Source organism: Ochotona curzoniae, unplaced genomic scaffold (genome assembly GCF_017591425.1).
Source record: "Ochotona curzoniae isolate NIBS_2020 unplaced genomic scaffold, NIBS_Ocur_1.0 contig_1, whole genome shotgun sequence".
NCBI lineage: Eukaryota > Metazoa > Chordata > Mammalia > Lagomorpha > Ochotonidae > Ochotona > Ochotona curzoniae.
The window spans coordinates 40,677,596-40,821,774 of NW_024464918.1; the positions used below are offsets into that span (position 1 = coordinate 40,677,596).

The 144,179-nt window shown below is 47.1% G+C and overlaps 1 protein-coding gene across 1 annotated transcript; it reads left to right on the plus strand.

Annotated features, from left to right (window-relative positions):
• The first annotated feature begins 5,302 nt into the window (after positions 1-5,302).
• NSG2 (neuronal vesicle trafficking associated 2) lies at positions 5,303-59,143 on the plus strand. Its single transcript, XM_040972430.1, has 5 exons — positions 5,303-5,433; positions 6,255-6,405; positions 22,763-22,846; positions 56,623-56,733; positions 58,626-59,143. Exons 2-5 carry the CDS (start codon positions 6,277-6,279, stop codon positions 58,815-58,817), a joined length of 516 nt encoding a protein of 171 aa, XP_040828364.1. The 5' UTR covers positions 5,303-5,433; positions 6,255-6,276; the 3' UTR covers positions 58,818-59,143.
• Positions 59,144-144,179: the final 85,036 nt, after the last annotated feature.

Below are 144,179 nucleotides of genomic sequence, written 5' to 3' on the forward strand. Positions count from 1 at the left end.
CAGTGCAATGCGTTGAACTAGAAGTGACGTAGCTCCCAGCTCAGGGCATGCACAACTCACTGTTGTCCCTTTAGTCTCATAGCCTTTGCCATCCTGTACAAAATGGTGCCTGATGTGTCACTACTAGAGTTCTCGATATGCTGCCTGTTAGGTTGAGGAACTTACCCGAACCTATTTTGGGTGGAACCTATAGAAAGCCAGGTTATTGCAATTCACTGAGCCAAAAATAAGTTTGCTCTCAGCTTAGTGCGTGTGCAGTCCTGTCCCATAGCCTTAGCCTCCCTACACAAAATGGTGTCTGATTTGGCTCTAGTGAGCTTCTGGGCTGTGAAAACCTCCTGTTCTGGTACCACCTGTTTGGGACCTGCTACTCTGTCTCTGCTGCTGGTCAAATCAAACAGAGCAGCAGGACGGGCAGTTCTTTTTCTAGGTTCATCTGCTGAACGCCTGGTGAACTCCCCTTCTCACCTGGTTGCTGGTGGAGTTCCGGCTACTGTTGGAGTTCAGATTGCAGCTTGCTGAATGGCTCTGTAGTATCTGGTCACTGTAACACCACATTGTTGTGTGCACTGCTTTTCCATGTCTGTCAGTGCCCCCTCTGCTGTCATTCTGTCCTCTCCTGTTTCCTGGAATCTGTCCTCTCTGCTTCACCCTAGCTAACGTTTCTCTGTCTGTCTAAATGTGTCCTTACTCTATTCAGCCATCTTGATACTTCCAATGAAGTATTTTTCTATTCCCAGATTTCTAACAATTTTTATTGAGGACTGATGTCAAATTTTATTAAAAGTTGTTCATCAATTGCACCTTCATGGTGAATTCCACTTTTTGTGGTGTCTTATTCTTTTAAGTCTATTTGATTCATTTTTCAAAAATGTACTTTTTAAAAGATTATTTGTGAGGGAGGAGGAAGAGGAAGAGAGAAAGAAACAGAGAAAGAGGGAGAGAAAGAACCCCCAAATTCTCAGGATGAGTGGGGTTGGCTCTGACCTGAGTCAGTGTGCAGACAGAAGCCAAGTCTCCCACGTGGGTGAGTTGAGCAGCTCCTGCTGCCTCCCAGAGTAGGCGTTGGAAAGAAACTGGGATTAGGAGTGGAGATGCCTCGTGTTCAGGCCTTCTGACAGAAGATGTGGGCTTCTCAGAGGGTGCTAACCTCCAGGCTAAATGCCAGGCCCTTGTTGAAGCCTTTTGCACCTATTCTCATTTCTTGTCCTGCAGTGCCTTTGTTTGGCCTTGGAATGAGGGTAGTGATGACTTCGTAGAAGGAGCTGGAAACTGTTAACCTTATTTGGCAGTTTGTGGAGGAGATTGTGTGAAACTGGTGTTACTTCTTTTAAAAATAATTTATTGGGCCCGACACAATAGTGTAGTGGTTAAGGTCCTTACCGTGAATGCGCCAGGATCCCATATGGACACCGGTTCTAATCCCAGCAGCTCCACTTCCCATCCAGCTCCCTGCTTGTGGCCTGGGAAAGCAGTCGAGGATGGCCCAAAGCCTTGGGACCCTGTACCGATGCGGGAGACCTGAAAAGAAGTTCCTGGCTCCTGACTTTGGATTGGTGCAGCACTGGCCATTGTAGTTACCTGGGGAGTGAATCATCGGACAGAAGATCTTCCTCTCTGTCTCTCCTCTCTGTATATCTGACTTTGCAATAAAAAAAATAAATCTTTAAAAAAGTACTTTACTTAATTCACCAATAAAACTCTCTGGGTTTGAAGATTCCTCTTTTTTTTTGGAAAACATTTTAACTACAAATTTCTATTTTCTTAATAGGACTAATTAGGTTGCTTCATCTGGAATGAGTTTTGGTAATTTCTGATTTGGGGGGAATTAGTGCATTTAATTTATCTCATCAGATTTATGCACATGAAGTGTTGTGAGTAGTTTTAAATTTTTAACATCTGCAAGCTGTAGCACTAGCTCCTCTTTTGTTAATGATATTGGCAGGTTGTATCTTTCGTCTCTTTGTCAGTCTTTCTAGAGGTTCATCAATCCCATTGATCCTGGCAAAGAAGCAGCTTTTCTTTTCACTGACTTGCGTTGCTGTTCTGTGTTCAGTTTTGTTGATTTTTGCTCTTTGTTACATTTCTTTGGCTTACTTTGGATTTATCTTGCTCATCTTTTTTTCTGGGTGATAGATCATGTGAAAACTTTCTCTTCTATGATATGCACATTGAATGCTGTATGTTTTCCTCTAATCACTGCTTTAGCTGTTCCCCTCAAATTTTAAAATTCAAATTTTAACTATCCTGTATCTTTGCTTTTCAGTTAAAATATATTTTCCAATTTCCGTGGAGAGTTGTTATTTGACATCAGGATTGCTTAGATTTTGTAGATCTTTCAACTTTGGGGGGAATTTTTTGGTTAGTCTATATTGTTGGTTTGTATCCTAATTCAATGATGGTGGCAGAACTTGTTTTGTTTTGTTTCATTTATTTTTCAAAGTCTGTGACAGAGAGTGAGAAAGAGAGAGAGAGGCCTTTCACCCACTTGTTTATTCCAAAGTGGTTGCAACAACCAGTGACGAATCAAGCTGAAGCCAAGGGCTCCAAACCGCACTCAGCAAGGGCCCAAGTACAAGCTGAGCTTGACTGATGCCGAAGATTCTTAGTTTGATACAATTTCATTTGTCTATTTCTGCTTTTGCTGCCTGCACTTTTGGGGTGTTATTTTAAAAAGTCATTACTTTGATAATGCCTAGAAATGTTTCCCTTTTGTTTTTCTCTCATACATTTGATAGTTTCTGGGCTTACATTTAGTTTCTCCATCCACTTTAAGTTGAATTTTGTCAAGAAGTAAGGTAGCGGGCCCGGCGCGGTGGCGCAAGTGGTTAAAGGTCCTCGCCTTGCACGCCCGGGATCCCATATGGGCGCCGGTTCTAATCCCGGCAGCCCCGCTTCCCATCCAGCTCCCTGCCCGTGGCCTGGGAAAGCAGTCGAGGACGGCCCAAGGCTTTGGGACCCTGAACCCGCGTGGGAGACCCGGAAGAGGCTCCTGGCTTCGGATCGGCATAGTATCGGCCCGTTGCGCTCACTTGGGGAGTGAATCATCGGACGGAAGATCTTCCTCTCTGTCTCTCCTCTCTGTATATCCGCCTTTCCAATGAAAAAATAATAAAAATAAATCTTTAAAAAAAAAAAAAGAAGTAAGGTAGCGAACTTCCTTAAAACTTCTGCATGAAGAATCCAGCTTTTTTGTGACACTCTTTGTTGAAGACCATTTGTCCTCCAGGAAAGGTTTTTAGGACATTTGCCAAAGATAAGTGGATTTATATGTGTGCACTTTTTCCTGGGGTTTCTATTCTGCTCCCTTGTTCTCTGTTTTTATTTTCATGCCAATGCTAGGCTGTTTCAACTAGCTAGTCTGGGAGCACATCTCAAAATCTGGTATTGCATTGCTTCTTTTTTTGTTGTTGTTACTTAAAATTGGCACAAGTACAGGACATATCAAAGGCATTTTTTTTCTTTTGGAGGCAGAAATAATATGACTGAACACAAATGTTCACAACTGGCTTTACATGATTGCCTCTTTGATATTGTTCTTAAATAATGCTTGACCTGGAAAGCCATCCAGCATTTGAAAAGGAGGAAGTGGAAGGCTAACATTTGTTGGAATATATGCCTGTCACATTCATGCATCTTTCTACTACTAGCGTCTGTGCTTATATTACAGCTTTTATTGTCTCAGAACCCCTTCCCACAAACACACACAAACGCATGCTTCATTTCTGAACACTACATGTATTTTTTTCCTTCTGGCATTCTAGTTAGTGGAATCTGTTATTAGCTGTGAATATTATCTAGGTTGACCAATTTCTCATGTAAGCTAGGACGCTGGGGAGTTGCAGGGGCACTGTTACAAATGCTGAGATAGCTAGACTTGATGAATTCCATCATGAACAACGCTGCAGCTTACAAGAACAGTCAACGTGTATTTGAACCACAGAGAAGAGAAACCAGTGGAAACAATCTTGACTTCAGAGGACTTGAAGACAGTATCAGTCTTCAGCAATGAGGTAGTTGAACATTCAGAACTTTCCCTTCACATCAAAACAGTTGTTTGAACACAGTCTTCCAAATTCTCACCACTCAGGAAGGGAGTTTGCTGTGATTTTCTCCAAAAGCTCATGTGTTGGAAACTTAACACCCAAATTCTTCTGTTAATGATGTAAGGAGGTAGAGTTCCTGAGAGGTCGCTAGGAATAAAGGAGGACAGGAGAGGTGGGGGACACAATTAGTGGTGTTCATGAGGAAGAGCACCTGAGCTAGAAGCTTTCTCTGTTTCACCACGTGTAACCTTCACTGTGTGATGAAGGCCCTGCACGCATACTGGGCAAGTCCCAGTCCCAGGCACACGAACCACTTAGCCTCTAGCACCAAGAGCCAAATGAATTTCTGTTTTTATAAACCACCTGGCCTCAGGGGGTTTAATCATGCAAACAGAAGATGGACCAAAACGGAGATATGATCATTGTTATGATAAGGATAAGGAAGTGGAGGATTGGACAGGGAATGCAAGGTGCCCAAAATCCACACTGCAGCAGCTTGGTACATCTGACACTAGAACTTTGTCATCTCTCATTCCAGACAGCAACCTGGAAGCCACAGCCTGATGTCGACTGTACATAGGCTTTGGTGGTGATGAGACAGGGTTTGGTGTTGGAGCCATGTGGTGCTGTGATCACAGGGCGGTGGTGAGAGCAGCCTTTGTTTAGGCGTGCTTGCCAGGTGTCCTGCTCTGTGCTAACTCCTCTTGTGCTGGCTCATTCATGTCTCACATTTACTTCATCATAGAGTTACTACTGGAAAGCACATTTTTTTTTTTTTTTTTGCAAATGAGGGAAATAACGTTAAAGAGGCTGAGAAAGATGTTCACGCTGCATTGGAGGTCTAAAATTCAAATCAGTTTTCCTTCTCTCCTGGACACAGTTCAAGCATGGTGTTAAGTCTTAAGATAAGTCTTATGTTTCATGATATTATTCTGGAAGATCTTGGGAACTGACCCATTTTCCTATATATGTATTTGCTTGTCTGATTTTTGCAAAGGTTCAAGAATTGCTTTTTTTTTTAAAAAAAGATGGTGGATATTAATCATTATAATTTATATTATTTTTGGTGACGTGGCCAGGTTGCCTCCCCTCTTTTGAAACTGTTTTGTCCCATGCAGTGGTTGTGGCCATGCATGAGAAACAGCAGGTGGTGCCAGATGACAGATGGTGTGGGAGCCTGTTCCCCGGTGGGAGGGGGCGCGAGTGAGCGAGCAGGCAGCTGCCAGATCTTCCCTGGTCGCTGGCTCCCTCGCGCCTCACTCTCAGAAGCTCCGATCTAGACACACGCGAGGCGCTGTCCTTTCAGCACCACAAGCTCCGGCGGAGCAGCAACGACTCCTCTTGAAATTGGCTTGGATCTGTTCTGACTCCCCAAGAGTGCAGCGCAGTAAGTAGGCATTCGTTTCTGTGGTAACCACTCCCTGATATCCTCCGAACCCTTTCTACCCTCTTTACCCCAGCAACAACCCTGTTTTTTGAATAGCGTTCTGTCAGCAACATCCACAGGAGAAATACAGTGGTGCTGGGCTTTTGAGGGTGGGGTGGGAGCACGGCCTGACTTGGAATGGAGCTGGAGCCTTGAAAATCTTATAATATGGGGGCTACTAACTTTCTATGGGGGGAAAAAAACCGGCCCTTTGCTATTGAGGAAATGAATGTGTTCTATGGCTGAATAACAACATCGGGTTCAAACCAGCTTCTTGTTTTAGAAAATTGTATCTCATGTGCAATATACATAGGTTGTAAAATGTTGCAAGTAGAGATACTAAACAAATTTATTGTGTTTAAGGGGTTTGCTTAAGAAAAATCAATAGAACAAAATTGCAAGCAGGATGGTGAAATGAAATGCATCATACTGCAGGGGAAACCTAGGATAATGGATTTCATTTTTGTGCTAAGAATAAGCTTTTCAGTGGTGTTATATGAATGCTTTAGCTGTAGTGTCTTAGGCATTTTAAGCTTGTGTTTTTGGGCGTGTTCGTGTAGTCTTGGATCTTAAATCTGAAGGTTGCTGAACCTAACGGGCAGGTGGCATATTTGGATGATTAACGAAGTTTTTAGTGGACGATGAGGATCATGTCTAGAAATCTGGCAGAGCAATGACTGATCCGATGGAAAGCCACCCAAATGGAGCTGTTGAGGACAGCACTATTTTGTCTGTCATCAATCCTCTCTTTCCCTTGCCTCACCTCCCACTGCTTGCCTTAGGTCTGGGAAGAGAGACATAAGGATGGTGAAGCTGAACGGTAACCCCGGTGAGAAGGGAACCAAGCCGCCTTCAGTGGAGGATGGGTTCCAGACCGTCCCCCTCATCACTCCCCTGGAGGTTAATCACTTACAGCTGCCTGCTCCGGAGAAGGTAAAGCAGGTGTTCTGCACCCCCTGACCCCTCATCCTCATCAGGAAATGAAGCAGCCAGCTATTCCATCCCCAAACTCTTTCATCTTCCTGTCTGTCAAACATACCCCCTTCCTCGTAAAATGTAGCTATTCCTTCCAGAGGGAAGGTATCTCTTGTGCTCTTTCAGATTTGTGGTAAGTGTTCATTTGTTCTTTGTGTTTTTTTTTGTTGTTGTTGTTTTTTCATGTATACTTACACGGGCAAGTACTTTCCTTGTTAAAGTTCTGTCACATCAGATGAATACTACTAAGCTTCCAGAGGGTGGCAGAGAAAAAATCATCTTGATTATTTTGGTGGAGGTATTTAAAAAATGCGTTGGTATAGATTTGAGGGCAGAGAATTGGATTTGGTCCAAGAAGCAATCGGCTTGCACCTGCTGGGATCTGTCCCCATAGTATGAGTTGGTGATCAAAAGACAACATTAAAAAAAAAAAATCCTTGTCCGGTACAACAAATGAATCTAATGCATCATGGTCACTGCTGAGCATTAGAAAAATTATGAGGGTGCAGGCATGGAAACAACTACATTCTGTGTAGGGTCTGTGGCTCAGACTGGGAGGACAGGTGAGGTAGGCTGCAGAGGAGAGCGTTTGAATGGGTATTTTAGAGGTAAGTACAAACCTGCCGGGTAGACCATGGGATGTAAAGGATGCAAGGCAAAGGGCACACACATAGAATGCTTTGGGGGAGCAGCAAAACTGGAGTAGACTGTGTTCAGGGGAGGCGGGGCTGCGAGTGAGTGACTGGCTGATGGCACATCTCCTGACATGGGAGTAGTCCATGAAGAATAGAGGTGGGTATTCATACAAAAGCAGGTGGGGGCAGGGTAGCCCATGGACGTGGGTGGGAGATGTCTTATCATCTAAGATCCACTCAGGAGCACTTGGGGTTTCACAGTGTGAGCTTTGGTGCATTGTATGTGTGTGTGTGAGAGAGAGATCTGGAGACAAATGCTGGGGTTCCCTGGCTGAAGGGCAAACAATGGATCATTCCATCTGTTTGATTTTCTTCTTGGCATCACCAGGAGAGCATTGTGTGTCTTAACCAATTGGCTCCATCTAAACAACAGAAGATGAGCCAAAGCCGGATAGAGGGCCTGGCTGATTGGCTGAGTGTTGAGTCATTTGTTTTCAAAGTGCAAAGTCAATGTGGGAATGTGCTGGGGTAGAGTGGCAGAAATGAAGAATTCTTGAGCTATCCTGAGAAACTGAGAAAGCCTATAGCACTCGGTTTTGAATGGGAAATGAACACTAAAAAGATGGAGAGGGAGAATTTCAACTGGGTACCTGCTTGCATGTATTTCAGAGGGTCTCAGTTTTTCATGGTGTGCTAGATTTGCCTGTGGAGTCTACAAAACCCTTGCTTTGTAGGCTGGACCTCTCAAACCCAGCTACAAGTATTAATGAGATCTTTCCAAGTAAATCATGCATGTAGGTAAATTGAGGACCGCTGTTTTAGACATGCATAACCTCTGGGAATCAGGGATTGTGCACTTACATTTATAGATAGTAAAGTGTTAAGTCATGCAGACCCACAGAAGGATCAAGTGGAAATGGCTGGAGTTTGAACCCAGGGATAAGTGCAAGTTGGGAAGGACAAGGGCAGTGTTGTTCTGAGGTTTAGTGAGTCAACAGCTACAGCCTTGCAGGTCTGCATGTCTCGGAAATGTGTACAAGGAAAAGAGATTTGTTACAGGTCATCCCAGGGATTGCTGTGGTCTCTCCTTCCCTAACTCCCCCTCCTCATCTCTGAGGCCTTCCTTCTCTCCTTGAGAGAGAAAGCAAGGTAAGTGACTTCTGACCATTTAGATCAAATGTACCTGAAAGCCATCCCAAAGCCTCAACAACAAATACCTGCATGTGTTACAGCAGAAGCCAGTATATGCTGAAAGATGCAGTGGGTCCCAGATTCATTGCAACTCCCTACAGGAACACATCCCTCCAGGGAGAACCATGGGTTTCCTCTGAGGTTTACAATAAAGCCTTCTTTTTCCAGTTGAACCTCGGTTTCCTCTTCTGTGACATGAGGAAGATCACATCCATCCCACTAAGGTCCGCAGTTAGTTAATAAGGCCTCCTATGTAAAGTGCCTGGCACAGAACTAACTGCAAGGAAATACTAATAGCCATTTCCGTTGCTTTCTACATGCTGGATGCTGTCCTAAGCCAGATTTATGTACAGTGCACATGTGTGCATATGTGTACTCATGCTTGTGTGCACACACACACTCTCTCTTCTCTTTTGTTCTTTTCATTTCAATGACAATGTTGATTTAGAAGATTCCACTTCAGCAGGAATGAGGAGCAAGCTGGCCTGGGAGTCTGAGAACTTGGTGTCTGACTCAAGCTCAGTCTCTTAATCCACAGTGTGGCATGGATCTCCTTGCTCGAGCTGCTTATCCTCTATTTTCTGTGCTAAGTTTTGGATTTCCATCATCTTTTCAGGTGCAAACATGTTTGAGTTCCCTTAAAGAAGCCAAAGTTCTGTGAGCACTCAGTGCAGTGAGAGATTTTCAGCACAGACTGGAGCCGTGTCCTTAGCTGGGTTCACATACTTGCTCCGTGTTCCCCTGGTTAACGACTTGGGGCAGGTTTTCTAACCTGCTTAGTCTAAACCTTCTCTCCTGTAAAAAGGGGGAGTGTTACTCTTGGGACTCAGCTCACAGGGCTTAGGGAGAGGAGTCAAGGAAGTCCTGCATAGTCTTCGGTCCTTCGATTAGGTTCCAGTCAGATGGTGGGGGTCTGAAGCTCAGGTGGTGATCAGAAAGAAGTATATTTGTCCCAAAGTATTTTCAAAAGATTGGTTTGTTTATTTGAAACTCAGAGTTATAGAGATGAGGGTAGGAAGAGATGTGAGAGAGAGATAAAGAATTTTTCATCTGCTAGTTCATTTCTTAGATAGCCACAATGGCCAGAGCTGGGCTGGGCCACATCCAGATTCTCTCACATAGGTGGTAAGAATCCAAACAGGAACTGGATTAGAAGTGGAACTACTAGGACATGACTGGTGCCCTTGTGGGATGCTCATGTTGCAAATGGTAGCTTTACAGGCTATGCCACAATGCTGGCCAATATTTGGCCCCAAAGTTAAATTGTGGCTTTCCTTTTTTTGAAAATGTAAAATATGGAGGGGGCTGGGTGTGCAATTATGAAGCCTCTCTTTAGATTCTTGTCCTGAGTACTCTTTACAAGTGTGGATCATGAGTGTCAGGATAGAGCGTTTAGGAGATGGATGTGCCCAAGGCCCTTGCTCTGGGCTGGAGATGGGCTGTGCAGGGTACTCATGTCTGTGATTTCAGTGACTCTTCCCAGAAGCCCTGTCTCATGGGTGTTAGTGCACCTATTTCACTGATGAGACTGATGCACTGCTCAGTGGAGCAGCCTGTTTACTCTGCCTGGCGTTGCTTCCATGTTGAGAAGCCTCCAGCTCTGTAAGAGTGCTTCCTCCAGCTCTGCCTGTGCATGATATCTGTGGCGTATCATGCAGACTCACAGGCCTGATGGTGGCTCTCCGGCTGTGGCTCCAAGGAGAAAACAGCACTTGCCTTGTTGGAGGAGGTGGGTTTGAATTCACAGGAGGTCGCTTGCCTTCTCTCACTTCCATTCTACTTGTATCCTCACTCTTCCTCCTGCACTTCTTAGAGTTCAGGTCGCTTTGCATAGATCTCCTTCACAATCCCTCATCCCCACAGGAAGACATCTGTAAGGCCTACTGGCTTCCTTTTCTACCACCTCTACATTGTAGCTTTTACATGAGCATGTCAGACCTTCCTAAAGAAGCATTCTCTGCAGGGAATCCATGTAGCAATGTCTGGAGACATTTTTTGGCTTTCACAGCTGGAGGGGGCATTCCACTACCATCTATGGGTAGAGGCCATGAATGCCATTGATCATCCTGCAGTGCCCAGTACACCCCCTTCCTGCCCCAAATGTCTACTGTGCTGAGAATGGAAACTCTGACCTAAACTTCCCAGCATTCTTCAGGGTGTTCTGGACTTGCCTTTCCATCTGCCCAGATTGCTTACCTCATTTCTTTACTTGTCCGATAAGATAAAAGTCATTTCCTAAGCCCAGTTTAAATAGCATGCTTATAAGAAACCCTCCCTGACCTCCCGTCAGTAGATATGTGGTTATATTTATTACACTAAAAGATACTCACCCATCCATCATCCATCCATCTGTCCATCCATCCATCCATCCATCCATCCATCCATCATTCATCCATCTGTCCATCCATCCATCCATCCATTATTCATTCATTCATCCACTGCCTACTTGCCCATCCACCCGTCATCCATCCCACTCTCACTTTTGGTGCATTCCTACCATGAGTGCTGGAAGACAGCAGTGCATGCACAAGGCCGGCTAGGAAGCCACCGCTGTGTTCCCGAACAGGGTGGTAGTGAGCGGGCAGCAGAATGGGGAGGAAGATGGAATTAGACTGCTGCTATGAGCTGCCCTTATGCTGTCTGCTGCACTGGCCATCACCAGGTCTGACCACACATCTTCTCAGCAGCCTTAGTCCTTACACACAATGGCCAGTGGGAAATGATGGCTGAGCAAGGCTTGCCTGTGTTGCTACAGCTTAAAACTGAGCTCCCTTTCCCTATTTGACAGGTGGAGAAATTTTTCTGAATTGCAGTAGCTGAGTGGCTTCCTTCAGAGTGTGAGGGTGAGCTCTTTAAATGCCTGACTGTGAATTGGCAGGCTTCAGGGGCCAGGAGCTACTTTTGGGGTATAATAGCCCAGACACTCAATGTGAGGGTGCTACCATTTGGCCCTATTGTTGCTGCTGCAGGGACAGGCTCAGAGAGTTGCCATGCTCTGCTAAACAAACAAAAACAGGGCACGCAGGTGTGATGCAAAATGCCAGCTGATGGATGGCAGGGCCACAGCAGACTCAGCCCCATGTTGGCAAAGCCCCATGTGGACCGTGTACTTGGCAAGCCAGCTACCAGGTGCTGGGCACATGTTCCTCTCCTTTGATGCTGACTAGCAAATCTTCAGGGAGAGGCTGGCTCACCTGCTTCTGGGAAGGGAGGAGTGTAGAAGTTCAGGGACCAGTCACTGATAATTGGTGCACTTCTGGTTTTGCCTGGCAGATCACATGCGCTTGGGAGTTCCAAAGACCTGGGTGTAAGTCTCTGCTAAGCTGTTTATTGGCTGTGTGGCTTTAGAGAAATTGATAGACTTCTCTGGACTTTGGGTTGTCTCATCTGTAAGATGAGCATACTGTTTACCAAGGGCTGTGCACAGTCTTGGCTCTCCTGGCTTTGACTCAGAGTCTGTCTTTCTCTGTGACGCAGGATGGCAGAAACCTCAGCCCCACCCAGGGAGCAGCAGGATGTACCCCTGTACCAGTTCAAGAGCCTTGGAGTCCCCGACTGCCAGCTCGCAGAGACTCCTATAAGACTGAGGATAAATCACCCCAAATTTGGGCAAAGGCACTGGCTAGGCAGCTCCAGCAAAGTAGATCTAAAATGACAAGTGACTTTTTAAAATTTCTCTGTAATTTGAAGTTGTAATACTTCGTAGATAGATGGGCAGGAGAAAAATTTGATAACGCTTTGCATTAATGTCACTGGGAGCAAACCCCACCTCGGTACATTCTTATTGGTTATATAATTTGATGCATTGTTATTCCAAGGGTGTTTTGACATTATTTATGTGATTTAAAGTGTAAGTGCTACTTAAATGGTTCACTTTCTAATGGTGAGAAGCTATCCTATGGGGATATTCCTTTCAAGGATGCCAAGGTCTATATATTCTATTATCCATATAGACATATTTTAAAATAGAGAACAACTTGTATTGCTGTATGAAAAGGGCCTATTAAATAAACTTGGATGCAAGAATGGGGAATACTAAGCTCTCGTTACCACAGAGGTAAATCTTCCCATGAAGTATGCACACAGCAGCAGATGCACTGCTTCATTAAAGCAGCTGCGAAAGGGAGGTGGTGATGGGGTCCTCTTGGTGCATACAGAGAATGAGTGTGTTTTATTCTTTCTTTTTAAGTTTTCCTTCCTTCCTTCCTTCCTTCCTTCCTTCCTTCCTTCCTTCCTTCCTTCCTTCCTTCCTTCCTTCCTTCCTTCCTTCGACATATAATTATACCTCTGCCAGTATTTCAAAAAATTCACAGAAAAAACCTGAATGAAAAGAATGAGTTTATTTTTGTGCAAACACAATTTTGAAATTCAGGCATTGTTTTTTTTTTTCATACTATACATTTCCATTTGCTGGGAAAAACATTTTTTTTTTTCTTGACAGCAATTTTTTTTTTTGGCTTACGTCAAAAGCAACTCCTGTTTTAAATCCCACTTTCTATGAGTTTCCTGTATGGATGGAATCCAATGGGATGCTCAGATATGGGTAAGCACTGGGAAGTGACCCACACACAATGGGATATGATTCAGCCATTGAAACAGCAAAGCCCAGTCATTTGCGACAACATGAGCGAATGTGTAGAACCTTGTGTGTAGGTGCTATTAGAATTGATAAAAAGACAAAAATAGTTTTAGATGGACACACACAAAGCTTCAATATTTGGAAAACAGGTGTAGACCATATGAACATTTTTATTCTATAATTTCCATCATATGTATTGCCATGAGCATGTTTCTTTTTTTTTTTAATAAAAAAATTCCCCATTTAACAGATGGTAAAACAGTTTTGGAGAACTGATGCAATTTATTTGCCTTCATATGTGAAGAGACCATCTTAAGCAGGCCAGGGTTCCTGCATCTACAAGGAGGCCTTGAAGTACTATGATTTGAATTCAAATCATAACCTCACTACATACTGGTTATGTGACACTGGGCAAGGTTAATAACTGCTTTGATGTTACATTTTCTCATGACAATAATATCTTCCTCTAAAGACTGTAGCAAGGATGACATGAGAAAAATACATGCCAAATGCTTGGCATAGTACCCACTGTACCACTATGCTTCATGCAAAGCTGTTATTATCATTCAATTCAGTACTAGAATCAGATCCCTGGTCCCTAGAGAACACAGGACCCATCTCTGGGCAGCAAGGCAAGCCAAGCAGTGCAGGGGCCTGGGTCTCTGGACAAGGCGTATGCATGTGGCAGAGCCATGGCGTCCACTGTGATGACCAACCCAGGCAGTGTCTGCTCAGAGCAGGAGCTGAGGCCTGGGGAGAGGACCCCTGGAGCTTTCTCACCTTGCCCCGTCCTATGGGTTGCCATACAAGAGTCGCTGACTTCTTGGGCTAAATGGTTCATTTGGGGTCTCACTGGCATATCTCCCATTCTGCCTTTGAGAAAGCAAAAGCTCAGTAAGGATAAGAGAGCAAGTGCCATGGAAGCAGGCAGGTCCATTGGTCTTAAAGGTGAGCTGCTAACTGTCTTGTGATGTGATCAGCATTGAATCCTTCCCCTTCTCTGTAGCCCTAATTTTCCTATGTTTGAATTGATGTCATGGGACACCATTGTCGTTGAAGTACTTTTGAGTTTGGATATTTTATCCTTCCTTTTGTGCCCAATTCCAAGCTTCACTGGCTCGAGGTGGAAGTGTGAGAAGGGAAATAAGGAAAATTGGTAACCAAAGACTCAGCCGCTATAAGGACTCCTCCATTTTGCTTCTTTAGAACTAGGCTGTATTAGTTGGTTCGTTCATTCAGCAACATGCCACAGGTGCCACAGGTTCAGCATTTGAGTGCAGGGTGGCCTTGGGTTAGCGTTGAGTCTCCTGGCTGTGTTCTCTAGGGATCCGCGTGAGGCTGTGAAGCCATTTCCATTCTCTGGGACTTGGTTTCCTCCTCTTTATATTGGAAGTAAACACCACTACCTCATGGAGTGACTGAGAATTGTTTTGCTGAGATGCAGGCGATAAATCTTTGGCATCGGTGGGTGCTTGAACAAAGTAAGCCACGCAAAGCAGGAGAGAGCATGCTGATGTGGAGTGTGACTTAGCAGTTGTCTGGTCACAAGCCAATGATTGACCTCTCAGAGGTCAATTTTCTCACCTAGAGTCTGTGAAGGATAATAAGGACCTTAAGGGGAGAGTCGGAGAGCACGTAGTCAAAACTAAAGACACACACACATCTGTGGGGCACTGGCACAAGAACTGGCACGCAGTAGGTGCTTGGCAGCTGGCTGTCCATTGTCTTGGCTCCAGACTCCTCTTTGCTTGCAAAGATGACTAAAGGCACAGCACAGATCTATTTTTGGTCTGTGCGAGTCCAGCTCATAAAAATACAATCCCGTTGCCTGTCAGCACTTCTGTGCTTTTATTTATTGTTCCTGCCAATCGCAGGGCCTCTCCGTGTGGGAACCTCTTCATTATTGATAATCCCAGGGAAGTAGTATTTTAAATTTTTATGATCTGTACTTTGCACCGTCTGAACCTCCATGTATTATCTGGCCATGCCAGCAAAGGGGGAATTACAGCCAGGCGAGAGAGGGGTCCTTTTGGGATGAATAATTTATCTCATTTTCACAATACCAATTATGCTAAATTAGGTTGCTCATATTAGCAGCTGACAGAACAATGGGGGGCTGATGTGTAAATATGAAAAAAGAGAACAAAGTTAATGCTTTGCCTCCATCCACAATGATATTTGAAAAGCAGGACTCTCATTTCTCTAAATATGTATGAAACCACACTTTGAATACTAGAAAGAATACTTCTCTTTGTTTTTTGCTCCAATTTCTGGTATTTGTCAAGGAGCTCAGGGCTCGGTCTGGCTCCTTTTGTTTTTCTCAAGTGTGGGTAAAAGAATGGCCAGAATAAAGGCTCTCTTTGCAGATTTATGCTCTGTCTCTTGCTCTCTCTTTGCTTATGCAAGCTGATTCCTCCAAGGTACCATTAATAAAGATTGCCTAACATTTCTTATGCTTTCCCCTTCATAGTCCTTACAAATAATAGTAGGAAAAGCGATGGTTACTTGTCCTTTATAGAAAGAAGTATTTCTGGTCTCAGTCCCTAAGAACAAAACACTGAGCTTCTGGAACCTTCTTAACAGCTGCCCGATCCTGTGAACTTTGTAGGGTTGTGGTGCTCCCAATCCATGCTTCTCCCCATCGCAGTGTATCTTCACCTCGCAGGTGGTGCATACCTGGGAAGCCATTCTGTGGCTTCTCATCCTCCCTCAGCTGCTCATGGCCCACGAGGTAATTCCTTCATGGTAGGTGGGGTAGAGTGGCACTCAGGGCTTCCCGCAGCTTTGTCTGTCACCCAATCACCTCGCTGCACTCTGGCCATTCACAACTGCCTCTGGTGGTTCCCTGGGGCAGCAGGTTCCTTCTGGTTGCCTGCTGATTGATTGCTCATGCGCATTGCTCCCTTGGCCCACGGTTCTCTAGCTGGATCTGGAGAAATAGAAATGGAGAAATGGAAACTAAGAAGTTTGTGGGAGAGCGAGGGGTGCTTTAGGCTCAGGTGGAGGCAGCATTTGTACCTGGATGGAGGGGTCAGTTTGCAAGAATATTTGAGGAAGCTGACCCTGGAATGAATGGACTGATGGAATGGATGTGGGGACCAAAGGGAAGGGAAGGCACATGAAACATTCTCATGTTTAATTTGACATACATAATGATATGGAGGGTGCTGCAGTTTTCCAAGCTGGGATGACATGGCATGAAAAGGTGGAGAGTGAGGTAGTCAGGGCAGGTGAGTCAGGACCCAGGAGCTGTCCTGCAGGTGTGGTTGGCTTAGGTATGTTCCTGGAAGGGCACCTGTCCTATAGGGTAAGGTGAGTGTCAGGCGAGGGCTGAAGAGAGATGGAAATCAGAATCATGGGAATAAAAGATGGATATGGAAGTGATGGGGTTGAGTAAGAACACCCCATGGGTGTTCTTGTTTGAAGAGAAAGGAATGGCCATGTCCCAACCATTCGGAGGTCAGGGAAAGAGGAGAAGCCTCCAGAAGAACTTGGGGAGGGCTGGTCAGTGTGGCAGCAAGAGAAATGAGGAAATATTGCTGTAGGTATTTCACTTAGAATGGGCTCATATCAAATGCACAGCTTGGCTCAGCTACCCAGCATGCTGTGGACATGTGATGGAAGCTGCAGTCACTGTTGCTGCCCAGCAACACCAGGGAGTAGCCTATCGCATATTTTCATTTTGCTAGTCCAGGACATGATTCATATTTAGTATCTCAAATGCAGTTTCTTCTGACTTTGTGTCAACGAAAAGCTAAAAAAAAATTTTTTTAGTAGAACAGAGTCCACAAATTATGACCTCAGAGCACAGTTCATTTGCTCCAAGCTGTTTACAAATGGATATGGGATTTGAAGGAGGTAACACTTGCATAGGGGGTGAAAGTAAAATATTATGTGGCCACTTGGATTGCTTTTGCAGAAAAATGTGGCACAGCTAAAAATGAAACAGATGAGAGAATTCCCATGGTGTCAGGTGCACAGTTGTCCCTTGGCCTGCATCTGAGGTTTAAGGATCAGAGACTCTGGAACCAAAACTAGTGCTTTCATTAAAAAGTCACTCAAGGCAAAAGCTCCCTAAGGGTTTGGAGCAAAGCACGGCACAGATTCAAAGAGAGGGCTCTGGGTAAAACTCTACCCACCTTACCCCCAGTACTACAGATGATTCACGGTCTACTTAAGAAATAAATAGGATATATGTAACACATGCATGTGGCGTATGTTCTCACATTGGCAGCCCATGTAAATGAAATCTGACCTTTCTGTGTCATATTCCTCTTGCTCTTTGCAAGTCCATGAGATTCATGATATATAACATGCTATTATTGTGCAGCATTCCACGTTCTGAATAAATCGCAGTGTATCCATTCTCCCTTTAATGAACCTAGCCAGTGTTTCCAGTTTGAGGATATTATGCAAGGCATATTATTATTATTAGTTTGTGTCTCCTCTGGTGGATCCATTACACTTCTGAACTGAATTTTGCCAACCACTAGAAAATCTACCGATTTTGGTATATTCACTTGATATTTGGCCATCTTACTAAATTCTAATAGCGCTTCAGTTCATTTTTGTGGGTTTTCTTAGAACACACTTATATCAGATGGAATGTTTTTAGTCTCAAGTTATAGAAATTCTAACCCAAATTGGACTAAGATCATAAAAGGTTTTATTGGCTCCCTTCACTTCAAAGGTCAGCTTGATCTAGCTTAAAGCAGAATGTGGTCCAGAGGGCAGATGTCCCCTTCTCCATTGCTCTGGGTGCCACTTGGCTCTGGCCTCTTTTGAGTGCTGCCTTTGTCCTCCACCTGACTTCCTTTACTAGTGCAATGACTGCTACAGCAGTTCCAGAACTCAAGTTCTCACCATACCACACCACCCGGAGGAAAGGCATAGTCTCTCATGGAGAGAGATACCCAAGAAGACCTAGGAATCTTCCTTTCTCCTGACCCCAGTCAGTACTGTCTAATATCTCATTGGTCCAGTTGAATGACATGCCCAGGTGTGAGCCACTCACATTGTATAATCAATAGCAGTGTATACCTTGATTGGTTTAATCGAAGCAGGGAGCATTCACGTCATTCCCTTGGATGTCCCACATTGGGGCAATGGTGAGTTACTGGAAAAAGTATTGGGAAACTTTTGATTGAAGAAAGGAATGGATGTATGAGAAACAACATCAAAATGTGTACTACTATAACAATGGAAAAGCAGAAGGGAGGACTAAGAAGCAGAGACTTCGTACATTTGATGTGTGATATGAAGATGCCCAGACTTGCTGCTGTCCAAAGATCTACCAGGGAAGGGGTCAGGTGAGGAGATGGTTTGGCAATGGGGAAGGTATGATGTTTCTCTATTGCTTGCATCAAGTGGCCACACATTTAGTGATTGAAGACAACACAAATCTACTCTTTTACAATTTTCATAGGCCCACATGTTCAACCAAGGGTAAACTGAGTACTCTGTGCAGAGTCTCACAAGCTTGAATTCAAGGTGTTAACTGGGTTGCATTCTTACTGGGATCCTCCAAGCTCATTTAGGGTGTTGGCAGACTTCAGGTTTTGTGTGTGTGTGTGTGTGTGTGGTCACTGAGTGATGGAGGTCCTGTTCTTAGCGTGTCTGTTTAATTCCTCATAATCACAGAGTTTCTTTCTAGTCAGCTTCAATGGAGTTTTTCTACAGCGTAATATGATTATGGAAGCAACTACCCTACCCCATGCATATGCTCACATTTCTGTGGGAGAAGATTGTCTTACGGTCCAAAGCTGCTCAGCAGAAAAGGCAATAGCAGTCCTAAGACTTCTGGCTCACACAGACTAGGAAACTCACTGTGCTTTATACATATGTAAAGTAGGATATACGTATGTGTATCTGAGAGGACTTTCAGCTAGTCATGGAAGGGCGGGATGAAAGGAGGAAGTGGAATCACTGTTTGGTTCAAACCTTGGCTTCTTTGCTTCCAATCTGCCTTCGTGCTAATGCTCACCGAGGGCGGCAACCAGGGATGACTTGATGATGTGGGTCCCTGTCGCCCTCCTGGGGGACCTAGACTGAGTTTGACATATCTGGTTTCAGCTTGACCTGGCCCTGGCTATGGTAAGGATTTGGGGAGCGAAATAGCAGGTGCAAGACCTCATTCCACCTCTCCTTCTCTCTGCCTTTCAAATAAAATGAAAATAAATTGTTAGCAGAAAAATAAAATTAAAATCTTACTTTTGCACAAAATTATTTTGAAGGATGAGCATATTTTTTGCATAATGTACATTTTCCATATACTTTTTGAAGGTTCCCCCCCCCCCCGAAGTGTTCATGTATCAAAGTAAACTTATCTCTTAATTTCACTTACTGGGAAGTTTATGTAGATAATATATATATGTATAAATATAAATATAGATACAGATGTATGGAGGTAAAATTATAAATCCAAGTTTCTGTTTATTTGTAGGAATGTGGATTCAGAGAAATGTAATACATTTTTTTCTGTAGCAGTTCATCATCAACAATTCATCTAGTGATCTCCAAACGGTTTATAATAGGTAGAGCCTGTTGAGTATCACAGAGGTCACCTTCATGTATATTACTGCACTTGGCCCACCCTGGAATGTCATGTGTTAGGTGACAGTGGAAGTCCTTATCCTGTGAGCTATGCCTTCTGCTTTGTTATTTGCTCCTGACTGTCACATTTTCCATTGCAGTTCATTGCAAAAAAAGGAATGTACAGACCATGTAACAGCTCATGCCTGCCTCCACCCCCCACTTTGGATATGTGGTTACAGGAAACATCACTTGCTTTCTTGTCCACCCAGGAAACTTGTATTTGTCTTCCATACCTTGCTGCTACTGCGGTTCCATTTTGTTCTTCTGATAGGGTGGTCAAGTGCTTGTTTAACAGCATTAGGATTGTTCTCGTTTTCTTAATTATTTATTTGAAATGGAGAGGGGGAGAGAGAGAGAGAGAGGGACAAGAAACTGCCCTACTAGTTTATTCCCCACAGTCTCAGGGACTGAGCCATTCTGAAGCCACAGCCCAGAACTCAACTGCAGTTTGCCATGTGAGTGACGGGGACCCAATTGCATAAGCCGTGATTTGCTGCTTTCCAGGGTGTGGATTCGCGGGAAGTTGAACTTGGGAGTAGAGCCATGTCTTGAACTTAGGCACGCTGATATGGGAGGTGGACGTCCTAAGGAGTGTTTGTCTTCACTGTGTGTTGCTCTAGAGGGGTTTTGCCATATGGGCCTTCCAGCTCACAGGTGCTAGCCAAGTTCAATCTCATGTGTGCTTCAAGCATCTGTGGAAGAAACTGTGGCAGCAGTCAGAGACAGAGTTCAAAGGTTGACTCTGTGGTCTGAGGGTTTAACTTATGTTAACACATTGGTACCTCACAACAATACAATGAGATATTGATGGATTCCTGTTTCATGGATGAGAAAACCAAGACATAGAAGGCTTTAAGCATTCACCAGAAGCTGCCAGCCCACAGTCTCACAGCCCACCCCCAGTACCATATTAGCAATCTCAGCATTTCATGGCATAGGTGTAGGGAGCTATAGATACAGAGAGACATAGAGTTCTTTTCATTACCTATGGTATGGAAGGGTCTGTGTTGCCATTTCTTTTGCAACGGAGGTGGAAGGAAGCAATAAAAACAGCAGATTCTTCCCCTGCCTCTGCCATAAGTCCTCATCTGTGTTTGGCTGAACCACTTTCCTATTTAAAGAAGCCAGGGGCTCCCTCTTTGCTGTTTAGAGTAGCAGACTGTGGAGAGGGGGGACACAACAGCACAGCTTTCATCTGGAAGTAGGCTCTGAGGTTGGGGCTCTCCCGACACCTCACAGTGCCATGTGTATAGTGGGTGTTCTCCCATCTTTTTCCTTTGTGAGTTGCCTTGAGTCTGTGCCATGTCTTGCAGACTTGAAAGAACACCCTTCATGGAAGGACTATGGCTTTAGTGAATACACAAGATCGCTGTCTGCATGAAAAGTTGGTGGGAGTTTTCTGTGAACATTCTGTTGCTTCAAGCTCCAAGTCTGTGGATTCAAACTGTAGGAGTGATTGTGGTTAGCAGATTGTTTTCTTTGAGTTGCAGGGCCCTTGGCAGGAGAAGGGAGATGGTAGCAGGATTCAGCCAGGGTATAGAAAGTGCTTGATCTTAGTGCTGGCGTGTAGACACGGTTCAAAGAGGTCACCCATTACCATCTTGTTGAGTTCTAGAAACAACCTTATCGAGTGGGATTGTGATTATGGTTATTGCTCATGTTACACAGATGAAACTCAGGTAGTTCTGGGTTCTTGAGGGCCGTGGGGGCGTTTGCAATAGCAACTGGTGATCACTTAGCCTTTCCTTCCTTCCACTCTGCCTATGTGGAGGTGGGGAGGGGTGGTAGTGGGTGGAGTGCCATTAATGGGCTGGTAGGTTGAGAGCATATATATTTTTAAAGGATTTATTTTATTTGAAAAAGCAGAGTTACAGAGTCATGGAGAGAAGGACACACACACACACACGCACACACTTCTATCTGCTGGTATACTCCCTAAATGGATTCAATGACTGAGGCTCGGCCAGGCTGAAGTTAGGAATGTGGGACTCCAGCTAAGTCTTTGAAACGAAGGGTAGGGGTCCAAGTATTTGGACCATCTTCTGTTGCTTTCCCAGGTATGTTAACAAGGAGAGGATCATAAGTGGAATAGCCAGGAGTCAAACAGGTGCACCTGGGAGATGTTGGCGATGCAGGCTGCTGCCTAGTGTGCATCACAACACCAGCCAGACAGCATATCTTGATAATATGTTAACTGCCTCTGCAAAAACACTCAGACTTCAGAAAAATGGGGCAGTAGATGTGAGCCTACAGTTCCCCCTCTCATCAAACTGGAATTAAGTGCATATATGAAGGTTTAGCTATAGGATCTTTACCATAGCTTTCTTTTAAAAAAGATTTTTACTTGTATGCTTCAAAGGCAAAATGACAGAGACACAAGGACACACACACACACACACAATCTTCCATCTGATGGGTCACTTCTTCAGTGACCACAACAACTGGGGCTGAGCCAAGGTGAAACCAGTAGCCAGGAACTTCATCCAGGTCTCCCATGTGGGTGGCAGGGAGGCAAATACTCAGGCTCTATTTTGCTGTTTTAAGCAGGGAATTTAATGGAAAGCTGGATTGGAAGTAGAGTATCTGGGACTGAACCTGGCGCTGCGCATGGGATGCTGGTATTTCAGGTGGTGGCTTTCCTCCTCAGTGCCAGAGCCAACCCCCCACATGACTTGTTTATATAAGCATACTTCAAAAAGTTTATGGAAAATGCAAGTAAAGTAAGTTTTCATTGCAGAAGATGACCCAAGAGCTTGGCTCCTCCACCTGTGCGTGGAGACCTGAATGAAGCTTCTGGTTCCTGGCCTTGACCTGGTGCAGCTCCAGGCTGTTGTGACCCTTTGGGGAGTGAACCAGTGGATAGAGGGTCTCTGTCTCTCTCTGTAATAATGACTGCCAAGTAAATGAATAAATAGATCTTTTCAAAAGGGCAAATTGAAACCACATATTTGTCTACACTGGAAAATTAGAGTGTAGGGTTATGTGATAAAAGGTTACAAAGTAGTTCATGAAGTATGAATTCATCATTCATTTCATTTAAAACTTTTCATAAATGGCAAATGTATACGGTACTCACACACATATATGTTTATAGAAACATCTGGAAAGGTGTAACAACCAGCAGTGTGGTTGTTTGGACAGGAAAATGTTACTTATATTTTCTCTTTTCTGGTGTGTGTGTGGGAGGGAGGAAATTTTTGTATTCTCATATTTATGGTATGGATAATAAGTTATAAAAAAAGAAGAGAATGAAGGGAAAGAAAAATGTTCCGAGTGTCCAGGTGTGCTCATTCTGTTTGAACTTTTTTCTTTTCAGGTGATTGTGAAGACAAGAACGGAATATCAGCCCGAACAGAAGAACAAAGGGAAGTTCCGGGTGCCGAAAATCGCTGAATTTACGGTCAGTTTCTTGATAGTGTAACAGAAAGTACAGAGATAAGGCCGGCTTTAGACGGCAGCACCCTCCCTGCGGCTGAAGCAGGTGCTGCTGGGGAGTGGCAAACCCCACAGGTTCCTGCTGGAGAATTTCTTGCAGCGACTACTCTCTTGGTCATGGTCACAGAGAGTTGTAGTCATGTTCTGTTGTACTCCAGAAAGTTCTGGTGAGTCTGAGAATGAATAATGCCTCTTTGCTTCCTTTTCTCCCCTCCTCTTCTTCTTGCTTTTCCATCACAACCTGCCAGAAATGTGAGGGAAGGAAATCCAAGCTGTAGTCATGGCATGCAGGTTGTCACAAATGCTGAAGAGAAAGAAAAGCTGACTTGTAGGTGGTGGAAGCCAATGGGTTGCCTTCCCATTTCTGGGTGGAAGACTGCTTCCTGGCCATTTGCAGGAGCCGTGGAACATGCTGTGTGATGGTGAAAGCGGTGGCTATGGGGGAATGCCCTGGGAGAGTCACACAGGAGCTGAGGTGGGAGTGAGCCTTAAGTAGGAGTATGGCATCATGGTGGCTGAAGGAAGAGCTTGTGTCCAAGCGACTGAAGCTGCAGGAGGTTAGCTTCTTAACAAATGAGGAAGAATGCTAGGAGGCAGGAAAGAGACAGAGAGGATGCTCAAGTCCATGTCTTGTAAGCTGTGTGCTGGAAGCCAAGGTGTGTGCTAAAGGCAACAAGGTGCCTCTAAAGGACTTCGGGGAGAGGGACGATACACTTGAATCTGGGTTTTGGAGCAAAGTATACAGGCTTCTCCATGGGCAATGGATGTAGCTGGCAGAGGGAGGTTATTGGGCTACTGCAGTGGTTCAAGTTGCAGAGAAAACATTGGTATTCAAACCAGGAGGGTGAGTGGATACAGAGTTGTGGATATTCACAGAAGATATTCAGGAGGCAACCACTCAGCCAAGGGGGGCTGTGGGAGAAACAAGTGGGCGTGTGGGTGTTTACTGCCGCCGACTGGCTGAGTCTGAGCTTGTTTCCACCTGAGGTGGTTCATTAAACCTCATCTAGCCAATAGAGTCACGAAGCCCCATGGGATGGCGATAATAGTAAAGTTGCTGCGAAGATTGAGTGCTGTGTATTTGCAAAGCACTTGGACCTGAATGGAGAAAGTGCACAATTAATGGCAGCAATTTTCTGTCAACGGTGACACCAGGGGCTTTGGGAGTTGCAACAGTCTTCTCCAGGAACTGGTGTGTGCCCATGGCGACATGTGTTGGTCTGTCTCTGTCCTGGGTGGTTTCTCTCCCTCTGAGAGTCTCTCTGAGAGGCAGCATCGCGGCTCCAGCTTGTGCGTTCCCTGGAATGTGGGGCTTCCCTCGATGTTGGCCTGGACCATGAGAGCAGGGATGGCTTTTATTTTCTAGGGGAGTGTGGCCCAGACTGCGTACTGACCTCTGCAGGAATGTACACACAGAAGGAGCGAGGAGGGTTGGGGTGGTGTAGTGCGTAGTGTATGTATCAGAGAGTGGGAGCAGGTTGATCTGTTCTGGCAATGGAGCTCTTGACAAATAGTTCCAGGTTCACACGTAAGAGTGTTTGCTAGGATGCTATTTGGGAAAATCAAACTATTGGAAACAATGCTAGGCTTTCAAAGACTTTCACACATTTCTGTAAATAAGCTCACCTCCATGGGATGGCTTTTCTTAGAAATCACACGTTTTTTCCCCCTCAAAGGATAATTCGTTCTAACTAATGGGCTTGTGAGATATTTTCATCTTCTTTTTATTTTCTTGGGCTTTCCAAATCTTATGCAGTGAATGTGTGTTTTTATAATCATCAGACGAAAATGAGAATCATATTTGAAATTTGTTCCTTTTGCCAAACAGACTGATAAGAGTTGTTTTCTTTTTTTAATAGAATGTTCTGTACTTAACAGTCACTTAAATGATGGCCACAAAAACATACAAATATTTGGATAAATATTTGAAAGAAAGTTGAGGGGAAAAAAAGCAGGGATTAAAATTGTTTGTTTTTAGAAATCAAACTATGAAAACAAAATCGCAAAGTTAAAAAAAAAACCACAAAATTTAACAGGGAAGTGGACACGTTGGAATGCTGCCCTCAGTTCTGTTATCCACAGTGACATGGGGCCACGTGCTGTTTTTGTTTTGTTTTGTTTTTTCTTTTGGACAACTTTTGGTGACACGTCTATTTTGTCATCTTTAAACTCGTGAGTCTGAGATGCAGTCGTCTTCCCTTCTGTGAGGGCTTCTTTGTGGTTTTTGTTAAACGCAGTCAACTGCAATCCAGACAATATTAAATGGAAAGTTGCAGAGATAAACACTTTGTGTTAGGTTGTGTGCCATCCTGGGTAGCATGATGCAGTCTCCCCCTGGGATGCTGCCTGGTCCTTTCCCTAGACTAGCCACGCTGTGCATTGCCTGATGTATACCTTCAACTCCATCCTAGCATGCATAGCAAGAGACTGTGTGTGCCGTCTGTACTTCCATCTGAAGCTGCACAAAGCTGCAGTGAGCAGCAAGGCTTGGAGCCAAAGAGAAATATGGCTGCAGGAGGTGACGTCAGCGGCTCAGACTTACTCCTGAGCAACAGCCGGGCCTCTGGGTCTTTTCAGCAATGGGGACTGCAGCAGGTAGCTTCCTGTGGGGGTGAAAGTGAGTGGGCAGTAAGGAGCCACTGCGCCAGGGCCAGGGTCTGTGGAAGTCCCCACCCCTTCCCCCACAGTCTGACTCCATTAGTCGTGGTGGTGGGTCAGGAAGCCCTTGTCAGCACTGACTGTGGGTGGAGGGGGGGCTCTGCCAGCAGGAACAAAACTGGAAGCGTGCAGCAAAGTCTCCTTTGCTTATATAAAGCTGTGAGCCTTAATTAGCCTGGTTTTTCAGTTTCTTGACAGGAGCTCCCTGTGGACCCAGTGCAGGCTGCTTCCTGACTGCAGGGCTGAGGCAGCGGGGGCAGTAATGAAGAAGAGGGAGGGATTGTGGGGAGCCTGAGCTGAGTCAGCTCTCTGCAGCTGTGAGGCTCCAGGTGGGGCTGGGGTGCAGGCTGGAGAACAGAGCAGGGCTGGGGACTGCTTGGTGTCTGACTTGTCCAACTGGCACCAGGATGTGGGAATTAGAAGAACTGGGGAGGTGCACTAGAGGGAAATGCCAGCCCGGAGGTGGCGGGGATGGGGGTGAGGAGAGGAGGAGATGTCCTGCAGGAGCTCAGGATGGAGATGATTATTGGAGAAAACTGCTGAATCTCCAGGGCTTTACAGCTCTCTCTAGAGAGCCTGGGATGGCCCTACCTGAGGCATGTTGCACCAGAGCCCAGGCAGCCTGGGGACCCACATATGTGCCGATGCCCCATCCAGCTAGAACCATGTATGACTTCCAGTTGCAAAGCTGACCCTGGAAGAGGTGAGACAGAAAGGGAGAAGAGAGTAGGACAAGGAGAGATGGATGGGAAAGATGAGTTGCCTGGAGTTTGTGGGTTTTTTTTTTGTTTGTTTCTTTTTGTTGTTTTTTTGTCTTTTCTAAAACTGAGGAGCCCCTCTGCAGGCACGGTAAAGGAAATACAGGCCTGCAAGAGTCTCTGGACTCCAGTGGACAGATGACAAGATCCGGGGCTGGGGGTGCAGTGAGGACATGGTATGGAAAAAGCTGACCTTCCTTCTGAATCCTGAACACCCAGGGATCTTGCTGAGTTGATGTGATCTTGGAGAGTGCTGGCATCGTGGGAAGTCCTAGCACCCTGGCAGCTGCTGGTCAGAGAGTGTAAATGCTGGTGCACCTGACCGTGCTGCCAGCCTTGGTTCCTCCTGACCTGTCTGGGAGGCAGAACCGAGGCATGTCCTTGGCCGCTTTTTGTGCTGAGCTGATGAAAAGCATCTGGGCTTAGAGACTGGGCACACCTGGGCAGGTCAGAGATTGCCCTTGGCATCTATTAGGACTTTGGGAAAATTCTTTTACCATGTCAAGAATTCCTCATCTATAATGTAAGGACACAATTGGGGCTGGCATGGTGACACAACAAGCGAATCCTCTGCCTTGTGGCGCTAGAGTCCCATATGGGCACTGGTTCGTGTCCATATTGCTCTACTTCCCATCCAACTCCTTGCTGTGGCCTAGGAAAGCAGTGGAGACAGCATGAAGCCTTGGCACCCTGCACCCACGTGGGAGACGAGCAAGATGTTTATGCCTCCTGGCTTTGGATCAGTTCAGCTCTGGCACCTGCAGGCACTTGGGGAATGAACCTGGATGGAAGATCTTTATCTCTCCTTCTCTTTGTTTAAAATCTGCCTTTAAAATAAAAATAGAATCTTTTAGAATCAGGACACAATCTCCCAGTGCTGATTAGTTTTAAGTTCCTGTGGGCCTCTAGAGGATTAGCAAATAATCATTTTATTTCCTGTCTGTTCACATCTCTTCCTTGTAGGTTCATAGCTTCCTACCAAATTGGCTGAATTTTATCTGTTGGTTAGGCTCTGGTCCTCCTGTTCCTGATCTTTCCCAGCAGAATGGGACTGGGGCAACCTGGAGGAACTATAAGATGATAACCTGTTCAGTGTCTGGATTCATGGGTACCCTGGGGCTCTTAGCAGTGATCCCCGGAGCCATGGATTTGCTTCATGGAAAGTGTAGAATTTTTTTTTTTTGGTTGTTGTTGTTGTTAGCACAGTATTTTGTAACGCATTAGTTATACTGCAAATCATCATAATGTGTTAAAATGTTTTTACATCCACTTTTCAGTCTAATAGTAATTTTGGGAGATATTTTTATTATCCCCAATTTACAGATGATGAAACTTATGCTCAGGGATGCAAAGTTACTTGAAGGACCAGAAAACAAGAGCCCAGCTCTGTGGTTGTATCTCCCATTCTGTACCACCCCTCATGGCTCCCTGGCCATCGTCCTTTGTCCAACAGTGGCCTCTTTGCTTCCTTTCCTTCCTTCCTCTTCTCCTTCCCCTTTCTTCTTCTTCTTTTTTTTTTTTTTTGGTAGCTCCTCCATCCATTGACACATTGGGTCAACAATTCTGGACCCTCTCCTGTTCTATGATTGGTACTTTATATAGGTAATCCTGCTGAGTCATCCCCAGCAGAGCCATGCTAGGTTTATTACCCACTTGTTGATGAGCCCAACAGGCTTTGGGAAAAGGGATGATTTAGCCAAGTTCCACACTCAGGATTTGGTGGGTCTGGGTTATTCTGTCAAGCTCTGAGCCCTGGACTATCTGCCCTAGCTGTAGAGGCTTAGGGAAGACTTGGGTGGAGAGAGGGGAATGGCTCCCCAGGCTTCGCTAATGAACAACCTGCACCACCAGCTGTTTCGCTCTTTTCTGGGGGTCCTGGCAGTCCAGCTCAGTCTGCCCCTCTGCTCATGTTCCCTGCAACACGCTTGGGGAGAGAGACATGGAGACACAGAGGAGCTGCCTCCCAGAACCAGTTGCTATGACTAATAGCCATGGATCCCGGCCCTTCCCCTTCCTGGCAGTCCCCAGGGACTGTCCTTTCTCATCTGTTCTCACATTACCACTGCACGAGCTGCAATACCTCCTGTCCACTCTACCTTGGCCTCTGCCTCCTTCCATCCATTCTGCTCACTGCCCCATAAGAGGGACTCTGAAATGCAGCCCCTACCATGGCATTCCACAGCTCTAACCATTCTCCCTGTTGGTCACCTGCCTCTGCTCATGGGTGCTGGCACTGGTCCTTATATGATGATACTGAACTTTTTTTTTTTAACTCAAGAGAGAGAAATTGCTCCCTTAGGTATTGATTCACTCCCCAAATGCCTATGAAGAGCTTAGCCTGGGCCGGATGAAAGCCAAATTTTGAGAACTCAAATACTTGAACCATCATCTGCTGTCTCCTACCATCTGCATTAGTAGGAAACTGGAGTCCAGAGCTGGGACTGGGATGGGAATCCAGGTGTTCTAGCAAGATTTGTGAACTTCTTAACCAGAATTGAACCAGTAGGCCTAATACCTACCTCCCCACCCAGTATTTCATGGTTTCCTGCCTCCATCCATGCTGCCCCTTCCAGCTGGAAGGCCTTTGCTGTCTGTCTCCAAGCCCTGTTTCACTACTTGTCCCTCAGCAACTAGCTCAGGTAGATCCCATCCTGGGGAGGCTGCATCCGCTATGCCACCCTCCAGCTTCATGCCAGTTACCCAGTGTTGGCATTGTTGTATTTCCTACTGCATGATAATGCACTGAGCGGACCATGATCTCCTTAAAGCGGATAGGCTCCCTCTCCTTCTTGTAGCCCAAGAGCACAGTCAGCATCTTGCTTGGCCAAGCACACAAATAAGTCTTTATGAAGTGAATGAGATGAGCAAGCCATCAGAAAACCCCCATGGCTGACCCAGCAGCTCCACACGGCCACACCAGCCAACCTGGCTGCCTCATTTTAAATACCTTTATTTAAAAGTGAGAGCCCTGTGTTTCCTTCCGAGCTTCTTGCAGATGACACACTCTCATAAATGCCTTCCGCCTGGTGCCAGGTTGCTTGGGAGATGAGACCCCATTATAACTTTGCCCCTTGCTGTCGCAGGTTCTTCATCAAAATTCTGTGGACTGCATTCCATTGCTGGGATGCTAATGTGTGCTGACAGCAGCATCTAGACGAGAGATCTTACTTCATTGTGTGTTGCCTTTTTATTGCTCTGTCATTCTTTCTTTTTATCTTGAGGATCACTTTTAGACAAGTTATTAAAAACCCTGCCTGCTGGATTAGGGGCAGAGTCATCATCTGGCACACAAATAATTTGTGCATGAGTACATGGTAGACACAGCTGCAGGAGTGTTTAATTTTTGTTATTTTATTTCTGGCTAAGATTTTATTGAAAATTAGAATAAGATCTGGCTTGGGTTTTTGGCCGAGTGCTTACGCATAGTCCCTTATGTACATTGTTAGAGTGACTACAAAGCTACATGTTGTTATCAATGGATAGTTGAAAAAGAAAATGTAGCTTATTATTTCAGCCGCATGGAGCAAAATAATTTCCAAGAGGAAGACTGCATACATTCGTGATTCTAAGGTGCTCAGGCTTTGGATGAGGGATAGAAAGTTCAATGACCACCTCATAGCTAGATGACTGCACTCTATTGCTGGCTTTTGGTTCCCATCAATTCAAATAAATATTGATTAATAAGTGTTGACCACATCAAATCCCTTGTTAACACAGTGTCAAGGAAGACTTGTAGAATCTGCTGGATAGTTTTGTATCATAGCAGACTCTGTTCAAAGTTTACAAGGCAGTTGTTGAGTCTTTGGAAGCTGGAAAACCAATCATGGTGGGTCCATTGATATCAAGGCAATCAGCAAACACTCCACATCGCTTTTTGCCAAGGGCTGACTCATCAACCTGGCAGGATGGGGAAGGCAGAGAGAAGAGGGGCAGCATACTCAGGTCAGAGGTTGGCAGTGCGAGTTTGCATTTCCCAGTCTGTGGAGTAGGGTGATGATGGCCACCTCGGAGGCCTGCCTGTGCGAGGTGCAAGGGAGGTAATGTGAACGGGCATCATCCCACCGTGGCTCCACAGAGGAGAGCTTCCTCCTGTCATGTGATGGCTTCGTTGCAGGAGTCTTTGGCATCTGGGTGGAATGCTGGAGCCTGGGTAAGCTTTTTTTGGGGGGTGGGGGCCCAGGTGTGTGTGTGTGTGTGTGCACGTGTTCTTCTTTATCTGTAACTAACTTCGGGGAATTACCTAAATTAAGCTAAACTGGAAGGTGTTGAAAAAATGTTACTGAGTATTGCTGCTATTTGCCCAGCATTAGGTCCTTTCTTCTTGCCTCTCATCGAACACACTCCTGAAATGCTTTGATCCAAAAAGGCAAGAGAAGGCAACAACTCCAGAGGAAGAAATGCTGTTACCTTCAGGGTGTGCCATGTGACCTACCCTGCTGTCCCTGTCCCCGGGACGGAGGCCTCCTCTCCTAACATTCTCCTACTCTGGACCTCGGCTATGGCACTGCCTGATGCTATGAGGTGGGAGTTCTTTTATTTTGTGATGTGAAAGCTCCTGAAACTGTCAGAGGAAGAGAAGCCCTGACAAAGTGACTGCGCACGCAGCTCATCACTATGTTCTATAATTATAAGAAAACTGGTTGTCATAGCAACTGTCACCTAGGCCTCACTTCCTCCTGGAGATAGCATGCAGGCTCCTTGGCTCTGGCATCCTGGTGGTGGGAGGGGTTTGGTTCACCCTTGGGTGATTGCTGTCATCATATTCTCATTCCCCACAGCTTGACCTCAGGGCTACCTGGGTCCTGTGGTCTTCGGCAATTCGGTCATCTCCACAATCCTCAGTGTCCTTTATACAGGATCTCAGTGTGTGTGTGTGTGTGTGTGTGTGTGAGAGAGAGAGAGAGAGAGATGGCAGTGCTGGGGCTTATAAGGCTAATGCTCTTACTGCAGGTGCCAGCAATCCATATGGGTGCCAGCTCCTTGTCCCAACTGCTTCACTTCCAATCCTGCTCCCTGTTTGTGATCTTGGAAAGCAGCGGAGGATGGCTCAAAGCCTTGGGCTCCTGTATACATGTGGGAGACCTAGAGGAAGCTCCAGGCCCTTCATCTGCCACCAGTTATCTAGCCTCAAATGTCATTAACAGCTAGGCAAGGAAACCACGATTCAGACTCTGCTAGCATGCTGATTGGTCCTAAACATGGGAGTCGCAGCACACAGATGGCACCAAGAGAAGTCCAGTTTGTCTGGTGTTGCAGTTTCTTCTCTTGGCAACCTACTGAAGGTTTGAGGCCTTGGAGAAAAGCAGTTCAAGATGGTAAGGGGCCTGTCCTGCTCCAAGTAGGATCTGGCTGCCTGCACTCCTGGACTTCCAAGCCTTGAATTACAGATCAAGGATTGATGTGAACGGCCAATGAGTTCGGAGTGGATCTAAGGATGGTATCTAGGACATGAGCCTGGCACTAAGTCTTCAGGTCCTTGGCCACATAGTGCAAAGTAGGGTTGGTAACACAAGCAAAAGCTGAGCTGAGCTTAGTGGCTCTCTGCCTCCTGACCAGCCCTGTGATTGTCCCTGTTCACATCCTCCGTCCTCTACCATGGTCACTAGGGACCAGACAGCCTGTGCTGCCCAGTCTTGGAGGTTGGGGACCCTCCAAGCCATCTGCTCAAATAAACCTTTGTTCCTTCCTCAGAACATCCTCTCAGGTGTTTTAATGGTTGTAGCAGAAAGCTAACGAATCCCGGGACTTCATACAAAAGCAGCTAGCTGCAGGAGGTGGGGAAAGGACACGTCCTTCTCTGTTAGCGTTGCATAACTCTTACACGAATTAAATAGGATTATTTTATGAGCAAAGCAAAATGTACAGGATGCAATTTTAGGTCCCGTAAAATAGCTTTATTATTTTTTTTTCAGTAGAGAGGATAAAAATAATTCTTGCATATATTTCAATTGCATTCCTCATTTCTAGCTCCTGTCTTTGCTCTTGACTTTGTAAACCACAGCCAGAATATATACTGCTTTTCAAATTCATGTGATTGTTTCCTTTCCCTGCTCAAAACCATCCTGTGGATCCTCTCCTTGAGGGTAAAACATGTCTGCACTTGTAGCCTGCTGTGCTTGTCCATGGGAGCCCGGGTCCAAAGGAACCCTCTCCCTAACCTCTCATTTCCAGTGTGCTCAGCACACTCCAACCCACTGCACCTCCTCTCCTCTGCTTAACTCTTCCCCCTCATCCACAGGCTCTCCCTTCCCCTGCTGCTATGCTGGGACTTACCTGCCTCATTGTTCTTGCCCTAACTTCACCTTCTCGATAAAGGTTTTATTTGTTTGTTTTTTTTTTTTTTTCCTGTTAACTCCTCTTGGTGAGATCGGAGACACCTTTTCCTACTCTGGTACCTTCCTTACTCGCTGGCAGAGTTTGTCAGCTTTGCCTCTTCCGAGTAGCTCTTGCCTGAGATGGGCCTTTGGAAACCCAAGCTCTTGAAGCAGACATGGTGCTTGATTCAGCTGCTTAGTCTCCATGACTGTCTACTGGGGCCTACAACAGGTGGTCTCACACACACACACACACACACACACACGCACGCGCATGCATGTGCCAAATTCCAACAGTACGGGAAGAAGACACAGGCTGAAATACAAAGTCTCTCTTTCTCTTCATTCATAAGCTTCTCACTCCAAACACCCATCATCAACATCCAATTTGGAAACCTCTTAAGTCCTTATGGTTTTATACTCAAAAGAGCTAAAGTTAAGTAAAATTCAGATTTAATTCTAGAGTCATATTGGCCGTATGTCAAGGGCACAGTAGTCGTGGGAGCCGTGGGGCTCAACTCAGACTTAAGCAAGTTATTTACTTCATCACACAGAAGACACTTCTTGGCACTCGCATGCAGATGTCTCCTGCCTGTAAGTACAGAGCTCAGTAAGTATATGCATCATGCATTTGCTATCCTCTTTCAACTTCTCAGCGTACCTTCTTAGCTTTCCCCCGCTTTGATGCTCCATCTCAGATATTTCTTCTTGTTCTTGTTTCTATCTGATGGTGGAGGAGGTTTCATGATATTTCTGTCAGGCTTCTGGACTGAAACTGTTCCATAGTGAGTCCTCTCTGGTATTTCTTCACACACACACACACACACACACACACACACACACACACATACTTAATATACTTACACACCTGCACACTCATGCACACAGCTGTGGGATGAATGTTTACATCTTCTACATGTCCTATGTTGAGATCCTAATCCCGAGGTGATGGTAGTAGCAGGCAGGGCCTTTTGGAAGCCTTGGAAGTTGGCGCTCCCACTGGTGGAATCCCTGTCCTTATAAAGTTGTCTTAAGGAAGCTTGGGCATCCCTTCCTCCATGTGAGGATGCATGGAGGAAGTGTCATGTACGGATCAGTAAGTGGCCTTCACCAGCCCCTGGATCTGCAGGCACTCTGATCATGGGCTTCTAGAGGGTGGGAGCTATGGTGCTTAAATGTCTGTTGTGCATAAGCTACCTACTCCATGGTATTTGATGGCAGTAGCCTGCATGGTTGAACACATACACACACAGGCACTCTTGTATATTTTACAGCGAGATTTGTAGGGGTATGAGACCTTGAGGATTACCAATTTGACCAACAGGTATGTAATGCCTCCATTGTAATAGATTTTCTCAAATCATCTTTTCAAAAATTTCCCCGAAATCTCTACCACCTCCACGTCATGTTCCTCCCTAGGTGGTCAGCAACAGCACAATGTTTTTAACAAACGTTACACCAAGCGGACAGGTGGAAATGGACGGCTGATCTTTACATTTGCACATCTTTCCTCCTCACTGAGATTCAGCTTCTCTCTGTGTTCCGACTGACACTGACCTTTGACCTGGAAAAACTCCCCATTGGAATAGGTCACTCCAATTTTCTTCCCACTGACAGCTATGACTGCTTCCCAGAGTGACACACTGATCTTGCTCACTCGCCTGATGCATTTTCTCGGTTGTCCTCGGATGTATTTATTTTACGAAAATCAGAGTTACAGAGGGAGGGAGAGATAGAAGATCTTCCATCCACTGGTTCATTTCCCAAATGGCTGCAATGGCCAGAGCTGAATTGATCTGCAGCAAGGAGCTGCTTCTGAACCTCCCACATGGGGCAGGGGCCCAAGGACTTGAGCCATCCTCCGCTGCTTCCCCAGACCACTATTAGCGGAGTCGTTGGGAAAATGCAATGGCAGAACGTGAACTGATACCTGTATGGGATGTTTGTGTACAGGTCGAGAATCAGCCTGATAAGCAGTCGTGCTGGCCGCTGGGTTCTTCCTGGACAGCAGCAGTACAGCCATCAATCCCTTCTTTTCTGATTTGACATACGAGACTTCCTAGATTCAGCGTTTCTGAAATATTTGAGTTCCATTCTGCTGTTTTTCATTTGATCTGATCAAAATCCTATACCATATTGTTTTAGCTACATAGTTTTAAAAAAAGATTTGCATATTTCTTTATGTTCTTGAAAGGCGTAGCAATGAAAAGGAAAAGTTAGAGAAAGAATGAGGGAGAGACCCATTTGTTTTACTGCACAGATGGGTACAACAGCCTGAATGGGTCCAGGCTGAAGCCAGGAGTCAGTAACCCCGTCCTGGCCCCCATGTGATGTCAGAAGCCCAAGTACTTGGTCCGTATTCTGCTGCCTTCCCAGCTACATCAGCAGGGAGCTATATCGATAGCGGAGCAAGAGGTATGCCAACTGGCCCTGCGACATAGGATGCCAGCGCTTTGAACAATTTCACTTAATCTGCTGCGCCACGAGGCTGGCTCCTCAACTACAGTTACATAATTTATGTTGGCTTCTGTGTAGACAGTTCTCAATTCATGCATTTTTCACCAACTGTTTCTCAGATCCATTTCATAAATGTCTAAGCCCATAAACTCATTTCTTAAACCTATTCTTGCGTGTTTGCTTTTCCATGTAAACAGCATTTTTAGGTTCTAAGATACTCCTGTTACTTTTCCCATCATATTCCATGAATTTATAGGTTAATTAGGGGAGGAGTTATATCTATAAAATATTGAAACTTCCAATCAAGAAGCAGAACTGTGTCTTTGAGAGTCTACATGGCTTTCAGTTGAAATTTAACATTTCTTAGGCATTTCTGATTATATTTATCTTTAAATATTTTTAAACTGATTTTGTATTGATACTGTAAAGGGGTTTCCATTATGTTTTTTTTTTTTCTTAAAGATTTGTTTGAAAGGCAAAATAACAGAGAGATTGGAGGGGAAATGGAGACAAAGAGGGAGAGGGAGTGAGGAGGAGGAGGGTCTAAGGGAGAGGAAGGCAAAGGAAAAGCAGAGGGAGAAGGGGAGGGACAGTAGGATCTTCCATTTGCTGGTGTGCTTCTAAAATGTTGGCAACACCTGGGCTTGTGCCAGGAGCTTGGAATTCCATCCGGGTCTCGCAGTGCCGAGGGGTGCAAGGACTTGGGCCATCTCCCACTGCTTTCCCAGAGCATTAGCAGGAAAGCGGATGAGAAATGGAGCAGCTGGGGCTCGAGCTGGCCCTCTGATACAGGATCCCGGCATCAGGGGCTGCGGCTTCCGTGGCTGCTTCAGAGTGTCCAGCTCCTCCACTTCCAACTGGTCAGTGTTTATAATTTGCCTGATCCTTTCTACTAATTCACTTAAAAAATGTAGACCTTTCCGTTTTCTAGATAGACAATTGTTTCATTTGCTCACCACACTCACATTTCTCCCCTTTGTCTGACATTGAATTAACGTTAGGTTATTTTTTTCTGAAGTTTTGACTCCGAGTGTCTTTTACCTACCTAGTTGTTGGTCAGTACGTGAGGTCGGCTATTTCCAGTGTTTCACCGTTTAAGTTCTAATGCACTTACACCTTCCTCCCTTACCTCCCCACTCCTCATCACCCTTTCTGCCTTTGCACAGATTTTCCAATGATTTATCTTCCTTAACTCAGTGTTAAGGCAGACTATGCTAACCAATCTTCAGGTGGTTAGCCCCTCTCCCACGATCTCATTCGTCGTGGTGTACACCTTGGAGTTTAATTTGCTAGTGTGTTATCTTGAATTTTCACTTGAGTAGTAGTGTGAGGACTCATTACATTTCCCTTCTTGCACTGTTGGTGACAGGTCCAGTGTCAGTGTGAAGCTACATCTGTGCACAGAAACACACCCGCCTTTTCCTCCCCCATGTTCTAGAAAACGTGAAATCATCTGTTCCTTTAACTTAAAAAAATTCAACCATGGGATTATCTGATGTAGTATTATTGTTGGGATATGGGTAGTAGTCAAAAAATATGTGAAGAATTAATGAAATAAGCACATTCTCTTTTCATCCGGCAATATCAATAATGCTTTGAAACACTGCAGTGTGAAATGTGACCATCGTTGTACACTGGACTGTACCTCTGTAGGGCACTTTTTTTTCCAAGTGGCCCCATTCAATCAGTAAGCATTTCCACAGTAGCTGCCTTATCCCATGCCTTGGGGTGGGTGATGTGGGTGATTCATGGACTTACAAGGCATGGCCCATGATCTAATGTTCCCAGGATGCCGCTGTACAGCGGAAACTTCCATTTACGTGAATTTGATTCTAAAGCCGTATCGTTTATCATTGATTATTAATAGAGCTTGGGGCTCTGTATCTACAGATTACCCCGTAGGCAGCCATTAGTCATCTTTAGATCTAGAAAACAAGATCTCACTTGGGCACTTGGGGTTATGTATGCTGACACAACCCGTTGTCTCCTGTTGCAGTGCAGTCTGGTCCAGGCCTGCCCTGTATGGTCTGTGGGGTGTGCGCCCATCAGGTCTGCCCTTCCCATGTGGCTCACCCCTGTTTTCCCCTCCCCACCCTGAGCACGAGGCCTTTTCTTTGTAAAAAGGATGTCTTTGTTGGTTGTGACTGTCACAGAGCACACAAGATGGACCATACAGGTAGAAGTTGGTTTTGACTTTCACCTTCTAGAGGTTGGGAATCTAAGACTGAGGGATGACATTCAGCCAGGACCTGGAACTGCTGCAGTTCACGGTCAAAAGCAACAGGGCAAGCTGGCCCACACCGGGAGCTGGAGCGGGCTCCCGACCACCTTGCCTGCTCTCCTGTTCTTTCCTCAAGGAGGACTCCTCCCACATGACCCATCCCCGTCCCACCCAGTCCACCTCTCCACACTGCTGCCTTGAGGAACAAGGACTCCCCTAGTGAGATTTGGGGGGACAAGCTACATTTAAACCATAGCAACTTGTGTTCCCTTGTGATACTGGGCATTAAAACTTAGAGGACACCCAGAAAATACAAGCTTCCCTCCTTTCCTGGACATCTAGTTCAGACGCTGGCCATGAAGAACTCTGGGCTATGATTGATCCTTCAGGTCTCGGTTATTTGCAGAGCCCCAGCCTGTCCCTCCAGCTTGATATATTTATCCCCACTTCCAACCTTTGAATTTAATTTCCGTCTAAACTACCAGAGTCTATATATTTTTTTAAATATATATTTGTTTATTTGCAAGATGGAAAACAGAGACAGGGAGAGATAGTGAGATCTTCCCTCTGCTGCTTCACTCTCCAATTGGCTACAACAATCAGGGCGTGGCCAGGGTCAAACCAGGAGACAGTAGCTCCAGCTGGGTGTCTCCCATGGGCAGCAGGGTTCCGCGGACTTGGCCCACCCTCTGCTTCCTTCCCACGTGCTGTTAGCAGGAATCTGGTTCAGAAGCAGAGTAGGTGGGACTAGCACTCGTGCTCCATTATGGGAATTAGGCCTTGAAAAGAAGCGACATAAGCAGATGCGTCCCGACACACCCTCCCTACCCAGCAAAGGCTTTTGATTCTACGTTTGGATGGGATGATGCCAGTGATGACAGCACCTCCGGAGAAGTCTTTCCCATGATACTTCAGTTCCTTCTGCCTCTGTTTCGCATCTCTTGCCAGCCTGTGCTCCATTCTGCCCCCAAGCACTCACATGGGCTTGGATCCTCCTCTGCACACTTCCAGCTCAGTGCTTCTCACTTTGTCTTCTGCAAGTGTCGCCTGAGAACCGAGATGCACAGAGGTCACTCCTGCATCCCCGTGCCTGACTTGGTTCTGCCATAGACCAGGCATCCAGCTTGTGTCTCTGTTCTGACGGACGATGAGGCTTCAGATTAGTTGGCAAACCGTGAATGAGATTTTCTCCTTTTCAGTTCTCTGAGGTGCCTTGGGGGAAAATCATTTTTTTTTTTCTAAACGAAAATGAGGCTAGGAAAATCAATGGCATCTCTCTGCTAAAGGAGATGGCAGAAAAATACTATCCCTAGCCCCGCTCCCCTGGTGTCCGGGGGGCAAGGCTCTAGAAAGGGGAATTGAAGGTCCCTTTTGCTTCCCTGTGCATTTCAAGTGGACCTCAGGTTGGACTTCAGCAAACCGTGCTGTTGCTGCCTGCTGGGATATCCTGCAGCAGGTGCACTTGCTCCATAGCTCCTTTCTTCTCTTCTGTTAATGATGAACTGGTACGGCTGCTCTGCAGACGATTTCAGTCAGATGCCTGCATTCCAAGATGCCTCCTTCCAGAAGTCAAGGAAGGAAGGAAGGTTAGCCACAAGTCAAGGAAGGAACATCTGGACAGGACATCTTCCGCATTCCAGAAACAGAGCTGCAGGTTTCCGAGCTGTGACCGTCATAACCTTCCTGTGATGGGGACGTTGCTTGGCTAACCCGCTTTCTGCAGAGGATAAAGCAGAGGATGAGGGAGAGCTGAGTTGCCCTGAGCCATCTGAGTGAGACAGGAGCCATCTGTACATTACCTGAGCCATTAGTGTGTCTTTTCTGTTCTCTGCAAGTGTATTACTGACCAAGTTCTTACCCGTGGTCAGATTTCCATAACATCTTGAGCCAGTTTGTGGTGTCTTACTGCAAGTATGTGCACTGTTTTCACAGCTTAACTTCAGCTTACATCCTTTCTTCTTTCTGTTTACTTCTTTTTTTTCCTCATCTGTAGAGTGGGGATAATAACAGTGGCTATTGCAAATGCAGGCCGAGTATTTCCTATGCAAATTTGACCATGACCAGAAGTGTCATGAATTTGGGTTTTTTTTTTTTCCAGACTTTGCAATATGTGTATCTCCATTATGAGGTATCTTGGGTCAGGGTCCAAGATCTAGACACAAAACTCACCGATGTTTCCTTTACCCCTGGCCCTTGGAGTCTGAAGGTAATTTTAGGCTGTATTTTCAGTGCATCTGCATTTTGACCGTGACCCATCAGGGGCGATCAGGTGTGGAACTTTTCAATTTGTGGTGCTATGGCAGAGCTCAGAGAATTTGAATTTTGGAGAACTTTTGGATTGCAGATTTCCACATTAAGAAGCAAGGCTCACCCTCTAAGAGTTGTGAAAATATGATGCAGAAACAATACCAGGTGCTCAGGGCACAACGTGAGCATTCCATGAGCATTAGTGATCACGGAGTCATAGTTGGTGAACTGCATTGCACTACTTGTGGATAAAAGGCAGAGAGTCTAATTAAAAAAAAGATGAATGAAACTAACTAGGTGGCATTGATTTATCAAGCACAGATTTTCCAGTCTCAACTGCAGCAAAGCCCTGGCCCGGTACAACAACCATCAAGATGGACCCACAGGCCCTCCAGAAGCAAATGGCTGAGCCAAAACCCAGCTGTGGTTCAAGTAGATGTCCTTTTTGTATTTTTAAAAAAGATTTATTTATTTATATTGCAAAGTCAGATATACAGAGAGGAGGAGAGAGGAAAAGTTTCTATCCAATGACTCACTCCCCAGTGACTCCACAGCCGGTGCTGTGCCAATCCGAAGCCAGGAGCCAGGAACGTCCTCCAGGTCTACCAGGCGGGTGCAGGGTCCCAAGGCTTTGGGCCGCCCTTGGCTGCTTTCCCAGGGCACAAGCAGGGAGCTGGATGGGAAGTGGAACTGCTGGGATTAGAACTGGCGCCCATATGGGATCCCGGTGTGTTCAAGGTGAGGACTTTAGCCGCTAGGCCACCGCACTAAGCCCACAGGTGTCATTTTAAAACCTGGTTTCTAGGCACTGTGCATCCGCTGCCCACCCTGCTGACATTCACATCACTCCCCTGGCCCCCAGGCTTTGTCCCCAGTGCTTCAAAGAGGAGTTTTGTGGGTGAAGAAAGACCACCATGCTGCTTACTGGCCCCTTCACCTTGCCAGGGCTGTGGGGACATAACAGCTGCTGTGGGCTGCGTCAGTATAGAGAAGGCAATTGTGCTAGGCTCCAGGCCTGTCTCAATGCTCCGAGGAGACGCCCCTTTTATGGCCTTGCAGACTCTGTGTGTGTGTGTGTCCTTATATCTCCTGCATGATTTTTTTTTTTTTCTCATCAGCGAGGTTCACAAGAGATTGGAACTTCTAGTATTTTGAGCCAAGGATTGTGGGTGCAAGCCAAGGGTCTGATTGCTGCTCCCAGTAAAATCACGGAAAAGTGAATTAGGGCTGTGACTCACTGGACCATCTTGAGAAAATGAGTCAGTGGAGCCAGGCATCTGGCTACATACGTTAGCGGCAGGAAGTCGAGCAATCAGCTCCACTGGTCTCTGCTTACGGGCCTGTCTAAATCACAGTGACAACAATAGCAGCCTTATTTATGGGCGCTTTTTATATACAGCATCTTGGGAGGACCTTGGCTACAATGATTGGTCTTATTTTTGCGAGTAAGTAGATTGAGGTCCAGACAGGTAGTGTCACATGACATCCAGCTAGTGTAGGGCAGAGTGTAGAAGGGACCCCAGGTCAGTCTGAAATCAGGATCTGGCCTTTTCTCTTACCTTCCATTGTTCACATGGCTTCCCTTTACATGGCTGCATCCCCATCTCAAATGAACCTGCTACACTACCTGGTCCCTGAATGCTTGGGAACCCTGCATTTTCTTAATGATGAATGACAAGCCACCATCATGGCAGCAGACCATAAGCCTTATAGCAGACGCTGAGACAAGGACAGAGTAAGCTGCCATCTGTTTGTCCACTGCCCAGAGGCCTGCAATGGCAGGGGACAAAACTAGGAGCCAGGATCTCAATCCAGGTTTCCCATATTGGTGGCAAGGACCCAGTCATGTGAGCTCTCCAGGTGTCTACCAAGGTATGGCATTAGCAGGAAGAAGCTGGGAACCGGAGCTGGGTATCAAACCCAAGCTCTCCAGCATGGGTCCCGGGCATCCCAACTACTAGACCGATTGCCTACCCTGGCTTGAACTTCTGAAATGGACAAGGCTTCAGGGGCCCAACGCTTTATCCCCTCCCCCGCAGGGTCCCCTGGACTCCTGTTTCTTCTTCCTAATGATTATGCCAGCAGCACATTCAACTGAGAAACGAGTTACCGCTTTGCACTGTTCCAGGGAGATGCTGCTGCTTCTCTTTCAGGGATCCCACAAATATGAATGACTTCTTGGCTCGGTAGCCTGGGGTTGCACATCCGCGCACCACTCCCTCCCATGGGGGCGTTTTCTTCTCCGGGTTCTGAAAGAGACTCGTGAATTATTGCTCACATCAAGTCCAGGCCACAGATGTTTCATTTCCCTTTTACTTTCCAAAGGCAATTTGCTCAGCGGGATGATTTGGGGCACTGGAGAACTTTTTTTTTTGGTCGTGGGGGGTGTTCTGCGGGAGCTGAGAAAATGTGATGGTGACGCAATCTTTCTGGTGATAGGAATGTCTGTATCCGGGGAGGCACTTGAGTGGCAGCAGGGTGCAGGGGAGGTGCACCCAGGTCTCTGGGATCGTACCTGAATGTACATCTGGCCTCCCCTCCCCATCCATCATTCCAGTATCCTGAGGCACGTCACTGAACTTCTCTGGGTTTCCTTTTCTTCATTTGCAAAACGGGCATAGAAAAGGACCTATCTGGCAGAGTTGGTTGTGTGATTTACGAATTGGAAATAAAAAAACGCAATTCACCCTACCAGTTGTCAATCTCGGTGTTCATTTTGATCATTTCCAGTGGAATCATGTCAGAGGTGGGGATGTGGCCCACAGACAAAGCCAACTTGTTCTTTAGGATTCTGTCCTGACGGAGAAGTGAGCAGAGTCAGGGTGGTGAACGGGATCAACCAAAGATGTGCATTTCCAACCCCATCTTCCCATTGGGGGTTGACATTTTACCCAAGAGAGTATCGTCTTTCTTTCTCTCTCTCTCTCATTTTTAAATATTAATTTTATTTTGCAATGAGGTGATGGGGAGGAGGAAGAGGGAGAGAGGCTCCTATTGGCTGTTTTACTTCTTCAAACATGCGCACTGACTGCGGCTGACCTGGGGCTGCAGCCTGGAGCTGGGAAGTCAGTGTGGGTTTACCAGACAGCTGGAAGGAACACTTGAGCCATCACCGCTGCCTTCCGGAGGTGGTGCTAGCTGGCGACAGGGATGACGAGATGGGAGCACTCCCAGGTGGGAAGCAGGCCCTCCAACCTGCTTTTTTTTTTTTTTTTTAACTGTGAAGCCAAATTCCCATTCCCCCAGGAGAGTATCTTGACAAAATTTGTTCTGGTATGTTTCCTAAGATATCACTTATTGAACATGTACTGTTTCAGGCCAAATCACATATGCACAAAAGTCTGACGGATCTAGAGGAGAGTGACTTGACAGTATTGAATAAGCACCTGTAAGACAGGCAGAGGGAATTCGATTTTAGAGCTTCAGGCATGTGTGTTCTTCCTGGATCTGGGGTCCATGGGCTTCTGCTGCACTCCAGGTACTGGGCTCGGCCTTACCAATCCATGATCTAATTTCCTGCTGACGTCAGTGCTTGGAGGTAGTTCTGATGATCCCAGCTCCAGATGAGACTCCCAAGGCCCAGGAAATTAAATCAGAGAATCAGGAGTGAAGGAGTGGCAATACAAACTGAACGTCTTCTGGCCAGAGCCATGGCTCTGATTGCTGCCCCGTCTCTCTGTCTTTGTCAGAGCAGAATGATCACATGGAAGGGTACTCCACCTGTGGTCCCGGGGAAACTCGCCTGGGGATATTAGGGCTTGTGGGGAGGCTCAGCTGCTGGGGTGTATCTAAAAGAGAACTTGGTGAGCACCTTGATTGGGTAGACTGGGATTAGAAGGGATTTTGGTACCAGAATTTTGTCCCTGTTTCCTCTTTTATAAGATTTATTTATTAATTAATTTATTTAAAAAAAAACAGCAGGGAAAGAGGCAGACACACATACTTACACTTTTCTCTTGTTCTCTATCTGGTTCACGTTAAGCAATTGCAATAGCCAGGTCCGGGCCAGGCCGAAGCTCGGAGCCAGGAACTTTATCCTGGATTTCCACGTGGGAGCCAGGATCACAAGTGCTTGGGCCCACTTTAGCTTCCTTCCCTGACACATTAGCAAGAAGCTGGATTGGAAGCAGAGCATCCAGGAGTCTAACCAGTGTTCTGGCATGGAATGGCAGTGTTGCGAGCAGTGGCTTAACTCGCTGTGCCAGGTACTGGCCCTGACGCTTTCCTCCTGAAGCTCCATGTCAAGGAAGTCTGAAGTGTTGTTTCCCCTTATTCATCAGGGATACATTCCAGACCCCCATTGGATGCCCAAAATGACAGACAGTACACTACATCGTACATGTACCCTATTTTTTGTGTCTTTTAAAGGTCTACTTATTTCTTTGAAAGGCAGGGTTGCAGAGAGAGAGAGGTTGAGGTAAAGGGTGACCATGCTGCTGGAGGTGGGGAGGTCTTCCTTTTACTGGTTAACTTTCCGGATGGTTACAATGGCTAGGGCTGGGCAAGACTGAAGCCAGGAGCCAGGATCTTCTTCAGGGTCTCTCACATGGGTGGCAGAGGCCCAAACACTTTGATCATCAGCTGCTGCATTCCCAGGGAACTGTGTAGGGAGTAGACAGCTGGGTCTCCAACCAGTGCCCATGTGGGATGCCAGTAGAGCAGGTGGTGGCTTAACCCACTACACCACATTGCCCACCCCATACTATGCCTTTCAGAATAGAAACATGCTTTTAATAAAGGTTAACTTATAAATGATGTGCAGTAACAGCTGACAACAATCATTAATCATGTGCTGTAATGAAACTTAACATGAAGTTAGTCTCTTTCAAACTAGTTTATTGTACTTATAATGTTTCAGATGACACGATGCCTGTGTGGTGATATGAAGTAAAGTGAGTGGCACAGGCATCGTGGGCATTAGACTACTATGGATCTTTTTACCTGAAGACACGCCCTGTGATACCAAGACAATCTCTCTGGTAACCCAAAGAGCTGCCAATAGGCAGGTGGATAACACTGGACAAAGCGAAGATTCATAAGCTATGCAGGATGGAACAGGATGGCTTGAGATGTCTCTCATGCTACTCAGAGCTACATGCAATCTAAAACACATGCAGTGTTTCTGTCTGGGCACCTGTGCTGAACATTTTCAGACCACTGCGGACTAGAAACCACTGAAATTAGGGATACAGATAGGGACTAAGCATGCTGTGCATAAAGACAGGCTCCAAAGGGCAGTCAGAGGACCAAGAAGGGTTCATTTCCCACTGCACACATCCAACAGCTCTGGGGGCAGCTCCCCCAGCTAGGACACGAGAGGCACGAGGCTGGGAAGGCGGTGTGTGTGGAGGGGGAGCAGCCCCTAAAGGACTCTTCAGCTCCTCCAGCTGCTGAGGCTACCCTCACCCTGGGGAGGAACCTCACCCTCGCAGTGCAAGAAGGCAATGTACATGCACAGAATGCTTGCAACAGGTGGAGCTTTCTTAAAGTTCAAGTTCACAGCTATCAGCCAGGGCCAATTCCTCAGCCAAGGGCCAGCCCAGAGGCCAAGTTCTCAGCCACCAGCTGCAGCAGCCATGTCAAGGCCAGCTCCTTGAGCCCTTTTCTGCTTGAAGGTCCTTTAGGACTCCTCCCAGGGTCGAGTGTGTCTGTGCACCCAGGTGCGTGCAGGGCATGAGGAGGTGGAAGCGAGGGCAGAGATTCCTTCCTCCTTGTGGACAAAGGTGGGCAACTGTGCAGAGGGGCAGAAATGCTGCCTCCTCCGCTTGCCACTCCCACGGCTCTGTGTCCCGGGGAGACGCTGCGGTGTGTGCCAGACTGCGGTATTGGCAGACGTTACTCTTCAGCTTGGCAGGAGTTGTGGGAAGACATGGATTAGTTTATCTGGCTCAGAAACTCCCGCTGGCGTGCCTAGCAGTGCCACACATTGGAATTCAGAGGGGGAAGATTTCTAATTTTCCAAACCAGTTTTGCTGACCTGATTTTTCTTTTTTCTCAACTCTTCTGCCAAGAAGCAGGATTGAGGAATGAAAGTAGCTTTAATGGAACAAGCGATTTGGCCTGCTGGGTTCCTGTCTCCATGGAGATGGAAGCGCAGGCCAGGCGACTTCACCTGCTGGCTGGCTGGGATCACAGGATGACACCTGTCCTGTGGCTGGGGTCTGCACCGATGGGCCTCTGGGTGGATGGGATGTGCTGGCCCCGCTTGGAAACTCTCTGAGGTTGGCAGACAAATGTGGGTCCTTTCAAGCTCACTTCTGTGTCCCTTATGCCGAGCCCAGGACAAAAACTGTAAAGGGCAACATGGAAGCACCATCTTGACTCTTGGGAAGCTTTCTGGCTGCAGGGTGCAGCCGGTAGGTCAGTGACCAGGGTTAGCAGGCTCTCGTGACTCAGGTAACCCTGGCCAGGACCAGTGGCTATGGGAGCTTCCCTGGGAAGCAGGCCTAGGTCTGGGAAGGCTTTCCAGGTGTGTGTGTGTGTGTGTGTGTGTGTGTGTGTGTGTGTGTGTGTGTATGTGTTTCCAAAGGCAGGCAGCAGAAGGCACACCAATAGCAGAGGGCACAGCTAGAACTCTCAGGAGCTAGAATTCCAGAGGCTGCTCTGAGATTGTGTGTGTGAGGGTCCCTGGGACAGGAGTGATTGGTGTTTTGGGACAGGTGTGCAGGGTCATGAGAGGAAGACACTGCAGTACTGAGAAGAAAACAGACCCAGCGTAGGGTCCAGGCAGACCTGATCTCCTAGTAGGTCTTGCTCCATGACTGATGGACTGCATGATGCCGATGACTGAGCCTGCCTCTCACCAGCTCAGAGTCTCCTCCTGAGAACCAGGTGTGTCCCCAGGAGCCATGTTATGGGTTCTGGGTAGGGCTGAGCACACACAATCAGGCCATTGCCTCCATTGGTTCCACATTTGCAGATTCAATCGATTCCAGATTAAAATTACCCACTGCATCTAACCAGTTTCTTATCATTTTTTCCTAAACAGCACAGTGTAACAGCTATTTGTACAGCTTTGTGTTATAAGTAGCTCAGAGATGATTTCAAGTCCACAAGAGGATACAGGTAAATTACATAAAGTGAGTAAAAAATAATCACGGAAAAATGGAATTAAAAAGAAAGTTTATGTTGGTGCAAAAACATTTTTAAATTCCCCTCACTGATTTTTAAAAATTTTTTTACAATTGTTACATTTGTAGTAATACGAATAGAATAGATTTTATGCATTGCATATGTGCAGTTCAGAAACACAGTCATACTTTCCTGGCTCCCCTGCTTCCCTCCCCCTGCCCCCTCATGTTTCTTCATCATACATATTTGCGAAGGCTTCTCATACGTAAAGGTGATGCCATGTTACGTGAGTGGCTTGGGCATGTACGGACTTTGGTGTCCATAGAGAGTTCTGGAATCAGTCCCCACAGACAGGAAAGAATGACATATTTGACAGTCAAGCGATGTGAATTCCTCAACTCTGATTTTGGGCTCCACTCCAAGTTACTTGCCTTAAAACCTCTTGGATGTGTGGAGAATGCACCTTTCTGGACTCGGGGCAGACCAAGGACATCATCCTGGACTGGATCAAGTGGGGAGGCAGCTGGGGCCCAAGAGGAGATGCATCAGAAGGGAAGTGCCCTCTGACCCATCACCTGCCTGAACTAGGGCAGGACCCTCAGGCACTGGGGAAGGTCAGAGACTCTTGTGAGACCCTGCCCTTGGGGGACCACAGTCAGCTGGGGAGGACAGGTCACAGATGAGGTGACACAGTGCACCCCCAGCGGCCCTCAGGCCAAGGAGATGACTGAACCGAATCTAGCCTGAGTGAGGCATGACTGTGACAGGAGCAATGGCAGGGCCAAGCAGCCTTGGTGTATGTCCTTAGCATCATGAGACACTTCCGCTTTGCAATGTTCTTCTTGGGTACAACTCACCCAATGGGTTTTTAAAAAGAAGTCTTTTAAACTACTTATTCATCCACTCCTTTGTGAGATAGACAGAGCCCCCGCCTAATAGATCACTTCCCAAATGCTCGTAGCAGCCGGGGCTGGGTCAGGCTGGGGCCAGGAGTGTGACACTCAGTTCAGGTCTCCCACGCAATGGGCAGGTGCTCACCCACTGGGGTCATCACTTCTAGTTCCCAGGAGGCACAGCAACAGGAAGTTTGAAGCAGGAGCAGAGTCGAGACTCAAACCCCGGTACTGTGAAGTGAGATGAGTGTGCCACAAGTGACGCCTTAACCTCCGTGAGAGACACTTGTGTTTTCTTAGTTTTGCAACAGAAGCATAGAAGAGCACAACAGTTGAGAGCTGCGTTACAGCTGGTGAAGTCGAGGCTTGCCTTGGTTCTGGGGAGACCCAGACTTGGTGTGTGAGGATGTTCCTTGTAGCTGTGCAAAGCTGAAGGAACCATAGGTGTGTAAAATGGGGTAAGGCAGAAAGAACCAAGATTATTATGCTGGCAGACACATGGATACAAAGAAGAAACACACACTCTATGAAGGATTGGAGATAGTGATCTGATTCAATAGTATTCCTCTGGATTTCCAACAAGGTTATTATTATTTTTTAAAGATTTGTTTATTTTTTTATTTGAAAAGTGGAGTTGCAGAGAGGGAGACAGAGAGCTCTTCCATCTGCTGGTTCACTCCCCAAGTGGCCACAGCAGTCAAAGCAGGGCTAATCCGAAGCTGAAGCCGGGAGCCAGGAGCTGCTAATCCTGTCTCCCACGTGGGTGCAGGGTCCCAAGGACTTGGGCCGTCTTCTACTCCTTTCCCAGGCTACAAGCAAGGAACTTGACGAGAACTGGAGCAACCGGGACACAAACTGGTACCCGCATGGGATGCTGTGTTTGGAGGTAGAGGATTAACAGCTGAGCTATCGTGTATGGCCCAAAACAGTTTTTAAAAATAAGAATAAATCCTAACGTGATTGTAAGTTTCTGGACAATCTGACAAGGATGGGCAGCTGGATGTTGGAGCTGGGTAGATGCCCGTTGACATCCTCACTGCTTGTCACTGATACAGAGCTGTTGTGTCAGTCTCTGCCAAATGGGCAGGTAGACAGCTCCCACCCGTGGAATCATGACCATGCCAGAGGGTGCTGTGCCTACGTGCATACCATGAGTGCAAAGGTTGTTCCAGTGGGGCAGTGAGCCCCATTCATGAGTGTGCACGGTCTAGAGCGCTTTCATGATAAACTAACTACAACCCAACTGAGGGAATCCAGTCCTTGTGAGGTGGCTGCCAGCACTGCCCCCATTGACGAGAGAAGTTAAGCTGAGGCTGCTGATGGGCAGGCAGAGTCCGGGGGGGTTGGGGTGGGTCATGCACTGAGTGAGACTTGGAGCTGAGCATTCCATCCTAGCAATGTGCATTCAAAGGCTGTATCCACTGTTTGCTATTAGACAAAGGGCTAAGAAAACCAGGGGGGTTGGTTGGGTGGAATTTAGGGAAGCTGTGACCTGGTCACACTTTGCAGTCAAGCCCGGTTGTCAATATCCTTGGGGCTGAGCCAGGTACAAGGCGCCGGGCAGGCTAATTCTGTCTCAGAAGGTTCCAGCTGCCATGGAGTGAAGATGCATGTCCATCAGGCAGCGCTGTTTTTATCTCCCGCACACAATCTAATTTCCCTGATGAGTGGGTTCATGGCTTTGAGGTTTCCAGGGTTTGCATTCTTCATCAAAAGGGGCCGTTTATTGGGTGGGGTGGTGCTGGGGTGTGGCTGTGCCTGAATATTAATGAGGTGCCTGAGGTCCTGCATCAACTTCCAGGCAAAGGGCTGGTGGGCGGGCACCTGTTTTCTACACTGCTCCTGACTTGGGGTTTGGAAGTAGGGGGAGGTTTGCCACCCTGAGTTGTGTCTGCGTCCTAGCACTCTTGTGAAGTCAAGCAGAGTGCCATGCACAGCAGCCAGCACACACGTGGCACACGGCCAGTGTCACATAACACTGTCAGAGGGCGACGGAGGCTGCGGGCACACAGGGAAGCGGTCCAACATTGCCTGAGGGCTCCAGAGATGTGTGGGGGAAGCAGGTCCTTGAGCTGAGTCTAGGATGAGCGAGTACTTGCCTGGAACTCTGAGTGTGTGTGTGTGTGTGTGTGTGTGAGAGAGAGAGAGAGAGGAGCATGATGGGGAATGTGGGCTGAGGAAGGAAGGGCCTAGCCTGCTCTTCACCCTTGGGTGTGACTCACTCCTCGGGAAACTGGCTAAGGGGAGTTGGGAGGAGCCAGCGAGGAGGACGGGAGACCACTGTACTTCAGGGTCAAGGAGCTGGACGCCCTGGCCAGGAAGCTTCTGGTGAACGACTAAGATGCCATGGCAGAGCCAGAAGCTGCCCAAGTTGGAGGTGGGCTGGGTGCTGGTTCTGGTGGTGCAGAGTAGGGGCAGGGAGGCGGCAGTGGGCCGTGCCACTTCCCATGGTGACTGAAGGATGACGCAGAGGCAGCTCTGGAACGTGGGGATTCTAGGTGTCCGTGCTGCACCTTGCAGAACGGTCCTGACTCAGTGTTTACCAACCGAGGGATTTCAGGCAACTTAGTTTCCCCATCAGAAAAACAAGGGTAGTGTTTCCCCTACTTCAGGTGCTTGTGCTGCTAGCACAGTTCCCAAAGATTTGTTTGTAGTTTTTATTGGAAAGTTAGATATACGGAGAGGAAGAGAGACAGAGAGGAAGATTCTCCACCTGATGATTTACAACTCAAGTGGCTGCAATAGCCAGAGCTGAGCCGATCCGAAGCCAGGAGCCCAAAACCTCTTCTGGGTCTCCCACATGGGTGTAGGGTCCCAAGGTTTTGGGCCATCCTCGACTGCTCTCCCAGGCCGCATGAGGAGCTGGATGGGAGGCAGAACCAACCAGCACCCTTATGGGATCCTGGTGCGTGCAAGGTAAGAACTCTAGCCACTAGGCTACTGCACCAGGCCCAATTCTTATAGTTTTTTTAAAGATTTATTTTTATTTGAAAGTTACAGACAAAAGAAAAGACACACACACACACACACACACACACACACTGAAAGAGACAGAAAGAGAGAGAGATCTTGATTGAACCCAACATTGCAGTTCAGGAATGTCTCTGGTCCCTACTTTGCCTGGGTCTCTATGATAAGTATAGAGAACAAGGCAACGCTGAGTGGTTAACAGTGACCCATATCCCCACTGGAGAAGCAGAGGGGGTCCAGCTCCAGAGCAAGGAAGAGTCCCATGCTCAGGGCTGGCGGGAAGGCTACAGGAGCCACCCACAGGAGTGTGGATCAAAGGCTGCTGGCCATGACGGCGGGCACATATGAGCCAGGCAGTGGAGGTCGAAATCCCAGGGATGGACAGTGGAAGCTCCTGTTTAGGGGTAGAACAGGGATGGTGTTGGTTTCCAAAGCTCCCCAAGGGCTGGCCTCTGCCCCTCCCTGCCCACCCTCCACTTGGTCTTCTGAGGGCTCCTGCCAGCTCAGCAATCCTGAGCTCTCTCTGCAATACATGGAATGCTGTGGCCTGGACCCTTCTTGCTTTCCCTGTCTCTTCCTGCTCTGTGTTCCAGAGGCTGCTCCTGACTTCATGTGCCTACTTGTGTGTTTGCTTCTTCCGTGTCTGCCTCCATCCCTGCTGTAAGTTGCTCAAGGCGAGGACCGTATCATGGTGCCTGGCATGGAGCCAAGGAGTGAGTGAGCAGGCAGAGTGGGCCAGAGAGGGAGAGGTCCTCGCATGGTGAGCGTAAGGGTCCTGATTATAACGACACACTCAAACTCAACAACGGAGGACTAACAGGCTGTTTATTGCTAGTCCTAGCTCGTACAATTCAAGAGGTGAAAGCAAGGGCTTTGCTCGGTCTCCAAGGAGTGATGTTATATAAACTCATCAATAAATATTGATGCGGACCTCAGGCTTTGAAGCTTAGAGGGGCTTTGTGGGGAAGTGGGATTTTTCTTTCTGCAGCCTCTGAGACTAGGGTGGGAGCTGTGTTGCAGGGGCCCAGCATGCGTGCGCAACTTCTGCATTCCACAAATCTGCTTGAAAGAGGGAGGGGGTGGGAGAGGGAGAAGGAGAAAGGAAGGGAAAGGGAGAGGGGAAGATGGAGGGGAAGGAGAGGGAGGGGCAAAGGGAAGGGAGAAGGAGATGAGGAGAGAACGAGAGGGCAGGGGGCACTGATTGTGTAGGACACCCTGCTGCAATCCAGCTGCCACAAATCTAACCCTGGAGCCTCACCAGGGATCTCCCGGGAGAGATCCACGCCAAGCTCTTCTCATAACACACATTTCCACGAAATATTTGGCCATCCCTTAGATGCACGCCTTCTGAAAATTTTCCACAGCCAAATAAACTGATCTTCTGATGCTATTTTCTGCAAACTAGTTGCTGTTCTCTCAGATCCTTCCAAAAAATAATAATAATAATAATAATCTGCTTTCCCTCTTAAAATCCCAAGGAATTCCCTGTCCTCCCCGTGAGGCCTCTCTGCACCTGCCCAGCCTCACAGGCCTCTTCTTGCTTGCACCCTCTGAGTCAGCTATGCCGGGCCTTGCAAGGAGTGTGCAGAGTGGCCAGAGTTCTGCAGTTCCTGTGCTTGGCAGGTGCAGCTTCCTTTACTCAGAGCCTTCCGCCTGCCTCCTCCCCAACCCTCCATGGTCCTAGTATCCTAGTTTCTTCACAAAGTTACTTCTGTGTCACACCCTAAGACCTCTTTGCTGCCCTGCCCCTTGGGTCCAGCAGACCCTGCTGCTGACAATCTTGCTTATAGCACCCATGTCCGTCCACCCACCATCCCCTACACAAAGGGGAGGGGGCGGCATGTCTGGCTCACCACCCTGGACTGCCTGGCTGCCTTAGGATCTTGAGAAACGATTGGCCTTGAGTTGTAGACATTGCAAAATTCCAGAAGTTTCCAAGGAGGCCAACTCTTCTGTTCACTCTAAGGTACAGCCTGACCTGTTAGCCTTGCTTGGGTAGAATCCCACTGGGTGGGCTGAGGCTCTGATTGGCATTAGGCCTAAGACTGTTAGCATCATGGAGGCCGCCCCATGGTTACTGCACACAGAACTCTCCTCCACCCTGCCTGCTTGCTGCAGGCCCCCTTGGGCCTCCAAAACATTCCCAAGGCTGGAGTCCACCTTGCAAGGATTCTAATGTAACCGGTCTGGGGTGCAGCCAGAAGATGAGGATTGACTGCCTGGCTGACTCCATCATGACATGGTGATTAAGCTGCCATTTGTGACGCCGGTAACCCTTCTGGGGACCAGTTAGAGTCCTGGCTGCTCCAATTGAGATCCAGCTTCCTGCTAATGGTTTAGGAAAAACCATAGAAGATGGTCCTAGCATTTAGTTCCTTGACACCCATCTGGGAGACCCAGATGAAGTTCCTGGCTTTTACATGGTTCAACCCTGGCTATTTTGGCTTTTTGGGGAGTGAATAAGCAGGTGGAAGATTTGTCTTTCTTGATCTCCTCCACCCTTTCTGCAACTCTGACTTGCAAATAAATGCATAAATCCTCAAAAAAAAAAGAAAGCAAGCATTGCTTAAATGACCTCATCAGTGAGCAGCTGGCATCGCGCACCCTGCTCCTCACATCAGAACTGTGCGGAGAGCTTATGAAACCCATGTCCTGGGCCCCTGGGGTCTGGGGGTCCCTGGACCCTGTCCCAGTTTGGAGGTAAAGGCAGGGTCAAGTGAAACTTCGTGCTCTGTACTTTGCACATGCGAGACCTGTGGTGGACGCGCCTGTGGCTGCGTTTGTGCCCTGATCCTGCAGTTTGTTGCCTTGACTAGGCCCAGTGGTGATCCCTATTAGACAAGGATGTGCTGGCAGGATCTGAGTCCCCCATACAGGAGAAGTCACCTCTTAAGAAAATGATCTGTTTCTCTCTGCCCCATCGAGACAGAATTGCAGGGTCAGGTTTATGCCTGGGGTCCATTTTTTTTTTTTTTAATTAAGGTCAAATTCATGAAACATAAAATCAATGATGCTAAAGTGAACAGTTCAGTGACGTTGAACACATTACAGTGGGCCAACCAGCACCCTTGTCTACTCTCAAATCATTGCATCATTTCGAGAGGAAACACCAGGGGCTGGCATTGTGATGCGGTAGGTTAAGCCTCTGCCTGTGGCGTTTACATCCCATTTAGATGCCAGTTCCCGTTCAGGCTGCTCCATTTCTGATCGTGCTCACTGCTAATGCTCCTGGGAAAGTAGCAGAAGATGGCCCAGGTCCTTGGAGCTTTGCACTTATATGAGAGACCCCTCTTTCTCTCTCTTTCATTCTTTCTCTATAGCTCTGCCTTTGAAGTAAAAAGAAATGAATCTTAAACAAACACAGAAACCCTGTGTGATCATTATCCATCCCCCACCGCCTATCCTGGACATTTCGTAGGAATAGAATCATGTGATGTGTGGCATTTGCATCTGCAACCTGCACATCGTTTCCTTTTATAGCTGAATACTATTCCATAGGATAGTCATAGAATGGACAGTCTTCCCTCATGGGGACGGGATTGATTCTGAGACTTCTAAAAACGCCAAGTCCATGGAGGCTCATAAAATGACTTTTACGTTTAACTTGTACACATTCTCCTGTGTTCTCAGGGGGAGGGAGCCTTTTTTGTTTCTGCCAAAAAATCATTTTAAAAGAATATTTATTTATTAATTTAAATATCTGTTACATGGGGTGTGTGTGTGTGTGTCGGTGGGGCGGTGGGCAGGGGAGATCTATCAGCGGGTTCGCTCCCCGGATGATCATTGGACACAAACGGACTAAGCTGAAGCCAAGAGCTAGGAGCTTCTGCCGGAACTCCCACATGAGTGGCAGGGGTTTGATCACATGGGCCGCTGCTTTCCCCAGGAGTATTATTAGCAGGGAACTGGTTGGGAAATGGAATAGCTCGGACTCTGTCATGCCCATATGGGATAGCAGCATTGCCAGAGGTGACCAGCTGTTGTGCCACAAGGCTGGTCCTTGCCAAAAGCCATTGGGATATTTATAGCATCATTTGCAGGCCATCCAAAATGATCAACTTAAAAATGAGTCTGCTCTGGGTTTATTGAATTCTGAATCCTGCCTGCAGTTGCCTTGGCAGGGCCAGAGCAGATGATTTCCACGGCCGGGCGTCTTTCCCTCACTCGGCCCCACCCTGCCGGAAACCATCTGTAGGTGATTTGCAGTACTTAACGCAATACAAATAGTGGTTATAGTGTATTGTTTAGGAGGTGAGAAAAGGAAGGGAAGACACGTTCAGTTCAAATACAACTTTTTCCAGACATTTTCAGGCTGCATTTGGCTGAACCCATGGATACCAAGGCTGATGTTATAATTTGTGCTGCCATTCCTCAGTTGATGAGCGTGGAGACTGTCGGGAAATCAGGGCATTTTCAGCTTCTTTATCTCTACACTCCTTCAAACATTGGCCAGCTGTGTTCCTAACTCTTCAGCCTTGGCGGGCAGGGGTCTTGCCCTTTTCAACACCAGGGTTTCAAGAGGGTGTTTGTGTGTCTTTGGCCTATTTCCTGCTGCACGTTCAACCTGCACTGCCTTTTCCATCTCGGCCTTATGTCTTGCTGGTGGTTCTGGTCCAATATGTGTACTGTCCCCCGTTATAGCATGCTCAGCTCAATTTGGGGCATGAGGCTGCAGGCTTCAGATGAGGGCTTGGAGTGATGCAGGAACATAATATATCTGCAACGGTTATCATAAAATAATAAACAAAAATAAAGAAAGAAAAATGAGGTTTTACACATTTCCTCCTCAAACTTTATACAGATGCCTGGGGGGGAAGGGTTTCTCATAGACAGGCCTCACACAGACTCCCCTTGCAGCCTCCTTCTCTTTTCTTTCCCCAGTCTCTGCCATTCAGGGTGTAAAGGTGTCACCAAACAGCTCCATTTACTTGGAGCTATGTGAACTCTGTCTCCTTTCATGCTCATAAAACATGCCCTGGAGAGGGAGGAAGTGGGATGCAGGTGTTTCAGACTGATTGGGTTTTGTCTCCATGAGAGGAAGTCTAGCATATTTTGAGGCCAGTAGACTCAAAGGTCTACTATATTTTTAAAATAGCAGGTAAATGGCATTCTGATAATGATGACACTGGTTGTCCCAACATCATGGAATAGACTCCACCCCTTTGTGCACTGGCAGTGTGATGGGGCCTGGACATCCTCGATGATCCTGGGAAACCTGGTGATTCCTGCGAGGTTAGCCACGTACTCTTTTCTGATAAATCCTACTGGCACCCCAAGTTTGTTTGGTGTTGCATTGCTTCTTAAATGCTTGCTTGTAGATAAGGGATTGGAGATTCGGTGTTGGAACTTGCTGAGTCCTTCTGAGCAGAAAGGGAATGTGTCTCAGCTTACATTTGACAAAGATCTCTCTGCTTGCTGAGTCAAATCATCCAAGATGGCAAAGAAGAGACGAATGAGCAGGTTCTGTCCACTCTGCGGGTCATGGGGGATGAAGACATGTGCCTGGCTGGAAGCAGCTGAGGTCACGAGAAACACTAAACTATGGGTGCATCTGAAAGAAATGGTAGTTTCTGCTGGAAGGTAGGATGCCAAGAACAAGAGAGGGACAGAGAGTCAAGGATGACTTCAAAACTCCTGGCTTTCGTGCCTGTAAAGGTGGAGTTGACATTTTTTTGCAGCAAGGAAGAATCCAGGGGGAACAGATTTGAGGTGGGGGTGGAGCAGGGCTGCTGTTGAGGGATGTTTTCCAAGTGTGGATCTGACAGCCGGTGGATGCTGCATGAACAGTCAGTGTCTGAGCTTGGAGGTGGACAGTGGGTGTGGTAGCAGGGGCAGTGAAGACCAAGAAGCATGGGACATGTTGGCTTGAGGCTCACTCTCTCCCTGCTCTCTACAGGGCTAGCAGAGAAAGTGAAATGAGAGGAGAAATCGCATGTGGAGACAAGAAGGAGCTTCAGAAATTGTGCTGCAGAAGGGGGAGCCTAGGACCCAGAGTACAAGGTGGTTTGCCCAAGGCTGCCAGTTAGTGGCAAAGGCGGGACAGAGCCAGTCTTCCAGGCTTCTGGCCACCTTTCTTTCAGGTTTTGAGTGTTCTGCATTTGGGCTGGTGATGGGCAAACAGACTGAATGGTTCTCAATGTGTCTCTCTCCAGGTCACCATCCTTGTCAGCCTGGCCCTAGCTTTCCTTGCCTGCATCGTATTCTTGGTGGTTTACAAAGCCTTCACCTACGACCACAGCTGCCCAGAAGGATTTGTCTATAAGGTAAGAAGCTTCTGGCAGGCGAGTGGCCCTGGGCTAGCATCAATTTCGATTAGAGGGTTTAGTAAGGTCTTTGTTGGCACAGAAGTTTTGGGTCTGGCAATCTCCCTATATATTGCTTAAAATGGAATACGTACCTGGAAAGGTATTTTCAAGTATGCACAAAGGATTCTGTCTCAAGTAGGCAGTGGAGACACCACTCTCTAAGGTCAGTAGTTGGTCTGGCTTTCACCAGCACATCCACAGTGAGAGAATACCAGTTCACTTGATGCTTCATCCTTGGCCACCTCTGCAGGCACGGAGCTCCCTGGCATGGTGGATGCATCCTCACATGGGCCACAGAGATGTGAAGACAGGGAACAGGTGCTGATGAGGCTCTCTACCCTACTCTTGCAGCTAAGCTTCTTTCTCCCTGACTCTGCTCTGAGGACAAGCGTCCCCTTGCAGACTGAACTGCCTCTGAGTCTCATTTTTCTTGCCTGTAAAATGTGTGCTGATACTGCCAACCTATGAGGCTTTAAGGAGCAGATTTAAGTCAACAAAATTAGCAAAGGGTCTGCTAGATAACATGCGCTCAGCGAATGTTGCCAGCAATCAAGAAAGGATCTGCCTTAGAGCTGAAACAGGTGCTAATATTAAGAACTGTAGGTATCACTTACTGAGTATATATTTTAATGTCCGGCTCCTGGTCCAACACTTCCTTAAACATGTCACTATACATGTACTCCATGGCACTGTACAATCATTCTTAAAAATAGGGTATGTCTCTCTCATAGAAACTAAGGCTGCTTTGTGAAAAGAGTGTTCCAAGACACCACAGCTACTCTGTTCCGAAGGAGGAGGTTTGCACAGTGATTTTCCCAGCCTGAAGACATGTGTCTTTCATTTCTGCTGTTAGCTTCCTATGATTCCAATCTTAATCAGAATCAAGATTCACAAAGATTGCCACACGGTGGGATCTAGTCGAATGAATTGCATATGAGATGTTCCTCTACAAGGGAGCTCTCTGTGGTGTGAAAAGAAATAATAAAAGCATGGGTATTGAGCATCTTCTAAGATGATACACTCAGACAGAGGAAAAGAAGGGTCACCTCTGTGTGACGGAAAGGGAGATGGAAGATGCTTGTTTATTTTGTCACATAGAAATTCTGGGTGTCAGAGCTTAGCTTCACCCATTTATATTGGCTTACAGCTGGGCAAAGTCATTTCACACAAAGCTGATTTCCTAGTAAAAAACAGACTGTAATGCATTGTCCAAGAACTGAAATTAAAAAGCAGAATGGTTACATAGGCATACTTTTCCTCAGTGGCAAAAATCAAAAACCTCCAAAGTTGAGCTGTTTGTACTATGGAGATATCGCAGAGCTGCAGAGAAAGCTGAGTTCATTCAGTAGTCAAGCTTTTTGCAGTCACCTTGGCATTATCTTATGACAGTTCTACATCTATGTAATAGATCATTTGTATCTATAGGATGCAGATATATAACTTGGATGTTAGAAGATGAGACTTTTGACATGAGAACAGAAAGGATACAATGAAGGAAATACATAGCCATTACCTGTGGGCAGCATCCCAGAAGAGCCACTGGGTCGTGGGTGGGAGGATCTGGTGTCTACCAGAGTCACCCAGTCAGAAGGTGGAGGAAGTTATCTTTGAATCGTTATTGGTGTCAGGATCCTTCTAAGTGATAGCTTTGGTGATGATGGTGGTGATGGTGATGGTGTTGGGGCTAAGGAAGGCCTTCTTTGTGGCAGGGGCCCAGGTTGGGTTGTTGCCTCCTGCTTTTTGAATGAGGGCCTATTGGGGCTGTGGCCCCCAGAGGGGGTGGATGAGTGGCAGGTGGGGGACGAAGCAGCCAGTAGAAGGATGACTAACTCTTGTCTCTTTCTTCCTAGCACAAGCGCTGTATTCCAGCCTCCCTGGATGCTTACTACTCATCCCAGGACCCTAACTCCAGAAGCCGCTTCTACACAGTCATCAGCCACTACAGTGTGGCCAAGCAGAGCACTGCCCGGGCCATCGGGCCCTGGCTGTCGGCAGCTGCTGTCATCCATGAGCCCAAGCCACCCAAGACCCAGGGCCATTAGAAGCCTAGCCCAGCCAGAATAGGGAGGAGGGGAGTGGGGGCGGAGATGGAGATGGGGGGGCCCCCGTTGATCAAGCCAAGCTCCAGTTATAAGACAATACTGTACTCCTGGGAGATGAGGGCGGGGGTGGGCTGGGGGTGGGCGGGAGGGAGGAGCTCTCCTAAAATCTCGTGCGCTGGAGTCGTCTGAATCGATATTTCTTTTTTGTCCCTTGGTATCGTTGATTTGTCCCGAGTCAGGCTCATGTACAAAGGCATGTTTCGTGTTGAGTGTTCCCATGTAAGATATTTTCAAAGCCACTGCTTATTCTTTGTTAGGAAAACTTGTTTTGTTTGTTTGTTTTGTTTTTCTTAAAAAAAAAAACAAACAGAAAGACAGGAAGAAGTAGGAGGTACCAAAGCATGGAACCATAAAGAGTGCGGCTTCTTAGATGGGAAAAGTGGCAGCTTCAAGTGGGCTTCCGAGGGAAGGGCCCAAGTGAGTGACACAGGATGGAATCCCGTCATTTGCTGTTGGCCTGCAGGGGACCGAGGAGAAGGCTGAGTTGCGAAGAGAACTGATTTTGGCATTTCTAAGCCCAGGATGAGCTCAAGCCAGACTAAAGCATACTGACCACAGATGCATTTTGCAGAACTGGCACAAACTGCACAGAATCCTTGCTGTGGCTTGGGCAGACCCACGTGGCTGAGCTCTGTGGTACTGTGTTTTGCAGAGGCTGATAATGACCTTGGGACATGGGCAGATTCAATTCTTTTTTTTCCCCCCTTGTTTATTCTAGCTCTCTGCCAGGACACTGTCCATGTTTACAAGACAACAGTGGTAGAAAAAGGAAGAGGACAAGGAGGCTGGGGGAAGAAGGAAGACCCCGGATAGGCTTGGTAGAAGCAAAGGCACCGAGTTCTGAATTTGTATTTGTTGACCCCCAAAGTGCTAATCACAATAGGAATAAGAATAGTGGGATTTTAACTGAGACCCTCAGGAGATGGGCAGGAAGAGACTCAATGACTGACGCTGCAGCAATGCCAAACCATTTAGAAAGAAACTTGGGGAAGGTCCCTGTGTGTGTCCATGCTCTTGTGCTGAAGGGGATATTTGTCCAAGTCCCCAGTGGGATTCCAGAAGGCAGCCTCTGGCACACAACAGGCCTTTTCCTTTTCGTTGCCCTAGATGCTCTCCCATGCTGTACTCTCACAAGCTTTTCAAGGAGGCCCATTCTATGGGGATGTTGGCTTCAGGCGCAGTCCAGCCCCAAGTGGCTGTGAGAACTGGTTATTGGGTTTTGAGAGGTGCTACATTTTCCCCACAAGTGTCTGACAGGCCATTTAAAGGGTATAGCTTTGTGGCTTGCTATGTTGCCAAAATCATCATATACAGCAGCTGGGTAATAAGACTAGTCTAGCTCAAATTATTCTACCAAATGCTCTCATCTGGTTTTGCTCCCTTTCCCACTCCACTCGACCACCCCTCGCCTCCCCATCACCTTGCGTCACCTGTAAATTCATTTGTCATCCAAAGCAGAATAACAACTGTCCCTCGCCAAACTGCTGAGCGCTTCATAATTTCGTGGTGTATTTTTGTCAGTAGGTAGCAGAGGCTCAAGTATTTTTTGGTGTAATTCTTGAAATTTTCTGACAGGAAACAAATAAAGATAAATGTGTCTGAGAGTCTTGGCCTTCCTCTGTGACCTTTCTTCTTGTCAGCTGGCTGAGCCCGATGGGGAAGGGCTAGGGGTCAAGGAGCCACAGAGGTGAGGAGGACCCTGGGAGTGGAGCATCCTGTTGGGCTGGCATCAGGCTGCTGCGTGGCAACTGGGACCTGTAAGGATGCTGAAGACCTAGAACAGGAACCAAGAGACACCTGTTACATGGCTTGATGTCCACTGATGGGTAGCCTGCCCAGGACCAGCCTGGGCTGTGGCACAGTGTCTTCATCTGCCTTCTGTGGCCATCAGAGATGGGCACAAACTGGGCAATTTATGAAGAAAATGGCTTTATTTTTCACTGTTCTGGAGGCTGCCAAGTGCAAGTTCAAGGTACTTGCATCTGGCCAGGATCTTCTTAATTTCCCATGGTGCAAGGGCAGTGAGAGAATGAAAGAGAATGGAGGGTCCCCCTTGAAGCCCGGAGCTCTTTGATAATCAACACTGGTCTCATGCAGGAGAGGAGTGGGGTTCGCATGGTCTGGTCACCTCTCATTGCCTCCCCCCCCCCAGTACTATCACCTTGTGGATTAAAGTTCTGACTTCCTGTTTGCGTTTTTGTGAGACACAGACTTACATGACAGTACAGTCACTGCCCTGATGTCTGGGGGAAAGATTCAGATGTGGAAAGGGATCCTGGCAAAAGAAGGGTCTGATGGTACCTGGGGTATGCAACGAGTGGTAAGCTGACAGCTTGAGGAGAAAGCTAATTAGCCCAGGGAAGACTCAGGTAAGAGTTAATGACCTTCGTTCAACAGATGCATGGACTGAAGCTCAACGGACAGGTGCTGGAACCCACTCAGGTTTTGTGACTCCATTGCTTCTCATCATGGACTGCTTCTAGTTTGTGTCAGACCCTGGCACACACCATCAAGGGCAGAAGTCCTTCCTCAGCAGTCAGATCACCATCAACGTTAACATGCATTGGCTGATTCTCAGCTAGAACCTGGGACCAGTGGTTGATGTTAAGAACAGCAGATGCTTGAGGTCCTGATGCTCTGTGCTAAGAGCTTAGTGTTTTCTACATTTTGGTTCACATAACCCTCCCACTTGTCCCAGGAGATAGGGATGCCCACCTGCCATGCCACTGCCATCAGCCTGGATGTCGCCAAGCTAGCTTGGAGATAAAGAGATGGATCAGTGAAGCAGCTTGCTTGGGGCTGTGCAGCTGTAACCCACACCTTTCCGTAGCTGTGAATTAACCACCGTGCCATTCAGCAAAGCCACACATCCATGCATTTTGCTCTTCAGCATACAGTCTGTGTCCACACATCTTCTCTATGTTAAATAGCATACCATCTGTGGAAGAGGCCAGGATTGGAAACCAAGGCTCCAAGCTGACACTGGGAGAGGGGAGGAAGGGGGAAGGAAGCCAGCATAGCTTCCCTTCCTTTCCTGTTGGGGCTGCACAGGCTGTGAAGCATTGGGCATTGGGCTGCCTCATCCACACCCTCACAGCCTTGGATTCCCAGTCTGCCTTTAGAGACAGTGAGCTGGAGAAAACAGGGCAGGGATCCGGGTTGGTTGATCCACAGGGCCAACAGGTAAATACTCAATGTTTTCTCAATTATACAGAGTCAACTAAAGATTGAAGGAACACATGTTTACTCTATAATGGGTGGATTTGCCACTCCATTGCCTGAAAAAAAAAAACAAGCTGTCATTATTTCTTTTCTGGAATGGATAGGTTTTTGATAACAACCAGAAATAAGGGCAAATGGATGGGGTTGAGACTGGGTGATCGATACTTTTGGTTTTTAGGTATTATCTTGAGACCGCACACCTTTGCTGGCAGTTAATGACTTTCTCTTCAGAAAGAAGAAAAGTGAGACCTCACTCCCCTGAGTTTACAATTAAAATAAATAAATCTTAAAAAATGAGGTCCACCTTTCCCACATCAGAGCCTATGAAACGTTGTTATAAAATTAAATGTAATAAAAAATATATGTAAAACAAACAAAAAAACAAGAGCTTGTTCTCTCTCTGAAATAAATAAATAATTAATTTTTTTTCCCTGAAACAAAAATTAGGTCCAACCTTTTTCAAGAGCAAAATTGTTCAGGAGAGGTCATGAGCAGGAGAGGTGATGGGCATAGGAACTGAGTCTGGTGCGAGCCCTGAGGAGGAGAGAGCATGGCAGTGTGGGTGTCCACCCTGGGTTCTTGGAGGAACTGGCCTTAGAGCTGGGCCTTGGAGGGTAAGTTATACTTCTTCAGTCATCATGATTCCGGAGTATGCAAAGAAGGCAGCATAGAGGTCCCCTCCCAGGTCATGGGAAGAACAATGGAAAGCAGTGCAAAGGAGGGAGAGCCCAGGGCTTCCTCGCACCAATGCTGTGAGAGGCTGGATGCAAAGCTGACCCAGGCGCATGCGGCCTGCCATGCTCTGCTGGGGTTCCCAGGCCAGGCTGGGGGTGAGGAGGTGATGGAAATGAGAGAATAGACAACAAATGCTTGTTACACAGAGAGAGAAGGAGACAGAGATCTTCCCTCGGAAGGCTTACTCCTCGGATGTCCACAATGGCCAGGTCTGGGCCAAAGCCTCTTCCATAGGAATGCAGGGACCCAAATGTTTGGGCCAGTCTCTGCTGCTTTCAGAAGTGGAGCAGCAGGAATTTTGTTAACCGTATAGGATGCCATTGTTACAGGTGGGGCCTTTTCCTGCCGTGCCTCAATGCAGGCCTCTCCTGTACGTTTTTGACACACACATTCCAATCTTTTTAAAAACTCCTTTATGTTCTGGTATCACAGGGTTCTCTTCGATTTCCTCCTTTCTAGTCCTGCAATCGATAGTGCCTACCATAAACCCTGGTTCTGTTTCTGGGAAATGGTATTGAGAAGCCAAAATCTGCATATAGGAGTATACTTGTCTCCAGAGCATCCTGGTATAGAGATGGGAGGATATGCATGTATCTTACCTATTCAGCTGCCTGCCATCTATCTAATATTGAATCTGAATATCTGTCATCTACCTTCTAAATCCAACAAATAACCATACTACCTTCAGCATTGATGCACATCTTTCCCCATCTATTTCTGCAGGATCTTGGCTCCTTTTAAAGATCTCAGTTCCCCAAGCACCTATAGAACTGTATCACATAATACAATGTTATTAACAATAAAAAAAAAGTTAAAAAACAAATGCATTAAAAACAGAACAAATTGTGGATGGAGACTGTTTATGAGAGAAAAATCATTGTTATTATATTAAATTAAACTTACATGAACAAATAATATGGAACTATTTTAATTAGAAACTAATGTGTGCTGTGAATTATTAAAACTCATTTAAAATTAAAAATAAATAAATAAATAAAGATCTCAGTTCCTAGCCCACTCCAAGTACCACCAGGCACTCCTAGGTAGCCTCGCCCATGCTCCAGCTCTACTGCTTGGCTGAGCTCCGTGATCATCCCAGACCAAGCCCCACTGTAACTGGAAACTCCACACTTGCCCCAGCATCCTTGCTACTTGTGGCTGCCTTGAGCTCTAATGGGATAAATGGAGAAAGACTTCTCTTTCCCTCGCATTTCTTTGTATAACCAGGACCGCTTATGCTTCCAGAGTCCTGCAGTTCAACAGCACAACGGTTCTCTTTGTCTTGTTTTGTCCATGACACCTCTGCCTCTGACCTGCTGTGTATGGAGCACGTGTCCTATGGGTGGTAAACAGCTGACACATTCTACTTGGTCCTTGCTGTAACGTGGCAGACTCAACGAGTCACTCTTTCCCAAACCTTGCTGTAGTTGACAGTCTTCCTCTGCACGATTCTTTGTTTGTTCAGCTGCTTCTCACCTTGATGCCAACAGTGACAGATGGCTGGCTCTCTGGAAGCTTCCATGACCCCTTCCACAACATGGGGCTGTTGCCAGGAAGGATTTAGATGTGATGGAAGAGGGAAGGAAGCTCTCTTTCCCAGTTTCTCTTGCTTCCAAGCTTTGATTACACGCTAACTTTCACACGAATGTGGGTGGAAGTTGTGGTATGTCCCTTCTATACTGGTGCTTCTTGATGCTTCTAAGCAAGTAGTGAGACTTTGCTATTTTCTCTTCCTCACCAGCCCTCCTTACCTGACCATGTCTGGAAGTCAAGGGTTCTCATGTTTTAGGGGATGAAGATGCTACAAAAATGCAGAGACTGGATTCCTGCATTTCCACGTGGAAGAGAACTACCAACTCACACTGGACTGTTCCTTGAGTGAAAAACTTTTACAGTGTTGCAAGTGAAATTTGGAGTTTTAGCTGCCACAGTGGAAGGATCACCCCAATCAATGACACACAGGAAATCCATTTTCTACCTGGACACCATCCCTGGGTTAGGATGGGTTGTTGCAAGGGCCAGGTCCATGACACGCGGCTCTGCTCTCTCTCTCAGGTGGGCTTCCTCCAAGTCCTCTCCTCCAGCAGGTACATTCCAGTTGACATGTCAGGACTTGGTTCAGATGTCTTTACTCCATGAAGTCTTCCCTGATCACCCTAAAGCAAGGCGGGGTCCTCCACTACGATCCGCCCATCCCACCCAAATCCCCTGTATTCTGGATGTTCACAGCCTGTTTTCATCAGCTGCTCTCTTGCCTGTGAGCTCCTGGAGAGCGGGTTGACGTAATGAAGGGAAAGTCATCTGTAGGCCAGTAATTCTGAAATGTTCCTCTGCAATGCAGATTGCTCTCCTGCAACAGGCACCTCACATTCCAAACTGCCACCAAAAAGCTTGATCACATTCCCCTACATTATGCTCGATTTCTTGTGTCCCTGAAATTCTGTGGTAATTTCACCAACTACTTGGCTTTCCGGAATGGAAATCTGAGTGCTATTTTAACTCTGTTTGACTGATGAAGGAACAAAGTTCCAGAGAAGTTAAGTGTTGGTGTATATATATATATAGATATATATAGATATATAGATATCGGAAAGTGAGATACACAGAGAGGAAGATCTTCCATCTGATAATTCACTCCCTAAGGGCCGCAATGGCCAGAGCCGCACCAATCCAAAGCCAGGAGCCCGGAGCCTCCTCTGGGTCTCCCATACAGGTGCAGGATTCTGAGACTTTGAGCCGTCCTTGACTGCTTTCCCAAGCCACAAGCAGGAAGCTGGATGAGAAGTGGAGCTGTCAGGATTAGAACTGGCACCTATATGGGATTCCTGCCTGTGTGCCAGGCGAGGACTTTATCTGCTAGACTACCTCACTGGGCCCAAATACTGATCTTTGAACCCACTCTGCTGCTACAGAGCCTGGACCTTTATCTGTGCACTGGAGTTGGTGTGTGCCTGCCGCCACCATCCCCCATCCTCCCAGAAGCCCTCCACCATCTGGCTCACAGGCCGCCCAGCTCAGCTCCCAGCAGAACTGACAACATCTAGTGACATCTCCACTGAGCTGGTTTCTCCCCCTGCAGTTTTAAATAAACACATTTGATTAGGAGGATGTATCTTTCTATGCTGGTAATTTATTCTCTTTGATGCAAATTGTCCAACTAATTAAAAAAAAATTCAACAATTCAGAGCAGTGAGCTCTTGAACGAGAACAGGAAGAAGCTGTCAGCAAATTGGTAGCATGCAAAGGGTGCTGGGAGCAGGCGGGCCTGGGTCTGAGTCCCGGCTCCCTCACTCCCTGCCTGGGCGACCCCGGACAGGGTGCAGTCTCTCTCCAAGTCTTTATTTCCTCATCAGTGGAGGATGGGCAGAAATCCCTCCCTCACAGTACTGCTGGGAAGATTGTTTAGGAGAATATCAGAACGTTTAGGGCTTTCCAAGATGCTTTGCAAGAAAGGAAAGGCTATTTCTTACACTTCATCATGCAAAAGCAAGCTTAGCCCACATCTTTGCTTAAGTGCCTTAGACCACGTGGTCATACTGCTGGGAAGTCCTGCAGCTGGCCTTGAAGCAGGTCTGTCTGGCTGTGCTGTGTCTGTTCTTCAACCCCGTGAGAGACCTGTTGAAGCGCTCATTCACCCACCATTCCCCATGGTACCCAGAATGCAACTGCATTGATTAAAGGGGTCTCTATAGAGTCAGGTACAAATAAGTCATGGGGCTGAGTTCTGAGCCAACTTATGAGAGCTTTTATGCAAACAGTAAAATAGATACAGAGACCAAAACGCAGGGTGAGGACCTCATGGAATGCTCTGATGGCCAGGAAGTCTCCAGAAGCTGGGGGAGGGGCATGGAGCAGACCCTAGGGGACACCAACTTGCCTCCTGCCTTGATTGACACTTGTTGCCTCCCGAAGCAGGATAATGGCTCTGTAGCTTCTAGAGATGGTAAGATTGTATTTGCATTACGTATTGCGAAAGCTGCAACAAACTAAGATGCAGATTTCAAAGGCCATGTCCTTTCTCTGAACCGCATGTGACAGGCATTCATGTGTTGTCTTCCAATACCCAAGCATCTGGGTCAGTGAGGTTGTCGTGTGCCGCGAGCGGCGCCTCTGCGAGGCATGTTGTAGTCAGAATTGACGGATATCGCCCATGCTCCAACACTGCAGGAGATAGTGACAGATGCCAAGTACTCAACAGCTCTGCAATGACACTCCCTTTGAAATGTACAATGCCAATGCAAACCCTGTTCTTGCTGCTTGAATTAGCTGCAGAGAGGCTTCAAGATGGGTGAGCTGGTCCTGCCCTTGCAAAGCGCCCAGGCTGACACTTAGGGAACAGGACCTGGGGTCATATAGAGCTGGCAGGGCCTCAGGAGTGCCATGGCTTGTGGGCTCCAGGGATTTCACAGTGTGCTGATGGGAGGACAATCTTCCACCAGGAACAGCTGTCATTGCACCAGTACACACACTCACAACAGTCCACCACTATACAAGCTGCATTGGGCAGAGACGAACTAGAAAACGAACTCCCTCCCTCCCACTTGCAGTTAGTGCCCCACTCCTCTTTTGTATTCATGAGCATCAGCAGTTTGGGCTTGAAATCAGACAAGGTAGTTGACACTTAATTGCCTGTGGAATAAAAACACAGGAAAATCTTGTTAATATTGTCTTTTTCTCTACCATGAGATGTTGTGTGTTTAATTAATTGTTTTTCTCTGATCCCCTTTTTAAAAAGAGTTATTTATTTATTTGAAAGACAGAATGAGAGGAGTGAGAGTCTAGAAAAAGATAGATCATCCATTTGCTGGTTCACTTTCAAAATGGTTGTGTGGTTGGGGGCTGGTCCAGGGCAAAGCCAAGAACCAGGAACCAGGAGTTCCATCTGGGTTCCCCCACATGGCTTTCAGGGTCCCAAGCACTTTCATCTTCTGCTACTTTCCTAGACACATTAAGAAGGAGCTGTACTGGAAGCAGAGCAGATGGGACTCAAACCAATTTTTCAATATGGGATGCTGGCATTACCGGCATCAGCTAATCCATTACAGCACAGTGCAAGCCCCACTGTGATCCCTCGCTCAGCAGCACAGGTGAAGGCTATTGGGGTTGGGCTAAATCCACTTCCGTCTTCTAGACGGCATTTCCACAGTTGAAGAAGGGATATCTGCTGCTTTGGGTGCCTTCACTCTGCAAGGAGTGCAGCTCCCCCAAGAGAAGATAGCAACCACACCGTTGAATAGCAACGGGTGGTGTTTCTTGTTTGAGTTTTCGTCTGTGGAACCTGATAGTCCTGCCCCAAATGACCTTCAGCTGCAGCCTGGAAAATTAGTGTAGCTGCTGAATACACCATAGGATTTGGCACCTTGGGTCTGGTGTTTTTCTGCTTCATCTAGATCTCCCTGCACAGCTTTGTTGTGGATGATTCAATTGTTTGCAAATAAATTTCCTTTTCTAAAATCAAAGATACATCTCTATTTTTTTTTTTTTTTTTGCCCAACACAATGAGGTGGGGAGAACTGAACTCTCCAGATGGCCCACTGTGTTTTTTGGGAAGAAGTGCCTTGAGAGGCCGGTGGGACAAAGGGTATTCTGACACAAGGATCCTCAACAATCGTATGAGAATTTGGAAAATTATGTTTTTCTTTCAACATTTTCAGAATGACATGTAAATCCTCCAACAGTTGCAAAAGATGTTGCTTCTTCCTTTATACTTAAGAATGTGCTTCAAATATGTTTTCTTTGAAACCTTGGGGTTGCACATGTAGTTCTTTTAATTTGGGAAGTGCCTGCCTGCCGTGTAACCTAAAATAGCAAGGTTCTCTATTGAAGCTTTTGGCTAAACCCAATTGTTGACCAGTAAAACATATGGCTGCATCACTTCATTCCAATAAACTTGACTTTGAGACAAATTCCTCTCCTGGATTAAAATTCTTAGATAGAAAGACATAGAAAATTAGATAAGATGGATGGAGAGAGCTTGAGAGTGTAGGAGAAAGAGGGAAAGGGAGAGAGGAGAGAGAGGGCCGGATAGTCAGCAGGGAACTTTGCAAATTGCTTAACATTTCTCACTGCAGGTCTGCTTGCTGAAGTGGCTCCCTCTTTAGTGAAGTTCATTCTTGAATCTTTCTGTTTCTTTTGGCCTGGAGGTCTTTGTTATTCCTGGTAGCATCAATGGTAGCACCCATGCAGGATGAGTGGTCTGCCTGTTTTTTTCTGTGTAGGAGCAGGGAAATGGTGAAGTAGTGGAGATACAGAACAGGTAGCCCCTGGAGGTTTCCAGAGAGCTTAGTTTAGAAACAAGAACTTTCTGAAGTTGAAGAATTGAAAGTTCATTTCCTGAAACAGATTCGAATCCCTGTGCACCTTCAATGGGCCTGTTTTCTCAACCTGGAAGATTCCCAGACAGTAAGGGCAGACGGGATAGGTTGAAGCATGCTCAGAGCTCCGTAGTTTTCTGATAGGACTGGGTATAATCAGTGCCAGGCTAGGATTTCTTAAACCTGAATGCGGAACCCGCACCTGGCTGCAGAGGCAAATGAGAAGCAGGCCATGTGTGGGGTGTGGCTCAGTGCCACAACTGCGGGGCACAAACGGATGGAGAAACATCACCACAGAATCTCTGCCTGACTCTTCCCCTTCATATTAAGTAGGTCAAGCCTTTTTAGAGTGAATAAAAGAACATACTGACATGGATACTAAAATATTCCACCTTTATAGGTCCTTTTCTGTGTCCCAAGAAATTACTGTTTAAGAATAGAACCTTCTCTCTGCAAGCTTCAACTGATGACCTGGTAGTTATTTGGGGTTATTCTGGGTGCACATGGAGGAATCAAAGCATGCTGGGTTATAAACCTTTCTATAAGTTGAAGGAGAGAGAGAAAAGAGTTTTATGACACAGGTGTTGCTTGTTATGCTTCCTCTTCTGTCATCCTTTTTCCAGAAAACTGTCAAACCTTCCCAGCCACCTGCTAACCTGGGCTCTGCTCTGTTTTCCTTAAGGGCTGCTAGGATGACTATCATTTTTCAAAATATTGGGAGATGCTTACTGGAAGTGTAGAGTGAGACGTGTAGAGTGCACTGTGAGTGAGAACATTCTGGAAGTTGTTATAAATACAGATTTACTCTGTGACCCAGCAAGTGCACTCATGTAAATGATTAGGAAGGTGCATGTCGGGAGAGCAAGTCGGACAGGAATCTCCATGGGAGCATCTTCCATAACAACCAAAACACTTAGAAGCAGCACAGATATCCATCAGTAGGATCATTGACAATCTTACTACGATAAATCTGCAGAATGATGTCCCGGTCTGCTACAGAATGGGTGAACCACTGATGCATCTAATGACATCAGAAACACTGTGCTGGGTGAGAGAAGGCTTACCCCACAGTATATCTGGATAACGTTTTGCACCAAGAGAACGGTCTCTGATGAGGGATGTCAAACCACTGGCTGCCTCAGAGAGGGGACAGGTGGACATTAACTGAGGCAGAAGCACAGAGGGACAGGAGATGCCCTAGAACTTGACAGGTGTTTGTGCCACAGGACTATCCTTCGTCAAAGCCCACCAACACTTGTATATCTCATCGTACTTAATTTCGCTTCAAAATTAAGACAAAAACAACAACAAACCGGTGCTGAGCAAGGGCTAACGATGTTCGTGCTGAAAGTTTAGGAGAGCGTACTGACGGATGTCTACAACTTCGCTGAAGTGCGTAAAGAAGAAGATGGATAAATGAGTAGAAGGAATGGATGGAGGGAGCGATGCATGGAAAAGCAAGGTAGTGAAGTGTTAAAGCTCAGGTGGTGGGTGGATGGCTGTCCACTGCACATCCTTTGTAAGGTAGATTTAAAACACACTTTATAGCCGGGACTTAATACTATGCCTGCTGGAACAAAACATCAGATGTTTTACTTTTTAAGTCACCACACCAATGAGGTACACAGCAACCCAGAGTACAAATACAAACAAACAAACATAGTTTCAGAGAGGTTGAAGAATGTTCAAAATCGGTTGTTCAAATGTCAGCCCAGATTTGAACCCAGGAAGCTCTGGCACCCAGGTACTTCAATCGTGTCTCATCAAGTTGAAAACTCACCGTTTTAGAGGTCATTGCTCTTTTAACAATAGACAGCTGGGGGAAATCACAGAAGCCACTGGAGTTCTATAGCAATAGGATTTGGCAGGGGCTAAGTGCTTTTGGCACAGAGTATCCTGTTCTCTTATCTGCTCCCTGCTGTTCTACTCGGAACATTTTTTTTTTTTTTGAGAAGTCAACTGTTGTGGATTGACTTACTGTTTTTACCACTAACGATTTATTTACTTATTTGTGAGACAGAGAGCTAAAGCTCCTATTTCCTGGCTCACTCCCAGGATCCCTGCCCTGACCGGGGCTAGAGCAGGGCTGGAGTCAAGGACTGGAAACTTAATCCAGATCTTACAGTTGCTGGCAGACCCCCAAAGTCAACACTGCTGTCTTTTAGGGTCTTTGTTGCTAAGAACCTGGAATCAGAAGGCACTGAACGCTGAAACCCAGATACGGGATGCCAGTGTCTTTCGACTAAATGTCCTTCCATGTGGATTGAATTAGGTGCTCCCCAAGTTCATGTGGAAACTTTAACCCCTGGTACCTGTGAATGTGACTTTATTTGAAGATCAGGTTTTTAAGACAGTGGAATTAGGAGAAAGTCATTAGGATAAATCGTAATACAAGAATGACTGGTGTGCCTGTACAAAGGGGAAATTTGGACACAGTGACAGACATGCCACATGAACATGAAAGTAGATAGCAGAGGCAGCTGCCAGCTGAGAGAGGTCACAGATCTTCAGCAAACCACTAGAGGCTCCAAGAGAGGCCTGGAAGGAAGGAACCAACCCTGTTACATCTTGATCTTGAAGTTCTGGCACCTAGACCTGGAGACAACAGACGTCTAGTGGCCAAGCCATCCAGCTGGTGGTATTTTGTTATAGCAGCCATAGCAAGCTAATACAATGTTCAAATCGTCTCAAGGCATCTTCTTTATGTGACTTGTTTTGCAAACCACTCCCCACCCCCCGACACTGAACTTTGTGATGTATGTGTACCTGGATTCTTAAATATGACACAGCTTAGAAATACGTTCCCGGAGAAACTTGACTTTGACAGCATCATAAAGGCCAAGGGAAGATAAGATTTAACTCACCGAAATGCATTTTCCAAGTGACCTTTCAGGAATTATCTATATGTGATTTATTCCCGCTGAGATTCTGAGAGTGAAAATGAAATTGCTTAATAAAACCATAAACTTTTCACTGAGTTATGCTCCAGTACATCCATACAACAAAAAGGTAGCTCACACTATGGCAGAAGAGTAAGAGATTCAAGAGTAAGTAGAGCTTCTTTCCCCACTTGGAGGGAACTAATAAGGCATTATTTCTTGGCGTCCCTTCCTTCCTTCTCCCCTTATCTGAGCTCCTGCACCACGTCCGGCCCTGCTTTAGCTGCTGGTGACAGGACGTGGCAGACATGGCCTGCAGACTCATGCATCTTTTCGGTGGAGAATTATTGTAAGGAAATACCTGTTGAACTTGGGACTTTATTTCCCAGACTCCTTTGCATCTAGGAGGAGCACACAGGATTGAATTAGAGTCAGTGGAGAAAGTGATGTGTGCAATTTCCCCTCATTTCATTCCTTACTGGTGAATTAGAAAATGGGTGCACTTAATTACGGATGCTTCAACCGCTATTGTGGTTTTGGTTACAACCTTCATAGACTTACTAGTAAAGAGAAGGGAAGAAAAAGATTATGTCGAAAGACTGAAAGAATTTATTAGAGCTCTAACTTTTGTTTCTAAGATTTCACTTGCTTATTTGAAAGTCAAAATTACACATATAGCAGAAGAGACATGGAGACAGAGAGATCTTCCATCTGGTGGTCCATTCCCTGGTTAGTTGCAGAGGCTGGGGCTGGCTCAGGCCAAGGCCAGGAGTTAGGAGCTTCTTCTGGGTCTCCCGGTTGAGTGGCAGAACTCAAGCACTTGGGCCATCTTCTGCTGCTTTTCCCAGGCCACTATCACAGAGTTGGATCATAAGTGGAGCAGTCTGAACACTAAAGGGTGTCCACCCATATGGGATTCCAGCTTCACAGTCAGTGCCTTTTATCTTGGACACAGCAACGCTGGCCCAGAGCACCGCATTTCAAAGGTGTTATTGAGACAAAGATGTGCTTTTCAAATGTTTGGATAAGGCCATTGTAGGGCTACAGTGAATTAAGCTGCCACCTGTGACACCTGTGGCCCATATTGCAGCACTAGTGTGAGTCTCAGCTGCTCTGCCTCTGATCCGGTACCCGGCTAATGTACTCGGGAGGCAACAGATGACGGACCAAATGTTTGGGTCTCTGCTACTAATCTGTGACACCGGATAGAGTTCCTGGGTCCCGGCTTCAGACTGGCCTGGCTTTGATTATTGTGGTCATTTGGGGAGTGAACCAGTGTCTAAAAGATTGTGAGATTGGAAAAATGAATTTCATAACAGGGACTCCTGTAAAGATTATGCTTTTTCTACATCTCCATTAGCGTTTAGGTCTAATTACTGTGTATTTCTACCTTCAGTGTGTGATGGTACTATGCTCATATTTTTATTATTTTAATTGTAATTAATCATTACCTCAAGGTGTGTCAATGTTCTATTTATACTCTTAGCATAATGTTTCTTTCTTATACAAAAAAAAAAAATAAGGAAACTCATTTGGCCAATTTAAAGAAAACAACTACACACATGGAAAGAAGCATGGTACAGCCCAAATAACACCTTATGTAAAAGCAGTTAGGGAGCAGTTTAGGCTGGTACTGTGCTGCCCCAAGGGGCTTGGCCCCAGCAGCGATAGAACGGAAAGGGAATTTATGAAGCCCTCGCACTCTGCCTTATCCTTACTTGTCTTCATTTGTCTATTATCCTTGAAGTCTGGGGCTGGCAGTGTGGCACAGAGGGTTAAGCGGCTGCTTGCGATGCTGACATCCTATTTAGGAACTCTGGTTTGAATCCCAGCTGCTCTGCTTTGGATCCAGCTCCCTGTTGTTACACTTGGAAAGGCAGTGGATGGATCGATGGATGACGCCCCAAATGCTTGGGCCCCTCCCTGCCTCACATACAGGTGGAGGTTCTGGCTCTAGACTTTTACCTAGTCCTGGCCGTTGTGTGCATGTGAACAGTGAACCAGGGCATGGAAGATCTGAGTGTGTGTGTATGTCTCTCTCCGTAACTCTGCCTTTTGAATGGATATAGCTTAAACACATGCGTGTGTGTTTCTTTGTTTACACTGGCATCCCCCTCACAGCAGAAAATGGCCATTAACAGCTCCCCAGATTTGTAGTCCCCAAGGAGTGATAGTCTGATTCGCTGTCAGTCCTCATCTCTAGTCCTTACAAATCAGATCCCTGGCATGGTTGGGTCAGGTGTACATCTCTGCCCAAATCCCTTGTATCCATGGAAGCACGTGACTCTGTGGTGCGTTTCTGCAGCTTTGTTTAGGAGAAATGTGGGGTGGGGGAAGGGGTCCTGACAAATGGGAGCACAGTTAAAACAGTGTCACATCTGACATGGGAAAGGAGGCCTGTCTCTCAGCGAAGAATTCCATCAGAAGAGTCAACCTGGAAAAGTGGAATTAAAAGATAAGTTTGTTTTGGTGCCAAAGGCAAAATTGAGTCCTGACCATGAGGGATTTTCAAAAATGTTCACAAATTTTCAAAAATGTTCATGAAAATGTACATGATCAGAAAACCAGGCAGGGGTTTCTAAACTCTTACACAAAGACAAACTTATCATTTAATTCCATTTTGTAATAATTTTAAAATACGTATTTATTTGCATTTGTTCAACAAGGAGATTTGTCACTGAGGTTTTCTGAGATGTATTTTGGTGCTTAAAAACATGAAAACTGCTTGCCTTTCATCCAATATGATCTGCTTTTAAAATTTCTCCTTTAGTTATCAATTTTCATCCTTTAGAAATAAGTTGAAATGAAACCGCTTGATGAAAGAAACTGCTTCCATGAGACCTACTTTCTGAAGAAAAGAAAAGCAAGCATTGTTTAGGGGAACAAAATTATAAGCCCATTTAGGTTGTGTGCTGGAGCTGTTCGCAAAATAAGTCAGTGAAATGTGTGAATGGAAAGGTAGTGCCCATGTCATCTGGCTTTAAACTGTAGTAACAAGTAGAAATGCATTTAGACATTTGTGTTGAGAGAGAGCTTCCATCTTCCATTCTAGCCACTGGCTCACTCCCCAGATGCCCGTAACAGCCAGGACTGGGCCAGGCTGCAGTAAAGGGCCACAAACTCCACCCAGGTCGCCCCCTAAGGAAGGCAGAGACTCAGCTGCTTGAGCCATTACGCCTGCCTCCTTTGGTGAACATGAGCAAGAAACTGGAATTGGAAGTGCAGATGGGACTCGAACCCGGGCACTATAACATTAGATGCAGGCGTTACAAGTAAATGGTGGCTCAACAACTGTGCCGAACATGTCACTCCCTACCACCACAAACTTTTTAAAAATAGCTGGGTGTGGCCTCTCTCCTTATCTTTTCTCTTCCCCCAGAAACAGGAAGAAGAAACAGAAAATTTGGAAATAATGATCACACCCACTTTTCCCTAACCCTGTCCTTCCCACCCTGACCAACTATGTAAACAGCATCAAAAATAAAAATAAAAAATTATATTAAATAAGTAGTTCTCATTTGAAGTTTGAACAAACAAACCCAAGTTCATTTTTAAATCTCCAATGTTATAAACTGGGATTTGTGCAAAGCATTTTATTCCCTGTTGACTCCAAATAAGATAAATATCAATACTTTAGAGCTTTCATAATACAATGTTAGGATTTATTGAAGGAAATAAATACTTACAGCAGTGACACAAATTTCATTTCCCAAACTCTCACTTGATGTAGCAGTTGGCAGGCACGGGAACCCATGACTGGGGATTTATTGATTTGACCACATCCAGAGACTCAAGGGTGAGCGATACTCATCTTTGAAAGATGTCCTGAAATCCACAGGATCTTGCTAGATGGTAGTATAAGAGAGAAAAAAAAAATCAGTGAGAGGCAGAAAAGAGTATTGAGCTCAATATGAAGAAGATTGGGGGTTTTTAATTCTTGTTAGGGTGCATTGGGTAAATCACCACCATGTAACTCTACAAGGATCACCTGCTTCCTCCTTTGTATAAAAAAACTGGTTCAACAACGGGTCTCTGAGCTCTCCCAGGACCTGACTTCAATACTCTCCACTCCACCCTTTACTGACAAATGTGCTCACTCTTGATCTGGATGGATCCCTGATCATGTATTTACAAGCTAGTGGAGCCTGGGGCTTAACAAAGCAAGTCAGGCTCTGAAGTATAGGATAATTTCCCAAGGTTGAGAGCTGAGTGGTAGCGTAGCCAGCTGTTGTAGTTTGCCTGGGACTATGCCAGCTGACCTAACACTGAACATTTCTGAGATGTCTTGGAGATGGTTTCTATTCCCTGAGTGTTCATGTGCTTCAGAATTTGATCCTCATTGTGTCAATGCTGGAAGCTGGAGGGACCTTTGAGAGATGCAGTTTCATGCAGGTGATGAAACAAATCACTGAGAATACTGCCCTTGGGTGGAACTGAAATGTTCTCACGGGATCCTGGATCCTCTGAGAATGGATAGTTATAAACCAAGCAGCCTGGTTTCTCTCTTGCCTCTGGCTTCCTGTCTCCCACTGTTGTACATGGGCTTCTATCTGGTGTCATCTGCCATGCTGTGATACAGCCAGGAGATGCAGAAACCATACTGTCATGTCTCCCAAACCGTAAGCTCTACAGGGGAGTCCGTTTGGGATATTTTACTGCAACAATAAAACCTGGAACCACCCAGTCCCATATTCCAAAATGTGGAATCCCTTCAATGTGAGATAATGGAGCCCGCTTGGCGAAATGTAGTCCAAGAGATTTTCAAATATCATTTTTCAAATCTGGTGCTCTTGTTAAATAAATATTTTCTCTTGCACTCAGAAATACAGTCTTCCCTTCCATTCTGTTTCTTGACTCCCACCTGAGCCCTCTACCTCCAATCTCCCAGGAGGTTCCCAGGAATTCTTGGAGTATCTCTGTGGAATTTGTCTTGAAATGAAAACAGAGAGATGGGGTCTGATGAGCACTTATTTCCCTCTTTTGAACACGCAACCAGACTAGGTTCTGGGCTGAAGGTATATGAAGACATCCCTTCTAGTCTTGGATCATCAAACACTCAGGACGCCCTACTCTCTTTTTGTTTCTCCCATTGCACAGAGAAGATTCTAGAATGAGGAGGAGAACACTGGTATAAATTGGAATGAGTCTGGATCTTTGACTCCTTGCTTAGCTGGAAGTTACAGTTAGATGATTCTTCATGCGTTTCCCCACTTCTCCATGCCTTGTGAGCAGTTACACCAACTTATTTTATCCAGACTAGTTGCTAAGAAATATTTGTGTAGCCAGCATCCTTGGAGGACAAAGAGGGTGTCTACTTCCTCATGGAGCAGACAGAGGATTTGGTTACTGCCAAATATCATAGATATCTCCCTCTGAGACAAGGCTTATGCTTTGCTTTGTAAAAAACCCAGGTTCCCTAAGCTTGGGACTTCTGGTCTGTGATGTAAACCCATGAGGCATCATCTACCTGGCACACTGGTGAGTCAAGAAACCAATGTGAAAATTACACATGTATCTTTAATCTCTGATCCAGGAAGCTGGTACTTCTAGCACCCATGAAATCATGAAAGGCACATTGGTGAGTCTGCAGAGAGGAAATCTTAACCTTTCAAAGTTCTTGACAAGAAACCTATCTTTGGGATGACCTGCGTTGAACTCCTGTGAGATGCACTGATTCCTCGAGATGTTGGAGTTGTTATTTTTGGCAGGTAATCTGTCCCAAAAAGCACAAAGTGTCAGAAAGAATTTGCCAAGGGCCTACCCAGTGCTATTTGGGCTGAGGGATACCCTGTGTCTCAGGTAGGGCAGCTCAGTGTGTTTGGTTTCAAATTATAATTCCTTCCCTCATCATACTATTCTGATTCTGCGGGGTGTGGGGGTCCCTCGCCAGCTGGACCTCAGAACTGACTGTAGCCATTGGGACACGTGGCAGTGGCCGTTGAGTTTCAATCCTTCCCCAACGCCTCTCCCCCGACCTCCCATTGTGGAGGCTAGAGCCATGGGGATGTCTTCTCCTTGTGGTGGCTTGCAGCTGTTTGGGTAGGGGTCACGAGAAGGCAGTTCATTGAAAATGCAGAGCAGCAAGTTCACCTTTTGGAGGGAGAAAGCTTGGCCTTGATGTGCTTTACAGCCTTTGAGAAAAGATTATTGATCCCTAGCATTAGCTGGGAGCTGGCAACTGGATTTCGGGAACAAATCACACCTGATGGTCTTTTAAGACGATCTGAAAGGCAAGTGCTCTGTCTGGAAGCTGTAAAAGCCATGAGTCCTCACCTTCTATTCCTGCCACCGTCAAGGCCGTGGTTTCCTGCCCAGGGAAGCATGCTACTGTGGATCAGAGGTGACCCTGATAGACATCCGTGTCACAGATGCAAGTCCTGACCCCTGGTACCTGTGAATACACCCTTACTTGGTAATAGGATGAGGGTTGGCCCCAATGCAGTGTGACTTGTGTCATTATATAAAGAGGAACATGCCTTGTAAAGGCACAAGCCTGAGAGAAGTGACTGCTGGGTGATCACAGAGGTGCAAATAGAAGCATAGCAGTTGCAAGGGACCTACACAGTTACCTGTACATAAGCAGAAGCTAGGATGAGGCCAGCGAGTCTTCCTCGAAAGGTGCCAGGGACAGCTGAGCCCAGCTGATGCCCCCAACCTACACTGCTTGCCTCTGCCTCGGTGATATACACATGCTTTCTGCTTTTCAGGTTTTAAGACATCCCAGTTTGGGGACACTTTGTTGCAACAGCCCTGGGGAACTCACAGCATTTGGTGGAACTGCCTGGGAAAGAGGAGTCACTGCTCCCCAAAATGAAGCCCCTCGTGGCTCCCGTTGCATGTAAGATGAAGCTCATATGCCCTCTTCTCTCTTCAGCATCCTTCACTATCATGACTTATCCATGATGCTAAGTCAACCAAAATCCAGTTTTTCCCCCATAAGGATCTTGGTCCAACTGCTTTAAACCCTGCTGTTCTTGACAATGCTTTGTACATTACAACCCTTGATGGTTTCGCTCTTGTGAACTTGGCCCAGCCACACTGATCTTCCATCCTCTTTTTTAAAAAAAGATGTATTTATTTATTTTATTGCAAAGTCAGATACACAGAGAGAAGGAGAGACAGAGAGGAAGATCTTCCATCTGATGATTCACTCCCTGAATGACTGTAACAGATGGAGCTGAGCCAATCTGAAGCCAGGAGCTAGGAGCTTCCTCCTGGTCTCCCACATGATTGCAGGATCCCAAGGCTTTGGGCTGTCCTTGACTACTTTATTAGGCCACAAACAGGGAGCTGGATGGGAAGCAGGGCTGCCGAGATTAGAACTGGTGCCTATATGGCATGCTGGCACATTTAAGGTGAGGACTTTAGCCGCTAGGCCACCACACCGGGTCATTCCTTCCTCTTTTTGTCCATGTTGTGCTGCTTCTCAGCCTAGGGAGTCTGGGAAGAGTTCTTTAGACTGGAAGTCTTGAGATGAGTCTTCATGCTTTCAGCCAGTGTCCTTCCACCTGCCATGGCCGTGTCCAGAGCTCTCTGCCCCAGCTCTTTCTCATCCAGCTCTGCTCATGCTAAAGGAATTAGCCTCAATGTCACTCCTCTGATCTGTGCAACAACACAACCACATAGCTAATATTATTACCCTTAGCTTACAGCGGTATACACAAAGGTGTGGAGATCATCTAACTTGCCAGAGGACACCATAAGAAGCAGAGTTGAATTTAAGACAGTTGGGTTGCAGAGGCCATTACTTTTAAGCACGTCTAGAAAAATCTGATGAGTTCTGGCAGCTCAGATTGTTGTGCTCTCTTCTCCATGGGGACCCTTCTCTGTGCCAAGGGGTTCTCTCTGCTCTGTTGACTCTTCAGCTTGGGAGCAAGCAGAGGACAGCTTGGGGTGGAGACCACCAGTACCAGTGGCACACACCCTCCAATCACTGCTCTAGTTCTATTAGCTGAGCAAATGTGAGCAGAAAGCTCCAGCATGGTTGGATCCATGAGTGTAAGGGGATTGCTTGGAGACAACAGTATGCAGTCTGTCTTACAAATGTTTCAAATTTTCTAATCCTAGAGTCTCATAAAAATATTTCCTTGTTTGCAATCCTTCTATCCGTCTATCAGGCATCTATCCATCCATCCATGTTTCCATTAACCTCACCATCTGTGCACTCCTCAGTTACTTCTGAGCCATTTCTGTGTGAGTTGGCATTCTCTATAAAGGTTTCTACAGACATCATCTCATTTAATCCTCACAGCAATCTTGCCAGGAGTGACATCTCCCTTCACAGGTGCATAAGCTGGAGCTCAGGGACTTGGCACCTTGTCCTCATGAGAATGTTGGGTTTCCAGTCTGTTTCTTCCTGACTTTGAAAACTTCCAGTTGTTGGGTTATGAAGCAAATGGGTGAACCACTTACTCGCTAGCCATCCAGCTACCCTCTGAGAAAGAATGCTGGGGACAGGCAGCAGCAGCAGGCCGTGAAGCTGCACATTGTTCAATAAGGTTGATTCCCATGAGCCTCAAACATCAAAATCAGACTCTGGCGTGTTTTGACAACTCTGAGAGTAGGGTGTGGGGGCAACTACGAGACAGTGAGCATGAGGTTCTCTAATTGGTGTGATACTCTAGACAGCTTCTTTTTTTCCTATGGTGGTACTCAAATACTCCAGGCATCAGAGATACAGCTCCTCTGCCTTTGACAATATCTCTTCAGGACTATAGAGTGCACTTGACTGGTCCAGGATTATCTGTCACAATAACCGCTTGGCACACACAGCTAAGACACTGTTCAGGGTACCTGCATCCTGTATAAGAATTCCTTGTTCCTTTTCCTACTATAGCTGCCTGTTCATGTTCGTCTTTGGAGACAGCAGATGATGGTTCAAAAGTTCCAATTCTCACCTGCCACGTGAGAGACCTTGAATGGAGTCCCCAGATCCTAGGTCTGCTTTGTCCAATCCTGGCTATTGTGACCACTTGGGGAGGGAACCAAAGCATGAAATATCTGTATCTGTTGCTCTTTCAAATATATAAAAATAAATTGAATTAAAACAAAGAAAATTATTTTTTAAAAAAACCCTGTAAGCTATTTGTTGATTGAATAAACATCTATGGATCACAAAGTATCAGATGCTATCTCAAGTGCTAGAAATATAGATTTTAAAGAAATACATGAAATCACATTTTTAGAGCTGAACTCTGATGGAGCATCATCATTTCTAATGAAGATAAGGGTTCGGAAGACAAATGGATGCAGAGTGGTTGAGTAGGGATGATTTTAGATCTGATATCTAGGTAGCAAATTAATGAGTTAAAAGTGTGAATCTATTGGCTATATGGGACCATTTAGGGCACGGTCAAGGCCCTGAGGTGGAGTGGGAGCTTGGTGAGTCGCAGGTACAACAAGGAGGGCAGGCTGGATGGTGCCAAGCTAGCAAGGAGACCATTGGACGCTGAAGTCCAAGGGATTGGAAGTGAAGACCTTGTATGTCACAGAGGGAGTTGGCATTTTGCTTTGAAAAAAGAAGTCGTCAGAGGGTTATGAGCACAGGACATATGCCCTAATCCATCTGAGTTTTTAAATAAAGCATCCTGCTTGCTGTGGACAGAACAGTTGCAGTAGGGTGAGGGTAGAGCTAGCTCAGGAAGCTGATGCAAGCCAAGTAAGAGATGGTGGAGGCTGGGTTCAGAGCGTGAGGATGGTGAGAAACACAGAAGTAGAGGTAGTGGCTTTGGAGGGACAGTGTCATATGTACCTGGACATAGCAAAACCCATGTAAGATGTGCTGATGCTTTGGATATGACAAAGGGTGTGTGACAGGCTCGCATGTGCGTGTGCGCGCACATACACACACACACACACACACCATCAAGCAGGACTGCTTTTTTTGAGCTGTGCTGACCGTGGGCTGGGGCCCTGGCTAGCAGCAGTGACTCCCTTGCTTCTGTAACCCTGTTCATCAGCACATCTGTGTTAAACAGAGCCAGGCCTTGTCACGAGACACAACACGGTCTGTTTCTGCTGTTTGTCTCCTCTCCCTTGGTTTCTTTTTGGGGAGCGAGGAGTACTGGGGTCCCACAGCCTTGTTTGGGGTGCTCTCCTGCTTGGTGTTCAGTCTGGAGCCTGGATCCAAGCTATTTCTTTAAGAACCACTAAGGCGTCCTGATTATGTTCTTTAAAATCTGTTCTCATCTGAGTGGGTGGCAGTGCACAAAGGAAGGGAAGCCCATCTTGGCGCAGACTCATCATTTCCTCTAAGCAATCAGTCCAGGCTGTGGGAATTCTTTCCCCTGGGGTGCAGCTTCTGCAGGTTGGAAGTGAAGCGCTGGGAACAGGTTCTCTTTTTCTCTGCTCTGAGCTCCAGAGCAGGCCTGGAGGAGCTGAGCCCAAAGGAGGAAAGGGCTGGAGGGCCAAGTTGTAATTCCCAATGATGATCTCACTGCTGAGCAAATGGAGGAGTTTGTTTGGGATCTGAAAAAAAAAAAGGGCATCTTCAAACACTTCTTTTATAACAAAAATTTTTTGAGAGGCAGAGACACTGGCTTCCTCCTCTAATGACTGCAATAGTCAAGGCTACTCAGAGTTAACTTACGTGTCATTTATTTCCAAAAAGATATTTCATATTTTTGGATTATGGTTAAGTAACTAACACAGATAATTAACACAGCAGGTGGCAAAACCCACAGATAAGGGGGACCGCTTTGGGTGAATGAGATGCTATGGGAGGATGCATGGGCACTGTGGAAGGCAGTGATGTCAGCGGAATAGAGGGCTGTGTGGGCTGCTGGGTGTGTGTTGAACCCTCTGGGAAGGTCTCTCTGTATGGATGCCTGTCAGCAGGAGGGAGGAGGGGCCGAGATGATGAGCACACTTCTCTCCCTTCTGACAGCTGGCAGGCTCATCAGCGTGCGTGTGTCATCCATATTTTTTTCAGGATGACAATTCTCAGAGATTGCATCCACGTCTGAAAACTGACAAATGCTTATCTTTCTCACCACAGCCAACGCGGTTACCCTATGGGTAGAAAGACATGGTGAGTGGGTGCTAGAGGGGATTGAATGGGGGTTCAATACCAAGGAATGCTCTAGAACAATTAGCACTGTGTGACAGCCCATAATCTTGGCAATTATGACAAAAATAACTCACGTTCTGAGTGTGGCCAAGGCACGCCCACAGGCAGCATGGTGCTTGAATTTCTCTGCAGCCTGGGTGAGAGCATGTAAGCCCTGTATAGGCAGGAAAGGGGTACTGGAGGTCAGGGAGTGAGGGGTCTTGTCCTGGGTCACACAGTTGTACCCTATATCTGGTTCAAGGCTCTAGTTTGAAAATCTGGATTCCAGAAAGCATTGTTTGGGGAGGCGGCAGCTGTGTCAGCAAGTAGGAGGGCAGAGACCCAAAGTGGAGGATTCGGAGGGATGGGAGGAAGGATGAGCAGCCTCTACTGTTCCCTTCTGGATTCTGGGTCCCTCACTGTGAGGACAAGGCCCTTCTAATGAGTGGGAGAGGAGGCTCCCTGGCCCCAGCAGAAAATTAAGCTTGAGGGTGGGTACTTGCCACCATGGTGAAGGTGCTGGTTGGGACACTAGGTTTCCATATTGCAGTCTCTGGGTTTATGTTGTGGCTCTGCTTTCTATTCTACTTTCCTGCAAATAGATACCCTGGGAGAGCTGTGAGGGACCTGGTGGAATTCCCTGCTTCTGGCTTCTATCTGGTTCAGTCCTGGGGAGTGAGCTAGCAAATGCAAGATATCTTTTTGCTTCTCTCTCTTTCTGCAATATGTTCACTGAGGAACCACCTAACCTTCTGGCTGGGTTAGGAAAGAAGTGTGTGAATGTCGGTCCATACATTGGCATCCCTCCAACACGACCTCTGACACTCAGCCACATACCTTGTGTCTTCCCTGCACTGGTAAGCTCCTGGCTCAAGGGCTCTAAATGGCAGATTTTTGTTGTTGTCGTTGAAAACCTGCTGTGGTCATTATCTGACTCCCAGACTCAGATAGCCACTTCCTAGGTTGTGGCTCGGGTGACAGAGCGAAGTGAGAGATGGTTAGTCAGCCATGTTCCAGGAAGGTAACAGGGCTGTGCTCTGCACTGGAAGGCCAGGACTGAGGAACCAGCACCCTAGCCAGCTGCCTGCCTTGCAATGAGGCCAACATAGGTGCCTCCAAGGTACTCTTGTACAGCACCCTGGGCTCTTGTTGGCTTATCAGGGGCATCAGGCAGCAGATGGCACATGGGTTGAGGAGGATTCCAGTGTTTTGTGTGTGCTAGCGTATCCAGAAAAACAGAGCCACTGGCTTTCAGAATCGTCAGGAAGCCCTCAGTCCCTGAAGTGAAAGCAGGTCCGTGTTTGGAAAATGTGGCCTCTCCAACAACCATCACCTCTGATGTGGCTAGGTGTTCAGGTCCTGCTGCAGCCAACACTTAACTGTTCTGGAATTTTCTGAGACAAGAAACAGGAGTGGGGTGCTGGCTCCTCTGAAGGTGACGTTGAGGTCCAAGAGAGTGATTTGTGTCCTGGTTCCTGTGTGTGCTCACTGAGGCGCCCTAGGCACAGCTTTCTGTCCTCTGAGCTTTCTTTGCTCATCTGTCCATGACCCAGTATTTTTAATGGGAAGATTCACATTTGTAAGATTTTTAGGGCAAGAACTCAGTGCATGATAGCAATTACCTATTATTTATTATCATTATTGTTATTGCTATTAGGGAATGCCTGACTTGGTGAAGAGAAAAGCTTTGTTTAACTCACAGCTTTGGAGCTTCACATCCAAGATTGGTTCCACTGGTTTGGCTCCCAGTGAGAGTGCCGGATGGCAGGGGCAGGATTGCACGATGATTTAGGGAGAGGAGAGGGCACAGCTCGGCTCTGGTGGCCAACTCTTTCGGAAGAATCCCCTTCCCAGTGACCAAGTTCATCTCACTAGGCCACTTGGTAAACATCATAATTGCAATAAGTAGCCATCTGCCTAATACCATTCATTGTGACTTTGAGATCTCAATGTCTTCCCCAAAGGTGAAGGAAGGGGATTAGGAGGAGAGAAAGGAAGAGAAGCTAAATCGTATTCAAATCATAACAAGGTGTTAGGCTGCCATTCTTCCTCAATGGTGCTCACTGATCACAGTAGGCAGGCTTCCTCTGGGAGACAGCACTCTGGGAAGCTATGTCTGCGTCAGGACCTGGCTTCTTGGTTTTGGTCTAGTTTGGAGTCTTCAGACATGAGAAAGAAAGGCTTTAGAATAACTAATATCCAAAACTAATCATACTGATTGAGTATATAATGCATGCCAGGCACTGTGAGAGGAGCTTTCTAACCATTAACTTTTTATCTTCTAATGCACACGGTCTCATTAATCCTAAAGATGCGGAATTGGAGACATCATCAGATTAAGTGACTTTGCAAAACTATTTAGTGATCTACGTGTAAGAAATTGTCCCACAACTTTGCTGTTGAGAACAGTGAATGCTAAGCATTTCACAGTCCCTGCAGGTCATGATCTGAGAGAAGATGGAGCTGGGCAGATGATGAACCCAGTGCTGACTTTCTTGACAAACTGCGTCTGGTTCATACCTGGGCCAGAGATGAGAGGAACTCAAGGGCCTGAGGAGCACAATGAGCTGGTACCTCGTGAAATGAGCATGGCCTTGAAGTGTGTGCAAACCTGACCTTTGAAGGTAAGTTCTCTCCATGGCTGGTGGAAAATGTTGTTCAGAAGATTGTGAAAGTCAAATGCAGGTTCACAGTTAGCTCTACCTCTCCTTGTGAAAGATGACCCAAGAATGGTGAGGGATGTGGGCTCCATGGAGGAATCAGAAAGGTCTAGAACTTAGGGAATGGGTTCTACTTAGAGCTGGATTCTGGGTGTGTCTGATCCCTGCGCCCAGAATGAGGCCTTGCCCCAGTTCCCAAAACCTGGCTCTGAATCATTTCTGCTGCCTTTGTTTTGACTGGTGCTTGGTACAGCCTGGCTCTGCAGCGATGCCAATGCTGATGCTGTTGCTAGGCAACGGGTTACAGCGCAAATCCCGTGGGGCCTCTGTTCCACTTACTCTTCATCCCAGAGCTGCTGACAGTGGTTGACTGCGAAGTGGTTATAAATATGGGATGGGGGTTTGGGTGTTCTCACAGGAGGGCCAGGGGGTATGTGAGCCCAAGCTGGGTGTGTGTGCATGATGGGAAGGAAAAGGCAGTGACGATGATGCCTTCCGAGAAGGCCTGTTCCGTGCCAGCGGGTGTGCTGGGATGACATCATCACATTTTCTCTATCAACTCCCAGAGGTGTCCTCTGACGCACATCTCTCTCACAGAAGGAAAGCCCAGGGTACAGAAAGAAGAGCAGTTGTCCAAGCCCACCCACATGCCAGACAGAAGTGCTGAGCTTTCAACTTTAGGCGGTCTGACTCCAGGGCTCGAGAGATGAAGTGGAGCTGGACCCTGACATCTCCCATAGTTTGTCTGCTACAAATCATTCTCCATGAAGCAACGATCAATGGAACCCTGCTGTGCTCCTGTTCCAGCCTACCCATCCTTCATGGTGCTCTCGGGACAAGGTCTGCTCGCTTTCAACTTCCTTCCTGGTCCATGCTCCTTACCCTCTCCTTCGGTATCTTTTTCTCTGCCTGTTCTGTTCCTGCCTGTCTTGGAGCAGGTGCCTCCTCACCACCTTGACATTGATGATTCATTCCCCATTGTCAAGTTTCAGCCCAGACACAGTCTTCCTCTCTGAGGCTGCATGGGGAGCTCACTAACATCTTTTTGTGAAAAGATTACTTATTTACTTGACAGGCAGGGTTAAAGAGAGCTCTTCCATCTACTGGTTCACTTCCCGAGTAGTAACGGTAGCTGAGGCTGGGCCAGTTCAATGCTAGCAGTCTAAAACTTCTTCCTGATCTCCCACGTGATGGCAGGGGCCCAAGTGATTTCCCCGGTATGTTGGCAGGGAGCCAGATTGAAAGTGGAGCAGCCAGGACTTGAACAGGCACCCATGTGGGATGCTGATGTTACAGGTGAAGGCTTAACTCGCTGTGCCACAGTGCTGGTCCTCAGGGTCCACTGGCTTCTACACCAGATGATTCTTCTTTTTCAGGTACTGGGAGTCCACATCTTGCTCTCCAATGTGTCTACCACAGCACCTGGGCCAGGTCTGGCACAGTGGGCATGAATTTGTGAAGACAGCGGACTCCTAGTGTCTTTGGTCTGGCATTGATTTAGGTGTTGGATGGGGGATTGGAAGGACCTGCATTAATAGTTATTCCTCTTCTGTTAAGAAACAGACACTGGGCTGGGAGTTAGCGCACATCACCAACGCACATTCATACCTCACCAACAGCCCAGAGGTGAGGCATCTGAGGCTCAGAGAGGGGATGCAGCACTGCTGGGAGGACAGACCAAAAGATGAAAGACCCTTCTCCAAGGTTACACAGTGGATGGGCACAGTTCAGCACAGGAATTCTCAGGCCTGGCTGCTGCAATCTTCTGGGGAGTGAATCAGTGGACAAAAGATTCTCTCTCTACTCTCTCTCTGACTTTGCAATAAACAAATCTTTCCAAAAGGGAGAAAGAGAAGGAAGGAAAAGGAGCCATTTCTTCCAGAGTTTTTCATCATGTGAATGAGGTTTGAGGTACGCAGGTACTATGGCTAACTCTGCCTCTGAAAGTTTTACCTGTACTCCAAGATTTTCCTGCTGTGGGAGTGCTGGGGTTGAGGTTAAGATCCCTCCGTTGAAGGGCTTTCTAACTGCCCTCCTGCAGGAAGGCACAGCTGTCTCCCTTCAGTTGGGCAAGCAGCCCCGTCTACCGCGTTTGCTCATGTTAAAGAGACAGGGATATCCCTGCCTCCTCTACCTGACTCCCCCCTATATCTGCTTCATCACCAAGTTCTGTGAATTCTGTCTTTTGTCTCTCAGTAGTCCTCAGGCCTGTGCACAGCCCTCTGTTTCCCAGATCTGTCTTCCTCTATAGTTTTTTCTAGCATGTGCCTGGTATATCACTCCTTGTAATTCCGGGAGGGCCCTGCTGAAAGGGAGCAGTGGGCATGGAGAGAATAGTACACGAGGATGCCATTGGCGCTGAGTATGTGGTCATTTGGTCTACAGAGCATCTGCTCACTAACAGTCTCAGAAGTTTCTGGAAGGTGCTCCAATGTCTTCAAGACATTTCAGTCTGGAAAGACCATTCCGGTATCATCTATCTCAACCCCTATGCCCCTCCCCTGGGGAAGCTGACATAGCACAGCCTGGAAAAGTTTCCACAGGTGGGAAGAGAGAATGATGGATGCTCCATTTTCTTCCTCTTGACAGTGGGTGGAGTTGTATGTTCTCCACCACATTGGGGGCAGTGGGGCTCAAATGTGGCCTAGGCTGACCTCATCCTGCCATGAGAGAGGCAGAGAGGCAGGTGGGATGACCTGAAGTGAGAGATGGAAATCAGGGTGTGGGTAGCAGGGCTTTCTCTACCTTGAATTTGAATTGCTCCCCAAACTAAGTATTGGGAAGTTCTGAATGAATTAATGTGCCTAGTGTGTCACATCGTGTTCCATATAGAGGCAGACAACAAAAGATTACATTTGTCCACCACCCAGAGGAAGGCAGACATGCTTGCTTGCCACCAGGGACTCCTTCCAAAATAGAGCAGCAGTATTATCCAAACACAGCTGAGTTACTAACCCACTAGAAGAACCTTTGAGGAAGGGGTTGCACGGGCTCTCCGAGGCTTGGTTTTCTCACCCATGAAATGAGGATAAGGATTAAAAACAGGTCTATCTTCTTAAGTGTCGCTGTGAGGTTAAAAGAAGGCAATCTGTATAAACTGCTTCCACCATAAGAACTGAATGCAGTCGCCAATCTTCTTATTTATTCTTTCCTTTGTTCTGCTGCTGGGATGGATTTGTGCCCTGTCCCTGATCTCTTTGCAGTAGGCTTCTGGGGAATCCAAAGGCATCCTCTTCACATTGGCCAGTCCCCTCTGCTTTAGGGAATGAGATTATGATTTTGTGCATCCATGACTGCTGAGTCTGATGGATTCTAAGCTGACTCAAGTCCTCCTGAAACAGCAGGTGTGTATAAGCTGAGGCATGGCCCCAACCATGGTGGTTACATCTTATCCCTCTCTCTCTCTCTCTCTCTCTCTCTCTCTAACACACACACACACACACACACACACACACACACACACTTGTGTGCTGGAAAAGAATAACATTATTTACTAAATGATAGTCCCCGATAGTCCCCTGAGGTGGATTCTGGCAATACCCCTGTAGGTTTGCTACTATCCTTAACATTGTTTTCAACAAATGTGGAAGTTGATACTTGGCTTGCCTGAGGTTACACAGCTATTAGGAGGCAAAGACTGTTCATATCTACATGGCTGTGGCTTCTGAGTTGAATTGTCATCCATCGATACATCCATGCATGTTTCCAGCCAGTCATCTTTCCATTCATTCAAACGTCTATCCACACTCCCACCCATCTAACCATCCTTCCATGTGACCACCCATCCAAACACTCATGTACCCATGTAACCATACAATCGCCCGTTCTCTGTTCATCCACCAGATACTAACCAAGATGATGTCATTGCCTATAAGGACTGTCTTTCAGCTCCTCGTCTCTCTCTTGCCTTCCCTGGGCTAAGTCACTTGGATTCGTTTCAGTTTATCCGGGGGCTCATTTATTCTGTGTCTTCAGGGCTGCAGATGGGCTGTCTCATTTGCCAGAACACATTTCACCTGGCGGGTGCAGCCTCCTGGTTCAGGTTCTAGAAAGATGGCTGCTGAGTGTTGTTTCTGAAGCAGATTCCTTCTCATGACCTCTGACACTGAGTCAGGTTAACTTCCTTCCTAGTCATGTCATCACAGTAATTAAAGGCAATGATTTGGTAATAACAACACAAGCCAACACATATTGACTGTTTCTTGAACATCAGACCCTGTTTTGTTACTACAAAACAAGTCAATGTCCATTATCTGTACTTTCCAGAGAAGAAACTTATACCCTGAGAGGCTATACTTCTTCATTTACTAGATTACTATCTTTTTTTTTTCTGCCTATATCATAACATTCCTGAAGGTACAAACTTTTATATTTGTTGAACGAATGAATTCCAGGCTTTGTCCTGGGTGTTGGAGAAAAATTAGATTTGATCAGTTTGGGAATAGGGAAGATTTTTTAGAACACATATTCAAGACTATGAAAGATGCCCTTTTAATATTATCAATGGATTCTAGATAAGGTAAGGTAGATCTTGGCAGAATAAAGAGAGAGAATTTGAGCTATATTTTTAAAAAGCAGTTTTATAGAGGTGTAATTTATGCATAATAAATTAAATCCTTTAAAAAATGTAAAGCATTGAAAGTTCTTATACACCCAGCACACCAAGGTCACAATCAATACACAGCATTGTTTGCTTTGTTCCTGAGAGAGTCTCTGCTCTTCCTGTTTCACCTGCCCAACACTCTGACCTGAGTGTTCTGTTCTTCCTTGAATCTTATATCACTGGAATCACCCATGGCTACACTTCATCTGTATGCTGATGTTTCTGTTCTCAAATAACTAAGATATGAAACACATGCAATAAAATACACCTATTACTATACACTACTTCAAATTTTGACAAATGCCTAAAATTGTGTAGTTATGACCACAAGCAAGATCTGGGACTGGTGTGTTGGCCGCCTTACAACTTCCTTGATGTCCTCTTACAACCAATCCTCTCACTCTCAACCCCTGAAAAATATAGTGATTTTCTGTCCCTAGTCTTGGGTTGTACAAGGTATCGTATGGAAGAAATTCTGTGTCTTTTGCTTCCATTGGTTCTATATCCTCAGCCTTAAGCCAAGTATTGAGGAAATGTAATGTTGAAAGTGCATCTGTACCAAACATGTAAACTATATCCTCTTGCACCCTTTTGGGTGGCGGGTTTTTCCTCAGGGCTATATTGCTTTCCTCCACCCAAAGATCACAGGCCACTCTCCCTGCATGCCAGCCCTTCCTACATTTTGACTCCCCTTTTGAATTTACCCAAATCTAATCATTTGCCAAGGTCTTCACTAAGTTGTGTTTTGGCATCCTCTCCAGAGTTTGTTGCTGTTTCTGGGAGAGTGGGTCAGGGGAATGATGTCTGCTAAGCACTAACTCCCTCACCGTGAACTAGGCAGAAGTTCAAGCCAGACTTTGAAAGAAAAAGTAGTATTTCTTTATGCAGAAATAGTGTGTAAGGAAATAAAAAGTGAAAGAACCAGTGCAGACAGAGGGACCATCTCAACCTGCTCTCTGTTGCTAGCAGGACAGCTTAGTGACTCCTAAGTGTTCAGGTGGGACGGTCCAAACGTGCTGGCTGCACTGACATGTGAGGGCCTCGTCGTGCACCACGAGGAAGGGGCATCCCTAAGAGACCAGCGCTCCTCTTCTGTAGGAGCGAGACTCCCTGCTGAGAGAATCCATCCAGTCTCACACACAGGATAGTAATCTCTTATGGTCCAGCAGTCCCCTGTTAATGGTCCATGACCTCTCAGTACTGTCACATGGAGGTCAAACTCTAACATGGTTTTTTTTTTTTTAAGATTTTTTTTTAATTGGACAGTCAGATATACAGAGAAGAGAGACAGAGAAGAACTTTTTTTCCTTTGGTTCACTCCCCAAGCAGCTGCAATGGCCAGTGCTGAGCTGATCTGGAGCCAGGAGCCAACAGCTTCCTCTGGGTCTGCCACACGGGTGCAGGGTCCCAAGATTTTGGGCCATCCTCAATTGCCTTGCCAGGCCACAAGCAGCGAGCTGAATGGGAAACAGGGCCATCGGGACTAGAACAGGCTCCCATATGGGATCCCAGCATGTGCAAGGTAAGGACCTTAGCTACCAGGCTACCGCTCCAGGCCCTCAACATGGGTTTTGATGGGAACAAAGCATTTTCAAAACACAGCAGGCATTGAAGGGCAGAAACGAGGCAAGAAACTCAGCTCTCTTTCAGGATGACTTTCCCTTCGATACATGTACAAGAGACAAGACTTTGCAAACAGATACGGCTATGGTTTCTGGCATCCCGACAGCCTGTCTTCTCCCCTGGAGGGAAGAATTGAGATAATGAGTGTTTTAGATTCATCTTTCTGAATCTAGAGCAAATCCTACCGCACATATTCTCGGATGTGCAGCCTCCCAGCCAACAGCCGTGAGGGACAGTGACATCCTGACATTGAAGATGAGGTTTGGATATTTATTTCTGGCACCCAGATAGTGTCAAATAGGATATATGGCCTCCTGTTACTTTAAAACCCCTTGCACATTTCTGTGACACACACATGCGTTTATTCGGAAACGCACGGGCAGTGGCTCCAGCGTCGAAGCTTCAGGCCTGTCTCTTCGGAGCCCTCTGTCCCTCCTTTGCCGCATCCCTGCACGGTGCGAGGCATCTGCGTGCCGATCAGCGCTCCACAATCAGATGCGATCCTAGGTGACAACATTCCACTCCCAGGGACCTCGCAAATGAGCCACTGCAGGGTGAGAAGTAGCAATAGAAGATGACTCTTCCATGCCACCTGTGCCTTGCGGCCTGACTTACATTGTGTAAGCTCAATCTTTAATGGTGGGCAAAACAAAACAATTACAACTGCATTTATTCACTTGAAACAAAACACAAACAAGAAAGACAGTAAGGAAACCAAGATATTTTTTTTCCGACTCTTCACACATCTGGTTGTAATCTTGAACGGTTTCACAGAAGACAAGCCAAGTGGTTTAGGTATGGAAGTGTGAGCGATTCTGCTGTTAGTAATGAAGATTTGTGAGGAAATGAACATTCATTTGTAGATTTCTCTTTAACCTCTTCCTGCGGCTGCTGGTGCTGAGGCTGCAGGGCAGGTCCTTGCTCTCTCCCTGCGCATGAGCGCACAGCCCTGCCTCTGTCCTGGGCCGCCTCCATGGAGCATTCAGGCACCATGAGCATCTGTGGATACTCGGTTTCTGGAGTCGAGGCAACATGAGGTCTGGGAGGTTACGCTCATCTCCAGCCCCTCTGGACAAAAGCTGGAGAATCTGAGGACTCCTCCCGGTTTTGCCATGCACCTGTGTCTTTTGTTGTATACTGAGCTAGCACCGCAACCGGCCTCTTGGGACCTTCCCTGGGCCCTCCAGGGCAACAAGGACCAAGCCCTTTCTGACTTGGGTGTACTTAGTCCAGAAGCAGCTCCTGGTGAGGTGACCCAAGCTCTGCTAAGAGAGGAGAGAGAAGAGAGAAGCAACCGTGCCTGTCCGCCTGGGGGACGCCTTGGCTGTTCTTCCTCCCCAGCTTGTGGACGCTCACCCCTCTCCCCTGGCTGTATGGGCAATCTAAGCAGGGTGTGAAATCGGAGCGGACGCCTTTCCCCTCCTTCCTTCTGTGTCCTACCTGAGCCAGACCCTTCTTGAGCCTCTACTGAGAGGCAGAAACCAAAGAGTATGCAAGCCACGCTTCGTATTACCTGCCATGGCCACACAGCTCAGGTAAGCCACGCCAGCCCTCTGGGCCTCAAGGTCCTCCCCTGTGAGGATGGATGGGGAACATCAGCACCTTTGCACAGTTGGAAAAACAAATGAAATAATTGAGGTCAGCTGGGTGGCTCCGCGGCACGGCTGCCTGATGACTGTTGCCAAGGTTGCCAGCAGCTGATGGTCTCCAATCATGGCGCTCCCTGCCTCATCCCTGATCCTCACTCCCTGCCTCCACGAGGAAGAAGGAGAAAGTCTCGTTAGTTTTCAGGTCCCGGGACCTGGAGCAGGGGTGGGCCAAGCCCTAGTTCATCTCCCGGTCTTGTGATACAAGAGCCATGTTGAGTCATGGTAATGTAAGCTGTATGGTTCACCAAGCTTTCAATTGTCGTGGCCTTGTCATTTACAGAAAAGCTTTGCTGGTCTCAGACCTCAAATGATGTCTGACCTGTGACAGATGGCCGTAGCTGCTTGTTCCGAGAGCAGACGTGTGGCTGCTGCAGCCTTGTGTCATGGGCTGTGGCTACGGGTTAGCCAACTGGCAGCTCCCTCCCACCAGGGGTTGTCCTTCCCTTTGTTTTGCTAGGTAGGCTCTCACCTTGGATTGACCATATGTAACCCTGACACACCTGGTTATTAACTTCACGACACAGTGATTGGATAGAGAGTGGAGATGGTAATGCTATAGAGGAAAGAAAAATGAGACAGAATAAGTAATGAAGAGAGGCAGAAGCTCAATAGCTACCGTGTCCCACGTCCCTGTTGTCATTGGCCCCAGGCAGAGCCTCTGTCCATGCAGCCTAGACTCCTGGTTCCTGGCTTCAGACTGGCTCAGCTCCAGCCGCTGAAGCCACTTGGGGAGTGAATCAGCAGGCAGAAGATCTTTCTTTCTGCCTCTCCTTCCCTCTGTGTATCTGCCTTTCTGATAAAATATAAGTAAATAAAATCTTAAAAAAAAAAAAAAAAGGAAACAGCCTAGTTTCCTGGCTGGAGACCTCAGATAGGTGAATTCACAGGATGGCAGGAGGACAGGGGTGACTGAATGGAACGATGGGTACAAACAGCAGGGGACTGACCCTTAGGGAGCCCCACATGTGTACTGGATAGCAACGAGAACATTTTGTGTCTTTTCATGTCCCGTGAGCATCAGGATCTGAGCTTCTTCGAAGACAGAAGAAGCGAGGGGTGGGGGACAGTTCTCTAAGAACACTCCATCATGCCCCAGTGCAACAAAGCACTCTGCAGACACCACACACATCAGCATGCTGCCAGGGGCCGGTGTGTGGCACACAGGATTCGGCCACTACTTGTAAAGTCAGCATCCCGTATTAGAGCATTGGTTTGAATCCCAGCTGCTCCACTTCCAGAAAGGCTCCCTGCTGGTGAAGAGATGAGGATGGCTCAAGTGCTTGGGCCCCTTCCACCCACAGGGGAGGTCCAGATGGAGTCCCAGGCTACATCAGCCTCCAGTCAACGCAGCAACTTGGGAAGTGAACCAGCAGACAGCATGTTTTCTCTCTTTCTGCATAAGTATTTAAAACAATAATCCTACCAGATAGCAAGTGCTTATTTTGTGCCAGATACCCAAGACTTGCTTTACAAGCACTGTTTTGCCAACGTCACATGCTCATGTAAGGGAAATCATGTCAACTGTATTCCACAGCTGGGGCAAGTAAGATTCCGGAACGTTAAAGGGACATCTCACAAGGTCCCACAGCTAGTCAGTCCACTAAGCTCACTGCCTCTTTTCCTGTGACTGCGAAAAAAGAATTGGCTTTATTTTCCCACCACAAAACAAAACAAAACAAAGCAAGCAAACAAAAACAGCTTCCATTCAGTGCCAGGAAGTCACCCTGTGATTGACCATGATAACGATCATATTGTTCCTATCGGGTTTTCGGTCCAATCCCAGTAACACAGCCCCAGCAGCCGGCTCACCTGCAACACGATTAGGTTCTGATGATTTCACACTCTTGTTTTGTGAAAGATAGAAAGAAATCATAGATTTTCTAGTTGAGGAAGAGTTCTTTGCGATTGTCAGAAACGACTACTTTTGCTGAACTGGGGAACACGTGAATGTGCAACTATGCCTCTGGGGATTGGGGAGTGTGAAGTATACAGCTCATGGCTTTGCATCTGGAAAGCTGCTTGCTTCTAACAGCTCCGTAAATGAAGCACAGAAACGCTTAGGCGAGGTTTCGTTTCTGAGTGGATTGCATTTCATTGCACGCAGCTGGTGCGCAGGGCAGATGTTGGATTAATTGCACTGCGCCTCCAGCTGCACAGGGCCGAGGGCTTGGGAGCTGGCCTTCCTAGCAGCTACAGCCGCTTCTTTGGCCACTCAGTGGTCTGCGTAGAGGACACAGCCCACCTCTTACCCTTGCTGTTCTTGGATGTGAGGAGGGGAATCTGGGTCTTAGCCCATGAGCCTGCTGCTCTCTGTGGTTGCTCCTGGTGAGTTGAGCAGGTGGGCCGACCTCTTGAAGCTTTGGTGTGCTCACCTGTACGGTCAGCCTGGACCTGCCCAGCACAATTGCCAGGAGGGTTCAGAACAGTGAGATCAGCATGGCTTTGTAGACTTAAATGATTCCGAACATTCTCTCATCATGATTACTACAGCTTGCCATGGTTTACAGGACTACAGCTACATTGCTTACACTGTGAAGATAAACATGGCCAAACCCATCTGAGAATGTCAGCCAGCAGCTCCTTCTTGGTGGGGGGCAGCCCACCTGCCCCAGCTCCCCCTCTTCTTTGGCCCTTTTAACCTTTGGAGTTTCTCTCTTTCTAGGTCTCCCCCAGGGACATGAGGAGCCAGTAGCTCCTACAGCCTCTCTTGTCCCAGAGACAGCCCGACGACTGTCTCCATGATTATGGAAATGGTTGTGTAACACAGCCCACAGGGAATGATGTTCAGGGTCATGCAGAGCCAAGGCGACAGTTGACCAGTTTTCCTGAAGAGCAGACGCCCACAGGTTGAGCTCTGACACTGAGCGGTAGTTCAGGGTCTGGGTGATGCTCTCCTTTGCCGGGACAGCTTGTCACTCCCTTCGTTTGTGCTGCCTGTCTTCTTAGCAGGATCTAGTGAGTAGAGCAGGGTTTCTGTGGGCTGGAGTTCCTGCTTCAATCACATATCCCTGAGTGACCGTCATCCCTTCCAGCTTTGCTGGGACTGAAGGACTCCTGCAAAGCTTTCCTGGACATTGCTTGTCATTTGCTCCTCCTCGTGTGAACGCCCAGCCCTGTACTCTATGTATGGGGTGGCACAGTTCTCTCTTGCTTCCGTCCCATCCCCTGACTTTCCTGTTCCCCACCAGGAAAAGCCCATTTCCAAGGAGAGATTACAATGACTTCTTCACGGGGCTGCTTGGGGGCAGAACCCTGCATCTCCTGGTCCAGGCATCATCTACCATTTCATCCATCCCGTCTCCTGGCAGGGAGGGGGTCTTCCCTGTTGTCCTCATGCAGCTGTGGAGGAGGTAGGTATGGAGAAAAGTGGCCATGAGCCAAGGCCCTTTGACAGGTGACAACCCATGTGCAGCTAGCTCCTTGTAGACATCCATTTGCTGAACTACAAGCCCTGTCTTCTGACGCTCGAGGAATGTAGGGCAACTATGGAGGCTGTTGTGGACCATGGACTAAGGCCTACACAGAAGTGGCAGCTCCTTGCCATCTCATGTTCAAGCCTATCTGTTATGCTCCCCTGGACACAGACTGTGGTATCTGAATTAGTCCCTGATGGTCATAAAATTCAGACAAGCCCTGATTGTGTGTCTATTCCGCGTAGGGCTTCTTTGACATCACTTAACTTATGTTTTGGAAAAGTCACCCACAGCGTCAGAAGGTGGATGTTAAAGAGCCAGCCCAAGGAAGCCTTGGTGGTAGGCGGGGCCAAACTCTGTTTCCAGGGCTTGTGAGTATCAGCTCCTGGAGTGAATATTTATTGCTGGCACACATACACTTACTTCCGTGTCCTTGAGCAAACATAAGGTTTCCCAAGACAGCACAGTTCTTAGCATCCCCGAGCTTCTCCAAAACTGCCTATAAATGCGTGGTCAGAACAAATGGAAAAAAAAAAAACCCAGTTCTTGTTCTGCCTTGGTCTACTGGAAAATGGTTGGGTGTGTGGAAATTCTTATAGCACGAAAGGATGAAGAAAGACAGTGGCAGAGAGGCAGGTGGGGCTCCCTTGTGTCTGGAGAAGGGGTGCTTACTGCTCAGAGGCATGGCGGCCGAAGCCTTCGCACCCACCTTGTGTATGTATGTGACAGAAGGGTCTACATCCACTCCTGGGCTGCATGGATGGGGTCTTTGAGTGGGAGTGTGGATGCAAAGCTAAGCCATGAAGTCAGAAATGCAGTGTCAAAGCGGAGGCATCCCAGGAACCACATGGGGCTGGCTCCAGGGTCTAGAAGGAGGCAGCTGGATCTTAGAGAGGATGGGTTGTGTCTGGGAACAGGCGGCAGGCCCAGAGGATGCGGTGGGACAGCCTGGAGAGCTTGCTCAGCCCTCTAGAGCTCTGGTGGTTTTGCCCTTCCCAAAGTATATGAAGAGATTGCTGATTTTTTAAAATAAGCTTGTCGTATGCCAAATCCTATACTGTTATTCTTTCTGAAGATATTCCAAGTCATCATATGTATTTTAGAAAAGGATATTGAGTGATTGATTTGAAAAGCAGAAGTAGGGAGAGTCAGAGGGAGCGACAGAGCGAGAAATCTTTCATCCACTGGTTCAGTCCCCCACATGGTCGCAACAGCTAAGGCTGTGCCAGTCCAAAGCCAGGAGCCATGTGCCTCTTCCTGCTTCTCTCATGGGAACAGAGGCCCAAGCACTTGGACCACCTGCCACAGCTTTCCCAGGTACATTATCAAGGAGCTGGATCAAAAGTTGAGCATCTGGGATTCAAACCGGCACCCTTAAGTGGATGCCTGCACAGCAGACAGAAGCTTTACCCACTCGGCCACAGCGCTGACACCACTTTATGCATTTCTATATCCAATGTAGAATTTACTTCTTTTAATTGAAAATAATACTTAAGTTATGCTTGTGGTTGCCTTGAATAGGAGTCTGCAAGAAGAATGTGGACATTTCACAATTGGGCTTTTTATCTGGGATTAAGTTCCCAAATATTCATTTCTTAGGATTTTTTAAAAAAAATATGGCATTTTTGTTCACTGCATTAGGCCTAATAATTTCTTCATGTGGGTTTTCTGCAGTTCTTCATTGACCCCTAGATATTGTACAGTTAGTTCTTTTGCCTTGCTGCATGGCAGGGGCAGTGAGTAGAGCACTAGACACAAGCATGACACCGAGAGCATTGTCACCTAGACACGTGCCGAGAGGGACCTGCATCTGGATTGCACCAGGACGCTTGAAGCCTACTCAGTGACAAATGAGCAGAAATTCGAATCGAAGCCCATGAAGCATCTATTGAAGCAAGCACATATTCTTTTCCAATGTGATAATCTGATTAATCGCATTAATAGATTCCTACCTGTGCCGGTGGTAGTATCTGCTTGGTGCCATTGTTGTAACATAGGCCTAGGTTTGATTCTTTCTTGGTTCATTTATGTATCTGCTGGGTATGGCTCACTACCTTTCAGTTTTGATGTCAGAATTTGTTCAGAGATGTAGGGAAAATGATTCTGCCTTATCTTACATTCCATTTCTGTAACTTTTGTTTGTTTGTTTGTTTGTTTTAATTGGTAGAACTCATCATAAACAATTGAGTTTGTTTTCCTTTGAACGGACAGGCCTTTGGTGACCTTTTCAATGTCTTCCTCCATTGATCTACGTAGGCTTTCTAGCCTTCTTGAGCCAAGTTGAATCATTTTCCTAAGATGCTGTTCATTCACTTTTTGTATTTATCAATGTCGAGTTGTTCTGAATATTCCTGCACACATCTTAATATCCGTCATATCTGGAGTTCTTTGCCTTCTCTCATTTCTAAACTTATTTTTTAATATTGTTCCTCTGATCTTCTTGATAAGAATTACCAGAAATGTCTGTTATACTGGTGCTTTCAAAGGACTTTCTCTGGTTGTATTGATCAAACCTACTGAGTTTTGTTTTACTTACATCCTATTTCATTAATTTCTGCTTTCATCTTTTTAAATTGCTTTCTGCAGCAAAAGACTTATTTTGTTCTTTTCTGCCTTTCTTAAAGATGCATACTCAATCTTTTTCTTTGAAGCTTTGTGGTTTCCTTATAAACGCATTTAGAGCCATGGATTTTATTCTCTAAGTGAGTGGACTAGTTGGCAATGTTAATGATGAGATAAGTGGCTTTTAGTGCTGGGGCATACCTGAATAAGCAGGGTATAAGCTAGGTTGTTGGCCCAACTCCAGATTAAACTTGTATCACAAATTATGTTGTGACAACTCCAAAGAGGTTTTCAAATTGGAAAGTAGTACATTCCAGCACCATTTCCTGTGGGATCTGGCCATTTTCAACAACTTTGAATCATAGTTGCATGTTCTGTTTGTGTTTCTCTCTCTCCTTCTCTTTCTCTCTCTCTCCCTCTCTCTCTCTCCCTCTCTCTTTCTCTGTGTGTGTGTGTGTCTGTGAGAGAGAGAGAGAGAGAGAGAGAGATTCAGAGAGAATGCACATGGGCCAGTCAACTACCGAGAAATTCCTTAGCACCTCCTGCATACTTGCATCGTAGTAACAGCCAGATGTGTTCTTTGTCCTCAAAGCATTCATGATCTAATAGGAGAGACAGAGACATAACTAGGTGCTTTTAACACATAATGTGCAGGCCATGAGCTGAGAGGGTACACTTAAGTTTGCAAGGAGTTAGAAGCACAACTCATTAGGCAGAAGGGTACAGGCAGATGCTGAATGTTCAACCAGGAATTTCCATGGCTTGCAAGGGGAGGAACTATTCCAGTTACAGGAATCAGCTCACGTAAAGGCAAACAGGTAAGCGAGGCGCAGAGTGTTTGGTTAGCTACATGGCTGGCTGAAACAAGGGAGACACTTCTGGGGAGTAGGGGAAGCGAGCAGGGTGCCACCGGAACACCCACCGTGAGCCCACCAGGAAGGCCTCTGAGGAAGGAGCCGGAGAGCTCAGATGTCACTCTTTGCTGTGTTAGCAAAGAGGCCTGAGGAAACAGGAGAGTCAAATGCAGAGCTGGAATTTAGCGACATCACAGCCCAGGAGGCGCCAGTCATCCTGGCTGAGTGAGGGTAGATTCCAGAGACACCAGCGACTCAGGGCTTCATCCTTGTTTATTTCAGCATCCCAGCTGGGGGTTGCCGAGGGAAGAAGGCAGTATCCTTTCCTTTCTCCCTACCTGGTTCCTGCATCCAGGCATCTGCCCACCTGTCAGTTCCGTGTTGGTGAGAGCACCAGATGCAGGGAAGGGCTGTGTGGATGGAACTCAGGATCACCAAGAAGATAAAGGGAGCAGAAAGACAGTGGCGCTGTGGTGCAGTGGATAAGCTGCTGCCTGCAGCACCGTCACGCCATCTGGACACTGGCTCATGTTCCAGCTGTGCCATTTTTAATTCAACTCCTTGCTAATGGCCTTCGAGAAGCAGTGAAAGACGACCCAAGTGCTTGGGCCCCTGCATCCATGTGAGAGACCCGGAAGAAGCTCCTGGCTCCTGGCTTTGGGCCGACCTAGCTCCGGCAGTTGTAGGTGTTTGAAGGAAACCAGCGAATGGAAGATCTGTCCCTCTATCTCTCATTCTTTCTCTGTTGCTCTGCCCTTTCAAGTAAATACATAAATCTTTACAAAAGATAGAAAGAAAAGAAAGAAGCTGCCAATCTCTGCACCCCACCCCCATTGGATCTGTGGCCTTGGGTGGCTTCACTTCCTAGACTTGGTGTCTTTATCTAACAAATAGGAATGTATTTGTATACGTTTGTGGAAAATGGGACTAAAAGATGAGTCGATTCTGGTACAAAGCTGTCTGGCAGCCATGCGTAGTTTTTGCCTTGCACATGTATTCCACAACCCTTTGGAGGCCCACGGAGGTGGCAGGAGGGTTTGATGTGACGCCAGGTCCTCACAGCTTAGCTTCCCGCTGTTTGGGGTGAAGTACAAACAGGGATTTTCCTATGCCTTGATGAGGTTCAAAGGTACATTGTGTCAATTTATTTTCTTCCCTCTTAAAAAAGCCTTCATTGGTTTGATATAAGGAAGTGGTTTATGCATTTTATTGAAAAGGAAAGAAAAAAAATACATGACCATAAAAAAGGGGGGGGGGGGCTTCTGCCCTGTAGCAATGCCCTCTTGCATGTGCCACAGCCTGACACAGTGGCTTTGTTTGCAGCCTCCCCCCCCCCCCCGCCCCCGGCAGCCTAATGACATTCCCGAAGGTGGCTGAGGAGAGCTTCTGGTTGCCATGGAAACCAGGCACCAGTGAGAACCAAGAGCATTGCAACCCTTGAAGGCTGCGGATTTATCCCTCATTGCTCAGGGAGCAGAGCTGGCTGCAAAGGTTGGGGGTGGGAATGGTGACCATGCTCCTTCCTGTACTGTGGTACCTCGGGTGCCAGGAGCCCACGGATCTTGGGCTGGGACTACCTCAGTTCCTCTTTCTGGGCAATCTCTGCTCCTCTTCTTTTGAAACATGTCCAAATGCAGATAGGAACAGGGCACAGGAGGGGAGCAGGGAGGCGTGGAGGAAAGAAGAAGCTCTCTGTGGCAAGACCAGCCTGAATCCCATTCCACGCCATGGCCTCAGAAGGGCTGTTCTGGGGTCAGTGGGGTCCTGCCTGAGATGCTGGCATCTTCATTGCCAGCCAGGATCCTGACACAATGTGGCAGGTGCATTGTGCCCACTGCATGGGTGCAGAAGTGCATCTATCCCTGTTTTACCATACAAGGATCTGTCTCCAGGAGGTAGAGAACACTGAAGAAAGGCCTGTAGGATGTACTGGTTAACACAGTGAGCCAAGTTTAGAAGCAGGCAAAAGACCTCAGGTATTGGATCCCGTGGTCCCAGCGGCAATGAAGTGGAGCCCAGACCCTTCCTCCTTGAAATGGCTTCTTAGGATGCCAGTCTTGTGCCAGGAAGCCTCCAACCCTTGCCTGAAGAACCACACAGAGTCACCTTGCACCAAAGACATTGCTCATGTGGAAACAGGCTCAGAACAAAGCAGCCTAACTTAGGCTATACATGAGTGTGTCGCAAGGGCAGGGGTTCAACTCCTGGTCTGACACTAAAGCTTCTACCCATTGAGGGGTACCAGGGGAAGCCATCCTCTCCTGAGGGCAGCTCATCCCTGAGGTGGAGGGGAGACACCTGTGCTCGCACTCGCACATGCACACACAGGTATAGGCATGCTCATTTGCACACACACACACACTCACATCTTCATACATCTACATATAGACTCGCAGTCACACCCGACATGCACTTTGACTTGGGCACACCCACCCACCTACATGCAGACTCACTCCTTCACCTACCTGTACACTCACATTCCAATCCACAACCATTCACACACACACACTTACGTTCACATATTCACATGCACACACGACTCATGGAAACCCTCCCCTTCAAACCACTGGGCAAGCTGCAGTCAGTAAGATCACTCCGGGGACACACAGCAGCTCCCCAGTCTGAGACAATCCCATGAGCATTCTCAGCCAAGGCCTAAGAGCCTCTTCCTATGCTCTGACCCTTGCATAGCTACCTGCTTTCAACGTGTCTTCACCTGATCCCTGCCAAACTTATCCCACCTGGCCAGTATGCCTACCCTGCTGGGCTCAGGGTTCCTAGCCACCTTGCTCAGTCCACGCCCTTCTCAATTCCCTTGCTGGCTTAGCATGCACCAAACAGCATTTTATCATTTGCTACTCAATTCCAAGGCCACCAGCTTCCTTACTGTGAAAGCCATCCAGTGGAAGAGGGCAGCATTCAGATCTCTCATGTCAAACTGAGAATGCCAGGCTCTTCTTCTGGAGCGGCGAGGCCCAGCATAGCTGCTTCAGTTACTCCAGGTGCATCGTGGTGTCCTGGACCACACGCAAAACATGATTCTTTGGGCATGGATTTTGAAGTTTGAAAGTTGCTTGAATTCAGTGAAAATTCACCTGAGCTTGCAAAGCCCTTGGGTTTTAGCCCCAACAGCCTTCTTCTGATGCAGCATTCAGTCACCTCTCTCCATATCGGTCCTTACAGCCTGTCCCTGGTTCTCCGGGCATAGTCTCCCTGCAGGTCCAGGCCACTGTCTGGGCTGGGTTCCCTGTCTGGAAGACACTCCTGCCTACACACAGTCACATACTCCCTCTGGCTAGAGCCAAACTCCTGCTTTTCCTATAAAATCCCTCTCTGCAATATTTCTGACACTTCATCCCAAACCCATCACTCCCTCACACCCTGTCCACTTTATGTTGCAGTGTTTCTGTCCATGTCTCCCACCAGAGGTTCCAGACGGAAATGTTGACAGCTTGCTAAGAACATAGAATGAGCTAAGTGTCCACACTTTTGTGACACTCGCTCTTTAGTAGCAGAGGTAGCAAATGAACAACTGATGAGCTAAAAGTATCATAATAAACTGTGGTAGACCTTGGGAATGATTTATCATAATAAATTGTTTTCTTCTTTTTCTTAAAATAAATATTTATTCATTCATGTAAAAGGGAGAGAGATGAGGAGGAGAGAGAAAGAGAGAGAGCGCGTTTTCTGGTTCACTCCCTAAATGGCTGCTGCTGGCCTGGCTGAAGTCAGGACCCGGGAACTCCATCTGGATCTCTCAGAAAGGTGGCAGGAACTGAAGCCCTTGAGCCATCATTATTCGCTGTCCCTCAAGTGCATGAGCAGGAGGTTGGAGCCAAAATAGACGGGGTGAGATTAGAACCAGCACTCAGATGTGACAAGTGGGTATCCCAACTCGAGGCTTCACACGTGGGCTGCAACACCTGCATCTGGCCGGTCCCTTTTAACAGGCTGACCAGACAAACCTTACAGGAACCCGGTTCTCCATTGCACCTACAGAGTCAGCAAAGGAGGACTGTCTCTGTTCCATGCGGTCATGCAGGACCCCTGGTGGTGGGAGCCAGGCCCCTCCTGGACTCCAGAAGTGCAGGATCAGGGCTTGGCAGGGCTGATGCTGGCTAAGACTGGCTGTGGCCGTCTTTGCTACTCCTTTATTTTCCTCTTCACGTGGAGTTCTCCCTGGATGCCCATCACTTTAAATGTACTCATTTAATAAGGACACAAAACATATTGGCATAGGGGCCCTTCCTCCTCCAGTGTGACCTCATAGTAACTAATTGCATTGCCGTGTCTCTTACTTCCAAAGAAGTCACACTCTGAGGGCCAGCATGATGGCTCAATTGTCTAATCCTCTACCTGCAAGTGGCAGGCTCCCGTATGGATGCTGGTTCATGTCACAGCTACTCTGCTTCTCATCCAGCTCCCTGCTTATGATCTGGGAAATGAGCAGAGGGTGGCCCAAGTCCTTGGGCCCATGTACACTCATGGGAGACCTGGAAGAAGCTCCTGGCTCCCAGTTTCAGATCAGCTCAGCTGTGTCCATTGTGGCCGCTTGGAAAATGAACCAGCAGATGGAAATCTCTGTAAATCTGCCTTTTCAATAAAATTAAACGAATTTAAAGAAAACTTAAAAAAAGAAGGTTGTATTCTGAGATCCTGGTTGCAGAGGTACCAAGGTTCAATCATCTTGTGGGAGTATGTTCACCTGTGACTCTTGGTAAGGCCCAGCTACAAAGGAGGCTGGGAAGTGCTTTGGCTGCGAGCCCAGGGATAAGAGGATAGGCTATTTCACGAGCAGCAGGTACCCTCCTTAGATCAAGGACAGTTTAAAGCTGATGAGGATCAGACCTGACCTGTGCAAGCCTGCGTGTGCTCCACGGCAGGGACTTGTCCAGAACTGGCCCGGAGTCCACCTGTATCAACTGAACACCCAGGCAATTCTGCCAACTCTGACCAAAGCCAGAAACAGCTATGGGATGAAACAATTATGTGTGATTTCCTCGCTCAGGCAGCCATGGCTGAGAGAGATGGAACCTGGTTTAATGTGGATAAGGATGGGGTAGCCTCAAGCTTCCCTGTTCAGCTTCTGTCAGACCTTATTCACAGCCATGAGCAGAGAAAGATTTTCCGGGGCTCAGTACCCCGACCCCCATGACTTGCTAGCTCTCTCATCTGTTCAGACTGGTCTGAATCAGTTTGGGGTGCTTTCACAGAATATCATATCCCAGATTGCTAAGCCAATAACAAAGTGTCTCTCACAGTTCTGGAGGTCCAGGATCATAGAGCAGCAAATTTGGTGCCTGGGGAGGGTCTCCCGGGCTCACACATGACTGCAGTCTTACTGGTCTCTTTATGAGAGAGCTCTCTGGGGGAAAGGCGCCAATGCCACTCACGAGGGCTCCACCCACATGACCCAATCGCCCAAGAGCCCTGTGAGGTTTTAGGATTTTAAGGTTCAAAGAAGGTGAGGAGGTGGCTGAAGTGAAGAAGGGCAGGCATGTGAAGCCGGTTTTCATTCCATTCGGGCAGTGGGTGGAGTCCCTTCCTAAGCAGCTTGTTGAGGGAGATGCAGAGTGCCACCAGGACCCTGCTGAGGTGTGCAGGGCATATGCAGAAATGTTCCTCTGTGAACTTCGCAGTCATTGTCTTAGCGGGTTGGGATGTCCGGGGTGTAAGGCTTTCCTGAGGAATCAACAGCTTAACTGCTTTTAGAGTCCCCATCTGTGCTCAGTTTCATCAGGCCCAATGACTTAATGGGTTGCACCAAGCCACAGTGGTCTGACAGGTTTTAATGGGTCCCACTCCTAAGACCTTCATACCAGGCTACCGGAGAGGGGTCAGGAGGTGTTGTAAGATTCAAGTTGATGAATTGGAGTGTAAAACACATTTAATCAGTATAAAGCCCAGGTTTTCTCACCTGAAAGGTAGGCAAAGTAACGGTACAGTTGTCCTGAAATATCTCTGGAGGATAGAATCCAGAAGCCCCGGTCGATGACAAAATCTGGACATGCTCAGTTCTCCTAGGCACAATGGCACCACAGCTGCAACGTACGCTACCTGTGTCCTAACAAATGAGCTCTGGAGGGCTTGATCCCTAACACAATGTCAATGTTACGGAAATAGATGTCCTGCTCTATTGATCCAAGGGTAATGACAAGCTAAAAAAAAAAGTCTACACACACTCAGTGCAGATGTAATGGTATCTTCCCATTGTTGACGCTGTGGCTACAGAAGACCTGGAACTAGAAGGGCTGACTTTCATGGCTTTAACAAGCCACTCTGAATCTTCATTCAGTCTTGCATAGTAACCAGCACACAGCAAGGCTGGGAAAAAAAAAATTAGCTTGTTCTCACTGTTGGCTCATTCACACCCTTCCTTCCAACGCTCAATGCAATGGCACCTGTGTAGAGAAGCGTTGTCACCATTCTGTCTCCAATTCTCTTTTATCTGTCCTTCCCCAAATCAAGGGGTCATTTCCCTCCCAGCTCTTAGCACTCAGCTCACTCTGGAAATTGGTTGATTTATCTACTTTGAGCCTTTCTCTCTTTCTACTCCCCCAGGCTCATGCCATGACACACAGCCCTCGTGGGCATTTTTTTGCCATTCCCTGCTCATGCCCCAGGACCCCCAGCACAGTGGCTGGTACAGGGCACAAGCCCAGTCCATTTTCCTCAAAACTGAATGAAAACCTAAGACCTTGGGAATATTACTTTCCTTCTCTGAGTCTGCATCGTTTCAGCTAAAAGACGAAGGACTCTGAGGTCACCGTGGGAGAAATGCCCCCCAGGCTCTGACGACTGTGAATGAATCTCAGCTACATAAGGGAGTGTGTGTCTGGCTCCCACTGCACGTTCAACCAATCTGGTCCCCAATGGGCTGCAGCCATGATTGTAAAATCAAATCGTTTGGCTCGTATGAGATAGTTCTCAGTCTCACACCACTTTGGTTCACTCTGGTCAATCAGGAGCCCCCCGCCCCCCGCCCAAACACACCCACACCAGCAGCTGCTCATTACTGAGTGCTTAGAATGCACCTGGCTCAGTGAGAGGAGCCCCAGTTTACAACAGAAATGACTTCCCCAGCTGGACCCCATGGACCAGTGGTTAGGCTATAGATGTGTGTGATGTTCTAAGACAGGGCTCAGGGTTCAGGGACCCAACCACCAGCATCCAAAACTTTCCTCTGCCACTTGCCAGCTGGATGGAGCCTTAAAGACTCAGTTTTCTTCTGTACCAACTGGGAGAACAGCAGCACCCTCTTCGTGAGATTGCTGTCAGCATTTGAGTTCAGCCATGTCGTGTGCATGGCACAGTCCAGGTACTTCCACAGCAGTCTCAGTCTCCACCTTTAGCTTTAGGCCTAGATCTGCCCAAGTTGGTTATGACCCCCTCAAGTCTGGTCCCAGTCGGCAGGTGCAGCACCGCTGGGGAACTTTTTAGAAATGCCAATTCTTGGGCCCTGACTCCTAAGTTGCTGAATTATAACTTCTGCTGTGAGGCCCAGCGATCTGTGTTTTACCAGCTTTACAGTTTGTGGCGATGTAGGTTTAAGTCTGGGAGCACTGCTCCTCTTCACTCCTCAATGTAAAGAACATTGTCCCTGGTTCTGCTGCAGGCCCATGCAGAGGACACATCACATGTCACATACTGCTGAGACAGAAAGCGCATCGCCAACTAAATTAAAACGCAGCCCTTTCTTACCACGATGACGACAAGACACGTTTGTTTCAGAGATGTTAACATGTGAAAAGAAAATTGCCTCTCAGCCTCAATGAGCTGCAGTAGCAGGAATATTTAGAAAGTGAGAAATTAAGCTATCGCTCCTTTTTCTCTCCAGGGGACACACAGCCCTGACAGCACGTGAGCTTCTCCTGGCTGTGCACTGGAATGGAGAGCACCTCTCGGGCAGCTGGTCCCAGATTTGTCTTATCAGCATCTCTGGGCTGGGTGCCCAGGCCATCACTGTGCAAGCCAGGTCCAAGAGGCCAGGCCCCAGGTGAGATTCTGCCCTCACCTGCTGTCGGTGCAGGTGAAACGGACTTCCTCAGGTTCTATTACAGGGAGCCCTCACCTTGGGTAGCTAATTAGCAGTGGCCTGCAAGGGACGGGGGCACAGGCTAGTTTTTGCTTCATGATCTTCCACCAGGAGTTGACAGCTTCCCCCACACCTCCTCTACTGTGTTTCACTGTCCTCCTAAACTCTGACCTGGGGACCTGTCTGGCTGGGGAGTGTACACCTGCCTCATGGGAAGCACAGACTAAACCCTGATGAGTTCTGAGACTCGGCAAAGGGAGGGTAGTTATCGGGAGCCAAGAAGGTCTTGTCTCCGGGGTGCACAGCAGATGTGAAAAGATGCTTCTAGCGTGTTTCTTGAAGGCTGCCTTCTCTGCTGGCTCATGCTCATGCCACTAGAATAGATTTTATTCCTATCTGACATCAAGGCAAAGGGAATTGTTCAAGGCCACAATGAGGAGGAACTCATTCTCCTCTATACCGTGGCTGATTCTTCCCTGGGGTCCTGTGTGAACCTTGGGTTCAACGGCGGAAGCTGGATACAGGGAACCAGCATTTCCCACGCTGTTTTTACTGAGAATACAGGACGTGCAGTTAACTAGCACGATTCACGCTCTTGGTTAACCCTCACCGCAATCCTGCCCATTATACAGATAAAGACATTGGGTTTCAGGAATAGGGGAGACCAGGGTATCTGCCTGACCCCACCCCACCCCACTGAAGGTGGTCTTGTAGATAACAGTGACGCTATGGGGCTCCAGTGGCAGCACTGGGAGCTCCCCGGAAGCAGGACCACCACAGATCTCTCCCTGTGTTCTTGGCTCCTAGTCCAGAGGAGATGCTCAGAGCAATTAGCACTAAACTGTAAGCTGGGAAATTCTGATGTAATCTGCAGATTTAAACAGCCACATGGGAGCCTGATATGGTGGCACAGCAGGTTAATCCTCTCTCCTGTGGCACTGGCATCTCACATGGGCACCAGTTCATGCTTCACTTCCCACCCAGCTCCCTGTCTATGGCCTGAGAAAACAGTGGAGGATGGCCCAAAGCTGTGGGACCCTGCAATCTGGGAGACCCAGAAGAAGCTGTTGGCTCCTGGCTTTGGATCACCTCAGCTCTGGCTATTGTGGCCAGTTGAGGTGTGAACCAGCAGATGGAAGAACTCTCTTTTTTTCACTCTCTCTCTCTTCCTGTAACTCTGCCTTTCAAATAATAAAAAACAATAATAATAAATACATCTTGAAAAATAAACATTGGATCACCTAGGCCAAGTTTAAAAATGGATGGCCTGCCTGGAAGGCAGGCAACTCCCCCTAAAAAAGCCGATTTCCAGTTTCTCTAAGAACAGCAAAAACCCTGCAAGCACTTGAGTCACTCATGGCCATGGTACAGGAGCTGAGTGCAGGCAGCATCCTTCAGACACAGGGTAGATTTTCAGGCCAATTCTTCTCCTTTTTGTTTTTTAAGATTTATTTTATTTTTATTGGAAAGGTAGATATACAGAGAGGAGGAGAGACAGAGAGGAAGATCTTCCCTCTGATGATTCACTCCCCAGGTAATTGCAATGGTCAGTCTGCGCTGATCCAAAGCCCGGAGCCAGGAGCTTCCTCCAGGTCTCCCACACCGGTACAGGGTCCCAAGGCTTCAGGCCGTCCTCGACTGCTTTCCCAGGCCACAAGCAGGGAGCTGGATGGGAAGTGGAGCTGCCGGGATTAGAACCGGTGGCCAAATGGAATCCTGGCGCGTTCAAGGCGAAGACTTTAGCCACTAAGCCACCGCCCCAGGCCCAGTTCTTCTCCCTTTACAATCATCTTTCCACCTGTCTCTGCTTGCATTCTCTACCCCCCTGCCCTGTTTGGATCTCATCAATTCCATCCTGGCATGAACTTTCAGCCTGGGCCTCTAGGCTTGCTCCATCCTCGCCTCCTATGCTGGCGACACCCCTCTCCCACCGTGAGTCACGGCGTGACAGCTGAGGCACGAGGGCTGCATCTCTCACCATCTCCCCAGGTCTGCCGTCCTGCCTCCGCCCACGTCTGAGGATGCTGGTCAGAGATTGTCGTCACCATCCTCGGTGTCCCTATAGCTAACCGGCCTGTGTGGACGCTCCCTGTTCAGGATCTCCTCCCCAAACCTTTTGGGCCTGTTAGATCCACACGTGTTCTTCCTGGCCAGCAGAGGTTACTCCAGCCGAGGGCACGTACGGATCCTGCCTGAGCCTCACTCAGCTTCGTGGTAAGCTGCATATCAGCACCTCCAGCTCCTGGGACTTGGCAGGGGAGAGGACAGCGGAGGAATTTCGGAGCTGATTCTGGCAAAGGCATAGCGTATCGTGTACTCTCCTGCTTTGGACTTGTGTCCTCCGTGGGGGGCTCTTAAACTCGCTGTCTGTACTCCAAGCCATCCCATAGCTATGCTAGAGCAGGTGCAGTCATCAGAACTTCCTGGGCTGCTAATGACAGCCACTCAGCAGCAAGGGGGGTTACGCTGACTCATACCTAGGAAGCCGCCTACACTGGTCTACTTCAACCTCCCTACCATGGTTTCCCTTAAGAACACGAGGGCTTAAGGGCAGCAGGAGTTCTTCTCCAGGTCAAGAGGTTTAAATCAGTGAGACCCAGAATGGCTGTTGAGGGGGCTGCAGGCAGACCCCAGGCCTCATTAGAATCTCTTTTTCTGGGCTGCAAAACTCACTCCCAAGGGTGCTGTGACAATTGACAGTCACCATGACAACCAGGGGAAAGGACCGTAAAAGGACAAGAAGAAGGTGGTTCCCTGCTTCAGAGAATTAGGGAAATCTGGGAATAATTCCTTCTGCTCATTAGCATCTCCTACCCACGCCTTCCTGATGCCCCCAGCCGGCTGAGTCCCTCTGTACAAAGCTTGTGCTGTTGACATATTCAGCTTCAGCTTTGTTCCCGTCTTCACCCAACAGACACCAGACCTGGTTTAGCATCCTTCCCTCGTCTGCCTGCCTCAAGTCAAGAGAGGCAATGAAGCAAATGAACTCTCCAGGAGTACGTCTTGTTTCTGGCACAGCCAGAGCCCAGGACTCAGAGTCACCCAACTGTTTCCTTTCCCCGACGCCTCCTCTCTGTCTCTCTCACTATTGTTTCCTTCTGTTTGGGCTTTGTAAGCTTCCTATTTAGACTTTGCTCATATGGGAGCCCTGCACAGCTCCAGCCCCTGTCTTGTAAGCTTTGCCACCCTAAAGGAAAAAAGGAGAACCTGCTTTTCCAAAGTTCCAGGTTGGCTTTCCACTGCACCCGACCCTGTCCTGGTGGGGATTCTTGATTCTAGCACTGTCAGTGTCTGCTGGTGAAGCAGAGCTGTGTGGTCAGTCCCATCAAACAGGGTCTTCATTTACAATCAGCACACTTGCTCCGTATGTCTCATCACACCAGAAACTCCACTGGTGCTGCCGCAAGGGTGAACGTATCCTTTGCCATATGCAAGCCACAAGTCGGTGACAACCAGTGTGGGCTTTGTCTCAGGGGCGAGGGGGAAAAGCAAGAAGCCCTTTGGCACCACTGAATGAGAAGGGGCTAAGTGAGCATACTGATCAGAGATTGATTTATTTGAAAGAGTGAAGGGAGAGAAGGAGAGGCAGAAGGGGAGAGAGAGAAAGAGGAAGAGGGAGAGATCTTTCGTTGACTGGTCCATTCCCCAAATGGCTGCAACAGAAGCTGAGCCAGGTTGCAGCTGAGAGCTGGGAATTCCATCTGGGTCTCCTATGTGGGCGGCAGGGGTCCAAGTCCTTGGGTCATTTTCTGCTGCCTTCTGAGATGTTTAAATAGGGAGCTGGATAGGAAACAGAACAGCAGAGACTCAGTCTGGTGCTCTGGTATGGGAACGCTTAACTTGCTGCATGAAGATGCATGTCGTATCAGAATTTTCCTGCAGAACAAAGGACAGACAGCAGTGTTTTCAATGAGGGGGCACCATTTGCAATCTCTCCAAGCAGATTTCCCTAGGAGCCCCAAATCAACAGCTGAACTGTGCAATTTCAGGTAAAATATACAGACTCTCTGTGCCTCTACTTCCCATCTGTTAAAATGATGCAATCATACCAGCCCCCAAGCAGGGTTGCTATGGAAAGAGAAAGAAGATCCTGTGTACTGCAATGACGAATTCTAGAGTGATGGCTTCATTTTTATTCCTCTCCAGAATCTCTGGGTACTGTCCCCAACTGTGACATTCCTGAAGGCAGAAATAAATGTAACCTGGGAGACAAATGTGTCCCAACAATAATCGCTCTCCATTTGTGTTTGTTCAATATGGTTGGAAAGCATTGGGGTGCTTCTGCTCATTATCTAACACATGCGTGCATCCCTGGAAGGCACAGGGCATCCCACAATGGCAAATAAGGTCTTGGGAAGCTCATGGTCCAAGTGGGAGATCCACAAGTCACTGGTGGGATAGAGGGACTTCAGGGGGTGAAGCAGGCTAGGTGAGGGAACGGAAGGAAGCCATGAGCCGAGAGAGATGGGCCAGCTGTGTGGGGTGGTGACTGAAGGCAAAGGGGTGCTTTGGCTAGGTGGTTAGAAGAGGCCTTTGAGCTAAGCAGAAAGAAAGTGCCAGCCAGGAAGGGCATGATAGCAGGGCAGTGGACATACAGGACTTGTCAGAGGCCCAAGGCAGTAAGAGCTGGGCTTGTTGGAGGCACACAGAGAAGATAACACAGTTTTTGTGCAGGCAGGTTGGTGTGCACAGAGAGGAGCATGGCGGATTCAGACTGACGTGGGGAGTTTGCAGGAGCCAAGCCCGTGGGCCTGGATGGGAGGAGCTATTCAGTTGCTATTGTAGAGGAATGGAAGCTATCAGAGAGCTCTCAGCTGAGATTTCCATGTGACCATCCTAATTGTTTTTTCCTCCGAAGTTCTGACACTTGGCTCTATCTGTTGCTTGAAAACCCTCTGCAGTCCCTTCAAGATTATTGTTCCCATCTTACCTGTAAGAGCTGGAAAGAAGAGACAGGTGCCTCAGATGCATCAGGAATGACAGGACCTCTACTGCCTGAACACACAGCCCTGCAGGTCACACATGCCACCTTCTCTCAGCTTCATGCAACCTGCGGGAGAGGATGGAGAAGCTGATTGGCTCCAGAAAGTCCCAGACACGCGGTTGGGTGGGAATCCATGGGCCTTTGTCCAGTGTACCTGTGTCACCCTTTGTGAGGGTGCCTGTGGCCGCAGAAGCCTTGACCTGATGGAGTCAGGACACTTCTCAGCTCTGCTGCTGATCTTAGTCCATCGCTGTACTAACCAGCCCACTGCACAATGGGGCCTGCTTACTTCCTGCTTCCCTGGACGCAGCCGGAGGTCGGGGGCTGTACTGTGCTTTTCCCTAACATCCCTCCCCGTATCCACAGTGCAGAACTCAACGTACAGGGCAGGGCCTTCAGGAGCTTGTGGACCTGGGCAATCATCCTTGTAGGTGAGAGAGAAAATATATATGTTGCTGGCTTGAGGATCTTAAATTGCCTTTGCTCTTTCTGACTCACCACATGTGCGCACAGCTGCCTTGGAAAAGGTCTGTACAGTCTTCCCCTCATTGGCCTCAAGTGGAGATTTCTATGAAAGGAGTGCAGGTGTCTCAGGAAAGCTGTGAATTGCTCCTGTCTTTTTTGTTCTCTGGAAAGTGTGGTGGGAGGAAAGGGGCCCACACATGTGTCTGGACACACAGACACACACACACACACACACACACACACACACACACACACACACACACACACAATGCTGCCCATAAAGGCAACCTTATCCATTGTGTTAGGATGAACAGTGGCCCCCTAGAGATGTCCATATCCTTATCCTCAGAATCTGTAAAGATTACTTTCTATGGCAAAGGGGTTTTGTAGTTGTGGTTAAGGATAGCAACAGGGGGAGATTGTCCCAGACTTTTCATGTGGGCCTGATGTAATCATTACAGCCCTTCTAAGACAGGTGGTGGGGAAGCGGAAGTAGCAAGAGGAGGTCACAAGCCAGGGAAGCCCAGAAGCTACTAGAAGCTGGAGGAAACAAGCATCCGACTCTTCCCTCACAATTCCAAGAAGGATCTAGCTCCACTGGCACTATGACCTCCGGCCTACAGAACCGCAAGAGAATAAATGTATGTTCTTTTAAACCATCCAATTTGTGGTTGATTTGTTACAGCAGCAACTGGACACACCATGGTTTTCATCTTAGAAGTTGACCTCTGGAACTGAGGAAATAGTTTTTTAGCTGTCTGTCCAAAAGGTTGCTTATTTGAATCCTGTTAAATATGTTGTTATTGTTCTTGTTAATCCTAATGCTTTACATTTTCATTCTGCTGTTGAAGCAACACCTGCCACCCGTTCCAGAGGTGGCCAGCTTCTCCAGCTGATGTGCTAGTGATTGGAGGAGCGCTCATATGACAAGGCTTACACTGGTTGCAGTAGTCATCTTCTACTTTGCAAAGCCAATCAACCAACAAAACTGGGAGACCAGCACATGGATAGCAGGCAGGTCTGTACAACGCTTGGTCACTTCACCTTCAGAACATGGATGTGGACTCCACTTAACTGGTCCCTCAGCTTAGAAGTCAGACCTGGAGGATTCTGGGATGGCAGCGAGAAGATGGCAGCTGCCAGACCCTTCCAGTTGACCTTGGCGACACTAAGACCTGCCTCTTGCTTTGTTTCCCTTCTCCTTATATAGGTTGTTCAGTGGAACAACCTAATCCAAAACTCCAAGATCCAAAATGCTCTGAAACAAAACTCTTTTGGGGGTATAAACATGACACTGTGATGTCACCATAGACAAAATTATTATAAATATTGTAATAAAATTACCTTCAGGTTCTGTGTATCATGTGTACAGGAAACAAATGATTTGTGTTTAGACCTAAGTCTCATCTCCAAAGTATTGTATTATGTGTATGCAAATATGTCCAAATCAGGGCAAATCCTAAATCTGAAACATTTCTGGTCTCAAGCTTTTCAGGTAAGGAGTACTCACCTGTAACCCATCCAAAAATTATGTAAGTAGTAGTGATGTGTGAGTGTCGCTAAAATTCTTCACATGTTTATTTATGAAAGGGAGACCTCCCATCTCTCAAATACCTGCAACAGCTGAGACTGGGAGAAAGCTGGAAGCTTGGAGCCATTAACACAATTCAGGCCTCCCAGGTGAGTGGCAGGCTTGGAGCCCTTACTGCCCCCTGGGGTCTGCATTAGCAGGAATCTAACCCAGGTATGCTGCTACAGGCTGCTGTGATCTAACAGGTGTCTTAACCACTAGGCTAAAGGCCCATCTCTACGATTATTTTTGTCATACTCAAAAGCCTTGGGAAGAAGGAGCAACCAGAGAGCTGCACCTGCTACTTGCAACAAATACTTGCTTTGAAGGTGGAGTTAGTTTGCATGGATGCAGCACCAGGCTGGGACTGCCATTCAGGAGTTTTAAATCCATGGTAAGAAGTGGAGATGGTATTTCTGTCCTGGAGCTCATGCCAGCATGCTCCTTGAAGGAGAGTCCAGCCTCTGCTTCTCTCTGCCTCTTGGATGACCTTGCAGCTGCCCTGTGGGTGAGCTTGGGCACTTTAAAAGAAACACGGAGGGTACCCAGCTCTGCAGGGCTCCTACCACCCAGCTGCTCCTGCTGGTGGGTAGCCTTCCAGCATAGAGGATGAGAAGGCAGCCTCCTGCCATGCTCACAGGGGAAGAGTGTGAGTGATTTTCAGAGAAGCTGTGGGAAACCAAGGCCAGACATCTATGTCCTGGCCTGGGCATTGATAGAAAGGAACAGGGTTGTTTTTTCACCTGGGATAGTAATCAACATGAGGGAAGTGGGAGAGGTGTTGAGATGCATTACTGATTCATTTCCTGACATGTGCAGGGGACCTGCACTGCCTTTTATGTAGAATACAACTCAGGTCTCCGCGGGGGGTGCAAGGAACCCAGTTACTTGAGCCATCACTGCTGTACCCCGAGTGTGCCCTAGCAGGAAGCTAAAATTGGGAGTGAAATCTGCAAATAAGAATTTGTGTATGCTCTATGGGAGGGAGGTGACCTAACTGGTGTGTTCTCCACACACCCCCACACCTCTCCATGCAATGTGCAGGGCTTTTATTCTGCTGTGCTATGATGGACTTCTGTTCAAATTTAGGGGCTAGAACTGAAGATGCATTGCCTGTCAATTAGAGAGGCAAAAGCTAGGCATTCCTGAACATTTGGGCAGGGAGAGGATGAGAAACAGTTGGAAAGGGGTGAAGGAGAAATGAAAACAACATCAGGTTGCATGACTCACCGCAGTTAGTAGAGTCTACCAAATGCATGACAGAGGAGCTGGCGCTTTGGTCGGGACTGGTGGATCTGGAAGGAACTGCATGAAGCTGTTGGAGAAACTTGGAAGAGGCAGTTGGTTGTTGGGGTTGGCTTGGAAGTTCCAGACTGGCGAGCCTTTGTTGCTATTGCGGAACACTCTTCAAACCGAAGTCACTCTCCTAGTCACAGCCAGCCAGTCACTGACATGAGGGCAGGGGAAGGAAGCAGGATTTATCTACAGTGCTCAGAGAAAGGAGCCAGGCAGCCGTCATTCATTTCCCAGATTCCTCAAGATGTTAGGCACCTGACTATCTTCAACTTTATTTCAAGTTCTTCCCCCTTATAGAGATAGGAATTCGAAACAGAGACATTCATATGGAGTGCATAGTGAGTAGGATTTCATTTCAGAGAGAGAGAGAGGCTGAGAGAAACAGAGAGAATCCATGAGTATGTGTAGACTACCCCGACACAGAGAAATGCCTTCACGAGTGGCAGGAGAGCTGTCCAGGGTGGCAGAAAGCGATAAGAAACCCAAACAGGATCCCCAAGCATGGATAATGCAAATGAGGGTCCCTCTCCTGCTGTCAGTCTCTTTTATGAAGTGGGAGGTGGTGTCTCAATTAAAACAACTACAGGGATTGGGTATTCACATGCATGAAGATCTGGGGAATTTTCATGGCGCTTCTCTGAAAACTTAACTTCCATGTAGCCACGATGGTGTCTCCACCTTCCTGGTCCCAAATGAGACACAAGTGCATCCTGGGAAGGTAGGTCCATGAGACTGACAGGTGAAGGGATAAGTTACACTAGAGGACTGCTGACGCTTTAGCTCATCTATTTCTGTTGACTCTCTGCCCACTCTGCGGTAACAAGGAAAATTTTCTGCCATTGTTTTTTCCTACAGTGTTAGGATACACTTAAATAGCAGAATGATGGACTTGTGAATGATTAAGAAGGACTGCATGATTATAGTAACATAGGGGAAATTAGGGGAGGGGAATGGCGAAGGAGAGGAAATCCCCGAGCCTGTGGAACTGCGCGATAGAATAAATAAATGAAATTTAAAATTTACGGTGAATGCATACAGCAAGAACACAGTCATTTTTGTTCCCCTTCCAATGTTACGTGCTCTGTGTAATTGTTAGTGTGATGGTTTCGTAGCACTGGCAGTGCAGCAGGCATGTTCACACCGTCATCTCCATACAGACAGGGTGTGCATTGCACTAAGATAGTATAATGCCTATGATGTCACCTGACAATGAGAAGCTTTTCAGCTCCGTTATCATGCAAGCACTGTGGTCCATCTGATTTGTGGTTGGCCCCCACGCTGTGGTGCACTGCGCACTGTGAAGGTCAGATCCTGTGTCCCGCTGAGATGACAGCCACTGGGAAGCGCCTTCAAGAACAGGCGGTGCTCTGTGAGTCCTTGCCTGCTGTGTCCAGCACTGGCATGCTTTTCCCAAAGAGACACTCAGCTTCCCAGAGCCCAGTACATGGTCACTTCTGGCAAGACTTCCTGATCACAGCTTCCACCTTCACGGGAAGGAGTTACACACACCTTCTCCAGTCCCTGGCAGCCCCTGACTCAGTGGCTTTGAACCAGGTTCTGATGATCTGTTAAGTAGAAAACCTAGCACAATCTCCACCCCTCCTGACTCCTTGCCATTGTCTAAAAAGAACAAACTTCAGCAGTGCTTGCATACAAGCTGGGGTGTCTGGCTCCTAAACTGAGTCCTATCACCTACTTCTCCCCAAACTCCCCCACAAACCAACTCTTTCTCCCCAGGAAAAGAGGTTGATGGGGCAGGCGCTGTGGCGTGGTAGGCTGATCCTTTGACTCAGTACCAGCATACTATGTGTGTGCCAGCTCCTATCCCGGCTTCTCCTTCATGCCAAGACACCAAATACTGATACCTAAAGAGAGATGAGGAGCCCCTTCACATTAAAGGTTATTTCCGTTAGACATTGGGAACAAGTAACACCTGTTAGACGACTTTCCCCCAAAATATTTTAGCATGTACTATGTATCCTGTTAATAATTACGACTTACTGAAAGTTCATGATAATTCTTCAATAAGTATTTTCTATATGAAAAAATCTGACAATGAGTGATTTTTTGAAGATAAAAGACAGGACTGGAATAAAGATCACTAGACTCCTGGATACCTGATTCAATCACTGCATGATGGTACCTTCTCACGCTGGTTCCTTCAATTCTCATCAAAACTGGGAGAGATCAGAAGTGGTCACCGAGGTGCATTGCTTTCGGGAGATGCTGTGCCTGGGAAGGGACCAAACGGGCCTTCGAGCCCAAGTCGGCCTGCTTCCAGCTCGTGAGTTCTTTTCCGGTCCCACTCTGCCCAGGTCTCAGCTTCCATTGCTCGGGTGCCGGTGGCTTCAGATTTATCCATGAATACAACAAATATTTCACCTGAAAACAGACTAGTCGTTTTCCCAAGACTGATGACCTTGGTGGAACACCTAGGGCTCGTCATACAATCTCTATTTCCTTCCCGCATCTGACAGAGATCATCACCTGCTCCCCTTTAAAGCTGGTTGTCACAGAGCTCCATCCAGGATTCTTCCCTTGCAGCAGTAAACATCTTTGTTGTCTGGTTTTATGGTGGCCACCCATTCAGAGAAGCCTAGAGTCTTGAGTGGAGCATGGTGCCTGTAGCTGTGAAAGATTTATTAAAGGAATGAATAAACCCAGCCTCCATCCATCCAACATTTAAGGTGCACCTGCTCTTGTCTAACCCTAACCCTAACCCTGTGCAAGGCGTGGAGAGGAATCAGTGCTGTCCCTGCCCTGCCAGAACCTTTGGCAGCACTTGCTCTGGGAGAGGAAAGGCAAGTGGATACTTGTCATCTAACGCAGTGAATAAGTAGGCAGGAGGACAGTCCGCTGGGTTGTAGTGAATTAACAGAGAGGGTCACAGATTGGGCTGCATGCCTGACCTGCTGATTCAAAGGGAGATTAATTAACGACTCCTCCCCAGGTTGCCAATTAATGCCGATCTGTGCTCAACCCCTCCACCGGCCCCGACCCTCTGGCTTTAAATACTGTAGTCTAAGAAAGAGTCATTTTGCTACTTCAGAGGGAGAAATGGAACAGAGCTCCAAGATCTATACTGGGATCCTCCACCCTCCACATAAACCTGAGGAGAAAATTAATGAGACCTTACTACTGGGAACCATGCTTGTGCTGAGTGTGGCAGAAGTCATGTCACCCACTACGCAGCTGCAAACTTGCAAGATCTGTAATGGGGCTTGAAGAAGAGGGACAGGCCCAGCCATCTGCTTGCCAGACATCAAATCTATTTGATTTGGTAACGTTGACTATCTTTTTTTAATTTATCATTTTTATTTGAAAAAATAGATATACAGAGAGAAGGAGAAATACAGAGGAAAGATCATTCAACTGCTGGTTTACTCCCCAAATGGCTGCGACAGTTAGAGCTGAGCTGATTTGAAGCCAGCAGCCAGGAACTTCTTATGGATCTCTGACATGAGCACAGGGTCCGAGGGGCTTGAGCCGGCCACTACTGCCTTTCCAGGGAAGAAGTAGAGAGCTTGATGGGAAGTGGAGCGTGCAAGGACACAACAGGTGCCCATATGGCATGTTGGGGCCACAGGCCTAGGGTGGAGGGTTAGCTTGATGAGCCATGGTGCCGGCCCTGGCCTTGACTTAAAAAAAAAAACTCACTTATTATTTTAAAGTCAGAGAGAGAGAGATTTTCCTTCCATTGGTTTGCTTTCCAAAAGGCCACGGCAGCAAGGCTGGGTGAGGCTGGAGCCAGAAGCTTCTTTCAAGCCTCCCACACTGGTGGTGGGGGTGAAGACACCTGCTTTTCTGAGACTTTGGGCTCTCTCCTTCCCCTCTGTGCCTCTTGTTCCCACGTACGCTGCAGGTTCACAGGTGGACAATGAGTCGGCAAGCTTCAATTGCTCGAATTGCGTGTTGGCTTTAGATATCCAGAAGCCAAGATGGGGATCCATGTGTGCCCAGTTCATCTCTGGAGCTAAGGGATGTTTCACGACAGATCGCAGGGAATGGAGGAGAACTGCCTAAGGACATGTGAGGGAAGAGATTTCCCCAGTTACAAAAAACGTGATTTTGTTGCTACTACTACCAGTTTTGGTGAGATTTACCACCACAAGAGAAACATGCACATACCGTGTGCCCTCTTGGCGACCCCAACCAAGTGACTCCTTTCATCTGCCTCCTTTCATCTCGTAGATGTGTAAGCTTTGGAATCCATCCCTGGTGGTTATTTCACAGGATCAGTTCCCAGCACTGAAATACAACACTAGATCCTGACAGTTCAGATTCCCTGGGTCTCGGCAGTTTAGATGCGTTGCTTGGATATTTGGATGTTGTCAAAGATGAGGCTCTTTGCAGCTTGCTGAGGACAGGCAGGACCATGACTGTGGGGGTTTCTCTTCTCCATCTCCTTTGATTCCTTCAGGCCATCCTCTGTCTTAGTGTCTGATTTGATCATGAAATGAATGACACAGGCTTACTCATGATGGATACCATTTTCCTGGGTCATGGTCTTGGAGGCTGGGAAGTCCAACATGGAGGAGCTTTCTTGTGATAAGGGGTATCTTCCTGCAACAACCCACGGCAGAAAGCTAATGGTCCAGACAGGAAGAAGGAGTCAGGGAGAGGAGGAGGTGGGGGAGATGTGATGGGTGACAAGGAGAAGAGCTTCTTCTGGGTCTTCCATGTGGGTACAGGTTCCCAAGGCTTTGAATCATCCTTTAGCGCTTTCTGAGGCCCCAAGAGAGAGCTGAATGAGAAGTGAAGTGCTCAGGTGGGGCATGAACTGGTGCCCATATAGGGTGCTGGTAGCAGCACCATGCTGCCCCCTCCATATTTCTGATTTTATAAAGAATCCACTCCTACATCCCACAACAACAGCATGAGAAATCTCTCTAGATAAGAGAAAGCCTTCACTGAGTGGTTCCCAAAAGAGTGGCTGGTTGACATGACTTGGGTGCCAGTGAATACAGCTGACCAATACTCCCCTACTGTGGCTCCAAAACCAATGGCCTGGATCCCCAAGGATCTGTAAGCTGCTTCAGATACTAATCACTGCTTTCAGAGTGACAGGCCACTGCTTGGGCCAAGGAGCCTCTCCATGTCCCCTAAGGCCTGGGGGAACTGGAGGTTTCCCTGAAGCTTGCCAGTACTTTTACGGTGCTTAGTTCATCTGCAGGTAAAAGCCGCAGTGTCCATCTTGGGTCCCAAAGCATTAGTCCTGGAACAGACTAGACCCTATGCCTGCCAAAAAACCCGCACCTCTTGGTGATTACTCCTCTAGTCTTATATCATGTGGTTCTCTGTGCACTGTCTCCCTGACACAGTTGGCAATTCTGCCTGTCTGTGTGGTGATTCGATGCCACCGTGTCTCCCTGCCTAAGCCATAAAGCACCTTAGAGTGCTTGGTGCTCTGACATTTAGCGTATTTGTTGAAAGAATGAATGGATGGGTTACTGAATGAATGGCTCATGGTAACCTTTGCCCCCCACCCTTCAGCCCCTTCATCTGCAGTGGACAAGACAAATGTTCTTGCCTCTCTAGTGAATGCACCGAACACGCACTTCAGATAAGCACACACACGTATTGAGCCAGTGTCCTGCAACCCTTCCACCTCTCTTTCCCAGCCCTCGGCTATGCTTCTCATGCTATGGCCTCTGCAACCAAAAATGTTCATTTCTGATTTCATGCAAAAAAAAAAAAAAGAAACTGTACAATGCAGCATGGTCAGGATGACTTAGGAACATGTATCCTTTTAATAACAGGTCTGGCTACCATTCAGGTTAATTTTTTTTTTTTGCAAAAAATTTTTATTTGAAAGGCAGATTTACAGAAAGAGAGATTTTCCATCTGGTAGTTCACTCCACAGATGGTGACAATGGCTTGGATTGGACTAATGGAAGCTCGAGTTCAGGAGCTTCTTAAGAACCTCCTGCAAGGAGTCAAAGGCTCAAGCACTTGGGTCATCTTCTGCTACTATCCAGGGCGTGTTTGTAGGGAGCAGAATCTGGAGTGGAATGTCCAAAACGTAAACTGCCTTCTGTTTAAGATGTTGGCTCACAGACAATGGCTTTACCTACTCTACCACCTTAGCGGCTGCTACTCATTCAGCACCTGCTCTGTGTCTGGTTCTCTAAGTACAGCATTTCATTTAATGCTCACTCAGTAAAGATAGGATAGTATCGTTTCTGGTGTCCACAGCATCACACAGCTGGCGAATGTCTGGCGTGAGACTCAAACCCATGTTAGCCTAGAGGCTTAGAGGCTGCACTTTAGAAGCTTACCCAAAGTTGTGTCTAACTCCTCTCTACTCCACCATCCAAGGACAACTGATGAGGAGAGGTGAATTCCGGGTACTCGGGATGCCATGTGTTCAAGGAGGAAGGCCCTGTCTTCAGCAAGAAGTAGAACCCCTGTATTGTCTGCACACACAGAAGGACATGGCTGCCCATGTCCTCTTGTGGCAAGAGCCTGACTTCAAAAGCTGCTATGGCTCTACTACTGAGCCCTCAGGTCTTCCCCTTGGGATCATGGCACTGTCTTTCCAAGCTCTGACACCTTCACATCTAAAATGTGAACAAGAGGGGCCAGTGTTTGGAGCAACAGTTGAGATGTCACTTGGGACACCTGCTATCCAGCGTTGGAGTACCCAGGTTCAAGTTCCAGCTCAGCTTCCAACTCCATCTTCTCAGTAATGTGCACCTTGGGAGGTAAAAGGCAATGGCTCAAGTAGCTGGGTCCCAGCAAGCCACAGGAGGGAACTGAATTGAAGTTGGGGTGTCTGGCTTCTTTCTGACCCAGCCTCGGGAGCTGTAGACATTAGGGGAATGAACCAGCAGATGGGAGACCTCTTTGTGTCCCTCCACATTTCAAATAAGTAAAGTGTTATAGTAATACCTCCTTGTCTGCTGAGAATCCATGCCAAGAGCTCCAAGGGATGTCTGAAACCCTAGTGAGAACCACATCTTATGTATACTGTGCTTTTCCTGTGCGTGAGATAGAGTTTAATTTATAAATTAAGCACTACAGAGATTAACAACCATAACTAATAACAAAGTAGAACAATCAAAACAGGCTTCCTCGCTTTCTCCCCCAATCCTCACCGCCTCTGTTCTTTCTCCCTCCCTCCCTCTCTCTTTCTCTCTCTCTCTTTCCCTCTCTCTTTCTCATCTCTCAAGTATAGAATTTTCCATTTTAATGTTTTCAACCACCGTTGACTGACTGAAACTGTAGAAGTGAAACCATGGTTAATTAAAGAGATATTTTTAAAGCACAAGACAAATTACAGGTTCTGTAAATGCAGGATTCTTTTTTGGATCTTCAACATAATTTTTTTATTGATACAAAAAATAAAAATCCATATTAATCTTAAAACTTCCAGCTGTTCATGCTACTTCCATGTCTTAGGCGTGCTGACACATGTGGATGGGTGGCACACGTGTGCTCAGCTCTCCACTTTCACCCTCTTTCCCTGGAGCCCATGGAACCCTCAAATGGCCTCTGCACCTTTGCATGTCTGCTTTGTCTTGGAGGCATGTCTGATCATGAGAAGAAGTTGGCTCACTTCCCAAGTGGCTGCAATGATGAGAGCCTAGTCGAACTGAAGCCAGGAGCCTCCTCCAGGTCTCCTGTGAGGGGGCAGGGACCCAAGGCTTTGGATCATCCTCTGCTGCTTTCCCAGACCACAAGCAGGGAGCTGGACGGAAGTGGAGCAGCCTGGACTACAACTGGTGCCCATATGGGTTCCTGGCACATGCAAAGCAAGGATTTGGCTACTAGGCTATCGTGCCAGGCCCCTGAGTACTTCTAATATGGCACCTAGATGCCCCAACAAGCAATTTTGGGGGAGAAGTAAGATCAAACATGCTGGCTCAGAAGAGCTGGATCCTAAGGCAGCTTCTAAGACTCTGCGATTTTTTTTTTCAATGAATAGCAAAGAATCATCCTTTGGGGTATGGCTTTCCAAGTCCCAATTCAAGCAAGTACCATTCCTCACTGTGTTCTGTGAAGGGAAGGAGAGTGACAGAGAGGCTGGCTCAATGATTGGAACTCACAGTTTGTGTCTGGCCAGGCGAGTGTTCCAAGCAATCTTTGCCCAATACTGCATGGCCTGTCCACTGAGCCCCACCACCTCAGAGAGGCACTCACTCATGGATTTTTGTCCCTTTGTGCTCCTGAGGTAGAAGCATAGCTCATGAGGGGAGGGGGCAGTCAGGGCTAATTCTGTCCTCTACCTCCTGCAAGGAAGCCCAGCATGATCTCCACGCTTCTCTGTAGTTGACCTCTCCCCTTCCTGCCGCTGGTTCAATTTGGATTCATTAAATGAAAATAGAAATTAATTGGGTTTATTCGAGGAAATATTAAAAGGCTCAGGTCTTGCTGAGAGAAGTAAGTCACGTAACAGGCTTAGAGTCCCATGGTAAGGAATGTCTTGTAATTGCATATAGGTGAAAATGAGAAGTTCCTTCACTTAGAAGAAAGTAAAATGTGCCTGGTCTTGCTCAGTTCTCTGCCCCTGTCTCTTCCCGCACTGTCAGCTTATTGGTAGGACTGTCCAGAGGTGCCCCAAATGCTTGCCAGTGTGAATACTAGGAGGAGGCGTCACACAAATGATAGATCTTGCACCCAGTTCTGCGTTCTGCTTTTTTCACTCCCACTTTTTTGTTCACAGTGGTTCGCAAAGAACTTTCTTCTTCTTGTGGAAAATTGCATTTCATCATATGGCTTTTATCGCACTTTAAGTTAAGCTCTAATTAGTGGGCACTTATGTTGTTTTTGAAACTTTGGATATCATAAGAATATAACATAGAACTTTACTATCATTTCAAATTTTTCTTTACTATTTTTTTTTATTTGGAAAGAAGAAGAAACACATGTTCTATCCGCTGACTCATTACCTAAATGCCTGTGACCTCTGAGGCTAGGTCGATCTGCACCCGGAAGCCTTCCGAGTTTCCTATATGGGTGGCGGGGACCCGAATACCAGAACATCACCTACTGTCTCCAAGGGTGCGCATTAGCAGAAAGTTGGAAAGTGGAGCTGGGATACTCAGGATCTCCAAGATGGGACATAATTGTGCTGTAGTCCAGAGCTTCATGGCCAATTTCTGTTGCAATGACATAATACCACAAACTGGGTATATTATATGTCACACAAGTTTATTAGACTCATATTTACGGAGATGTGAAATCTGAGAACATGGCCTTCACTGGTGCAGGTGGAGAGCCCGGGCATCATTACACAGCACTAGGACACTTTGCTCATGATTTTATTTGGAAATGTAGTGACTACAGAGGTGACTGAGTTAGGGAAGAGGGCATTTGTGTCTTCACAGAGAGGAGGAAATTTGGATGCAAAGATGTTCATGCGACATGCAGACACCGGGAAAAAAAGTGGTCATCTCCAAGCCCAGGAGAGAGACATGGAATGGATTTGTTTTCAGTGTGAGAAGGAACCAATCCACTGACATCTTGACTTTGGACTTCTGGTCTGGGGATCAGAAAGACAAATTGTTTCTGTTGTTTTGAGCCAGCATATCCATGGTGTTCTGTTCTGACACCCCAAACAATTCAGTCCACCCACCAAGTGGCTAGTGTTCTGGGCTGGTGGCCTGGGAGACTGTTTCTGCAGCTTTGCAGTGGCCTTGGCTGTGCAGGTAACTGAAAGTTCCGGTTCCTGTCCACAGTTAGGACATGACATGTAGCATCTCCCTGCTCACAGTAGACATAGAAGTCCTCAAGTTAGGTCTTGAAGAAACAACTTAAATCACCGGAGAGATTTGCCCATTGAGGCCGGGTATTGCAGTGGACAATCTCACTTTTGCCTTCAAACAAAGGCCTCTTAATCTTTTTTTGACCTCAGTTTTCTGTTCTGTGCAATGAAGAGAGGAATATATGCAATACTTTGTAAGGGCATTCTAATCATACATTCTATTACTTGCTTTGAGGAAGAATATATTATTCTTTGCAAATCATGCCAGGAAAAAAAGACCATAAAATTTTCTTTTATACAAATTTTTATTTTCTTGTATTTGAAAGACAGGCGTACAGAAAGAAGGAGAGACAGACACACAGAGATCTTCCATCTGCTTGTTCACTGCTCAAAATGGCTGCAATGGCCAGCGCTGAGCTGATTTGGAGCCAGGAGCTTCTTTCTGGGTCTCCCCTGTGGTTTCAGGGGCACAAAGAATTGAGGCATCCTCCCCTGCTTTCCCAGGCCATAAGCAGGGAGTTGGATCAGAAGTGGAGCAGCCAGGACACAAACCAGCACCTATATGGAATACCAGTGCTGCCAGTGGAGGATTAACCTGATGTGCCACCAGACGAGCCCTGACAGTAAACTTTTCTAATGCTACCATTTCCCTGGGAAGAGATTCCAGAGGAGTGGCTTGGAAAACCCTTAAACTGACTCATCCGCACATTATTCCACTCTATCTAGAGAGCAATTATTTACTCCTAGCTGCCACCCTTACCCTGGACTTTTCTTACCTGGTGGTGGGTTAAGCAATGACAAAATTTCTCTCAAGCCTGACATGGCCAGAGATGTTGAGACCATTTCAGTCGAAAAGATCCCAGTCACCTACTGGCTGCCAGGAGTGGTCGTGAGTATGAAGTCAATCTGAGTCAGCAAGGTGTCCTGGCTGTCCTATGAGAGAGAGAGGAGAGAGAGAGAGAGAGAGAGAGAGAGAGAGAGAGAGAGAGAGAGAGAGAAAGAGCTTCCATCTGTTGGCTCACTCTCCAGATGCACAAAGGCTGAGGCAGATGGGAGCCCGGAGCTGGGAGCTGGGATTTCATTCCAGTTCTTCCATGTGAGTGTTAGAAATACGAGCATCTGAGCCACTTCCACTGCCCACCAGAGTCCCTATCAGCAGGAAGCTGGAGTTGGGAGTAGGAGCCAGATAGTAAACCCATAACTCAAGTAGAGGACACAAGCACCCCAATTGTCATCTCAACTGCTGGACCGTCCAGTTACTTCATAAACTTACCTTTTCATTCATTCCCTTCCAGGTTTTTGACTTCTCTCTTGTGCTTTGCTACAATGGAAAAAGACAGCCAGGAAACCAAAAGTACTTTATGCCCTTGAAATTTCATGCTATGGCCCCGTCCATGCCGCCCAGGGAAGCCTTTCCAGATGGCCCTTCACCGCCAAAGGCACCCTTTGGCTTTTGGACACTACTTTTATAAACTAGTTTTTAAAATATGTACATTTATTCTTAACGGTGGCCATTTCTCACGCTGGACGGATGGGTCCCCGACGGAAGGTGTCATGTGTCTATGGCTCACGGCTGTGGTGGAATACATGAATTAATATTTTTGTTTGTTTTGAATATGTCTGTTCCTTTTTCTTTATTTTGTAGCTTTGCATACTTTAAGCATCAAGACTCTTCTCCCCAAGGTCTGGCCTGACATATTGCCTTATCCCGCTGTCCAGTCCAGGTCAGGCTGCTGCTTTGTTAGTTAAAATCAGCAGCTCAAGACTCTTCATGGAAAAAAAAAAAAAGATTCCACGTCAGTTGCAATTCCATGTCTCTCATTCTATCTTCCTATTGCTGAGGCGTAAGGGATCAGGGAGTAACTTCAGGCAGATTTCTCTCCATCTGGGGAGAACATGGGTTTCTCCCTAGCTCACTTATTGAAAATGACACCTTCACGTTTATCACTTGAAATTTTGCCTGAACCCAGAATTATGTTTCTTGCTGTGCATTTGTAAAGTCCTTGTAACTTGGCTGGGTTAGTTCCTCCATTCATTATTTCATAAATATTTACGAGTGCCTCTTCTACAGTTACAGATGATTCTGTCCGAGTTGAGAGATGCTGGTTGGGACCGAGCAAGGGCCTTACAAATAGCCTCTTCTCTCTTCCTCCCGTCCATCTTACCTCCAATGAGGATTTCTACTGACAATTTCTTTTCTACATCATCTATATCTTCATCTTGTTCTCATCCTTTCCTCCTGAACAGCTCTGAAAACTAAAAATCTTCTCTCTCTGTTGAGCAGAATAATTCATTTCCCTCTACTTGTTGCTTCATTGAACAGGATCCATGCGTTTTTTTCCTTCTTTCCTATTTGATTTTCATTCTCCTTTGAAGGAATTTATGAGTAAACAGGGTCAAAAACATTTTGCAGGACACGGTTCTTTGTAGTCTGGGAGCTTCATGTTAACATCCTTTGAATGACTTTCATTTTCCTATATATCCCCTCTGTTCTCTGCTTGAATATCATGCTCAGTTTTTATTCTTCCATCCTAACACTCTTCAGCTCCTTAGAGCTAATATCTGTGGCTTATTTCCATGTTGTTGCAGCTTAAAATTAACATGACAGCAAGAACCCCCCTGGACTTTTGTTATTCATCTGACTCATCATGAACAACTCTGTTGGATTATGGACCGAATGAGTTTCTTATGGCTGCTGTAACCATCGAATACAAACTTAGCAGCTTGCAACAGCACAAATGAACTGCTGGCTGCTTATACTCCTTGCCTTGTGCCTCTCTTCACACCAATCTCTGTTTCTAGCTTCACATCATCTCCTCCTCTGAGTTCAGTCTTCCACTGAGGCTTCTGTAATGAGTGCTGTGAATACATCAGGCCCACTGAGGCAATCGTGCCCACAAACCTGCTTTTCCTACCAAGGGAACACTCAGGGATTGGGATGTGTATATCCTTGGGAGATCACTGCTTCTGGGCATCCAACAGTTGCCTCCCAGATCCCCTCATGCAGATGCAGAAGAAGGAGGGAAAAGTTTGGGTGGATTCTGGGTGACTAGCACCATAGAGGAACTTGGACTTCAAGTAGGATCAGTAAGAAAAGTCCAATAATTCCAGCACTCCAAGAAAAGCAGGGAAACCTGGTTTGGGGATACAGGGTTAGTCTTGATCAGGTAGGTTGTGTTGATGTAATTTGCAGTCCTGCAGATCACAGAGGCGTAACAACAGCAATGGTCCATGTGGAAAGCCACATGAAAACTCAGGTTGGTATGTAGATTGCAATCCAGCAAACTGCCTGCCATGAAGAAAGACCAGGGCTGGACACCTGGACTTTTCCACTTTTTCAGGCCAGGAGCAATACTGTCACTTCCCATCATGGCTTGTTGGCAAGATCTGAACAAACACCACAAGCACTTGAGAAGTAAATATAGGGTCTTGATAGTCTGGAAGGGGGGAGTGCCCAGACTCTGGTAAACCCTAGGAATGATCCTCCACACACTTGCCATGGCATGAAGATTGAGTCAGCTCTGGGTGGGAACACAACGAAGAGGCAGATTTCCCCAGGAGCCTGACATTAGCAGGTGCTGCACATGGTTCTCCACCTCCTCCCCGCAACCACCCAATACTTTGACTTCTGAGAACAGTAAAAGTAGACCCAGGAAGGGAAAAGATAGCTTTCCTTTATCTCTAAATGTCATCATTCCAATTATGCCCCAGCCTTTTTCTACCAGGCACAGAAGCCCAAAATCAAATTAGCTATAAGAACTTGAAGAGGAATTCAGCCTTCAGTCATTGGATGGGAAACATTCTTGGATTTTCACATTGGAAAAGACAGATATAGTCACAAAGATGATTTCTTGCTTTATGGCATAAAGTTCAGAACAAATGAATTCACAAGAGAATACTCGGCAAAAGCTCTGAATCTGGAGTTAGACGACAAGGAATAGAGTGTCAGTTCTTTGACCTCACTACGAGATACAATCAATACAAGATGTGTTTACTCTTCCTGTAGCAGATAGCCATAGTAGTTGCTGACTTCTGTCCTGAAGAGCTTTCCTGAGGATGGGTGATGACAAGTGCATGCCCTTGGCCCGTGCCTCACATGCTCCAGGGCTTGTGCCCTTCTGTTGTATCCCATTGTGAGAGTGCAAACCAATGAGACTGCACCAGTGACTAAACAGAAGCATGCAGAGGGCAAAGAGCAATTTGGTGGCATTTGAGTTGAAGAACTGTTGGTTCTCTCGTCCCTGCTGTCTCTGGTTATTCTTTCTCTCTTCAAGACCCACCTGAAGTCTCCATTTGCCCAGATATTTGCTGTCATTGTTTAGCTAGGGTAGTTGTTCAATTTGTACTGCCCTCATTCCTTGGGCATGGTACAGATGTCCTCTGCAGGCCTCAGCCAATGGACATTGAAAGGGTTCCCTTGTCCTTGGATTGGTGAGATCAACAGCATTTCATAACTATTGAAACCTCCTGGGCAGAAGCTTCAGAGCGTGTACCACATCGGGGCCCTGGGTTGATATCAGGTGGCCATTTGCCATCTGCTGGTACTGGGGAGGTTGGGAGGCTGGGTGTGGCTTCTTCTCTTATTCCCAGCCCCCCATGCAAAAAAAAAAAACAGGAAGAAGAAATAGCAAATTTGGAAACAATGATCACACCACTTTCCCTTAACTCTTGATCCTTCCCATCCTGATCAACTATGTAAACGTCATTAAAAAAAAAAAAAAAGAAACCTGTGAATCTTTTCCACTCTCCCCCGGTGAATGCTGCCCCTGCCATTCAGAGTCCCTTGACACTTTTATCCTGCATGCTTCTCCTTTTCCTCCAGCTTGGACCTGAGTTCTCTCACGGCGGTGGTCCAAATCCCCCTTGCTTGTCTGGAGGGACTCTGGAATTCTGAGATCAGGCAGCCTCTAGCGACTGTTGAAGCAGTATAGTCTCCATGAGTTTGCTTTCATGGCGTTGAGAGGTACCACAGTCCTGCTTAGAGAGATTGCAAAACTGTATTTCCCTGTGGGAAGTCCAATGCCCAGCCCTGAGCTCATTTTTCAAACCAGTAGATGGGGTGCTCACTTGGCTGGATTTTGTTGTGGAGTCAAGTTCACTTAAAGACTGAGTAGGAGAACAATTTTCCCCAGAGACAATGGAGGTTTTTTTTCCCAGCAGAGGGGCCACAGATGTACAGAAAGAGCCAGACATGGACCCTGCTTTATGTACTCATGGACAGCAGGTGCCAGGGGAGAGGGCTGCATTCCTCCTGTTGACTGGAGCAGTCATGGCAATGCCTTGTCTAAAGTCCAGTCAATATTCCCAGTGGAGGAGACACCGTTCTCGCTTGTAACAGCTACAGGGAACCAGACCTAAGTTCTTCAAACACACCTTATCCTGCTTGGTGATGTACTTGAAGTCTCTTAAAATGTCTTAGGGTTTTATTTCTCCACCCAAAAAACGATGGTGTTATGAGGCAGCCCAGAGAGACACACTTGGAAAATGTCATCCTATCTTCATTTATTGGAAATACTGACGAGTTCACTTTCCCTTCTGTAACATCGATAGTCCTGGGAGTTAAGAGTCATATCTCATTCACCCTACCCCCACAAATCTGTTTCCACACCTGTAAGATGAGAATAATTGCAATCTTGAAAGATAATTAAGGAAACTTAAACAAGGAATGCAATGCACAAAACTGAACAATGAATGAATGAACTAAAAGCTGAAAAAGAGGAAAACTGTGCTAAGAATGGCAAAGAAGGAGGGGTGGAAGAGAAGAGAGAAGTGGTGGAAGGACTGGTTTTCCGCTGTGTTCTTTATATGGGCAAGCCAAGGCAGCTCTCAGACCTGTGGCGTGGGCATGGGAGGGGCGGGCTCCCTGGCTGCTGGTGGCTGCAGCATTTACTTATCTCCCCAAGGCACTTTTTTGGCTCTAGTCTGATGATTTCTTTCCTCATTCTTTCTTTTTTTTTTTTTTTACAAGTTTGAAATGTGCAAATACCTCAGAGAAGATTAAATACGGGAAGGGAGAAGGGAGTGGAAGGAGAGGCAGGGAAGGCTGTGTGTAGGCGCGGGGAGGAGCTGGAGCTGCTGCAATGCTACAGAATTACAACTGGGAAGTGAACAAAGGGAAGGAAGGATGGTGATGGGGGAAAAGGCAGGTGCAGGAGCGTCATCTTACTCCCCAGCCTCTTCATCCTTCGCAGCTGGAAGTGGCAGGGTAACATGGGTATCCTGAGAGTCTGAGCAGAGACCCCCTTTCTCAGGAGCTTAGAAGAATGCAAGGAGAAAGAAGGCTCCAATCCACGATCTTAGCAGCGTGTATTCCTAAGAGTTGCTATGTGAGCTGACCTTGACTGAGGACTCGAGATTTGCCAAGAGCTGCAGAGAGCTTGCCATTCACTCAGTCTTCATGAACATGGAGACAAGGGGGGAGGACAGAATACAGACTCTCAAGAGGCATTCCCCACGGATTTGCTGTGCGAGTGCCTCCTTAAATCACCTGCCCTTGGGCCCACGATGCTGACCCCAGGTATACAAACTCTGGAGGAAGACAGGATGCTTCCTTGTTTATAGTCAGGAAGCTGAGACAGACAGAGGAGGTGATCCAAAGTCACAGAGGAGGAGGAGACCATTCATTTTCAGACCATTGATTTCTTTCTTTTTTTAAGATTTATTGATTTTTATTGGAAAGTCAGATATACAGAGAGGAGGAGAAACAGAGAGATCTGTCCGATGATTCATTCCCCAAGAGGCTGCAATAGCCAGAACTGAGCCAATCCGAAGCCAGGAGCCAGGAACCTCTTCCGGATTTCCCACATGGGTGCACGGTCCCAAGGCTTTGGGCCTTCCTTGACTGCTTTCCCAGGCCACAAACAGGGAGCTGGATGGGAAGTGGGGCTGCCAGGATTAGAAGTGGTGCCCATGTGGGATCCCAGGCATGCAAGGTGAAGACCTTAGCCACTAGGCTACTGTGCTGGGCCCCCAGACCATGGTTTCATGAAGACTGAAGCATCTTGATCATGTTGAGTCAGAAAGAGCCTCAGCCCTCTGCTGCTCACCCACCACTGCAGCCCCCTCCCTCCTTATGTTGCTGGATGATTGGAGCGATGCTGAGTGGGGGGAATGTTCACAGAAAGAGCACTGTATTTCAGCAGCTTTAGAGGGTATAGCGACTCACATCTCACCATTTCTGAGTCAGAATTCATCTTACACTTGGCATTTCCAGAAAGACTCCCTAATGGAGTAGCAGGTGTCGAGCAGAAGTGATGGGAGGGTGTGTTAGAGACAGAGCCTTGGTGCTGGGGGACCCTCCCCAACACCTGCTGTTTCTCCACTCTATAGCCTTCAGGCTACCCTGAGCTTCATTCCTCCTGTGCTACTCTGTGACTCAGAGAAATGCTTGGAATTGACCAGGTCTGGTTTCCAAGGGGAGAAAGAAGCAGGCAGAGTGGCTGTTGAAAAAAAGAGCAGCTTCCTGAGACACAGTAAGTATATAAGCTGTACAACCCATCCATTTATAAGAAATTATTTTATTGTACTTATTTAAAAGGTAAGCTAAAGGGAGAAGGAGAGGGAGAGGAAGGGGAGAGAGAGAGATCTTCCACTAATTGGTTTATTCCTCAATGGCCACCATGACACCATGATCAGGATTGACCCAGGCAGAAGCTAGGAGATTTCCTTTAGTCTCCTACATGGGTGCAGGTGCCTAAGGACTAGGGCTGTTTTCAACTGCTTTTCTATGTGCATAAACAGGGAGGTGGTTTGGAAGTGGAGCAACCAGGTCTTAAACTGGTGCCCACTTTGGATGCCAGCATTGCAACTGGTACCTTAACCTGCAATGTGCCACAAAGCCAGTCCCAAACCACCCAGTTAGATCATAAAATCCATTAGTTTTATTGTACTTGCCAAATAATGTAACCCCAACCACAAACAGCTGTAGGACATTTTCATCATCCTCAAAAGATCCTGGACATCTTAGTCATCATTTCTTGTCATTGTAGCCCTAAGTAACCACTGATTACTGACCTACTTTCTGTCTTCATTGATTTTGCTCTTTCTGGACTATTCACAGAAAACACAAAATCACATAATACATGGCCCTTTGTGCCCATGTTTCACTTGGCATAGTACTTCGTAGGTCTGTTTATACTGTAGTCAAGCAATACAACTCAATGCACCCTACCCAAGGGTCCCAGGGGTAACACCCAACATCTGTATTCTATATTTGGAGAATCCATTCATTGGGTTCCACTCCATCTTCCATGGAAAATGCCCACTGAGTCACCCACTCCCTCCATTTCAGTTCGAATCTCTTGGCTCAGTCCTCTGTTGCAGTGGTATACACAGAAGAACTTTGATGGGGTGACATCTGAATGCAGTAGCTGTGTCGTGGTGGCTGAATCACAGGAACTTGGAGCATTTGGGCTCCAGTACTGGCCGTAATGTACACAGGACAAGAACCACAGGGGAGAGAATTCTTCTTGTTGGTTCTCCCCAGGCATGCTATCTGCCTATATCTTTCTAGTTCCACCCCGGGAGTGAATGGTACAGCTTAGTCCCCCAGCCAATCTTGCCTCTCTCTGCCCAGGCAGCTCTTTGTGTGCGTGAAAGCACTTGGGGTAGGTAGTACACCATGATTTTTTTCTGCTCCTCAGGCCCAGTTCATACTGACATAAGATTCAGATTCAGAAAAGAGCTCCTCTTTTAGGAAGAAGGTCTATTAAGCCTCCAGCCTCCAGCTGTGCGTTGCAGTCCAGCTTGTACCAGAAGAGTTCTGCTCTTAGGGAGGTGGTGGGGGAGCTGTTGACATCAGACTGCTTGTCCAGTTAATTAAGTGCTGTGTCGATTTCCCACTTAGTCCTTGCTTCTTGCAGACAGCTCTCTTGCTTTGGAGCCCTGCAGGGAAGGAGGAGAGCAGCAGGGTTGTATTGAGACATCCCTGGCCTGATGCTGCCTGAGCACCAACATTCCCCTCATTCTGCATCTCTACTGCTATTGCCTAAGCCTTCGTTTTTAACCTGTGAGTTCTTTGAAGGTAGATGTGTCTTTGTCCTGGTGGAAGAGGGTCCAGGACAGAACAGAGGTTCTGCATGTTGGCTGTTTGGGAGCGTGTTGGCTGAGATTTGGACAGACCTGTTCTAGGAAGGAACACAGGACAAAGATGATCCTGGCCTAGAATGTGACCCCACTGGGCTATTGAAGGAGATTACCATACTCATCGGTAATGTAGACTCAGCATCACGGTACACTTGTTTCTCAGCTCAGACCAGTCAGGAAGGACCCTTTCAAACTCCTCCTAGTGGTGAGGGCATGCATCCTACTGGCACTGGTGGCCCCAAACCCAGAACTTCCCTTTGTCTTCCAAGCTGACACCAACTCCCTTTGCTTGTTGATAAAGTCGCAGCTCTTGGCGTCTTCTGTTCATTGAGAATTTGATTTGGGAATAGAGATGCAGTGTACCGGTGTATTCTTTCAATTTCAATTTCTGCTTCTCTTTGTTAGTGAAATCTGTCTCCTATAGACAGCAGATAGATGGATTTTGATTTTTGATCCAGACCACTAAAGTATGCTGTTTGATTGATGGATTTAAGCCATTTATTTTAGCAATGGGTTGTTCATTGTTCGTGATTTAGTCTTCTGTTGTCACTTTACTGGGATGTTCTCCACATTTGTCTTCGGTTTTAATAGATGTTATTTCTTTTCTCTGCCAAGAGAACATCTTAAAGTATCTTTTATAGGGCGGGTCTGGAAGAGGCAAAAACTCCGAGTCTTTATCTGCTGTCATTCTCAAAGACAAAGGAAAATTTTGCTGGGTACACTATTCTGGACTGACAATTTTTTCTTTTTATAATCTGAAATATGTCACTCCAATCTCTTCTGGCCTGTAGAGTTTCCTATGAGAGGTCAACTCTGAGTCTGTTTGGGGTTCCTCTATAGGTCAACCGATTTTTTTTCATGTACACATTTAAAGATTGTTTCCTTGTATTTGACTGAAGAAAGCTTTATTATCATGTGATGTGATGAAGATCGCTTTTGATCAGTCCTGTTGGGAATTCTGTGCCCCTCCTGTACATTGTTTCACAGTTCTTTTTGCAGATTAGGAAAGTTTCTATTCACTATTTCATTGAATGTAACTTTAAACCCAGCTTCTCCTTTTGTGCCTTCTGGAACTCCCATAACTCTCAATGTCTCTTAATTCTTCAGTATTTTTTTAAAAGCTTGATCCACCTCTGCTTCTAGCTTTTTGATTGCTTCGCTATTGTGGCAAGAAATATCTTTCAATTCTGAGATTCTTTCTTCTGCCTCACTCATTCCAGTATTGAGGCTTTCCTCTAGATTTTTAATTTGCTTAATTGTGTCCTTCATTCCCAATAATTTGGCTTGATTTTTGCCATTTCCTGTGTAACATAGTCCTTAAATTGTTTGAACTCCTGTATGTGCTTCTTATTGTTTATAAGAAGCTTCAGAGCAAGTTTTTCAAATTATTTATTCCCCATTTTCTCAATGTCTTCCTCAGTTAACTGTGAGGTTGACAAAGGCTTTTGCTCCTTTGCAGGGGCGGCATCAGTAATATTCATTGTGTCTCTATCTCTTCTTTTGCTCTTGGTCACTGTACTTATGGTTAGCAGATTCTTCTCATTAGGGCAGGTTTCTAAGCTGTGTCACCCACAGGTCTCTAGGTCGATCTTACTGATTATCTTTGGTACCTGGCTCTTCATTTGTAGTCACTTGTGCTACTCCCTGCAGTGAGTTTCAGGTCCAGGCTCTTGTGCTAGACTTCCACAATGGTCTCCCTCTCTTCAGCTCTTGGCTCACCACTCTCCACCTGCTGCGAGTCTGTGCTATGGCCAGACCATTGCTGGCACAGCCTTTCTTTCATTTCTGCTTCAAGCAGTGTCTGGCTGCTGGTGCAGCTCTGGCTGCCTTTGGAGCTTGGCTTGCACTTGCTGACTACTGCTGGGGTATCGGGTCATTGCAACACCACTCTGTTGTCTCTTCTGCGTCCCTGCATCCGTGGGTCTCCAGGTACCCTCTGCCATCAGCCTATGCTCTGCTATTTCCTGGAATCTGCCTTCATGTTACAGTTTCTTAGGCTCAGGGATCTCTCCTTCCATATACCTCATTCCACCCCCTCCCCTACACCCTCTGTTCTCCCCTATAGATTAATAATAATATTATATTTGTTCAACCACACTACATCCTATTTTATGGAATACTACTCAGCCATTAGAAACAGGAAACATCTACCCTTTGCAAGAAAATGGTCCAAACCAGAGACATCATGCTCAGTGAAATAAGCCAACCCCAAAAGGACAAATACCATATATTCTCTCTGATACAAAACAATCTTCACGCAAAATGAAGGATCAATAAATATATAGGTAAACATGCGTATGCATATATTTATCTAGAAGAATTATATAATGGAGGCAAGTATGCCATGAAGTGAAGGTACACTGAAGGTGCATCTCTACTCCTGAATAAAAGATGAACTCCCAATGAAACTGTTAAATACGTCTGGACAATAGCATGCTGGGCTTTCGATCAGTGTCTGTACTTGCAGGTCGTGATACATTTAAACAGCATAATGATGGACTGTTGATCATTCTCACAGGTGTGTAGGGACACCTGCTCTCTCTATTAGGTTGATGGAATCACCATTCCTGTGGCCGCTCCATTAAGAAACTGAGTTTTTAGTTTACCAGTGACTCTTTGTTGTTCACCTTCCAAGACAGTGGCACAGATGTGGAGGGTCCTTCCTTCTGGATACATGTTTTTAGGCTTCCTTGCAGTTAGATATTGTCATGTGATTGAGTTCTGGCCAATGGGATGTTGTCTTCAGTGGCGTCACCATCTCCATACCTGTGCCCTGAAGTTCCTTCTGCTGGTATCTGTTTCTTTTTTTAAGATTTATTTATTTTTTATTGCAAATTCAGATATACAGAGAGGAAGCTCTTCCATCCATTGATTCACTCCCCAAGCAGTTGCAATAACCGAAGCTTAGCTGACCCAAAACCAGAATCCAGGGGCCTCTTCCGGATCTCCCAAGCAAATGCAGGGTCCCAAGATTTGGGGACATCCTGGACTGCTTTCCCAGGCCACAGCAGGAGGCTGGATGGGAAGCAGGGCCGCCAGGATTATAACTGGTACCCATATGGGTTCCTGGCACATGCAAGGCAAAGACTTTAGCCACTAGGCTACCACTCTGGGCCCTGGGAACTATTTCTTGCTTTTTTTCCATTCACAGCTGGAATAGAAAGACCCAGAGGACCTTGGGGAAGACAATACCTCAGAAAGAAGAGTCTGGATCCCTGAACGACAGTGAATTTCATATAGAAGACAACTGGATTTTATGCAAGAGACAGATGTAAGCCATTGAGATTCTGGTGTTTGTCAATTACCCCAGCTAGAGTGACTACATTTAACACTCCCTCAATATGATTGATCTCAAGGCTTGAGTAAGAATAGGCAATTATGCCCTCAACTGTGAAATGGAAATATGACAATCCTTTCCTCATAGGATTATTATGAGGAATAAAGCAGGATTTTGACAGAAAGCATCAGAATCCAACATTGAGTAGATGCTCAGTAAATGCAGGACTGTTTAGTGGCATCCTCTTGACTTTCCCAAGCAACTGGAGAAGTGCTGCAGGGAGGATGCCTGGATGCATGATGTACACTGGGCCTCGTTTCTTACCCTCTGTGGCCTGTCTTCTCCCTGCCACACGTAGGGAGCTTGCTAGTCTCCCCGGTTCCCTTTCACGTCTAAGGGCAGTGTTTCCCAGTGTGGCAAACCTTTCTTCTAGGGTTCTCTTGAAGCTCTTGGTTAGGACATGGGCTGGGGGACCCTGAGGACAACAACCTATCAGAGGGTGGACAGATAGAATCAGGTAGATCCCAGTGATGCATTGTGAACGCCTTAGATGCTGAGTCCCAGGGTGGCAGCTCAGTCTCCCAGCTTCACACTCTCCAACTTTGAGTAGAAAAATTGCAAACCACAGCTTCCCTGAAGTGCCAAGAACTTAGGGTCCAGGCAGTGCTTTGGGGCTTCCATTGTCAAGTGCCCTCCAAACAGATATAACCCTCTCTCCACCCATCTCTCCTCTTGACATCTTCTAGGCAAAGTCAGTGTATTCTTTGACAAATTCCTGCAAGTGTAGTGGCTTGAAACAAAGCAACTGAAATCAGGGTGGCAGCTGGCTGGTTCCTTTTGAGAACCTCAGGGACCAGACCATGCTTTCTCCTCTTCCAGCTTCTAGAGACTGCCAGCATGATTTAGCTCACAGTCACATCCATCCTCTCTCTCTCTCAACTTTCTCCCTACTTTTACCCCCTGTTCTGCTATTTCCAGGCCCTCTGTAATTATATCACGTCTTCCTAGACAACCTGGGTAACTTCCCCAACTCAAGAAACATTGTTAAAAATTCTCTTGCATGTTTCTGAGATTAGAGCATGGACATCATGGGAGCCATTGCTCAGCCTTGCACAGCCATGATGGAGAAATGTCATTGGATTGCATACAAAATCCTCTGTTAAGGATGTTGGGGGGTGAGGGGGTGCTTGAGGGGATGCTAGGGAAAGGATAGGGTGAAGAGACTTACAGGAGCTGAAGAGACACGTGAGAAAGGGGATGAGATTCCAGAAAATATATGGCAAATGCATACCAGGAAGAAACCCTGCATGATTTTCAACATGTTTTTGCACAAAAATGATTAATTTTTTAAAAATTTCATTCTCCACAAACATTTTGAAAGACTGATGCCTCCATGAACCAGGTGATGGTAATAAGCCAGCAGCTCAGCGTTTGCACATCAGCTTATCTGCTCCAGGTAGAACAGGGATGTTAGAATAGCGGACAGGGCAGAAGGAAGACAGGAACCACTCTCTCACAGGTGCTGGCCTGCCATGATTTAGCACTCGAGAGCAGGAACAAGCTGTCTTGGGCTTGTCACTCTTCAGAACTCAGCTCATGGGAGACAGGTGGTGACTGAGGTCTCCCTGTCCCTGATTAAGTGCCCAGAGATCTCCCCTCAGGCCCCCTGAAGTTCTGGGCACAAGTAAGAGACCAATTAATTAGAGAAAGTGCTTTCCACTCCTTGTCTTTCTGCAGAGAAGACAATTAGATCTCTGTAGTTACAAACTCAGCTTGAGCTCTTCCGAGAGAGGCTGTTTCTGCGATGAACATAGTGAATTTCCTCATGGTATATTACATGCCACTCCAGGTCAGGGTGAAAGGATTTGGAGGGCCTTTTTTATAACAGGCTGAGGACTCCCAGGAGATTGAGGCACAGGGACAAAGGCCACCTGCCCCTCCGGGCAAGGTCAGTGCTCTGCTTAGAGGGACAGGGGACTTATCCTGTCCTACTTTATAGAGGAGTGGACATCTGGTGCAGTGACACCTCCGTCCACTATTGGAGTCTCTGAACTCCAAGTTCTGGTTCCCCTGCTCTTGATGCACAGCCTGGGAGGCAACTGGTTATGGTTCCAGTGCTTCAGGTACTGCTATCCAAGTGGGAGACCTGAACCGAGTTCCCATCGCCTAGCTTCAGCCTGGCTCAGACCTGACGGCTGTGGTAGGCATTTAGGAAATAAACCAGTCTGCCTGTCTTCCTACCTTTCAAATATAAATAAATAAACTATTTTTTAAAAAGATAGAACAGGGATCTAACTACGAAAGTCTCACCTGAATTACCAAAGGGGTTTATTTAGCTCATCTTAATCACTGTGTGATATGGGTATTACTTGCTTATCTGGCATTCATTGACCCTGCCTCTGGATTCAGCTCTTGATTTTAATTTGAGAACATTGTTAGGACACTGGTAGCTGGCAGAGGCTTCCCCGTTGGTCTCCATAGGGATAATCTGCCTGGTCCGGTCAGCACATTTCATGCCCCATTCTTTCCCTGGCTCAATGATTGGCCAAGAAAAGGCTGCCAACATGGGACCAAGACAGTCAAATTGGGTGCAAGCAAACCCAAGGCTGAGCTTGAGTCCTTGCAGGTAATGCTTCTGGTCGTCCTGCTGGACTATGAGATGGGAGGTTAGGGCACCCTTAAGTGTCCTGCAAACATCTTGCTGCTATTATGCAGGAGCTGTGGTGTGAAGAAGCAAGAACCTAAGGTTGCGCTTGAAGCCCTCAAGTCTCTGGATCAATGGGTGTCTGAAGTCATTAATGTGACGTTTAATTGCAAGGCTAAGACATTTTTTTCTTTCTTTTCTTTCTTTCTTTCTTTCTTTCTTTCTTTCTTTCTTTTTTTGTTTGTTTGAGGGGAAGTTGTGGATAACTCAGTTTGGGATGGGTTTTCTATCCTTTTGTATAAAACGTACCTATTAAGAACAGTCAATGCGGCCCTGATGCAACGGACTAGTGACTAAATCCTTGCCTTGCATGTGCCACTTCCTGTCCAGACTGCTCCACTTCCCAGCCAACTCCCTGCTTGTAGCCTGGAAAAGCAGTGGAGAATGGCTCAAATCCTTGGGCCCCTGCATCTACCTGGGAGACCAGTAGGGCGCTTCTGGGTCCTGCTTCAGATTGGTTCCGCTCTGGTGCCAAGTGTCTTGAAATGTACTCTAGACTTTAACTGACATGGCTGCCTCCTGCTTTAGCTTGGGAGTGGTTCCAGTGTGTTCCCCTTAGGGTTCATGCCGTGAAAGATTGCCCTGCAGTGTGGAGGTATTGAGGTGATGGCACCTTTAAGAGATGGGACCTCTTGGGAGATAATCAGGTCAATGGGGCACCACTCTCATCAGGGATTAATGTAGGTCACTGGGATTAGATTGCTTCCCGGAGGAAGGGGTCATTGGGGATCTTGGCACTGTCCCAAGCTGCTGCTCATCTGTGCTCCTGCCATCTGCCATGAGGTACTCATCAGCGCCAATGCCCTACAGCTGTGGGCTAATTAAACCTCTTATTTACAGAGTACTCAGCCTTGGGCATTTCACTATAGCAACAGAAGGCTGACTAAGATGCCTATTCAAAACACCCAGGTTCAGGTGCACAGTCAACTGGGAGCAGAGGTGAGGCAAATTTGCTAGGATGCAATGACCGTGTGCTCTCAAACACCTTACTCCCCAGAATGGAATGGTATCCCTACCCCTAGACCTTCCTCCTCCCTCTGGACCCTGAGCTTGGCTGGGGCTCCAAGCTCTTTAGAGAAAGCTCCTGGATCCCAGGCCTCCCTCATCCTGGGACCTGGAACCCACTCAGACCATCAGAGGGACCCAGCTACTTCGTCCAAGGATAGGGGACAGGACAGGAAACAAAATGTCACCTGACTCCTCTTTCTGTAGGGGAGGGATTGAGACACTCCCTTCACTTGTCAGGTTCTATGGAGCTGGCAAGACATCCATCCACAAGCCAGGGGCCCCAGAGAGATAAGGGGCTGCTTCAGGCAGAACCCAGGCTTGCTCCTTGCTCATTGGGCAGCATCTCCATTTCACAGATGAGTAATAAACTAAGGCTTGCTAACAAGGTGAGGCAAAGGGTTCCTGGAGGCCCTGAAATCAGAAGGAGGGGCGTATTGAGTATCTGGCTTTCTCCCAAGTCCAGGTCCGCTATCCTGGCCTGGGGCTTCATGACTAATGAGGAACAAGAGCCTCGTGCTGGGAAAAACAAGCCATGGCCAGGAGCAGTGGGTCAGGCCTGGACCTGCCCACTGTTTCCCAGGTACAGATGGTCTATGGTACCTCTGTTCTCAAGAAAGCAGATGCAGGGGACCTCTGGGACTGTCTGCTGGCCAAGCCACCAAGTGGAGCTGTGGCAAGGCCAGACAGTTGGACAGCTGGAGTTGGGTCTGAGCGGAGGATAGGCTGGGTGTCCTTGCAATCTTTAACTTGTGGAGTTTCCTCTACCCTTGGAGTATCCTGGCTTGCTAAGAGCCCTGAATTCTGGGGTGCCAGGGACAGCAAGAACAGTTGACTGGATCCCTCCTCCAGGCATCTTTCTCTTCTTAGGGCTGGGCTGCCTGTCATAGGCTGACATCTGGTCAGGGTGCAGGCACCCCACATAGAGACCTGGTGATGACAGTGCCAAGTCAGATGCTTATCATGGCTTCAACGCTCCTCCTCCTCCTTCGTCACCCACACCCCTGTAGGGGCAGAGGTTACATCCCCATACCACAGCTTGTCTGCATGAAGAAAGAATAGAACTGACAGGTGATGTGACCTGCCCAGGACACAAGGGGAGCTGGAGGTGAAAAGGCTGAAGCCACACATAGACCTTCTCACCAGAAGCCTCTATCTTCTCCCCACAGAAGGCAGACTGTTGGCAGGGGCATGACCTCACACCTGCTCGGGGAGAGTGGGTGCCCCCCCCGCCCAACATACACACACGTATATCTGCCCTTCAAGTGCGGCCAAACAGCTGAGAGCCATAGTGTTCTACCTGCAGCGCCTGAGACAAGACCAGAGGCAGCTCCTTGCCCCAGGAGATGCCCTGACAACAATATCCAGGGCTCTTCCAAGGTGGCAGGCACCAGGGACTAGGAGTGCCAAGCAGAGTCTCTGAGCCCCCACCCCTGGGAGACAGGGTACTCTTGGCCAATTTCCAGCTAAGAACAGGTCACTCAGCTGGGGTTACCCTTAATGGTTGAATAAATTGGCTGGAGCCCCATCTCTCACTTTGGAGGACTCCTGACAGTTCTTAAGAAGTCATCTTATATATTCTCCCAGTGTCCCTTACACAATTCCTGCTCCCAGC

What these genes read in the sequence shown, in the direction of transcription:
- NSG2 (XM_040972430.1), top strand. Translation starts at nt 6,277, where the DNA reads ATGGTGAAGCTGAACGGTAACCCCGGTGAGAAGGGAACCAAGCCGCCT. An exon ending in AGCTGCCTGCTCCGGAGAAG is followed by an intron (nt 6,406 to 22,762) that starts GTAAAGCAGGTG and finishes TTTTCTTTTCAG; the next exon opens with GTGATTGTGAAGACAAGAAC. An exon ending in CGAAAATCGCTGAATTTACG is followed by an intron (nt 22,847 to 56,622) that starts GTCAGTTTCTTG and finishes GTCTCTCTCCAG; the next exon opens with GTCACCATCCTTGTCAGCCT.